Raw genomic sequence first — 132390 nt, 5'->3', positions numbered from 1 at the left:
TTACGCTTTCAATTATTCTCAAAAACTTCCAACAGTCGCCATTTTCGCTAGGGTGGTCCTTTTGAGATGAAACTTGTGGCTCCTTACTCAGAAAAAAATTACCTTTAAAATGATGTATCATTTACCATAGGCTTCCAATAAAACCTTTTACTGCATCCTCCACAGGACGTTCCCTATGAGTGGGTTTTTAAATTTCAAACAGTCGCCATTTTTGCTAGGGTGGTCCTTTTGAGATGAAACTTGCGGCTCCTTACTCAGAAAAAAATGGCCTTTAAAATGATGTACCATTTACCATAGGCTTCCATTAAACCTTTTTACTGCATCCTCCACAGGACGTTCCCTATAAGTGGTAAAAAATTTCATACGGCACCAAAAGATAGGTAATACCATAGTATATCCGTACACAAAATATCAGTTGTTTTTCTTTAACCACTCACCAGATATAATGTTGGTTCCAGACATTTTCAACACCCTGTATATAGAATATTACTCACGATACAGAGAGCTTGTGACTTGTTTTAGTCCAGCATCTATAAGGGGTTGAGTATGCACTGAAAGTGTAACTCTTTTTGACTTTTGATTGTTGTTGGGGGCATCTTGGAGATGACAAAAACCGATGATGTCGCCCTCCCAGCAGGTGCACAACTTGGGGGGGAGGGGGGGAAGGTGCTCTGAGACGCGTTCTAGAAAATCGCTTATATCTCGTGAACTAGACACGATAGAAACAAGCTCTAAACGGCATTGTATTACCAACTTCATCTACTTTAAAAAAGTATCCAGGAAAAGGCCATTATCTATGATATTAGTTGAGTTATTTAACAATTTATTTAAAATTTTGAATAAAAACCCCTGAAAAACGTTAATTTATCCATTAAAACCTCTTTAAAACAACAAAAAGTACAGTTTTTCATCGTGCATTATATGTTTTACACTCTAAAGTGACTTTATATGGAAGTTATATCGAAATATTATAAAGTTATGCGAGGTTTCCGATGAAGCGGCACGGTGACGCGGGTGACGTCGCTGCGCGTCAGAAATCAACGTGTAGTACAGACTTGTAAAAATTATGTATGTACCGAAAGTGTAACACATTTTGACTTTTGATTGTTGTTGGGGGCAGCTTGGAGATGACAAAAACCTATGTTGTCGCCATTCCAGTAGGTGCACAACTTGGTGGGAGGGGGGGGAAGTAGCGTTGAGGCGCATTCTAGAACATCGCTCATATCTCGTGAACTAGACACGATAGAAACCTGTTTAAAACGACATTGTATTACAAACCGCATCTGCTTTAAATATTTTACAATGAAAAATCCCATATCAACGATAATAATTGAGTTATTTAACATTTTATTTGAAATTACAAATTTAAATTCAAAATACCGTTTATCTACCTATATAACTCTCATAAAACAATGAATAGTACTGTGTATGGAGTGCATTCTATGTTCAACACGACATAGTAATGGTGTATGCAACACCTAACACTACGGCGCGCGTAGTCAATTCAGCTACACAGAAGTATTGCGGTTATTGCATACTCCAAGAAATGCAGGCGCGCCTCGTGTAGTCCGAATGAATGTTGAAAATGTATTTACATTTCATCGAAATAAACATAAAATTTCGCGTTTCAACCCAAGATACTACATTGATTGGATTGTCTATGGTTAAGAGTAAAACACAGTAAAAAGAACTATCGCACAAATAGTTATTCTTCCTAGAGCAAATCATGACATCTTTGTTACGGCAATTATGGTGGCTACAAATATACCAGTGAAATCGTTAATATTGTATGCCTACATTACGCTTATTTATTATCTGACCTTCGGAAATAGTTTCTTCCCAGCGGAAACCAGCGATAAATTTATTTATTAATTTATTAACGAGTTGAAGATGGTATTGACGTGTGGGAAACACCCACACTCAATATGCATTCCATTATCGTATGTGCCAGAATTCAGAACATTACAATAGTGGTTCATAAAGTGCATTAAGCTGTTACATAAAACGTAAATCAGCTATTTTCCATTTTAAATCATTTAAATAATTTCAATTAACTGAAAAATAAGAAGAGCGCTATACAAAGCTAGGACTAGGCGAGCGAGGCGCGGCGCTGCTCACCTTAGGAATCGTTCTCGTAATGTTCCAGTCTAGTGAGCTGAAGCTGAACTGAACCTACTGGACTGAGGCTGTTTTAGGACTTTGTCCTCTTCACCCATGGAAAGGATTGCAAAGTGCGTCACTCCGAACATGGAGATACCGGCTCAAAACTTGGCCAAATGTAATATTTTGTGTTATGTCGCGGCCCGGGGGATCGTAGGCCGTATACACCTGTTGTGTGTACTAAGCACGATTACTAACTAACTAGTACAACATGTGGCCAACCTAACCGGAATTGTTATATGTCTTGAATTTGTATTTTCAAGACCTGTATTTTTATGTCATATGCAAATGTGACTGAAAATATAACGGAGGACCTCACTGTATGAATCACAGCAGTTAGGTCTCAATGAAGCAGTAGTGGAACGTCAGCTATTTGCTACGACTACTGTACTTTGACCAGCCGAACCTCAACACCACACCACCTACTTTCCCTTTCCCGCCCAAAATCGATGCCAGCTGTAACACAGAACGGCGGGAACGGAAGATGGTTGCCATGGTGACCGATCTGCGCGGTGGTCTGCCGCCTGGCGCTGATAACGCTGGCGCTCCACGCGGCACCTAGCAGAACTAACGGCTAGTAAACAAACCACAGGCTAGCTACAGGTAGGCGAGCAGTGGTCAGCGGTCGCGGTCGTAGCTAGTGAGTTAGAGTTGTAGTGTAGAATGAGTTGAGTGATGTGAGGGTGTAGTGAGACGACCTTCATCTAGACCTTGTGATTGTGATTGTGTTGATAACAAACTGATAAGCTGTGGTCCTCTTGGGTCCCGTCATCGTCGGCAGGTAAGCTTATCATCAGTATCACTAGACTGGTAGAAGCGTACTGTAAGCGATGGGTGTTATCACTTGATAATATTGGCGTTATATAGAGTCCTTGTGGTGAAATATCCGAAATTGAGATGTAGCATATTGTTTTTCCTACTGTGAACAAGCACAAAATGACGTTTGTGATGCTGTGTAGGACGACCGTGTTATCACGTTAAAGTCAAGGAAATATTTGATTGTGCACCTGCTGCTCCAAGCGCCAATTTTGGTTATCATGTGTAAATTGTTAAGTTAATGAGCAATATATATTTTTTTTTGTATAAGTATAAGTGATAATTGGTCCCCCCAACAGTTCTTGAACCACTGTCTTTCATCGTTGTAAGTACTTAAAATCTTTCGCAGTTACTTAGTCTTTGTTTTATAAGATTTTCATGGCCAGGATGTAAAATTATCTACAAAACCTAGAGCGTTTTCAAAAAATTACACCTCCTCCTGCATTGTTAAAACTAAATTCTAATCTACTAATTAAAACTAACAGCTAGGGGGCCTTGAGCTAAAGGGGAGTTGTTATCATTATACAGAAGCTTGTGGCCATAGGGATTGTGGTGGATTCCATTAGCTTACACAAGCTTGCTATAGGCCTACTATAATGACATAAAAAACGTTAGATAATGGATAATAAACAAGAAATTCTGCTTTGTGCTATAATGGATCAAAATGGAAAGTCGATTGAATCATCCCCTATTGTTACCGAAATTCATACATAAAACAAACATAAAAAATGTGTTTTCACGTCAATCATAATTTTATGTATAAGATTATATGGAAATTTCATGCATCATAAGGCAGCTTGTGATGAAAGAATTCAATAAATAATGTGCTTTCTCGGCAGTAGCTTACTTTTTCCAGTATATCACGTCATAAAAAGATAAACATGTATCTAAATTAAACGGTATCAGTAATCTGACAAATACTTTCGCCCATTAGCTTGTCAAAAATCTTTATCATGGGTAAAGCGGTGGAAGTAACTATGATTATAGGAAAAATCACAACAGTGATAATAACTTATGCAATGGAATTTTTTCTACAATGAGGGGTTACACTATTTTGTTTAGAATTATAAGGACTATAACATACTAATTTTAATCAAAACCAACTTTTTTTTCCAAAAAAAACGATTTTTTTATTTAATGTTTTTTTATGGGAAAATAACATAAGTTACAATAACTTTTGAGCCGTAATTTTGAACGAGAATTGGGATTTGTACAATTTTGTTCAGCTTATAAAGGACTAAAACATACGAAATTGTTCGGGCCATTTTCGAGAAAATCAAATTTTCCCGCTAGTTTATGGGGTTTTATGGAAAAATTACCATTAAAAATCAAAATTTCAAAAAAATGAAAACACGTCTGGATATACCGTGGATTGGTACCTACATACCAAATTTCAGCTAAATCGGACCACAGGTATAGTCTTCATTCCATATACAGACACACACACACATACACACAGACATCACTTCGAAACCCATTTTTTGGGCTCAGTGGGACCCAAAACGGATATATACACTCAAAACTGAAACTCGAAAACTTTGACGAAAACAATACTTTCTCCATGTATAGGGGGATAAAGTAATAATGTAGCCTATATGAAATTAATTCCGGGTATATTTATGACATGATAGTTTGTTTTGTAGACCATGTTGAAAACAGTCACTAGTTTATTTTATGTTAAATTTACGATTAAAACCCTAACATAGAATCTCTGAACTGGACGAGAAAACAAGTGCAAAATTTAAAATTGTGTTGTTCCTAATCAACGTTTATGTGAGAGGCATTAAGGCTTATTTTAACATGTCCATGGATAAACATGAAGTGTATATGGGCAGGATGATTTTTGTACCTCTTGGAGCGGATTCTTTAGCGATGGCCATTAATTAAAACCTCAGCGACCAATGACAGCTAAATCGTCTATCATTGGCAGCTGGGTTTTGTTCCAGCCATAAAGCAGCTTGACTTATCACCCAGTTGTTAAATCTTTCATCCTTCAGTCTACGAAAATTTTCTTTACAATCTGTAAAAAACCTGTGACTTTGCCTGTCCAAATTTGTGTCCCAAACAATGCTTTTCTTGCTTCAAAATAGTATATTTCACCAATTACTAGGGCGTAAAGTACCTCTTTTCGACCCAAGCTTTTGTTTCACGGCCGATTCGAAGCCTAGGTCGGAAAATGAGCTAGGGTTTAAATAACACTTTTTCGCCGAGTGATGAACACAATTTTTCGTCATATTGCAATATTAGAACACAAGCTAAGTTAGAAACCGAAAGTAATTTTCATGTACAGATAACCTCTTAACATGACTTCCGACTTGTTTTTTTCACTGTGGCTAATTGAATGACGTTTTGACGAAAACAAAAAGAGCAATTTTTTTGGAAGAGTGCTTTAGTTTTTTCGTCTCAAGGGCATAAATTATTGATTTATAGATTTTGGAGCACTAGACCCCTTAGTTTGGATAAAGATTAAGAAACTAAATAACATTTTTTATGAGTAGATATATTTTACTTTGTTTTTATTTTAAATTATAAAAAATAAAGGAAATATCCAGTCATTGGCTATTTACGGCGACTTGAAACATGTAAACTGTACTACCTTTGATAGCAAAGAGTAAAAACCCTGCGTGTATTAAAAATCATTGATAAATATCATCGATACGAACGCCTCGCCAAGCCTTTTTTCATTTAAAGCTCAATCTATCGAAATCTTACTTTCTTTGTTTATTATGATAAATGGTTCGGAAAATAAATTGAATAACGCCAAAATAGTACCTATGATCGAATTTTTCGATTATCGAACATTATTTCTTCAGGGGAAACTTTATTCTGATGCTTACCGACCAAGAACTAAAGACTAAAGATAAAATAGAAGAGTGTGGACACAATTGTTTGACGAACCTGTCTTATTGCACTAATGATGACATTGCGTCATCACAAGGTAAACTTCAGGCAACGCTGCAAAATGATATCGTACAATTTTAACCGGAGGCGAAACTGTAAACAGTGATATAGTCTACTTACCTTAATTTAATCAAGTGTAGTAGTGAGGTATAGTTTTTTTTTAGAGGAAGGGATTTAAATATTATAGTGTTCAACAGAAGTAGTATTTCGAAGGTTTCCGATTTGGTTCTGAAAAAAGTCAGAAGCTTTTTGATGGTTCGAAACTAAATCCCGTCGTCTTTGATCATTTTGCCAGGCGAATGATCCAGCTGATCTTATTCAGTGACAAAGCTGTCATCTGATTCATTCAAACACTCATCCTTCACTCATCTTCGCCTTAAATACGCACCTTGGTGTTTCGGCGCCGTATCATAGATTAAACACTCATTAGCCCATGGTTGTATAGGAAATTGAATATAGTCTAATCTTCAATTTAATGATCTAACCAGACACCACAAGTGATTTCTTGATATCAAGAGGCGTTATCTAAACTCTGTTTGACACCCTGTATAAGTATGTTTAATCTATGATAATACTGTACCAGTATCTATACCCTTTAGATCAATAAAAAAAACTAGTGGTGTGCCTCATGCTGTCACGTTTGACATAACCGTTCAAGAAAATTAGCAAAAGGAAAAAATAAGGTAATTTTCACATGTGGTAGGTAGTTTGAATTAAAAACAAAACTATTAAGTAGATTGCAAATATGTTGATGATACTGCAGCAATAAGTGATAGCTGGTATTTATAACGGTATTTTAATGTCGTTACTTAAAAGCAAAGAAGCTTTTTATGCCACGTAAAGATAGCCGTAAACCCATTTTTGCTCTGAGATAAGACAAAAGTGAGTCAAGGCTTTAACCTCCCCACCCCATCCTTCTACTCTTTGTTGCTCTGTAGCTCTTGTTTGGGTAAAAACCTCTTCAATATCCAAAGTTTACTTCCATAATGTCTTATAGAAAGTAGTAAAATTTACCGGATATATTTACATCAATAGACCCTGCTTGACAGGTTAAAGTCATACTGTGAATGATTTACAAAATTATTTACTGTGCACATGCAGAGTAGAAACTGATCCGACTATGTTAGAGTATTTATATTTAAGTAACAAAATAATTTTAACGAATTTTTTAAAGATAGTTGTGAACAGACAAACTTTTAGATAAAGACTAACAGGACAAGATATGACGGTATATTTTCACTCAGAGTTTTAAAACTTTTAAACACGAACAAATATCTTACATGTAGCTTGTGCGATTGTAAAGCGTGATTTTGAAACCTTGCACAGACACATGGACCAATAGAGATGAACTGAAAAACAATAAATAAATATAAATAAAGAGTGTAGTTTCTTAATTATTGTTTCAGAAGTATTTTTTAAATTTTACCAAATCTGTTTTGAGCTTAAACAGATTGTAAACGTTTGTGAGACCTTTAACGAGATATGATTAATATTTGACATTTAGTGCAAACTTTGTACTCTATGCAGTGCCAACAGTGAAGGTTAATCGCCGTCTTGCTCTGTGCATTGTCTCCCGCCACTTTGTCTCACAATAGTCGTGTTTTGGCGGGTACTCAAATAAAATCATATTTATGGATTTTACCAGTCGCTATTCTAGATTAATTGGTGCAAAGGATTTCTTTGTAAATTTTTTATGTATTGTCTGTGTTGATAAATTCATATTAGTTGCTTTATTTTAAATTAACGAAGCTTGATGGTTTTTTTTCATCAAACGGACATTTTAACGGGACTCCGTTTCTTACTGTGAGAGCCAAAATGAAAATACGTGATTGAAAAAAATTACAATGAATGTGTGACGCAACTGGTATGATTTTAACGTATGCAATGTGTCAAGATTATAAAAGTTTGATAACCCACCCCCCCCCCCCAGTATAACCCCCATGTCCTTCAGTGGTGAAGTAGGATTAATTAATTTTAGAGGAGTTATAGTTACTGAGAGGACATTATTTACTCGTAAATTTAAAGGCTAGTCTAATTCTTCCGCAATGTTATAAACAATTAAATACTTGCCTCTCATTCCAACCTGTAAATGCATGGATAATGTAGAATTTAAAAAAGGTACATTTTGTTGTGTGAAAATTTGTAAACACGTAAACAGTTCACAAGCGGGTAATTGGCCTGTCTGTGTGGATGAGGCTCGTGCGCCTCGTGCAAGTGTTAATCGGTTACTTGTAAAGTGATCTTGCACATCACGCATTGTAACAAGTTGTGCAACTTTACTTTTTGCGCTTGATGGAACTGTTGGCTTCTACAAATAAATTTAATTTGAACAAACTGCACAATTATAAATAGGTTTTTGACAACTGCAGTCAATGTGGGGATAAGATATATTAATTGATAAAATTTAATATAATACCTACACAACTACATAATAACAAATAACACTACACTGTACACACACAGCAGCTTTACAAAAATTTCATTATATTACGTGTGTCGTCATCGTCAAGTGGAGTTACAAATAGAACCAAATCTACCGGAGGGGGGGGGACTATGAATATGACAATGTCTGCCATCTGATTAACTCATAGGTTAATCCATTATCATGCTTTCAGGGGTTATATGCAAAGTTAAATATTTAAATGAGTGTTCCTAGTTACTGTATTTACGTAAAATGTTCAAATGCATCAGCAAGCAGATTATTTACATAGGATAGTTGAAATGTTATTGCGTAGGCGTTTTGATATTTTCATATCGTTGTTGTGAAGCACTTTTGTTTTTTTAGCCCAGGATAACTGTTAAGCAAAATATTACTTTACCTGGTATATCGAATTAAAACCTGAATTAAAAAAATGCATGTTCCTTTATTTTTATAATTTTTTTATTACTGAAACTTGTTCAACTACCGATATTATACAATTAAAATAATACCCCCGCCGCAGCAAACCTGCCGTCTAAGCGAATTTCCATTTGGCCGAATTGATTTTCAATTGATCTATTTAAATAACATTAGGTTTAACGAGTACCTAGGTTTGCTGCTACAAGAAAACTAATAAAGTAGTGTATTTTTAGTAAAATATTGATAGCTTACTATAAAATAAATAAATTTGCCAAGTTTGATCAAAATATATCCATAAACAAGCAAACTACAACATTTTACAATATTCTCCATAAGAATAACATGGGAATTTTAAATTTAATTTTTTTTTTAGTTTTCTCCGTAACCAATAACCGTACAAAAACACTTTGATATACTGAATTGTTTGTTTTTTTAAGCTCTTTAAGAAGGTTTAGAGAAAAATTGGGAAATTTTGTGTTTTGAGGGTAAAAAGTGAGAAAAACCAATTTTTACCCCATAAAACCCCCCATAAAACCCTGTTCCCATGGTCCGATCATGCTGGATCGCGAACTCATTCAAGTTTATCCCGCCTTACACCTTCAAACCAAATTTCATCAAAATCGGATAAAAATTACTCAAGTTATCGTGTTCACGGACACATATATATATATATATAAATCTATATATATATATCTATATATATATATATATATATATATATATATATATATATATACATATATAAAAATTTTAACGAATGGTGTTTTTGGCCTCTGGGGACATTAAAATGAAAAAGTAAATCGGTCCCGGGCCTAAGTCTTACCATGAGACCTACGGTAATAGCTACTTCCCTATAGGGAAATTCGCTAAAAGGTTCAAATACCTGCGGTTAGGCAATCCAATGTTGTTGTAAACACAACTAGTTCGAGGGCGGCTTTCTTTCTTCATACGAAGGGCGTCATATTGATTAACACGAAAATAATAACTAGCCATTTTTACCACACTACGATGTTTTTAGCCGTTTTACAAACGTTTATTGGAGGTCAAAAGTGACGTGTATTGCTGTATATGTCAGCTGTCATCATTATTTGGGGACCGAGCAGGTTTTTATATCCCTAGGACCGAAAAACAGCTGTATTACATATCAGTATCCATAGCTTTGCAATAGACTTGTTTTATTCTCAACGCTGCCTAGCAACTATTTTTGTTGATTCCTTAAATTAATTCTTCACATAACCTTAAAAAGTTGTAGTTGTGTTGACTGTTAGTGTGAATTTTTATTGTGGTGAATAGTGGTAATAGGGTACAGTGTGGTGAAAAATAGCGTTCGACGGACCGAAATGGTTTTGCAGCTCTCGATCGTTTTAAGATCTCGACTTCATCTCGACCAAATACGATCTCGGGCTGGCAAAACTTGGCCCTAGGTACGAGATATACTGTTAAACACGACACAACCACGGATACTAGACATTTATGGTAACTGATCAATTAAGAAAACAGACGACGCTAACCCGGTGGAGATTTGAGTCGTCTGGAACTCAGACTCAGCCGGGCTAGCGTCGTCTGTTCTCTTAACTGATCAGTTACCATAAATGTTTCACAGTATTTGTGTTTGTGTTGTGTTTAAATGTCTATTTTTCTCAATATGACGCCCTTCGTATGAAGAAAGAAAACCGTCCTTGTACAGTCTGATGATGGTGCCACACAGGTGCCGAAACTAGTTGTGTTTACAACAAAATTGGATTGCCTAATAGCAGGTTTTTGAACCTTTTTTATATTATTTAGGCTAATATCTACAATGATATATTACAAGAAAAATGTTTGTACCAATGCACAAGTAAATATTAGATAAAGATAAATATTACAAGAAACAAAAACATACAAGTAATTAAACTCACACCACTCATACTTTATACAGGTTTTGAGATAGGTACATCAACTGTTGTATCACTTTTGAACCCATAATAAAATACTAAGATGTCAAGGGATGTAGTTTCGTTAAGTATAGAAATGTCCACAAACCACTTAATCCTTCTGTACCTAGAACACTGGCCGACATCGTCCTTTAATTACTCTATACAGATAACAGAGGGATGTACGTGCGGGACAGTATACAGTTGTAGTTGGTCAGTAAAAATTGCACTTTAACATAAATTTGTACTTGACTTGAGCAAAAAAACTTATGAGTTCAGAAATAGGCCAAAAAATAACTCAATAAAAATTTCAAACCGTCCATTTGCTTTTATTGACTTTCCAATAAGATGTAATTTTGTAAATAAAACTAGTCCTCCAATTGTTATTTCGTTAACGTATTCATACCCTTGCCCCACCTCTGTATGTGCAACAGTTTTCTACTGACTTAGCTCAGGATACAATATCTAGATATAGCGTTACCAGCACTAACCCAACAATACAAATACATTAGCGAAACCGGGGAAAAGTGTATGTAGGTCAGCAGTGTGACCGGAAGTGAGCTGGGAGCTCGTAACGTCACTTCCGGTGTGAGATTGGGACTTCCCCTAAAGGGAAATTGCTTCTTCGCAATTTTTGTGCACGAACACACTAATACAACTCGCATGCTATCAGCCATTAGGAAAACTTTTAATGTCAATGTCTCACTAATAGTTGTAAGCCCATGCATGCTTAATAGGAATCGTAAACCGCGTTAATTTTAAGGATTCGGAATCAGACCATTGTTTTTTTACATTTTTTTTATCTATCCTATGAAGCTGGATAAAAAGGTGCTAACCAGCCTCAACTCCTGCAGCTCATATTTTCTTGGTGGCCGTACACCCTCCTGTATAGCCTAACAACACAAACAGACTATATTGCTCTTGCTTGTCACAAACCTGGGTTTACGTTCTAAATATATTCTTAGGAGAGCATAACATATACACTGAATTGTAAATGCTACGATTTAACGCATTGTCCTTTAAGTTCGGTGCATAGAGGACATTTTTCTTTTATGTGGTCACGGTCAGTCACTATATAAACACAACAGAACATTTACTGGCAAATCGTGTGAGAAGGCCATTATATCGTCATGCCCGACATGCAAACGATTTCACTAGTTTAAACCATGTCATTGGTATACATAGAGGTTACAGTCCGCTATTAATATTGCAGCTTTCTGTCTTTCTTACGACTTAAATAGATTTATGAACTTACATAATGACATCACGTTCTATTTTTGTGTCTTTCTGCGTCATTGGTATTTTACTATCGTTTTCATCAAGAGATTTTGTAGTGAGGTGAATATTAGACGTTTAGACGCTGTCCTTAATTACCTAAATTACAGTTAGTCAAACTGTTTGCCAGGTTATAAATAACGAAATATTGAAATCATCTTGAATGTTTAATTCGTGATAGTAACAATTCTTATACAACACCCTATTTTGTGATATAAAAGTGAATTCTCCAAGATTATATGAAAAACTAGATGTTTCTATTTAATTATTTATATGCAAACGTGAAAATTGTATTGGATTGTGTGGGAAACAGAATTCTTTATGTATTTTGTTTGGTTTGTCAGACTTGCCCATGATAAAATTACTTCAAAATAACGTTAAAACGCCTCTCTGAAGTTACTAACACAGCCTAAACTCTAAAGCATTCTCTAAATAAATGGCACAGTGAATCAATAACCAGCGGAGAGGGCTTCTGCATGGGATCTGAGGGATCGGATAACTAAGTCATTGTGTGGACCAACCAACACACACGCACACAAGCTCGCATCAATCACGATACCCAGCTTTTGGGGTCTAAAATCGTATTATCATTTTGTGGAAACAAGTAAAAATGTATTCAAAGCTCTGAAAATTCATTTAAAGCCTTGTGCAAATACAAAACGGGTTTAGGTTTTATTTCAAGGTTCGTAAACCCAGGGTCACCAGGTGTCCCCAGATTTATCTTTATTAATTGGTAAAATAAGGACTGTGTTTAAGCTACTTTCCTGTAAGAAGTCCAGTTTTCGTTCCGTCAACCTTTCTGTTGAAAGATTGGTTCAGATTGTATTAATTAAATCCAACCATAAAACATGCATGCATTTTTCATAGTTTGGTTAAGAATAAATTGTTTGGAAAAAAATACCTGAGACAATTTGAAAAAAAAAATGGCTTTTAAAGTGATCTAGCAAACGTTGGTGTGTTGTATAAAGCTAAAAGAGGCTTTTGTCAATAAACTCAATGTAGGCCAGCGTCATAAATTTGCCAATATTGTAACGTAAAATGTTGGTTCATAATATATGTTGTTAAAAACTCATTCAATGGCGTGTGAAAATGATCCATTAGCTCTATACATTATATACTGTACCTACCTTGACTGAATCAGTCCAACCGTGCAATATACTTGGTATAGAGAGATTTCCTTTATAAATTATTCATATTAGTAACCTAAGTAGTTACTAAACACGTTTTTTATAGTAAAAATTCTATTTTGAATGAGAAGTGAAAATTTGATCAATTTTGTATACAAAATTAATTATGCCTGACATTGTAGTGCAATTGAATGACGTATTTTACCAGCTGATGGTGGAATTGTAAACAATATACCATACAATTTCAGTAAAGAATTTTTACTTTAGCTTCAAAGTATTTCTGCCGCACGATTACAAAGTTAAATAGCGTCATGCCAGTTATACTACACTATGAATAAAACAGAGGAGTACAAAATAAAAGTTTTTCGTGAGTCATACAAATCTTTAAATAAGAAATTATTTTCATTTTTTTACCATTATAAATTATTTAAGTTGAATAAAGTTAAACACTTCGTTACATTTTTTTAATTTATAAACTCATCCTACGCTAGGTTTTTTTTTGACTGAACTATGTTTTGGGACGTAAGGAAACTACCCCCGTTTTCAAAATACCTACTATCATGTCTACTCTTAAATCAATGCTATCTATCTATCTCTATATATAAAACGCTTAGCCGATTTTTGTAAACAGAACTCCTCCCTCATTTTTGGACCGATTTTGATGATTAAAGTGTCAAAAGAATGGCCCTAATCTGTAGTTTTGCAAAGTGTTTTTATATTTTTTGAAATCTTTATTAGTTCGGGCTGGACCTTCCATCAATTGGGTTTTCTCCCATACGATTAACATGGGGGAATCTAAATATTTAATTGGAAACTTTGTCTCCACTAATTTGAGAGAACGGCTGGGCGTAGAAACTTGGAAGAGGTGTCCAAAGAAAGGTATTGGTCTGTAGATGAGTTATCAAAAGAAAAACGAAGCAAATTCCCTTAGGGCTCCGCCCCAGAAGCCTTTAAATGATACCTCCACAGATTTGTTTACATTTTGGCCATGTGGATAATACTTTTTAACGAAACAGCTGTTAATTTTTAAATTGTATTCTAAACAACACACATTTATTGAGAGTTACTAAATTATCCAAAGGAAGTATTTTTGCAATGTTATTTTCTTGAACTCTTAGAGAGCCATTGAATGTTATTAGGCTAACAAAAAAGGGTTGTGCATGTTTACTAGCGCTACTCAGCAACAAAAACAATAATTTAATTTATCTCTAAAAAATATATTCTTAAAGTGCACTGAGCAGCAGCCTAAAAAATACTATGTAACTTCCTCATATAGTTACAAAATGCTCAAACTCGCATTGTGAAATTTATGATTCGGCTTATATTTCTCCAACAGTGTGCTCTTATCGTGTCTAATAACATCCAAACACAAAAACCATGCCTAAGATAATGCCTATCTTGACAACCTATTTGCAGTGGCCTATTTGCCTATACTGGGTTGGTAACATTTTTGAAAGTAAACACGATATTTTGGCTGTAAGAGTAAATACTATTTATATAAGCAGCTATTGTCATGACAGAAAGGTCATATTCCTTTTAAACTAGATCAAATTCTCCTTTATAAAATACGTTGATTAACGATGCATGTAAACGTTAATATTTACGTAACAGCCAATTTACAGTATGTTTTTCTCTTTGAAAATGGAACATTGCTATTTCATTTTGCATTATTTGTTGCCAATGAAGCCACAAGACCATATAAACGAGGAGGCCCCTAACCGTCGATTTCGACGGGTTTCACCTAGTAATCTATATTTGTTTAATTTACTCTACCTAAACTATCCTACCTAACCCACACATTGATTCACATAACGTAAAATAATATACAAAAAACAATCAATGTAAAACAAAACTTTACTATAGACACAATGAAACTAAAACCAAACACAACTTATACATCGGTCCGAAGCCTACGATTGGATCTGAAACAGCACAATACACTCACGATCAGTCGTTAGGATGGTTAGATTAATGTAGATTAATAGATAGTCTCTTGAAACTGGTGGAGTTTCTTTACACCCAGTTATACTACACTATGAATAAAACAGAGGAGTACAAAATAAAAGTTTTTCGTGAGTCATACAAATCTTTAAATAAGAAATTATTTTCATTTTTTTACCATTATAAATTATTTAAGTTGAATAAAGTTAAACACTTCGTTACATTTTTTTAATTTATAAACTCATCCTACGCTAGGTTTTTTTTTGACTGAACTATGTTTTGGGACGTAAGGAAACTACCCCCGTTTTCAAAATACCTACTATCATGTCTACTCTTAAATCAATGCTATCTATCTATCTCTATATATAAAACGCTTAGCCGATTTTTGTAAACAGAACTCCTCCCTCATTTTTGGACCGATTTTGATGATTAAAGTGTCAAAAGAATGGCCCTAATCTGTAGTTTTGCAAAGTGTTTTTATATTTTTTGAAATCTTTATTAGTTCGGGCTGGACCTTCCATCAATTGGGTTTTCTCCCATACGATTAACATGGGGGAATCTAAATATTTAATTGGAAACTTTGTCTCCACTAATTTGAGAGAACGGCTGGGCGTAGAAACTTGGAAGAGGTGTCCAAAGAAAGGTATTGGTCTGTAGATGAGTTATCAAAAGAAAAACGAAGCAAATTCCCTTAGGGCTCCGCCCCAGAAGCCTTTAAATGATACCTCCACAGATTTGTTTACATTTTGGCCATGTGGATAATACTTTTTAACGAAACAGCTGTTAATTTTTAAATTGTATTCTAAACAACACACATTTATTGAGAGTTACTAAATTATCCAAAGGAAGTATTTTTGCAATGTTATTTTCTTGAACTCTTAGAGAGCCATTGAATGTTATTAGGCTAACAAAAAAGGGTTGTGCATGTTTACTAGCGCTACTCAGCAACAAAAACAATAATTTAATTTATCTCTAAAAAATATATTCTTAAAGTGCACTGAGCAGCAGCCTAAAAAATACTATGTAACTTCCTCATATAGTTACAAAATGCTCAAACTCGCATTGTGAAATTTATGATTCGGCTTATATTTCTCCAACAGTGTGCTCTTATCGTGTCTAATAACATCCAAACACAAAAACCATGCCTAAGATAATGCCTATCTTGACAACCTATTTGCAGTGGCCTATTTGCCTATACTGGGTTGGTAACATTTTTGAAAGTAAACACGATATTTTGGCTGTAAGAGTAAATACTATTTATATAAGCAGCTATTGTCATGACAGAAAGGTCATATTCCTTTTAAACTAGATCAAATTCTCCTTTATAAAATACGTTGATTAACGATGCATGTAAACGTTAATATTTACGTAACAGCCAATTTACAGTATGTTTTTCTCTTTGAAAATGGAACATTGCTATTTCATTTTGCATTATTTGTTGCCAATGAAGCCACAAGACCATATAAACGAGGAGGCCCCTAACCGTCGATTTCGACGGGTTTCACCTAGTAATCTATATTTGTTTAATTTACTCTACCTAAACTATCCTACCTAACCCACACATTGATTCACATAACGTAAAATAATATACAAAAAACAATCAATGTAAAACAAAACTTTACTATAGACACAATGAAACTAAAACCAAACACAACTTATACATCGGTCCGAAGCCTACGATTGGATCTGAAACAGCACAATACACTCACGATCAGTCGTTAGGATGGTTAGATTAATGTAGATTAATAGATAGTCTCTTGAAACTGGTGGAGTTTCTTTACCTCCCGAAACGTAGTGTAGTCAAAACACTTGCGCGGGAAACTCCATAAACAAAAACAGTTATCCTTCACATTATGAACTTGAAAAAGTACATATTTCCTTTGTGATTTTAAGAATCAATTTGTCGTTCGTCTTCCCGTGATGGCGTGAGGCTTGGCTGGTCAGAGTCACGCCAAAGTTAGATTTAACATATTGTGGAGTTAATATTAGCCACTTCACCGAAATCACATAACCTATGATCAAAGTTCAGTTGCTAATGAAAAAAAAACTAAGATGGTGAAAGTAAAACGCAACCTTCACTGATTCTTTATATACCTTTAATTATGCCGAAGTGAGTCATTTTAGAAAATTGTTGTATGTCTACCACAGTAGATTAACGTGAGCAATATTTTATTTCAAACTATTACAAGCCCATGAACTAATTTGTACAATTTTTCTAATTCCAATGAAATCCATAGGGCTTTGCGGTTTCGGTGAATTGTCATACAGTACTTATTACAGCTTATTGTATTGTACGTGTTCCCTTAAAGTTATAATCCAAAAATCTGTTTAAAGGGTGTCCAATAGTTGTTTTACAAAAAATAGAGTAATCCTATGGATCCTTTGTGAACTGAAAAGAACATGGAAATAGACCATAAATAATATTTACTAGGTGAACTTTCATAAAAATTACATTGTGATTTCTTCCATAATATATAACCATTATCTATATATCCACTTTTATTCATTCACGATCAATCAATAGAAGGTAAATAATAAAAACATAATCAGGTTTCAGTCTTATATGTCTGGTTTTATAATGTTTGCAACTTTTATTGCATTTTGATTGTACAAATAAGTTTAAAATGAGGTTTAATGAGCGTAAAGTTATGAAATGTAATAAAAGGTTGTCATCAAATATTCGTTGTGCACAAAAGTGACCAGGACTAAATTCAATTAATCGTGGTAATGTACATTCACATGATTGCAATCAATAACCAAAATATAAACGAAGGAATTTGTTTAGTGTTTACATACATTTTCTACTGTGTAGTTTCGAGCATAAGTTGGGTGTGTTTTCAAACGAAAAACGTCGGGTGCCCAAAATTAGAGCCGGGGAAACCCTATCTTGAACCCCTAAAAAATTTATAACTAAAAATGGTGACGTGTTAACGATCGAGTTTGAGACGTTTCATGCATATTTAGTGCTCTTCCACTTAACTTGCCTTCAAATGCAGAGCTCGGTAATTATAGCGTGGTGGTTGACTTTAAAATACACAATTACTTTTACTCATCAAGACTTCAGCTGAAACGTTTTCTATCATGATCAGTTAAAAGATATATTTTCAATACTTTTGTATGCACAGAACATGTCTGGAACAACCCTTTAAACACCAAGTATCACTAAAAATGAACTTGGAGAAACTACTCAACCTAAGAGAATATTGAGAGCAGAATAACTTTGAAATATTTTAAAATTCAATAAATCATGTAAGTACATTAAGTGAAATTGTTTTCGAACAGTGATTTGCTTTGCACTCGACTTTTGATAACTTTAAGTTCAAAACGTAGTTTTTTATGTTCGATCTCCGCACAAATATGGTTCCACAAATATTTCCTTACCAATAATCAGGTGGTAAAAATTCGCTTCGAAAACCTGCATTTTCAGTTGTAAATATAATCGTAACAAGCACACAGCCTTGACTCTTCCTTGATAAATTGTACCCCTACTCGAGCCAAAACGCATTGCGCTCTGTATTTTACGTCAGGCCCATCTCAATCGTGGAAATTAACAAATCTCTTGGGATGGTTCTTCTTATCAATGGTTGAACGCCATTTGCAACGCAAAGATGCAATTAATCAGTGGTTTACTCTGGACTGTGTTTTAAGTGTGGTGGGTTCGATTCCTGAAATATTCACAATAATTTTATGGTGTTAAACCACTCACACTTCGAGGGTGTTCAATCTCTTTCTAGAAACTTATTCATATAAATTGTGAACTTTGTTTCATGGGAGGCATTAGGTTAGTAAGTATTATCATTGACTATTAAGTCAAAGGTATTATTAATACAATGTGTTTAACTATTTGTATCCCCACTAAGCGAGTTGTGCTGAACCAACGTGGCTAATCCTTTAGATTACAGTACCGTAGGACCAAATCTGGTTTAGTAGGGGTTTAGTAGCTAAAAAATATAATTTACGAAAGGTTTTTCTATTTACAAATTATAATTATTCATTGATAAAATAGTAAAAACCCTGCAATGTGAACATTTACACTGACACAAAATTTAGATAAAATAAAATAATAATTAATATAATAATATAATATATAATTAAAATAATAATTAATATAATAATATAATATATAATTAATATAATAATTGATATAATAATAATATAATAATTTAATATAATAATTATATGTAATAAAAATATTATATATAAAACCAAATATATTATATTTGGTCTTACTTTTGTCGAAGTGCTACTAGTCAGCGTTTTTATCTAGTCATTGAAAGCCGTTGTTAATCTTTTATGCCAAAGATTGATTGAAAAATATAAAAACAAACAATAGCTTCTGTTTCCTCATTGAGTTTTGGCTCATTTTATGCAAATTAAATATCCCTGATACAATTAATTTTCTTTCAATATTTGTATAATGTAGAGTTCACATTTATTTCTGTTGCTGTATTGTTTATGATCTAAAACTCCATAAGTCCAATGCTAGGAGTTTTAGTCTCCTAATAGCCTAAGTTTTCTTTCAGCAATGTCCAACTTTCCCTGTGGCACAAATCAATTTTTCAGTTTCTAAATTCCATATTCCTAAAATTTCTACCAAATTCTTCCGCCAGATTTTTATATATATTTTGTTAGGAACAGACAATAATCCGACATTTCTCAAATCAAAGCATAGGATGGGATTTAAAATACCCGGATTAAGCCGTTCTCGAGGGTAAATAATCGGGGGTAACATTAGTGTAATCCAAAAATTAGTATTTGCTAACACCATACGTATAGTTTGATAAAATTCAGCAATAAGTTTAAACTTTTTATGTCAAATTCCAATGCTATTCCTTCGGAAATAATCATGGAAAAATACAATATCTTTGAGTAACTAATGAGTGTAATTTGTTTGCTTTGAACTAAACAATTTTTTTCATGTAAAATAAAGACTTCAGCTTACACTCTCTAAACTACTACAGTATAAATCTATCATCCATACGGATCAGCTGAAGACAAGTTCTGTCTGTTTGAAAAAAATTTTTATTTTTTTACTACATTAGATTATTTTTAGTTAATAAACTTTAAAACTAATTCAACTAAATATATGTATCTATATGTGAACAATACTACCCGTCTACTCATCTCTACTAATCTTACTTATTTTCCTTTTTTCAATGACAAAATCATACTAAATAAAATAACATCATAGTTCTATCGAATATTTTGATATCCATCCAGCTGTTAGTTCAAACAAACTACAAACCCAACATTTTAAATTTGGCTCTAAAAATACATCTATTATACTGCATATTTGAATAATCCGTCGTCCTCTTACCGAATAAATGAACAATGATTATAGCGTTACACATAGTATAAATAAGTCAACCCTACGTCATCTAATTTTTATCCAAATTCTGGATGTTTACAGCTGTTACGTTAAGCAAAATGGTTCCATACCAAAAGCTAGTCTAGAATGTTAGCTTCGGCTGTTAGACTTTTTAAAAATTAAATCTTAATTATTTATAGAAAACTGAATTATAGAAAACTGAAACCCTAAACTAAAATTATGGCTTCGACATTCCCTGACCCTAGTTCTCAAAATTATCTTTATTTCAACACAAAAATCATGAAAATCTGCCAAGTGGTTGATTCAGAATCGTGAAATAAAAAAGCCCTGTCGCTTTTTAACATAATGATTGCTTAAAATAGGGGGGAAACACATTTAGCACATCCTTTCATCTTAGTTTAAGGTAAGAAAATCTAAATTACAACTTAAAGAAGTTCAACATGGTAAAAAAAAACAGAGGTTCAATATCCATAACGCTTTGAAGTAAACCCCTTTACGTGGATAAACAATTCGGGTGTATCAGACCCAAAATACATATAATAAATCTAATGCAATGCGTGCGATATTTGATTTAAAATTTGCAATATTATCCTTATGTTATGTACCGTATTCATTCTTTCAACTGCCCTTTTCTGCGAGCTTTATAGTTCAAAGGTTTAGATTCTAAAATAAGAATGAAAAATTATTTGTTAAACTAGTAAGACGTCAGGAGAAATTGTTAACTAATCCCGTATATTTTCAACAGGTGAACAAATTTGTTTTGAAACAAATAAAATTAAAGTATCCATCATCGCAAAGAATAACAATCGAAAGATAAAACAATGCAATAAAGAAAACTGCCAAAGTTTTCCCACCTGGGCAATCTTGATCTTGGCGAGGAATGTTTTTTAACTCAACCGAGAGGTTTGTAAATTGTCAACGTATTCATTCTGAATCCGTTTGAAAGGTAAATTCTACTTTATGAAATAGTCTATCTTATTCAGCTGCGAAAGATAAAATCGGTTAGTACATTTACAAAATCTTAGCACCGAGTACGTTATCGTTTAAAATAAGGTTCTTTACATCTTTGTAGGAACAATTTATTTAAAAATTACTAATAAGTTAATCATCTCACAATCATGAGTACCTCAATCTAAATATGTCTCGATCCCTTTACCACAAAATGTGTTGCATTGTTGTTTTCATCGTTGTTGCAGTATATTACGTCGTCACGCGGTGCCGATTTTCTTTTCGGTGTTAAAAATCCCAAATGTCACTGTACATAAATGTAATGTTTCTGCTTACTTAAACCTTCTTATGGCGATCATCCAAACGCGTTGGAACCTCCACATGATACCAGGCTATATTTCATTACGTAAGGTCCCAGAGCTCCGAAGCAATTTTATTTCAAAAGTATCCCTTTTTGGGTTGGCAAAGACAACCCAGACAGGAAAGTCAGTAAAGAATTGGTGTCCAGTATTATAGTCATTAGTTCTCAATGAAATTAGAATGTTTTATTAAAAACGATATATCAGTGATAGAGGGATACAAATATAATTTTTTGAAATAAAAGTACTCCCGTTGAATCACAAACAACCCACGAAGCAGCTTCACTCACTACACTACTAACAGGATAAAGGGATGACAGCTTTCCACTACGAGAAGAAGTAAACAGTTTGAATTTCATGCGTAAGAATTACATGTATTGCTCTTACATACTGGAAAATGCCCTACTAAGTGGACTTAAACAAATTATGTGTAAAGTATGCAGTCAGCAGTATTTATCAACACATTACAGATTTGGCTAGAGTGAAATTTACGATGAAGAGACTAAGAGCAATGACTAAATCAAAGCTACGAGTTTTATATTGTTGGAACTAACTGACTTCTATCCGCCGAATCTATGTTTATCTTGCTGTTATAATTAGTTCATACTTACAGCCTAGAAAACCGTCAAATACAGTACCACGATTAACGGTAGGTTACTACAATGTTATTGTTAAGCTAAGTTAAGCATCGGTAATTTTTACGCACAGGTGGCCGGAAACCCAAGGCTACACGTAAGTATAGTTTATACGTATAGTGTTCGAGGCTTGGTGTTACACCATGCAATACCTGCAATTTGCCATTCGCATGCAAATGCTGAAACGCCATTTTGTGGTTTGGCTTAAAATCGTGCTGATTATTTTGCGTACTTGTTAGTCAGTGGCGTTCCTTAACACGTACTCCTGGTTTTGAATTCATATTATTTACATACATAAGACCAAGACGTGGTTTGTAATATGTATTGTATCTTGTTAATTTGCTGATACGAAAAAAAACTATTGTATTATTTTATTAGGAACTACGTAGGGAATTGAAGTTAATTATTTTAACTTTGGACTTAAACATGGAGAAATACTTGAATAACAATTAAGGGGTTGATTTCAGTACACAGCAAATTATTCCTCTTAATGGCGCTATTAAAAGCTCATTTTCACGATTAATGTCTCTTTTGGGTTCTGCTAACTTGATATCTCTGCAGACTGGGTTAGTTGATAACTGCTTCCGGCAAATGTTGCAACTTGAACAATCCGTAAGGTTAATAAATATTCCTTTAGTTATACAAGACAACATGATTAAACCATAGTACGATTTCGAGTGATGAACGTTTTAAGAGAAATAATTAAGGGTTCGTCAACTGTTCAAGGTTATCTACATCTATAAGCGTATTCGATAACATTATATAATACTATTTACCTCATGGAAAAATAGCTAAGGTTGTCTATTATCATGATTGACCAATTATAAATCCTAAAACCTATAGGCCTACTGCTCACAACTTTACTCGTGTGGTTTTGCTTGTAACAGGTAATCTATAACTACCACCAAAAACTGCTGATTAAGTGAATTTCTAATTGCCTCAATGGGGTTTCACTAAAATATTCCCTTAAATAACATTAGGTTTTTTAAGTACTCAGGTTTGCTACTACAGGGAAGGCAAAGAAGTGCGTTCTATTAGTTAAATGATAATAGCTTAGTATGAAATAAATAAATTTAGCGAATTTGATCAAATTATATCCATAAAGAAGCAAACTACAAAAGTTTACTTATTTTCCATAATAGTTACATGGTAGTTTTAAACTAATTTTTCAAACTGTTTAAGTGTAAAACAACGTTTCAAAATAGTATATGATTTTATGAACTATACAAAATGGTCCAAAAAGAAATTCCTGGGTCGAAAAATGGGAAACCCCAATGTTTACTTCCAAAACCCCCATAATGCCCATTTTCATAGTTCGATCACGCTGGTTCGCGAAATCGTTCGAATAAACGTAGGCTTACACGTTCGCACTAAACAAGCACCTTCTAAAGGGAAGAATGTTACTAAAACAGTAGGACATGGTATAAAAATGCAAAATAGTATCCGTTGATTCCAGAATACTTCTTTTATAATCAACCGAGCCTTTAGCTAAATTTCATTGACATGTAATCATCAGATGTACTTTTGTCGAACCGTAGTTTTAACAAAAATGCGGGTGGTGAAATTTTGTGAGTGTTTTTCTTTTTCTATTTAAATTTATATCAATCTAGTAAATCAACCTTATTAATTAAAATTAAAATAAACTTCTTGAGAATTATTACTTTCATCCAAAGTATAATTCCATTTTGGCCATCGGTTTGGTCTTTAACACTGTACCACATCCATAAACACACTCTGATTCCAACACAAACAAAGAATAAAGAAAGACTAGTTTTACCAATAACCAATAACACTAGACCTTTGATGAAAATAAATTTTCTCTACTAACCTTATAAGGAAAAAGTATATCTTAAATACACTGGTATCATTTCCCTATTTAATTTTCATGTCAAAGTAAATTTATGCCAATAAAATGTATATACATGAAAATAAATGTTTTGCATTATATAATCCTTTTCTATGACTTCATATTTTTTTGTTTGCTTCCAACAGGAGTTATTTCTCAATCCAATTAAAGATGATTGTATATAATAACCAACCATAACCAACACAAAATAATATCTTAGAAATATCGTTCAAATGTGAAAAGAAAAATGAAACACATCTGAGATAGGTCAATTGCTGGCTTGCCCTCTTTGTCCAGTCGTCTTTTGTGACATCATTCTGTGTGTCAAGTAACAAGGACAAAACGGGGACAAGCGCTAAGATGGTGTGTTGACGTTTTTGCGTCGATAAAAACGTAAAAATCTTTTCGCTTCACTACAGGAGCTGGTTTATGGTCTCTTTGTAGACAAGCAAGTCGTTGATTACAAAATTGGGTTGGTAAAATCAGCTGGAGTGAGGTTCATTGAGTGGAGTGAAGCGAAGCGAACGAAGCTACTACACTCACGCATTTGTTTTACAAATACTCCTCCTGAACGGCTGAAGCGATCTGCACAAAATTTAGCACAGTCATAGTAACTAACCATAGAAAGGTATAAATCTGAAATGGTACAATCGGACATCATGGCTTTTCCCCACGTGACTTAAACTTTTAGAAATTTAACATGGGTCTTATGGGTTAATTGGTCACCATGACATTATTTGCGAGATGACACTGAAAAGGTCATCTGGCATCGGGATCTACGTATCTTGCTTGGAATCAGACAATCGAATTTTAAATTTAACTGTGAGCACTAGTATTGGGGGACTAATGAGAACATACCTTCTTTTTATTTGGAATCCTGTGCGTGTTGGGATAAAAAATATACCATGGACTCAAAGTTTTCAAGTAGTTTACGGATTGATCTAACAATTAGTGAATGTAGTATTTCTTTATTTAATTTTTTCTTTCAACTCCATGTAATGTTAAAAAATCTCTTCAGCTTGCTATTTTTTTACCCCCTCAACATCCTTACTTATTTATTTTTAGTTTTATTTTCTGATTCTGCACAACAGTCTACTATCCACAGCAATAACGTACCGCTCTTTTCATGGAATGCATATTGGAAATAGCCATATAGCCTAGTCATGTAAGAGAAAAATGGAAATGCACCGTAGTTCATAGGCAAAATGATGCTTTTAGGACTACAAACTACATATAAATTAAAAATATAGAGTAAATTACACTACTATAGACCTGAAAGATATCCAATAACACACACAAATGATCATTATGATATTCGCTCATGGGAGCTGGATATAAAATACTTCCCGTGCTGACCCAATATTTACTCAGACATTTATCCTCACATAGTTGCCAAACCGCAATGCGCATAGGGCTCCTTTCCTTTGTAAAAAAGTTCCAAAACTCTTGTAATAAGTAATACAAAAAGTGACGGTTGACTTTTTAAAGAGAATGAATAACATAGTGTGTATTTATTTGCAATGTAAAACCAAACTATTAGGCAATAATTGTGGTTATCAATCTTGAAGGCATTACTACTACTGCAGTATGTAATCGCACATGTTTTGAATTAGTTAGAATGTATCATATTGCCTATAGAAAGTCAGGGAATACTAAGTTGAGTTTTTCTACATCATCATGAGTTCATTTCAACGTTGCTTTGTTATATTTGAAACAATATACTGGTACCTACCGGTTGTGTCAAATTAAATTAAATTCATAAAAAAGGTAGTTCTTCAGTCAAAATGTTGACAACAATAATGAACAACCCTTTCGGTGGTAACAAATGAGACGCCTGGTAAACAAAAACATCTCGTTCCAGCTATATTCCACGCATCTTTTGGGGATTCTAATCACCCTTTCCCTGATTAATATTTCCTTCCAGTCATTCGCGGTAACATAACTTTTCCCTAAGCCAATAGTTCCAATGTTTTGAAAGATACCAATCCAAACACTGACTCCAAGGTCTGATGTTATGTAATTATGAACATGTCGGCCTTCACTATTGACTATTGTCTGACTAACAATACTACAAGATCGCGCCACTCATCCTACACTCATCTCCATTCATAATTGGCTTAAAATACCTACACAACCAAATACTAACTGTTCCATTGATACTACTGTTCTTTGATATTCTACATTCGTATGGTCTCCATTTCAGAATAAAGTACTGTATTAAAGTATCCTTGGAGCTGGGTTCATAATGAAACATTGGATATTTGTTTGACGTCATGTTCTTTCTCCACACAATATTTCTTATGGGCTAGGCCTATTCTATGTTTAATAACAGAACGATAAACAATTAACAAAATGTATTTTATTGAAACAAAATTAACAGGTAACAAAATTTAAAAAGCTACAATGAAAAGGACTGACACTGAAATGTGGGCCTACATAAAGTAGAACATTAATTTGAAATTTATATCTATTTGGTTAAAATTTAGAAAGTCTAATTTAAATGGGCTCTAACTCATGGTAGGGTGTCGTGCTGGCTTGAAAGCAAAGATTGGATGAATTAAATAATGTCTAAATAATTAAAGTGTTTAACTTATAATATTTCAACAATGAAAATTTAATTTTGATGTTGTCCAAAGGTAAATCCAAATGTGCACAGAATTTACTAATAAGTGAGTTTAAAATAAAAGGTTTGTACTTAAATTTTGATAGTAGAGTTGAAATTATGTCCTATTGAGGTTAACTTTAATCAATTAAATATCAATTAGATTTTCTCATTGATGTATATGGATTTTCTTGATGAGATTAAGTTAATTTAAATTTGATTAAATATGGGTTTCTTCTTAGGAAATTTTTCTTCTCTCTTCAGAGTCACTATGTGAATGTTCATAGGAGTCTATTGTTGAACATATGGTACGATGATGATGGTTGAACACTGCTCACTTGAATTTAGATTCCTTAATTTTAAATTATATTGTATGAAACTTTGATTCATTGCAACTCTCTTACAAATTATGTAGGCATATGTAGTGTATATATTAGTTGTGGGGTTTGTAAAAAAAATAGGCTATGGATATTATTCATGATTTATTACTGAACATGTATATAGGGAATTGTATAAATAAGTTAAATGAATATTAGGCCAGCCCTATCATTATAGATTAAGGATGACTTTCTGAGGAGTGATTGATGATAAAGAAATTATAAAGCGGTGTAGGAACAAAATTAACATATTTTAAGAAACTTAATACTAAATAATGATGTATGAAATGAAATATTACAGTCAGATATGCATTGCGCTCATTGATTTCCTAGTGGATGTGTAAGATAAATATTTACAGTTAATGTAGGCCAATCAAGTAATTACATAAGTTTAAGGACTGCTTGACAACCAATTCATTGACATTTAATAGATTAATAGAAGATAACTATGTAGAGTGATGGTGTTGTTTACTGTTACTGTTTTGATTCTTGACAGAAAAATATTTTAACTAACATTTTTTTAGGTATTACTGGCACCTTTGGCATTTCTTTAGGTTTTTGTTTCGAAAGGGAACTGTCTAAATCCAGGTCTTGTGTTAACTAACGCCGACATTTTGTTAGATAGCATCATCGATAGCCCAATGACAAATAATATCTGGGTCCATTAACGATCGGTTATGATGTATTAAAAATCGTGTACTAAACAACTCCTTGTCTATGGTGTTATTTTAAGTGTAAAAACATTTTCTTTTCACTCATCTGTTAATAAAAGATCTGTACTGTTGTGGAGTACGTACTAACTGTATAGTTAATAACATGGTAGATTATTTTTGTTTATTCAGCATTACTAAATTTTATTTTGGTTATTTTACTCTACACTTGTGAATTACCCATAGTGATATTTCAAATTATCATTCCATTTTATCGATCTTAAAAAAAAAGATAATTTATTAAAGACTGATACAATCAGAGCATAGCCCCTATCGGATATGTTCCACCGGTTCCGAAGAATGTGACCCGAAAGGTATTGGTATATTGTTCTTGGTATATAAACAATGATCCGGTTGTAGACAAGACATATTAATTTCCCATTACTTTTCTCAAACACAGCTTTTCTTCCCCTTCTCATATTATATTGTAGCACTGTAGGCCTGTTACATATATTTTAATCTTGTTCTCTACGTCTAGTATAGTGTTCACCCATAGTGGCTATAACTCATTCCAAATCTCCTTGCCTTTTGTCGAGGGTTGAGAAAATTCGCGTCTGATCTGAAAGGATTTTCGTATTGGCGTCGTGAACAGTTACAGATTTATGCTAATATCAACTGTGCTTCTTGCATAGCAAGCGGAATTACTTCAGTCTATACTTAAGCTTGTCTCTATCAGTGGGATGGATAAGACACTTCTTGCGTCACATGCTGTACCAAATTTATGAAACAATTGGTAAAATTGTTTTTCAAAATGATATAAAAAATTACAATACCTTGACATGCACATTCATCCTTTTACTTGTCACATACGTTCCACTGGTAATAAGTGTTTAAAACGTTTAGCTTCCAATGTTCGTCTAAGTCTGCGTTAAAAGATTGACGAGCTTCATACATTGAATAGATGTTGAGATTTAAAATTGTTCTTAAGCAATTAAAAACAGCATTAAAATAAATTATATAATGCCTTATATGTCGCCCAATGTTATATCAGCAATGCCGTGTGACCAAATCTATGGAAAAATAATTTATGACGTAATAATAACATATCATGAATACCAATCCCAGTGACGATCGTGCAATTTTGTTTGAGAAGATACAAATGTAGTCTATAATAAAATTAATAAAGTGAATACAATATAAGATCGGAATGTTTGGGTCGAAAGTTGATCTGGTTATGGTACATTACATATTACCACAGTATAAAGAGTAAGTTTAAGAAGTCTACACTTTAATATGTGATAATACAGTGTTCACCGCCCTCTAATTTCAAGGCATCCAATATGTGTTCAGGTATTTTTATGCAATCTCACTCTACATAATTTTATAAAACCCCGAAATAAGTATACAGCCTGCTCTTAGATGGACGGCCGAAGTTATACTTTGTCACAATACATTTTTCTATATCAGATGTAGCAGTGATAAACTAATTGCATTGTGGGTAGTCTGTGGGGTAATTTGTTCTGTCAGCATCAGCAGAGATGGCTAAATATTCATATCAATTGCTATAGAGATTTTTAATTGGAATTTCGACTTATAGCAGATGATTGATCCATCGCGAGGCACAGCCCATTGTTTACATTATGTTCTATTCAATATTCACTAAATAATTAGGGCCGTATCTAAGTGTAAATAATTTTTAAAGCGGGAGGATTTGATTGAAATCAGGAGTTATGTACAGGTGGGGCCTTTCTCTAGCTTCAGTAACGTTATTGACTACACAGACATGAATCTCCAAGTTTATAATTCCAGACTTGGCTCGGTTTTCACGCACGTAGTGTGTCAGGCCGTATTTCATGAAAGGATCGCGTGTTCAGTTATGTATATTCCCGTCTCTCACAAGCTTCGTTGGATAAAGTCTCTAAAACATCTGTATGAGAAAATTCTAGTCATTACTCCAGATCTTCTTAAATGACAGATCGATTAACCAAACTGTTTAGACTTGATTCGATCAAATCAGATTTAATTAATGTTTTACAGTTGTACAATTTTTCTTTATGATTTAATAATGTTGAATATGGGATTGTAGTGAATTTATCAACCAAACATAAACTTAGAGAACTATGGTAAATTTAGGTTAAATTTTTGAACTCTGCTCTTAAATCTGTTAAAAACTAATTTTAAGATCAAACGTTCAAGTAACTATCAATTCCATGTACCTGAATTACATCTAGTTATTATCTAGCCATTTTTGTTTGAAACAAACAAACACACCTAAAAGTGTATGTATATCGAAAGAAAATCTCATTTTTACTGTACAAAAAACGTTAAATAGAAATATCAATGGTGCCAGATCTATAATAAATAAAATGGGTGGATTCAGTTAAGGATTGAAACAAAAATGTAGATTCTGCGCGTTTGCTAAAGACAATGTATTTCTCGTGTCCGAACACTGTTCTGATGTAACAATATTCAGGTTTTTGTCCGGGGAGGAATATGTAACCAGCTGTTTTCACCAGCTTCATGCTAAAAACAGAACGATTACCTGTATGTGGTTATACATTACGTATGATTACTGTACATGTAAATTTACAACCAAGAATATTTTTTCTTCATTTTAAGCTATGCGCACATTATGAGTTGACATTATTGTTGAATATTTCAGTGGAGGGAAACATCAGTGTGCCAATCCAAGAAAAGTCTCCAATCATTTCGGAAAGTTTAACATTTCTAAGATCTCATTGGTAGATTGTTGATTGGTAGATTAAGCCTGTACAATATACAATACACATAGGAAGGCTACATAAGTAAAAGTGATGTAGCCGGTACAGTCAGCTGATTAGAGTCCAACTCAAGTCAGCAGATATATCAACTAAGCAACACCAGACCAAACCCATTAATTGTGAAAACGAGCTTTTGATAGTGACTTAAAGAGAAATAATTTGCAGTAGCCTGAAATCAAAAAGCATTTACTGGTTAAATTTTGCAAATAGCACTGAGCTATATCCAATACAAGTTCTAAATACACTGTTTAATCTAAAATAACTGTTCCCGTAATAGGGGGTATATATCCAAAAAATTGACTTTAAAGAAAAGAAATATTTTAAATTGAATTTTGAATTTCTATAATTGAAATTGAAATGTTCAGTTTCTTCGAATAACGTTAAAGAGGGCATTTGATAAATTCAGTTGGGACGTAAATGGGTTTTACTAATAATAAAAAAATTAATAAAAACTCATAGATATATCTGTCAACGTTTCCCTTATTGAGTATATTCAGTTATAACCTACAAGACGGAATCAACAAGACTGTCTATCATACTCTGTGCTCACCATTACTCTATGCTAATGACTTTCCACATTTTCCCGCCACTTTTGTTATGGTGATAGCCTGTTGGGCAGCAAACTACCCATTGTCTCTTTGGTTTGGTCAATGGCCTCTCATTCGAGATATTGTGATAAAATGCGCATTTTGCTTTTATTTTTGACTTGTTGTACCAATCATAATGCCACTACCAACCTTAAAATTTTACACATACTTGATCAAAATAAGTACATGAACACATGATCATGAAAAAGATCATATACATTAGATCTTTCACTGTGTAAAATTATTGTATCGATAAACAAAAGCACATTAGGTCGATCATTATATTATCGTTTCAGATATTCAGGTAGGTACCTATCGAATCTGCCAGTCGATAGAAACTATCGGGTCACTTAGTTCGTTTCCATTTATTTAGAAAGTACTATTATACTTTAAATAATCATAGTTTGACCAAACCGAATTTTAAGGTTTTTAAATTTTACCAACACGTTATTTTTAATATTTATCTTCTTTGTCCTAAATATTAAGTCATGAAAGTCATCCACAACTCTTTCCATGAGATGTTGAAGTTACAAGAAATATGTGCGATCGTAAACAAATGTTTTACAGATATGCGACTTATACTATACATAGGGGCATTAGTGAAAACTGAAACTTTTTAATAGAGCAGTTTTGATAAATGCATATAATACGTAAGTTGTCGTTGTGGCTCTGGATATAATGGATCTAAATGAAATGCTAGCTGATCATTATCAGCACATAATATAACTATTATTTCTTTGTTACAACCACTTCATAGCACGTTAAAACAGTTTGAACCTTTGAGTGTCGAACACTGAAATCCTAAAACATCAGTTAAACATCAGTTAACATTTATTTAATTTTTAAATTGTTATTTTTGTCAGATTACTTGTGTTAGATTAATTTCAAACTAGATGAAAAATGTAAAAAATAATAGTTTATCGTTTAAAATTCTCTTCAACAAAACCCAATTTGTTATAAAACAAAACATAGTTTTTTGACACTTTTGCGTAAAGTTTTATAAAACAATATGTAAATTAGAATATACTCATTCAGACAGCTTAACCATCATTTGGTGTGAATGATTGCCAGCGTAACTATATAGTCATTAACAAATACAATGATTTGCTCCATATATACTGTATAATCATAACTGAGCAGGTACAGTGAGTCTACAGTGTGGATGGACAATGTTTATCGTTATCGTTTACACCGAGACTCCCAGACGCCCAGTTTAGAACACTGGTTTGATCTCACTCGTCCATTTGTTTTGATAAACATCATTTGTTTAGACCTCTGGTCGTTGGAAGCATCGAGTTTGTGTTTACCTCGTTTAGCTCAGTTACTGCAATAGTTATCTTTTTGGACTAGATTGCATTAGATGATTAGATTTATAGTACATATCGTATATAGAACATAAGTGAAGGAAGAGTGTTTTGTTTATGATACGGTATCATTTTTTTATTTAGAAAATCTTTTTTTTTTCAAAGGAGAAGGTCTAACCTTTCTTGCGATTACACCAGCAATCTTTAGATTTGAAGGTGAACACTACAACTATAACATTTTTACTAGTAAGCTTAGCAATGACGTAATATACCACTTATCGTTCTTAGTCAGATAGAAAAACGTTTAGAAAATATTATTATTTTCAAAAAAGTAACTTTTACCGGTGTGTATGATTATACTATACACCAATGTAGCCCAATTTTCAAACATTGTGATATGTATCAATATTGGTAGGTTGTATATATTAATACATCACATTTTTTAAGTTTAATTATGACCAAATATGTGTGTTTTGTAATTAAATCGTCCAATAATTGAAACTAGATTATCTGTTGCTGGAAATAAATCAATTGCCTTATTAAGGGAGTTAATTTTAAAAAAAATTACTCTCAAAATAATTTTAGATCAGGTTTAATTCAGAAGGTTAGTTTAACTTATAAAAAATTAAGTAGGGGTAAACAATATTTAATATATAGTTAAACTATTATAATTTGTCACAATTTTAATAAAAGATCATTACAAACAATGTAAAAATTTGTTATTTTCAGAGACTGACTTTGTTTCTTAGGTTATTCCATTAATACAGTTCATCTATTTTTCTCTGGTTGCACTGTACAGTATTACACTATTCAAGGGTGAGCTTTGGAATTTAGTAAATTGCAGGTAAATGTTTGACTATTTAATCATACCAGTGCAGTTGCAAAAAAATTTCAACAATTGTAATTTTCTCGTCCTTTTCAAATGTACTTTCTAATCTATAAAAAATTGTCAAGTTACTCAATGATTTAATGTAATATACCCTATAATTAGTTGGAAACTATTATTTTTATAATACTATACTGTTTGTTGTTCCTAACACGTATATTACGGTACGACAGGAAAAAGGTACATACTGTAGAGTGGGAAAGAGTAATTGTCAATTGTATAATTTAAACCAAATTTATTTTTTGCTCATTACTGAATACATAAAGCAACGCAAACTAGGGCTGTATTAGTAAATTTAATTCAATTTATACAAGAAACCATAAAAGGTTTAAACAATGAGCTTTAAAAATTAAGTATGGTGTTAAACGTATTACATTGTTTCTATGGTTCAACATACGCAATACATACGCATTACATAGGTTTGGTACTACGTATGTTATGCCATTTACCATCATAGGCATCCAGTCTGTATCTAGTTTGGTTGTTTAGAACGGCTGACTATATAATGTGTATGGTAATAAGGCAGTCTTAATGCCGTCCCATTTACTCCCCCAACCCCCTCGCAGCACCCACACCCACCCTTGCCGAGTTATTTAGATTAAAATTGGTACGTCAATTAACACATTACTGGGTGTATTCGGGACGTCGAGCTCGTTGTCATTTTGACGTTTATGGACTTGTAACCTGATAACGTTATAATCCTTACACGTTGTATAGTGTGACTTGATTATATTTAAGACACATTCTTCATCTTTCACATAATGACATACAATAGATACGGCCAATTACGTGGTGTGAGCAAGTTATATAGCCTTCATTTTGTATACCTGATTCAATAAGGCTTTCCTTGTGTTCCTTGTGTAATTGCTTCCGTAGCTGGTGGTTAACAATAAAACCCAAATAGTATACAATTTGTAGCTATACAATTGGGCACAACAAAATGTAAGTTATGGCTCATCGTCCACAGTAACACTACGTGTCTGTTGTCATTATTTTAATTTGGACGAATAAGTTGCGTTTAATGTCCGTGTTTTTTTTTTTTTTTTTGGCCCTTTTACAACACCAGTAATAGACAGGGTCTTTTTTTTTGCATTTAGCTTGTTAATGAACCAAAATATTCTGAACCAGGGGTTGCTTTACGGAGAAGTAGAACCATTCGCAATCACAACCGGTATATTTGTTTGTATCTTTTTATTTGTTTTATCAACGTAATCGAGGGGCAAACAAATTATGGAAAATAATTTACCAACCATCCTAAAGCAATTCTTACTTATATTTTATTCGGACACCATTATATAGACCAGTAAACCTACTTAAACCTTGCGTTGTTTATCTAAGTTTTATCTGAACTGTTTGGAAGGGGCGGGATTGGGATCATATGTGTCTCATAACATTGACTTTATGGCGCTGTGTGAATAAAGGAACTCTGTCTAGTCAACGAACTCTTTAATAAAGGATTTCACATTAGAATAGATAACGTTATTTCAGTCTCAAGAAAAATAGCAAATGGTTGTTCATTTGTTCAATGATCAATGCTTATTATCTACTTAGTGTGTACTCATAAAAATAGTAACCCTGTCGAAGTAAACCTGCAGATAAAGAAACGTACAGGTGAGTTTTTATTCATACAAAATCATTAAATAAATACAGTTTGACAAGTAGGTCTACGTCTAGACATAACTATTAAATCACTAAAAGAAAAGGTTTACTAAAAAAAAAACCTTGAATTATTGTGGTTTGGTTGTAATTAAAAAACCTCAAAACAAAGTAAATAAATATGGTGAATTTTGTAAAGTCAATTAGCAAGCAATCGATTTAATTCGTAAATCTATCTATACTTATTTAATACGCAAGCAAGATTTTTGTGACAATTACTCCTCCGAAACTAATGAACCGATTGACATGTTTTTGGTGTCTTTGGAAAGAGCGTAACGTGAAGTTGTGCAGGAAACTTTCTTTTTAGGGAAACAATTAGAGAGTGAGGCCCTGGGGCCCTTTAAAGTTTTGTATTTCTCCATAAGATTAACATGGGAAACAAACATTGTTTTGAAACTTCAGCTGTAGTCAGGAATTAAATATTAAAAATCGGTCTCCATGGAAGCATGAGAAAATTCACAATGTTTATTTTGCTTTGACATTTAAATGTAAACAACCAGAACCGTCAAATGTCTATACAATTTCAGACAGCTGATCCAAAAAAATAAAACAACTATGTGGTAGGTTTATTTAATCTTAAACTTTATGATGGATTATTTATTATAAATCTATTTCAATGATTATGAAACTTTTTTTCCCGTTGCGAACCAAAAATTAAAAGTGAGAAGAAGAACATTTTGTTAATTGTAAACAGTCAATGTGCAAATTATCTAGGTTGTATTAAAAATGGGTATAGTTTTGGATGTTGATTTGTGTTTAATGATATAAGTTATTAATTATTGAATTTTTATTTTAATGATTTGGCATATGAGTATGCTTATGATAAATAACACCATTTCAGAGTTCTGCCAGATTTTGCCTAACTCTGTTCTGTAGAGTTTAAAGTAGCCTACACCTGATTGTCTACAACTTGGCTAAATAACTTAGGTACGGTAGGTACATTATAAAAGCTGACAGCCTTTTTACGTTGACTTAAATTGTAAGCTTACCATTTCCCGTCCATGGGCAGTTTGATAGTTAAAAATTAACCCTTTAAACTGGAATAGGACTGTTATGTAAATTGTGAGTATTTCCATTAGTTAATAATCTTTTAGTCGACTCTTTAAAAAAATCGGAAATTAAGACTGTTATTAGTTTTAAAACAAGTCATTTGTTTATAGATAGCTCCTGTGCTTTGCAATTGCTCGATTTCGAGCAACATGTACACTAGTACTTATTTAATACGCAAGCAGGATTTTTGTGACAATTACTCCTCTGAAACTACTGAACCGATCGACATGTTTTTGGTGTCATTGGAAAGAGCGTAACGTGAAGTTGTGTAGGAAACTTTCTTTTTAGGGAAATAATTAGAGAGTGAGGCCCCGGGGCCCTTTAAAGTTTCGTATTTCTCCATAAGATTAACATGGGAAACAAAATTTGTTATGGAACTCCAGCTGTTGTCAGAAATTAAAAGTGAAATATTTATTGATGGTATCCATGGTAACAAAGAACAAACCCACAAAATTTAAAAATGTAAACAAACAGAACTAAACTGTCAAATTAATTTTGATTTCACAATTCCACACAGCTGGTCCAGACATATTAAATACTGCATGATTATTAGTACAGGAACGGTATGGATCATAAACATAAATAAAATGTGTCACTCGCCCATTTAAAATTGATTAAATGGAACTATGTTAATGTCATTAGTATGGGATTCTTTCATATGGTAACTATACCATTCGGTAATTTGTTGACCGAGTCTGTTCCAATATTTTTGAGCTGCTGTAATAATATTTTACAGGAAATAACTGTTAGATAAATTCATGGATATAAGTAATAATTCAGATTCTTCAATCATTGCTGTTATTAAAATTGTGTATCCGCAGCAAACCTTCAGACTAAGCGAATTCCCATTTACATTGGCTTAATTTCTACAAAGATATTCCCTGAAAATGGTCATGTTTTTCCTATTTAAAGCTTAAGAGTTAATTTTAATATGATTACTTAGGTTTGCTGCTACAGGGAAGGTAGGTGTGATTTTGTTGAAAATGTTGATAGCTTAATATGATTGTTATTGGTTTACAAATCCTGCAATACTTTACAATTGCTCGAATTCGAGCAACATGTACACTAGTATGATATGAAATGACATTGTACTATGTACTTTTTAGATCTCGCGAATCAATAGGTGTTTAAATATTCCAAACAATCAAAATGTGATTATTTTAAAGATTTAAATGGTAAAATTTAATTTGATAATTCATTTGTTACTTTGAAAATCATCATAACCTATCCTAACCACCCTAAAGTTAGGTTAGGTTAGAATTATTAGGTGTGGTCAGCATAATACATAAGTACCAAAAAACTATAAGTATTGATTTTTTCTAGACGCAACTTATGACAGGCCCTTAATATTTCATGGTCTAATCAAACTTTTAACAGCGGATACCCTGATAAGTAAAAGTTCAGTAAAGATACGGCAATAGCTACTTATCTGTGAGGAAATTTGCTAAAAAGGAACTGAACCACTTTCCTATTTTAAACTGGAATATATTATTTGACTAAAAAGACACTTTAAACCTAGTACTAGGTCTCAGGATAAAACCCCTCGTAAAATCACATACTGTACCTAGTAGCTAAACCTTATCTGTGTGATAACATTTTATTTGAAAGACCTAAACACGTAGTTTATGGTAAACTTTGTATAAGTAATTACGCTAATAGTAATTGTAACACTGACCATTGCATGGCCGATTAGTACAGTTAAATACACACATACATTAAAACAGACAGTTATACGAAGTCCTGTTCTACTTACGCTCCCCACATTACCCCTTTTATAGAGTGCAGTAATAGGTGACGAACTTAAATACTTTAACTTAAATACAGAGGGCAGTGATTGTAGATTTTACATATCCCTCTATCATTGATACGATAATATATTGTTTCAGTAATAACTTACGAACAGAACAAGCTTGATAATAAAAAACAATACAAAAACATTTCTCCGCATTGGTCGCCTGGCGCCAGTAAACCAGACAATGTCAAAATATCTCATAAACCCTCAACAGAGAAATTGGACATTTGATTGTCTTAGTGGCAGAGCCAACTTATCTTTTGTTTTCGTGTGTTCTGATTTTAACATGTTTCGTAATCAAGATATTAATCAAAACTAAAAGGTTTATTACATTTGATGACGTTCACATTTGGCAAATTGGTTTATTCCACCCTAAGCTGTTAGTCCATAATTTCATTAAAAACACACCTCATTGGCCTCCATGTTACAGCAATCCCCAACCTTTCGTTGAACCATTGACTATTGGATACAGAAGACGACATCCCATCTATATGGATCAGCTGTCGCCAATTTTTTACTAAAAAAGAACGTAGTTGTGTGAACCAGTCACAGATTGCACAAGTGTTTAAAACTCTATTTTGTACCTTATTTTTTGTTTCTGACATAGTTGCTGGGTCACAACAGTTGCTAACTTATAGCTCATAAGAAGTCATTCCATCAGTTTAACTTGGTAAACACTATCGTGTAATCGGCAGAAATCAGTCATTTAGATCAGCGCAATCTGTAGGTGGCTCACATCAACTAAGAAAAATGTGATTAAAAACCTGGGTTGAACCTTACATTATTTAAATAATAGTGAATGACAGGTTTAAGTAAATATTTAAGCAAACATTCTAACAGACAAATGGAAATTAGCTTAGTTAGCAGATATGCTGTGGTGGAGGTAATTTGAATAATTGTAATTGCTTACATTTTTTTCAAAATACGATCAGTGTTTTCCCGAAAGATAAGGATTGTTGTTGTTGCAGGTGCGTGTATGCTGGAGCGTCGTCCAGGGCTTGTGTTACAGTTGTTGTGTCTCTGTTGTTTAACGAGGGTTGTTGTTGTTGCAGGTGCGTGTATGCTGGAGCGTCGTCCAGGGCTTGTGTTGCAGTTGCTTTTATCAGGCGCCTCATACGTTGCAGTTGTGTTGCTGTTGTCGTATCTCTTTTGTTTAACGAGGGTTGTTGTTGTTTCAGGTGCGTGTATGCTGGAGCGTCGTCCAGGGCTTGTGTTGCAGTTGCTTTTATCAGGCGCCTCATACGTTGCAGTTGTGTTGCTGTTGTCGTATCTCTTTTGTTTAACGAGGGTTGTTGTTGTTTCAGGTGCGTGTATGCTGGAGCGTCGTCCAGGGCTTGTGTTGCAGTTGCTTTTATCAGGCGCCTCATACGTTGCAGTTGTGTTGCTGTTGTCGTATCTCTTTTGTTTAACGAGGGTTGTTGTTGTTTCAGGTGCGTGTATGCTGGAGCGTCGTCCAGGGCTTGTGTTGCAGTTGCTTTTATCAGGCGCCTCATACGTTGCAGTTGTGTTGCTGTTGTCGTATCTCTTTTGTTTAACGATGGTTGTTGTTGTTTCAGGTGCGTGTATGCTGGAGCGTCGTCCAGGGCTTGTGTTGCAGTTGCTTTTATCAGGCGCCTCATACGTTGCAGTTGTGTTGCTGTTGTCGTATCTCTTTTGTTTAACGATGGTTGTTGTTGTTTCAGGTGCGTGTATGCTGGAGCGTCGTCCAGGGCTTGTGTTGCAGTTGCTTTTATCAGGCGCCTCATACAGGGACACCGTCTTCCTCAGTAAGCCCCACGCCTTAGCACCCGCTATAGCACCTTGGCGACTGTAGTACCCACTACAGCACCTAGCACCTAGCACCTTAGCGCCGTGGCTGAGCTGTTGTGATTGTATACATCCTGGTGTCGCATCTCTCTGACAATCTGTGTGCATTCTGAGTTATTTGTGTAGTTTCTACGCAGTTCAAATGCAAATTCTCCTCTTCTTTCGATGTTGTCATTGTAGCATCCTTCTATATCTTTTGCGTACTGTTCAAATACAACTTTTATTCTTTCCTCGATGTCATTATTAGAGTATCATAAATCCTACAGAGATTTAAAACGTACAAAATACACGTTTAGCTCTATATTACACACTGTAGCGTTTACTTCAGAAGCTAGTTTTCTATTACAGTTTCTCTATACTATATCAATAATATTGACTTCTTAACTTGGCAGTCTCGAGCATGATCTATGCAGCTTACCCTTCCAAAGGTTTCCCGGACTATCTGACTCAATACTTCTGCGATGTCAAATCTTCAAAATAACTTGTGTTTGTACAATTATTTTTCTTTTAGCATCCAAAACTACACCATTTGACCATCATTAAATATCATTTCAATATTTATTGCACATCTCCAGTTTCCACTTCTGTATCATTCTTCTACCTACCTTAGCACCTACTCGCAACCCAATGTTGGGTAAATGTAACTACTGTCTTTTCTCCCCGCTCTGGCAAATGTCATTCGCTGTATTTTTCATTTGCCTTATAACATAGCATGTACAACGAGCTGTTAAGGTAATTTACGTGTCGGACTTATTTAACTTGTTATACACTTTACATTATTTATGTCATGCAGTATCTGACTATTCTTAATTAGTTTACTCCTAAAAAAAAAAAAAAAACAGCTCTTCTCATACAAAGGTAAAACCTCTTTATTTCTTTTTGCTATATTTAGCATCTGATTCGTATAATAATGCATGCTTAGTACTCGGAGGAAGATGGAAAACCACATGTTTGACGAAGTACTTAAATAGTTTACGAGTTTTAGTAAAATGCTCAATCTTTTACTTAACCAATTATTCTGAAACACCAACAGTTACAAGGAATATATCAGAATTGTCATTGGCACAATTAAAAACACATCATCTTCAAAGGAATCTAGATTATTCATAATTTCTTTAGATAAGCTTGTTTATTAAAATTCCTTAATTCTATTTCGATGGAAATATTAATTATACTTAAAGAAGATTAGTTAGATGTCAATAAATGCAATTTTTATCACCGAGTCCGAGTAAATGCAACAAGTTGTTTTTCTTTCGTATATCCACTTGGTCCATGTTTAGAAGTGGCAACAAATTCGTCATACATTATTCATTCGACACCTTCCCTTAAAAGTGTTATGAATATCTTACACAATGATTCACTGCTATATTACTTCAGGTTCACTCTAAAAATAATGCCTTTTTAAAATGCAAATAACAGGAATACAATTTCTAAAATACAAGTTATGATTGAAGAATTTAGTTGATCGAAATAAAATAAAGTAGGTCAAACTATGTAAACCTATTACTGGCAATCAAATCAAAGTCCGACTGAGACAACTATGCCATTAGTTTCATCCGCTAAAAATGCAGAAATCTTTTCAATTTTTTTTTTTATCATTTCTTTGGTATTATAGATTTTATAATTTAATATAGTTTTTAGTATTTTAATTTAATAGACAATCCCTTCCTTTTGTTAGTTAACCTAATTTTTGTCAAAAGCGCTTCAAAACATACTCTCTCGTACTAACAATTGACTACTATTGTGAACATCCATCTAACTGATACACCTCCGATTAAAATCTTCGGTTTTACCATAAAATTCGAACGGATACCTATTATAATGTTGTTAATGTAGCGATGGTTAACTATTCAGTGGGAGATGAAACGTTTCTGTCTTGGTAGTTCAATACTAACTAAAATTATGAGCAAAAATTTCAAAATTGCTAGCAGCAACATCTCCACATATTCTTTTAACAGTTATATGAACATAACAAACATGTGTTTTCCTACAGTTACCTAACAATGTACATGTTCTCTCACTGATTTGAGAAAGCAAAGTGGCCAATTCGCTCATCAGTGAGACAATGTTAATATTGTCTCACTCTAATTACTTTGTCTCACTCCAGATTTGCAACGTGAAGGCACGAAATAGTGAGCCCGTAACACGAAGGCAACGTCGTATGCGCGCGAAATACGTTGGCAGCACTGGCTGTAAATCAGCTGGTCAGCTGTTGTACTGTTGTATTTGTCACTTCACATTAAATGTTATATTAAAAGTTCACTTCTGTGTTAAAATAGGTTATGTTTCTTCCCCAATTTATTTGTTTTATGGTAACCGTAGGAAAAGTATAATGTGCAACTCGAGTTCAAAGTACAATTGCCTCACTCGAGAAACCATTCCTCACTCGCCTACGGCTCGTGAGTAAGGATTTCTCTCGAGTGAGTCAATTGCTCACTTTTCTCACTAGTTGCACAAATAACTATTGTTATAACTTAAAGGTCTTTTCCTCACCCTTCATCTTTGATCATAGTGATAATTAGGATGTTAAACCTGTTAACTAAATGTTGCTTTATATTGTCATAAGAAATTAAATCAACAATAGTTTCTACATAAAAGTAATCGTGCCTAAAATAGGAAACGCTCAACAACAAAAATAATTAAGAGTTCATGAAAAAAAGATTTATAAAACTAACTCATTACTAATAGAAGCTTGCGAAGCTAGATGAGTTACAGAAAAAAGAGTTAACAAAATGTTCCCTATCAAAAAATTTCAAAAATTCAATTCGATAACATACTGTTAAATGGTGCATGTTCTTCGGCATCGCAGTAGTGTATGAATGGAATCAGCTGAGATGTATAAACAGTGGTCAAACTACCTTATACTGTAGGTTCCTGTAATTTAGCTTACTCCAACTATTTAAACCACAAAAAACTTACGACACTCAATTTTTTGCCTTGTAAATCGCACTTTATGCTTTGAAATGTAAAGTAAAGAATATAGTGTTTATGCTTTATACGTTTAATTTTTTTTTCAATTTTGCTATTTTAGATTGAATCTAAAACAAAACTCAATGAAAGGGTGGACCTTTACATGAAGGAAACTATTATTATATTTTATCCTGTATTGAAGGTCATTTATGAAGAAATTGAATTTTCATTTAAAATCACAGTAAAAAAAAATGGTATAAGCATGATTTTATCACTAATTGTTACCCGTGGTAATTTGGCTGTTTCTGACCAATCCCTTATAAGTGTCTGAATAATAATTCAATTATCAGAATGAAATGCAATTTAGCATGAGCTTGTTTGTTAAGTGTTGGTAGGCTTGTGCTATACCTCGTGTGTTATGCTATTATCCTGCAATATGTCAAAGATTCAATATACATAGTAATCAAATGACTTAAAGTAAAGGGATATATTCATAGTTTTTAATATATTTACATAGGTTATCGGCATGTTCAAAACATTTTCCCTTTTTACTGTATACTGTATTTTGTTTTTGTAAATACTTATACGTATTATACCACCTGCTCTTAGCTACGAAGTAACAAATTCATTACAAAACATTATGTTTTTGAAAATTTGAAGACCAAAACTAGGAAACTTAGGAATTAGGGAAAATGAAGTTTACCGTTGTTTTATCATTTCAACCAGCATCAAGGAGAATCGCATGAAGATCGACGCTTTTCAGGTAAGCGCAATGTATTTTCTATTAACCATATATATCTTTATGAAAAACAATAATTAATTTATTTTATTGCAGGTTATCACGTATTGTATGCTCATGAGAAAATTAATCAAAACCATACAATTTTTGTTAACGCCATAATAAAATGATTTCATAAATTTAAGCTGAAACAGGTAAAGTTTTACGGAGTGCAGTTTTATCAAGAAATTATTTGTCTCTTGTATTGAAATTCACGTTTTGTTACAATCATACAATTTTAAATTGATTTCATGTGTGATAACGAACAATATAAATTTAAAGTTATGTGGTCACATAAAGTTTAAAAATATTTCCTGAAAGCGCCGCGCCGTAGGCAACATAAGTGCTGCACCTACATTGCAGTTTCCGTTATGTAGGCGCATCTCACAGTTATGCTAGGTTTCATTGGTCGTTTGTTGATTGATAATCCTTGTTCAAGATATGTACTTTTTACTTTTCCACACTATAGTTCGGATGGTGCTCACTCAATATAATCAAAAATTTTAAGAATATAAAATTACCTTAAAATGTGAAAAGTTTCCTTACCTCCTGAAACGTAGGTTAAAACATACAGTAGGAAAATCCCATCTAAAAAATGTCATTATGTCACAGTTCAGGTTAAGTTTCCGGTGAAATGTCTGAAGCCTTTTAATTGTTCAAAACTAGAACCCAGCTGTACTTGATGATTGTGCTTTCAATAAATGGCTCTAGCTAAACAAACAGCTGGTCTTAGTCAGTAACAAAGCGATCTCTCCATCCTCGGTTTCTCACTCCATTTAGACTCATCCTTCATTTATTAAATACGCTAAATCGCGTCACTATCTGGATTGGTTGTAAAAAAATAGTAATCGTAATATTGTCTAGGGAAACCTGTGTGCAAGTTGTGCATTTTAATAGGGTTCAAAACTTGTTTCCGAGACAAACCAATAGAGCAATACCCTTTTACTTTTGAAAGATAATATTTGTTTAAGATAAAAATTAGGTTAAAACAACAAATTTTCAATGAAATACATTGGTTTATCGTGGATCTTTATATTAAGTTCATAGAGGTATAGAAGAATATCATTCATTGTTACTGTTTTGCACATTGTACATTATTTCTCGAGGTTATAGGTTTTCAAGGTTTTTAAGCAAGGAATTATGGCGATTATGTGTATATTTTTCGTTTATAAATATTATACTTTGTACAAAATATTTACCAATATCTTTTCAAACCGTTGACTCAAATGAACAAATCAAATTTCATATACAATGAAGACACTAATAAAGTTGTCTCACGCGTTCCTTAAAATAAGACCACTTTCACTTTCACTTCATTCTTGGGAACTAAATCATTACATGGGGTACTTTTATGTCATCAAACAATGTGCTGGCACACCTGATCAGCCAGGGGCCAGTTGGTGTGTTGCCAACTGCATAACATAATCATTCCCTCCGCGATATTAATGCCGTACAGTCGCCGCTGGTTTCCGACCACATAACCAAGCGATTATCCTCTCCATTATAAATGTCATGACCGCATGCATACCAACTGTAACGTTGATATTTCCCGCATGCGATATTGGCGCCCTACTTACTTACGATTCACACTGCAATACATAAAATTATCTTGTATTTACATTCTACCAACTTTATTTCGTCGTGTTTCTGGGTGTTACAACGAATACTTGAACAGAGCCGGTATGGATTATAAACATAAAAAATGACGATGCCGGCCCAAAAATAAACATTATTTAACATTGCTTAAATGGAATTGATGAAATAATATGTTAATGTTATTAGTATATGATTCGGGCCAGCAACGTCATTTGTTTATTTTTGTGATCCATACCGGTTCTGTTCAAGTATTCGTGGGTGTTACCTACTTATGCTGCCTTAGCGTGTAAATGAACTATTTTATCATTGCTTACAAGTGTTGCCTCTTACGTTCGACCAACTTATTTACTAAACTTTTTTGTGCTCTACAACCTAGGCAAATCATTGATTTATAGTTTGTATTTAACTGTTTTTTAATGCACAAGACCTACGACTACATTAAATTCATTGCTACTCAAGTAGAAACCACCTGTTATCGACATTTCAGTTACAGCATACAGCCATTGGCTACTACTTCTTACTAGTGATAGTTTTACGTATTTGTCTACATTAAACTATTGAAGTGATTTAATATGATCAGGTACATACCTTTACGTCAACAGTTCAATTTTGTAGTGAATAAACTCACAACATGTTTCGCCTATTCAGGCATCATCAGGTGGTATCCTAGCAAGAATGCTTTGTCTTCATCCATGATGGAGTCGTCAAGAAACATTTAAATAAATACACACACATTACGCACGAAAACATTTAACAAATAGAGTAGGCCTACTATTACCGGTCGCGGTACGGAGGCAGAAACATGTTGTGAGTTTATTCACTACAAAATTGAACTGTTGACGTAAAGGTATGTACCTACCTGATCATATTAGTCTAATAAACAGTTCAGGGGCTAAATCATGAATTTTGAAGTGATTTGCATTTTCCCTTTACCTTTTGCATGTTTAAAGTTAAATTTGCTATCAAACCGTTCAGTTGTTTGATTAAAAGTGGGTTTTTAACAAGACTAGATCGCGCCACTCATCTTCATTCATACTTGGCTTAAAATACCTACCTTCGTATGGTCGCAATTTCACTTAAAGTATTTAAGTATTAATGTTAGTTAATTAGTAGTTGTCTTGTGTAATAAAGTTTGTCTATACATAGTTCATATCAAACGGAAAACCCCGATTATATAATGACCGTTTATATAGTTGTCTTACCATCTTACTATTTAATAAAATATTGAAAATCCATTGTTAATAATTGCAGAACATATTAATTGTTAAAAATATAATTTCGTTGGTAAAATTCGTTTCCAATAAACGTTTAATTAATGCAGTAGCTAATCGATCTATCGATCTGATCTGTATGCCAACAAAATATATGACTAAAACGAACTTTTATTCGGTGATATCTGACCCTGGCAAGACAAAAATAAGGGCTTGAGAGACATTTTTTCCTTTCTGGGAAATTTAATTTGCGATCTACAAGACCGGAGCCCCAAGGCTCAGTATGTCCGTGAATAATTTACGGATTCCCCTCAGGGGCCTGAACCAGAACTACCTAGGCTAAACATGTCTTAGTCGGGGTGCTGTAAATCCTACTATTGCCCTTCTTATCTTAAGTTATTTGATATAAACTGTTATCATTATTTCCTCCAAAAGACCCGTCGCAAAATAAATGTTTAATGGTGGTAATCAAAAGTTGTTTTGAAAGTGTGTTTGTACTGGATTGTTGAAGAAACATTGCTTCAAAACCCTGTTCTTAATCATTCATGTTAAAACTGGAAGATTGAAACACGTTTTTGTCATGAAATTGCTACTGTATTACAGTTATCTACCGTTTAAATTTTTAGTTAAACCGATCTTTAAGAATATTAAAAATGCTGAAACGCAGGTTTAAACACTACCCCTCCAAACATTATTGAGATTTGAATAAAAAGTGGAGATTTTGTATTAAAAAAACCACAACATCTTTTATACTAGAGTCCGTATCATAGTCATCGATCTCTATGGTCCTAGTCGGCTTGTTTGGATACACCATTATGTATAATGGTAATCCATTATACATAATGTATAATAAATCCATTATACATAATATAATAATGTATAATACCATTATGTATAATACACTCAATATGTATAATGAATGTAAAGATAAATTAAATTTTATATTGTTTGCTAAATATGTTTGTTAAAGGGTGAAATAGCGACGGTGTATTTTTAACAGCAGATTAAGTCTAAGAAATGGCAATGAGACCCTAGCTATATTTAATTATACCCTTAGCAATTTGGGAGTGCTCCTAAATGCCACTATGCATCTGTTCGTTTTAAATGCATTAGTCGTTTAAATAAATTTGTTAGATGCACTGAACATCCAACTTTCCATACCAGGTGTGCCAACCTATGTCGACTATTTGTTGGCACCCTTTAAGAGTACCAGCACTTTTCCAATATAATGTCTTTAAATTCATCCCAAAAACCTCTTGTACGCATGCCACCCTATCTCAAGTATCGATGGTACGTTTACCAACTTATTTTAGTAATCTTCACTTGGTGTAACTTTTTGAAACTTAACAAACATCACCTTCAGTCGTACCAATATAGGTACCTCAAATATTGACAGCAGGCGTACAATGTGATTGTAGCCACGTGTAACAACATAGCACAAACATCACCTTTTAGGCTTGTCACCTTATTTCAAGTATCGAGAGCAGAATTATTTATTCATCTTAATCATGTACTTTACAAGTAACAACTTATCACAAACATCGCCAGCTGGTGTAACAATTCAACCTATCCATTTCCACCTGGTGTCGGCAGGTGTACCAACATTGTCAACACGTTTACTAACATTTCCTCCTACATTTGCAGTATCCAGTAACATTTATTAGCCTTATTTATAGCCGGACTTCGCTGGTCTCTACACATCTTGACAGAACGATCTTTCATTTTGACAAATCACCCGCCTTATCCGACCTTACGCCTTGCTTCTTCGTATCGCTTATTTTGCCATGTTATAACTATTTTATGCTCTTCCTTATGGAACTATTAAATACAATGAGTTATCCTTATGGTTTTTGGATTTTGATAAATGTTTGCTGCCGTTTGGTCTTTTCGCACTTAAGTACTCCCAAGATATGCAAGCTTACTAAATTGTGTAGAAGCTACCAGGCAAAGCAAATCAACAATGTTTGTTTCATATACCTTTTTAATTTTTGCTGTAGTTTTGTTAATCGAGTTTGAAATTATTATAAACAAATTTTCACCTCCATACGTTTCAGCCTAATAGCAGTCGTAATTCGGATATCATATGGACTTAACAGGTCAAGATGTTTTGGTATGTCATGTTTTAAAAACTATAGTTTTAGTAGGACATTGAATGACGTACTATACACGTCCATGTGTATTTCGTGAAGAGCTGTTATAGTAGAACGAACTTTAAATTCCTCCTCGGACTACCAAAGAGTAGTCTAGGGACTGGTTACACGTTTGTTCTTAGGTACGATAGTAGTCCGCCTTCATTTAATTGGTAGGGGGACTATTTGTTGTGTGGTATAAGTGGATACATTTCAATATAAACAGTTACCTATATTAAAATGGATAAACATGTTTTTAAAAATGTATATAAAAATATTTAGATGAGGCTAATCTTATATACTAAAAAGCTTTTGCAAAACTTGTAACATACTAACTTGTGACTACTTTGCCTGGCCATACTAATGGACCGAATTACACGAGGTTGGTACCAAATGAAAGATATTTTCCTGTAGATGTGCAGAATCCCTTTATAAATTAAAATAGTCTCAAAAATAAGCACAAAAAATTTATTTTAAATTTTTAAAAATTAACATGGGCCCTATGAGTTGCCATGTTGGTGACGAAATAACAACAAAATATAAACAGAAAATCAAAACAAATCAAATAAATTCCAATCACATGTTTTATTTACAGCGAGTGTTGAAAATAGGGAAGTTTGCACAATACACATACTTTTGGTCGAGTTTTTGACCACGGGGCGACCTCTAGGAACCAATATAAAAATATACTTTTCTTATAGAGATTTAACATGGGGCTAATTTTAAAGCTTACGACAGCCACCCTGACCATACGACTGGACCGATTTACAAGTGGTCAGTACCAAATTAAAGGCAATTGTCTGTATATTTACCTATTTTGCTTCGATTTCAAATATTACGTGACCAAATGTTATAAAAACGGAAATTAAAATCTCTATTGACAATTTAACATGGGGTAAAATTTTAACTCTATTAAGAGTGAGATGAGTTCTATTGGACCGATTTACATGAAAGGTATGTATATATTTCCCCTTACTATTCCTTTATTTAATCTTTTAAAGATCCTTTTGGTCGAGTTTTCGGCCACGGGGTGAGCTCTCGTATAGGACTAATCTACCTTTAACGTAGTACATGTCATCGTAAAATTGCCAATATTTTTTTATGATTTTTACTTGGATCGTTTGTGTCTTATATGATTGTCCAGGCCAGTATTAATATAGATATTATGCTTTAATATTCGATTAGCAGTTTAACGTTCAAGTTTTCAGCTAACAAACCATTCTTAGTTTCAGAACAGTGACTATTAAAAGCTGAAAGCATTTACGGCCTACAGTGTTTAGCCACCCAGACCAAGGACAATATTTTCAAAAAGTCATTATTGCTTTTCAAAAAATACATCCGTTGAGTAACACAATGAGATAAATGAATATTCATACCGAGGTAGCGTGTATGTGGTAACATATGGGGCAGTGTCTAACGCGAATATGTGGCCAAATATGAATACAGTCCAAGCACAGCTGATATTTAAAGTCTTCGGTTTAATTGTGGTTGTTATATTGAAAAATAATTATATCCGGTTTAAACTTTGAGATTTAATATTTTGTAAACCACACTTTACGTTAGTTTAAGACAACAACTGATTTTTTCCGTGCTTGAGGTTCATTTACTGTAATTGAAACTTAGGATATTTTTGCTAATATTGATACAAAATGTCCGCAATAATCCTCTAAAACACAGTTTAATTATGTCATTTGAATAAAAGGGTTGTGGGTGTAAAATAGGCCAAGGAAATCGTTTGGAAATGCTTAACAGTTTTGTTGTAAATTAAACTACTGTATTTTATGCCTAAGTGTCACAATGGGTGGATAAAAATCTTAGGCAATAAATAATAAATCATTTATATGTACTTTAACCAGCTTACCTTATCAGTAACAATAACAACAATATGCGGGCAAATTTTGCAAGATAAATGAAACCACCAACCTCTCAAAAAATGAAAAGAAATCCCACGTTCCAAATATATATTCTGGACGATAAATATAGAACTTAAGAATACATTTTTGCATCTACTGATTCAACAATGTTGGATGAATGTATGTAAACATATATGTTGATAATGGATCACCCACACCAGCAAATAGGATTTCAATGTTAATGCAATGTTTATTTAATGGTGGTTGTGAGTAAACAAGATGTCTGCGCCAATTTAACAACTCTCTACCAAACGCAAACGGCTCATTTTAGTGTTAAAATAGGCATTGAAATTGCTTAAATATACATAAAGGCAAACTATACTCTCTATCATTTTGATCTTATTGTAACTTCTATAAAAAATTATTGAAGAGTTCGAAGAGAAATGAGTTATAATCTTAAAACTTAGATTATTAAAATATTCAGATAGAACATTATAGCTTTGAAAATTACATTTTTTATTACATTTTTAAAATAAACACTGTGTAGTCTATTCTATATACCTAAACTTAAATCATGTTAAGTCTTTACACTTTTTTGTAAATAGTAATCCATTTATTTTATTTACTTCCGGTACTCAAAAACAATGTACACATGCTCGTGCATTCATACCATTCACGGTTTGTCACCACCAAATTGACAATGAAAAGGGATTTTAAATAATCAACTAGTAGAGTAAAAATAACTCTCAACCAAGTTTGTTGAAATTCAAAGCTTTTTCATCTACAACTATAACAATGCATGGATAAAATTATAAACGGACAGTTGCTACAGCATTGTATGCATCAGAAACCATAAATAACAATAAAAGCTGAAAAATATACAATATTATGTATAAGTATATTACACTTATTTTAACTGGTCTACATATATACATGAAGTTTCTTGGCCTTTGAGACTGGGTTTGACAGTCTTGAATTTGCATTCCCAAATTGGTCCTTCCTATGAAATAAGGAGTTGGTGAAAGACAAATATCTGAATGTCTAATTCTCGCTCTGCATAGTGTGTTTAATGAAATGAAATGAAATGATAATCGTTTATTTTTCAGGCAATGTTAGGGCCATAAGCCTTTTTACACTTAACCTGACATTCATAAATATAAAGAAATAATAGTACAATGGGATTACTTAAACTAATTAAACACAATATATTTAACAATTTAAGTGCATTTCTCGAAAAAAAGGAGAAAAAACATGCAAATAAAAAAAACATTCATACAGTCTCGCATACACGCATCAGCAAACGCGCAAAGAAACAGTAGTCCTAGGACACGCCATCCGAGACCATCTTCTCAAAATTAGTGTTTATATTCCTCCGACAAACATACTCGGTTGTTACAGCAATAAAATCCACTACTTATTCTCCAGACACAAAATACGTAAGGAATAACTTATTTATATGGGTGTGGGTAGCAAAATTTAAAACGAAAATGAAAATGAATTAAAAAACAAAACACGCATCGTGCATTTAACCAATCACACATTCCACATCAGCTGATGATAAAGCTTGTTTTGTTGGCGGGAAATCTTGCCAGCTGGCGCGCTGCCAACGTTACATCATGAAATTTAGCTCCTCGTTCATACAACATACAGTGCGTACTTTTTATTACAACTACACCGAATGGGGACTCCCCAATCTCTTATGTTAACATGTTTATAATGTCTTGTAACTGCAACATAGCCTGAATACAGCTCATAGCTGAATGTGTACTTCTGTGAATTGTTGGAAGAGTTTCTCTCACTATAGTATTTAGCTTCAAGTATTATGATTAATGTTATCCCATTATTAAAACGAATAAATCGTTGCACCTTCCAGGTTCAGAAACATTTGTCTTGTTGCCTCAAAGCCAGAGTTTATGTATAGCTGTTGTAGAGGCTAATGTAATTAAAAACACACACATTAAGTACCACATACCTTAACCTTGGTAACAATCGAAAAGGGCAATATTTCAGTAACTTGTATTTCTCCTTGTCTAAGATTCAGACATAATGAAAAATTCAGACTTTTTTTACTTCGATGCAATAGTGTCTTGCTCGTACGTCTAACAGGTCTATATATACTAATAAAAGTCAAATACCATTCACTGACTCACTGATCACTATATCTCAAAAACTTCAAGCCATAAAAACTCAGGAATCGGCATGGAGGTTCCAATCAACCTCTAGGTGTGCAATAAGAAACGTTTTCAAGAAATTCTATCAGGGCTCTGCCCAATGGGTTTTTAAGTTCCCATTTTATCTTTATGGAGAACCATTGTACAACTACAAATTATATTATCTATGCACCATCCAAGTTATCGATGTAGAAAAATATTCACATCATTCGCCGTTTTTATCAACTATCATTTTAACCTTCCAAAATTCACTATTCTGCAAAATAATAAAACGAAGTTAGAAAAGTTTTGACCTGTCTGAAGCAACTGCAAGGCGGGGTTGATGGGCACCTTTCAAAAGGTTGCGGGTCAAAGGTTACCCAGCCTCCAGCGCTCCGGTGCCGCGCGATCATTCAGATCATTCATGTAACTGAATCATTAATTGTGTTTGGTTCATTCTGTGATTTTTACCTGGGAATTGGTAAAACAAGTTTTTTGTTAAATTGATGGTTTGTTTTTATGTAGTATTGTGTGGCTAAGAAACATTGCCTGTGTATTATTTGCTTAATTGCGAGCAATTATGTTTCATCGTTACGTACATTTCAACCGGAAATGATCTTAGCAACAATCTTAGCAATAAGCTATGATATTAAAATAATATAAGTAAAGTTTTTTTTACAAGTATTTATTTACAATCTATTCAAACTAGAACAATAATTAAATTTCATGGCAATTTTAACATGGGTTAGTTACACTCCATCAAGTGCACTAACATACAAAAACTTTAAAACAAAAAGTTTAACTAAAACTATTTGGAAGGTCTATTGGATTCACTCTTTTAAGCCTATATGTAGCTTCACCATTATCGAGGAGGTTAACTGCCAGGAAATTTGGATGGCTTCCTTTGATATTTTTCGCTTCGTTTTTTTATTTCATCTCTAATATAGGGCAATTTCGTATCTTGATGAATAACTTTATTTGTGAAAAACCAAGGTGCTTGTAAAATTTTTCTTAGTGTTTTGGATTGAAATCTTTGAACTATTTCTATGTTTGAGTTTGAAGTGGTTCCCCAGAGTTGGATACCGTAGATCCAAATAGGTTTCAATATAATTTTGTATAAAAGTAATTTATTTTCAACAGATAATTTTGAATTTCGACCAATAAGCCAATTTAGTTTGTTTGTTTTCAAATTTAAATGAAATCGTTTGTTCCAAATGCAATACAATGTTAAATTGTTTCAAACTAATTACGTCAGTTACATTAATCATGCATGGGGAAAACATTAATCAATGCTGAATGCATACAACTGTTAGCTGCCAAAGATATGAATAAATAAAACACAGTAAAACCTTCATTGTTAGAGTCAGTAACAAAATGCCAAACCGCCTAGTGAACAAAATTTAACTTAAGCTCTGCTGACTAATATTACCATTATAATAATGTTAACCCCCTTTATATGGGGAGGAGATTTTAAATGGAAATACGCAGAACTATTGTAAGGAGTACGAGAAATGCCGAGTCCATTTATTAGTAAAGAGGTGGAATTTTATAAAGGAGTTTTTGTAAAAGAATGAGTAACTTGTAAGGGAGTGGTTTTCTTCAAAAAAGCATGATAGCACCAACGCTGTTTAAATTACGATTTAAATAATGATTTGACTTTAATAGGCAGACAAGTTTAATTATCCTTTCGTAAATACAGTTATTTTCATTAGATTCGTTAATGTAGATATTTTGAAATCAAATTATGTAAATCAGATATCGTTTGTAAAACAAACTGTCTAGGGAACTAAAAAGAAGTTGATTTCTTGTGGAATGCTAAAGAGTCACTAGAGATGTTCTTGTCACGTAGAATCTCGTATTACTGCTGAGTGTTGACTCTTCTACAAAACTTACAAACTCGACTTACAAATTGAGATAACATTCGACATGTTTATGAAATACAAATCCAGAAATCATCCTTGAATTTTATGAGTCCAAAAACAGCTTTTAAATTATAGTGATTGAAAAAACATTGTAATATAAGCCTATAATATTTAAAAATAAATAAATAAAGGTGCCTAATGCGTTTTAAACACCGTATTTTATGATTTAAAAATGTTCACTGTTTATTTTTCAAACAGAATGTGATTTGTAAGGTTTCCTGGGATTGAAAAACCATTTAGGCGTAATGAGAAAATCGATGTCATTTGCTAGGCCCAATTACAATTTTATACTTCACTTAATTTTACTACGTACTAAATCATAGCAATTAAATTTAGCAAATACCAGCACAATTTATTTTTATTTGAAAGCTATTTATAATTATAAAATCTAAACTGGGAAGGAATAGTATAATTTATTGTGATAAATCCTATCAAAACGGAACTAAATATCTAACCATCTTCCAGCTTTTATCATACCATCACACAGACAAAGTCTAAATATTACACCAAGAGAAAGGAACAGACATAAAATAGAATACCGATACTGACAAACCACATGCGGTCAAAAGAACAATCAAAGTTGTTTGGCAGACAGTCAACGATTTGAGAATATAAACAGAACTGCGGGTCTGAAGAATCAGCTGTTAGGTCTAAATATACCAGCTGAGAGTCCGCAGTCAGCTGTGGGTATATGTTGTCTACTAGTAGTTGTTGGTGTAAATACATATGATGCTATGTCAGTTGGGCTGTGCACTTCACCTAAAATGTGACGGTAATCAGTGAAGTTATTGGCTTACAACTTTTGCTAGATTCCTAACATGATTTAAAAAAGAGTTGAATCATTTTATCTACAGAGTGTTTTACAGCGAAAACACGTCAAACAGTTCCATGTAAATGTATTAAATTAGGTAACAAAAGGAGGAATTTACAAAGTGGGCTAATTGGCCACCAAAACTGGACGATCACGTCACCTCAAATTTTAACTTTTGAACCAAAAGATTTTCAATAACCCTTTGGGAGTATAAAATTCATTACGATGTAATTGATTACATATCTTTGCCGTTCAATCCACTGTTTAACATTACTGTTCTTATCCGTTGCAATTTTAAAATCTGATCGTTTAAAATAACATCAAATACATATGTTGCCATAAAAAAATCACACTTATCAACGATTACTCATCAATTCATTGAACTTTAATTCATTAATCAGATCTAAACATAAACAACAAAACAAAACTATAGTCCAGATGTCAAAATCACGCGGGTTTAATAAACACTCGTTAAAATGACCTTAGTTCCTTGTTTTTTTTACTCCTATTTATATTTTTTTTTTTCATAAGAAAAATAAAATACTTTAAAGTGAATATTGTGTTTTTTTATATCCAGCGTTTTAATATTTATATTTTCAACCCATGTCAATTTTGTTTCACCATTGGAATAAAGGAAAGCGCGTATTATATTGAAATTGATTGGTTTTACTGCAGTTGTTACTGACCAACATTTGAGCATTAGTTTTTCCTATTAGCTTTAAACATAGCCCCTTATAAAATTATACAATACAGCTCAATTCAACAAAGGATTTGGAATATAAGCTATCTTACAATTGCAATAATAACCTGAGATCAATATGACCTATGCTGTTATTACGAAACATATATACAGCATTTCTACCACCAAACTTTCTGCGAAAAACTACTACTAGAATCATTTCTGTTTAAACTTTGTTTGCGATTGAAAATCGTTATTCGCTACAAAGATTAGCAATAATTATTCTTCACCCAGCTTAGGGTTGAAAACTCAAAACATTAGCTTCAGACGAAGGAAACAGTTAAAACCCGGAAATAGGTTTGCCGCGTTCCGGGGGTAAAAGTAAACAGAAGGAATGGTTAGGTTATTCGTTCACTTTGTTGAGAAATGTATTTTATAAATATGTATTTCGCGTGATTGTCATAGGTAGATTATGTATAGACGATAGTGGCGCCTCGTAACTCGTTCTTGCGTTACTCAAAACTCAAAAACTGAGACCCACTGACCAGGAACTGTGCGTATCAAGCTTAGAATATATGATTAATTAGGATTAATGGAATCACTCTTATTAGTAGTTAGATAGTTTAATACAAAACACAAGAGTTAGTCAACCACAAAATCACGTTTTTTGGACATTCAAGAATGGTTATATTACATTTGAAGTATTCTATATCATAGACTAAGCAACATATGGACTATTGGAGTATGTTTTATATATGCCTATATTAAAAATATATATTTTTACTAAGATATTTAGCTTATCATGTGAAAATGTCATTTTATGTAATTAAATGTTGGTACCAAGTTAAATAAAATTCTCTAAACAAAAATTCAAATTCTTGAACAGGATAGTTGCCGGTGTGTATGTTATTGAAACTCTTAGAATTGAAAAAAAAACTAAAAAGTATAGCAAATACATCTATTTTGAAAATGTTTCAATTTAACCATCTGTAAAACAATGAAAATCAGCTGGACCTCGTAACATTCCTCGGAAGGTTGCGAGTTTTCATTAGCAGCAGCTCACACACATTGCAGTTGAGAAGAAGGTATCACGACTAAATTTAAAGATTAAGGTCTTACAAATCGTAGACTATGATGTTTCATAAAGTAAAAGTTTCTCTACATTATGCCAATTATCAATTTATTATCAACCATTGAGATGGGAACGCCACCTAGGTACGTAGTTCAACCCAAATATGTGTGAAGGGTGAGTGTAGAATGGTGTGAGAAGATCTGTGTAGCTTTGTTACTGACTAAGATCAGCGGTTTCATTAGCCAGGATCTTTTATTTAAAACCCAATGACCGGGAACAGCTGGGTCTACTTTCGAACCATCCTTTTGACTTTTCTCACGATCGAAGATCATCGATTAAAAGAAGTGATGTTTAGTAAGTAAAACAATCCGTGCATTTCTTATAAATTTCTTTGTGCCAGTGTGTTGCTCTTTTTATTTCTGAAGATATCCAAATGTTCACCTTTCAAAATACATCCGTGGTCATCAAGTATGATTAACATTCACAAAATCTTTAAATGAGCCACAATTACATAATTCACATAACATCCTCAAAAATACAGGACGCAATTTCATAAGATGGTACATTTCAAGCGCTGTGGCGTTTAGACTAAACGTGGCTGCACTCTTTGCGAGAGGTGCCGCTACAACAGCCACTTTAATTCCCCCACAGTACTCGAGGCGGTAGACTCACAACCCCCCCCCCCCCCTCCCCTCCATCACCAATCAGCTGTTGATCCAGCAACCACTTGACAGAGAACACTTCAACCTAATCAAAAGGCTTTTACTCATTGTTTCGCGATTTGTTCAATATTGTTGTTGATGAACGGAAAACCTTTGTGTGACCTAAGAGAGTTATTTTTATATTGATGTGACCTACTTCAAACATTTTAGTTTTTTGGATTGTTTTTTTATTTATAGGCATATATTATAGAGCCTAAATAATGTGCCACTTCAAAATTCCTTTAGCAAAAGACCTAATGTGATTTATTACTATTTTCGTTAATTGAAATGGATATGCAACTGGGCGTATTTTAAGCTACTGTGAGTGATATGATTTCTGTATCTTTCTATAACTGTGACTAGCTGTTTCCTTAGCAAGACCATTGAAAACATTAAAAACATAATCAAGGACTGCTGAAAGAGACTAACGTCTGCTACCGACAAAGCTGAAGATTGGTAATATAGTTGAAAATTGGGTGAACCGTATTTAGTTCACCTTCGCATCATCACTTTCAGGCATGAATGTAATGATGCGAGTAGCCCATCACTTTCAGGCATGAAAGTAATGATGCGAGTAGCCCATCACTTTCAGGCATGAAAGTAATGATGCGAGTAGCCCATCACTTTCAGGCATGAAAGTAATGATGCGAGTAGCCCATCACTTTTAGGCATGAAAGTAATGATGCGAGTAGCCCATCACTTTCAGGCATGAAAGTAATAATGCGAGTAGCCCATCACTTTCAGGCATGAAAGTAATGATGCGAGTAGCCCATCACTTTCAGGCATGAAAGTAATGATGCGAGTAGCCCATAACTTTTAGACGTGAAAGTAATTATGCGAGTAGCCCATCACTTTCAGGCATGAAAGTAATGATGCGAGTAGCCCATCACTTTTAGGCATGGAAGTAATGATGCGAGTAGCCCATCACTTTCAGGCATGAAAGTAATGATGCGAGTAGCCCATCACTTTCTGGTATGAATGTAATGATGCGAGTAGCCCATCACTTTCAGGCATGAAAGTAATGATGCGAGTAGCCCATCACTTTCTGGCATGAAAGTTACCGTAATGATGCGAGTAGCCCATCACTTTCTGGCATGAAAGTAATGATGCGAGTAGCCCATCACTTTCAGGCATGAAAGTAATGATGCGAGTAGCCCATCACTTTTAGGCATGAAAGTAATGATGCGAGTACTTTCAGGCATGAAAGTAATGATGCAAACAGCCCATCACTTTCTGGCATGAAAGTAATGGTGCGAGTAGCCCATCACTTTCAGGCATGAAAGTAATGATGCGAGTAGCCCTTCACTTTCAGGCATGAAAGTAATGATGCGAGTAGCCCATCACTTTTAGGCGTGAAAGTAATTATGCGAGTAGCCCTTCACTTTCAGGCATGAAAGTAATGATGCGAGTAGCCCATCACTTTTAGGCGTGAAAGTAATTATGCGAGTAGCCCATCACTTTCAGGCTTGAAAGTAATGATACGAGTAGCCCACCACTTTCAGGCATGAAAGTAATGATGCGAGTAGCCCATCACTTTCAGGCATGAAAGTAATGATGCGAGTAGCCCATCACTTTCAGGCATGAAAGTAATGATGCGAGTAGCCCATCACTTTCAGGCATGAAAGTAATGATGCGAGTAGCCCATCACTTTTAGGCATGAAAGTAATGATGCGAGTAGCCCATCACTTTTATGCATGAAAGTAATGATGCGAGTAGCCCATCACTTTCTGACATAAAAGATGCTACCTTATAGATCGCGTTTTGCTACTTACATTTTTAAATACAGACTTTAAATATTAAGTTAATAAAATAGTTCAGAAACAATTATTTTAAAGTGGAGCTCTTTTAGTTCTTTCAGACGTCGTCAAAGTGCGATATCTATAGTCTATATAAACTAGTATTACTGTATATTATAACAACTATGAAACGTACTGGGATAATAATTGAAGTTTTAAAGTTATACATTACCATTAGCCGCATTTGTCGGATCATGAATTTTAACATAATATTGACTGTTATTAATACACAAAGCTATTAATCCGAATGCCGTAATCAGTATAAAGTTACATCAAAATAGTTAGCCTAATGGTACAGTAGAATTTACATGGTCTAAATTGATTAAATCTTACATTGATTGTAGAGCTGCTCTAGCTGGTAGAAAACTCAAGTATTTTTAAAAGACTTAAAGATCACGGTTCTTGTGTGTGCATATGACAAATAAGGACCTATGAAACAATGCATATCGTCCCATTACAATCAATCAGTAGGCTAAACACCGAACGCTGTATAATCAAACATCGTGGTTTTAACACAGCTTGTTAGCGAATTTCCCTATAGGGAAGTAGCTATTACCGTAGGTCTCATAGTAAGACTTAGGCCCGGGACCGATTTACTTTTTCATTTTGATGTCCCCAGAGGCCAAAAACTCCATTTGTTCAAATTTTTATCAGCATGATCGGACCGTGGGAACAGGGTTTTATGGGGTAAAAATTGGTTTTTCCCATTTTTGACCCTCAAAAATCAAAATTTCCCAATTTCTATCCAAACCTTCTTAAAGAGCTTAAAAAAAAACAATTCAGTATATCAAAGTGTTTTTGTACGGTTATTGGTTACGAAGAAAACTAAAAAAATGGTAAATTAAAATTCCCATGTTATTCTTATAGAGAATATTGTAAAATTTTGTAGTTTGCTTGTTTATGGATATCTTTTGATCAAAATTGGCAAATATATTTATTTTATACTAAGCAATAATAATTTTACTTAAAACACACACTTTATTAGTTTCCTTGTAGCAGCAAACCTAGGTACTCGTTAAACCTGAATGTTATTTAAATAGATCAATTGAAAATCAATTCAGCCAAATGGAAATTCGCTTAGACGGCAGGTTTGCTGCGGCGGGGGTATTTTATACGCATACTAGCTGGCCCGACAGACGTCGTCCTGTGCTAATGTGGTTTTATGTCAAATGCTCGTTCATTTTCAAGTTGAGCTCGTTAGCATCGCTCAATCACGTCCTGGTGGACGTTCGTTTGCTACGCTTACTCACCTTTAGGTTGGAGCTCGTTCGCTGCGCTCACTTGCCTTCAGGTTTAGCTCGTTCGCTGCGCTCACTTGCCTTCAGGTTTAGCTCGTTCGCTACGCTAACTCACCTCCAGGTTGAAGTTCGTTCGCTACGCTCACTCACCTTTTGGTCGCAAATTAGCTGTTGTCGTAAATTTAAAAAAAATAATAGTGCTGCACGCTGTTGGTAAACCTATTGACTTTTAATGCTATTGAACATCACAGAATCAAATTGTTTAGTTGAACCAGCTGTTAAGATTCTTTAATTCCGTTTAAATATGAGTACTCATAAGGTTAACATGAGAAACTCCAGAGCCACTGGGGCGGAGCCCTTTTGACGGATCTGCACCAAACTTCACACAAACCATCCTTGAATAATGCCTAATAATGCCTGAAAGTTTCATTACAATCTGTCGAGCGGTTTTGGAGTCCATAAAGAACAAACAAACAAACATACTTACAAACAAACATACATTGGATTATATAGATAGATTATCAAGCGTAAACATTAAAATAAAATAATGCCTCTTATTATCACAATGTAAGAATACATGAACTACGAAAAAATTTAAATATGTAGCCGTCGAGATTCAGAATAAACGAGTTAATCAGTTGGGGAAAATGTCAACCAGGCTTAATTAAGAAATACCCAATAGTATCACACTTGAACATATCCCTCAGGGTAAAATCAACAATCAAACTCCAACTCATTTATGTTTTTTATCTTGAACGTTATTACTTCAAAGAACACGAACACCTCATCAAAATGAGTAAATTGAAATCCATTTAGGAATGATTAACCCCGATTTGAAAGGTACCAAGTTGAAAACCTCGCCCCAAATTAAAACTACAATCATCTCACCCTCATCCCAGAGGCTAGCTGTAAAAGGGAGGGCAAATTACTCAGACGTCCTGTAAAGAGAGGGTTGGGGAGGGGGTTGAAAGAGAGAGAGAGAGAGAGAGAGAGAGAGAGAGAGAGAGAGAGAGAGAGAGAGAGAGAGAGATAGAGGGAGAGAGAGAGAGAGAGAGAGAGAATTGTTGCGAGGAACTGCCACCAGGGAGCAGCACTGACTGGATTACTCGTCAAGTTAGCGCCAGCGCGAACATGTTATCTCAACCTACATCTACACGGTCAGTGCAGTGTGTTCGTATAAACAAACACTGGGTCGTTTGGTGTGTTTAGGACCGGAGATCCTGCACAATGTCAAATAAACCTACTTTTTCAACGATGTCTTTATTTGAGGGTTTACATTATATCGTAAAGCGATCTTGTCTGCCTATCAAAAATATAGGATACTTTAAATAAGCGCTCCCATAGCGAAAACTTATCTATTTGTATTTTTAACGATGACTTAAATTAAATAGGTTAATAAACATTATTTATTCTTCTAATCGGCTTTCATTCCTTAAACTTGCGCTACGTATCGCATTTATTATACACACGCACTTATAAAATGAATATAATACAACCATAGATTAAACATACTCCCTAAGGGAGTATGTTTAATCTATGATACAACTAACTGCATACGTAATTACACATCGATTGGTATTTTGTACCACTATTGATTAAGGGGTTTTATCTTACTTAACCCACTTAAGACAGAAGTTTCGCGTTTTAACTTCTGTAACATATAAAAACTGGTACCACTATTGATATAGCCAACCCGGGGCCATTATATATATGTTTATATTAGCTGTAGGAGTTTAAATCTAAAATTTATTCTTTAATTATTAACTCTCTAATTTATAGAGTATACATTTAGGTGCATAGAGTTAACTGTCATTATTGAATTATTAGAATAATTCATGCCATGCAAATCTTAAAATAACTACAGTACTCAATAAAATTAAGATTGATTTCTTGCTAGTCATCAACATGATAAACTAACGCAATACAGTCATCCGACAATTTATGCTTCCTTGCACTGATTAAAGGACAGCAAGCTGCTAATTGCTGCATTTACTTACTTTGCCGCACCATTTATACGTTGTCGCACGGTTAATACTTTGGCGCACACGAGTATTCCAACCAAACAACACAAAACAGCGTGGTTTTATTATGCACGTAATCAGAGTACACTTGGAAATAGGTTGGCAACACTTAAATATACTGCTGCTATGATCAGCTGATTGACTATTGATACTACGATTGTCATTTCGTGTTTATATTCTATTTTCGTTCATCGCTTGGTTTTAGCATAACCTAAAGTGTAATATTTGAAAGAGATAATTATAATGTTTGAGAATAATGAGCTCAGTGGTTGTGAATATATATGTGAACACCAGAAGAAATATGTAGCAGAAACTGCAAAACATGTTTCATTAAACCTGTTCCCTGAAAAGTCAAGAAAGAAGTATGAACGAGCATACGAGCTGTTTTCTTCTTGGTGCGTAAGTAAGAAATTTATAAAATTACTTGTTTATTCTATTTATACTGTTTATTACTGTTTGTACCTACGTGCACTCTTGAAAATAAGTAACACCTAAAGATACTATGACTACAATCAACTGGTGAAGTGTTTCCCATTCCGTTCAACGCTTGGGTTTGTTTAACCTAACCTAAAAACGTGTTGTATAGTGTTTGAAAGACTAATTAATTAGGCCCTATATACTTTATAGTGACTGTAGGAAAATATAATGTGTAACACGAGCGCATATTTCCTTTGCTCACTAGATACACAAATAACTATTTCCTTACACCCATCTTCTTTTAAATTCTTTTTTTATGTTCTTTATAATTCCTTTCTTATGTTGACTTTGTTTGAGATTTTATTATTTTAATTCTTCACCGCGTTAGTGCAGGCTATTTATTAAGGTTTTAGCATACCAATACATAAACTTCAAAGGCCTATAATTTATTATTACAAAACTAACTATGGTTGCTCTTGTACTCCACACATTTGCCAATCAATGTTAATATACAGGTGGCTGAAAAGTAACTTACACCCCCCTTAACTTTTCAACCATTTGAGATATTTGAAATCTGTTTGTGGCAACCTTCTTAGGTATGAGGGGCTACAATAATTATGGTCAATTTTGAAAATTTTGCCCTTAGGGGTAGGGGGTAGGGGGTAGCTCAACATTTTCAAATGACAAGTAAGTTATAGTTGAGTTTGGTATCATTTTACAGGTCTTGACGAAAAATAAAATTTGACATAAAGATAACCAAAATCGGCCCACTAATAACAAAATGGTGCCCTAAATCGTTTCAAATTCAAATAACCAAGAACGTGGCAAAAAAATTAACCTGCACCCCCTTTAACTTTTTAACTTTTTGAGATATTTGAAATCGGTTTGTAGCAACCTGTTTGGATATGAAAAGCTACAATAATTATGGTCAGTTTTGAAAATTTTGCCCTTAGGGGTAGTGGGGGTAGGGGGTAGCTCAACATTTTCAAATAGCAAGTATAGTCGAGTTTGGTATCATGTTACAGGTCTTGACGAAACATAACAATCAACATAAAGAAAATAGAAATCAGACCATTCTTACCAAAACGGCGGCCAAAAATGATTAAGACAATGGTTATTAAAAGTAGTATTGAACTGCCATTTTGTTATTAATGGTCCGATTTTTATTTTCTTTATGTTAATTGTTATGTTTTGTCAAGACCTGCAAAATGATACCAAACTCGATAATACCCGCTATTTGAAAATTACCCCCTATCCCTGCTACCCCTAAGGGCAAAATTTTCAATATTGACCATAATAATTATTGTAGCCCCACATATCTAGGAAGGTTGCCGCAAACAGTTCAAATATATCAAATGGTTGAAAAGTTAAGGGTAAGTAACTTTTCAGCCACCCTGTATAGCAGAAGAACCAATGTTCGGCTAGACACCAAATCGAGCGAGAAACAAACTATGACCATAGATAAAACATACTCCCTTATGTTTTATCTATGCTATGACATAACCCAAATACGATTAATGCTTGATGTTAAACCAAAATTTATCAAAAAACTGTTCTGATCATTGAGAAATCCGTATTAAACTCTAACGTTTTAATTTGTAAGTCGGCAATGAATCTGTGTCCACTATGGAGTACTAATTTATTATATTTATTTAAGAAAAGATTACACAAATATAAATGAAACTAGTAAGAAACAAGCATAATCAATGAATTGTACGTTATTTGCTGTTGTTGTACCCCTCTCAAGCCGGTACAGACATGGCATATTGTAGTGATATCTTTGATCACTCTGGTTTGATTAAGCTCAGACCAGTTAGATATCAACAATGCAGTGTTCTTGGCAAGGTTTAGGGCAGAGTTCCAGACACTCTTGTACACTACAGACTATAACACGGAGTAAATTCATAGCATTTCAGACATTGTACAACATTATGCGTTTACACGTCTGTTATTAGTAATTGTATCTAAGTATGTTTATCAGTTGAGTTCAAGTAATCAAGAGTAACATTTCTTTGCGTATCGTGACACCGAAAAAGTTTTTCTGTGAAATAAATCAGATTTCTTATTTTGATTTTGGGTGTACACAATTCCGGATCGTTATAGTCCAAAACATAACAATATAAATATCAGGAGTACTCTATGAAACAAAAACTGTTTGTATTTGATCATCGTAAATAGAACCTCTGCATAATTCATCGAACAACCGCTGAACGTCCGGATAGTGCAAAGCCAGTTAGTACTAATGGGTTTCTAGTTCAGTTGGCCAACTTATGTTGAAAGCAAGTTATGATTGTAGGATTATAGCTCAGTTACGATTAAACTCGAATAATGAAATTTTAGAGCTATGTCAATCTTGCATATTGTATAACTTGGAGAAAACATATTTATTGTTAAAATGTGCATACATTGTCCAATTAGTAAGTATAACAAATGTAGGAGTAGGTGTAATGACTGTTATAGAGTTATTCACCATTTTTGTGTGTTTTAAATTCATATATTTAACGATATCATTATGAAATTTGGTATACGATTTTAAAGAGCATAAATAATAATCTTCTTACAAATATGACAATTTTGAGAGGAAATAATTATAAATAAATAATAAGTCCTTAAAAAATATCGGTAATCTCTTTTTTAACACTTAAATTATTAAAGCAATACTAATTTTATTTTAAAGTTTCAAGTACCGTACATTAAGTTTTATTTAGCATTTGTAATTTTGTGTCAAACAACACCAATTCGATGACTCAAAAAGTTAGTTTATCTAAGGATGGGATTAGTCCAGGATCTAGTCCAGTGGCAGAGTGTGATAGTTCTGTCCCCAAGGTCCCAACTTCAAATCCTACCAATAACTAAAGGCTATAATAATACCTAAAGTAAAGTATAAATACCCACACCAAAGCAATCCTGCAGATTAAGCGAGTTTATATTTGCCTGATTGGAATTACTCTAAAATATGTCCTTAAAAATATCACATTTATTCCAAATTGCATTTTTAACGAGTACTTAGGTTTGCTAAAACAGGGAGGGTAAAAATTGTTTGTTTTGTGTGGAATTTTAGCGTAATAGTTTAGTATGAAATTAATTCCCTTTTCCAAAATGAAATGTATCAAATTATGTTTATAAACAAGCATAATACAACCGTTTACTTATTCTCCATAAAACAACCTAAGAAATTGAAATTAAAATATATTTTTTAAATTTTCTTCGTAACCATTAGGCGCATGATAACGCTTTTGTATATTACATTATTTGTTTTTTTAAGCTCTACAAAATGATTTGGAAATAAATGTCCAAATGGGGAAACCCCAATTTTTACCCCATAAAACCCTCCATAAACCCCCGTTCCCATAGCGCGATCATGCTGGTTCCGGAACTCGTCCAAATAAATGTAGGCTTACACGTTTATACAAAACTTCATCAAAATCGGATCATTTTTGCTCGAGTTATCGTGCTAATGGACAAACACACATATATAATAATGGAATCTCGGATTCCACCTTATAAACTACTGCTAGGTTGATTATAAATAAATTTAGTGCCTGTTAATCTAGTTTTCTTGTTAACTAACTGAGATTCATTTGGTTCTATAGATTTGTATGAGTAGATTTTAACTATATTTTTTGTTAATTCGTTTAAATGCTAACATTTTTAAAATTTAGAGGCCGTTAACATTTATGTCGCCTAAGATATAAAATTTGTTATTGATTGTATTTTTAAACGTAAAATATGATTAAAAGTTATATTCCAGTTTTAAAAATTGAAAGCATAGGCGGATTTTAGAGTGTCAATATTACACATCCTAGATAACTGTCATGAAGCGTACAGACGAATAGGAATTTCAATCACAATCAACATGCTTACCTATTCTAGCAACATTCTAATATTAAGTAATGGAATTGTGAACATTTTATTTTAATAAATTTTGAGTTGTCTATATAAATATGTGGTTGTAATTTTGTGTTAGTGATTTAAATTCGAATACCGGTACCTAATATAAATTTAGGTATCCACAATCGTATTGGTTTTCTAATAGAGAAGTTTATATAACTTCATTATTTAAAAGTTTATAATTAAAATCTACTGTCTTTGATGTCAAATCCCTTTGTTTGCATTTCTGTAGATCAGTCCATAAAGATGTTCTACAGATTATACAGAAGTCTTTGAGCCCCCTCCATGTCTTCCCTCCAATCCCCTTCCTGAATAAGAATGTCAAAGGTTGCCGAGTGCAGATATAGTCGTCATCAACCATATAGTTACATATAATATAATATTTTGTTATGCGTCTATTGCAACACATTTCATAACATTTTATTTTTGTAATTTAAAAATACTGTATATTTGTTCTTCATAAACCTAAGTTTAATCGATAAACCGGTCTTAAAAAAGCGAATCACAATGTTTTTGAGCTTCAAAACCATTAACACGTCTTGCATATAGTACAAATATATAAGATATGGTTAAGATTAATCTATGAATAATTCATCGTAAGATGTACTAATACAGAAGGTTTACACCAACAGGAAATATTTACAAAAAGATTTACTTTATATATTCACTAGCTGTACCCGTGGGCTTTGCCCCGTTTAACTTCACAAATGAGCTCGTTTGCATGGCTCAATCACGTCCTGGTTGGAGTTCGTTCGCTACGCTCACTCACCTTTTGGTTGCAAATTGGCTGTAGTCATAAGTTTAAAAAAATAATAGTGCTGCACCCTGTTGGTAATCCTTGTAACTTTAATGCTATTGAACATCATAGAACAGAACCAACTTGTTTAATTGAAACAGCTGTTAAGAAATTCCTTTTAAATATGAAAAATCATAAAGTTAATATGGGAAACTCCAGAGCCACTGGGGCGGAGCCCGAAAGCCCGATCAGAATAAAAACTACTTAGTTTTTCTATTTAATGCCCAAAGAATCTGTGTACCGAATTTCAGCCTCCTAGGTAAATAGGAAGTGGGAGAGTTAGTGATGAGTGAGTGAGTGAGTGAGTCAGTCAGTGAGGGCTTTGCCTTTTATATATTTAGATAATCACTTTAATTTAACAGTTGTCGCTTGTTGTAAAGCTAAAACATTTTTGCACAAAAACATCATTCAGTCAAAGCTTTTGATATACTATACTAACTTATATCCTGCTTGATGGCAGTAATATCGTATGGATCACATTTAGATGTAGATTTAAGCATAAGGTTCTGGTTACCTGTCCCATCAGTGATCATAAACCATCACGTGGCCGTAGTTTCAGATTACTAATGTTAACAGTGTCACAGGAACAATTAATATGTAAGGTACCAAATTTAAAGGGGGGTAAAAACGTACTGCGAATAAATGAACACCAGAACTTACCCAATTTTTAACCACAATAGCCTACCCCTAGGCCTATGTGTTGGCCATAGCTTGGGCTATGGGCCAAAGAACGTAGGCCTATTTTTATTCACAGTGAAGTACACAAACACATCCACAACTACATATTTATTCATAATAGCACTTCGTTTCACATAATAAAGTTAAACCGGCCGATTTTACAGATATTTAACGCCGACGACGACATAACCCCAAACTGGTGTTTATTTGTTGACAGACGACAGACGAAACTAGACCAGCTCAACAAGTGAATTCGATCAGCTGTTATCTAGTAGTACTAAAGTTCGCCGCTTGAGCGCGTAAGCCTCAAGCGGGCAGGAACGAAGGATTTTAAAGACAGGATTATTCGTTCGTACGCCGTCTTCGAAGTAACTTCGTCGTTACAAGACTACTTACGCATTCCCGCCGGTCGCCGATATTACGAAAGTTAGCTATTCTAATAGTTAGACCATTTTTACGTTTGTTTAATGCACGCATTCTCACTCTCGTTTTACGACTATTTTCGTTCCAAAATTCGATATTAAATAACTAAATTTTAATAACTTAGTTTCCGCTAACTCGAGTCTCGACCCGCCAGTTCCTGCTTGCCAGTGACTAGCGGTGATTATCGTTTGGTTTGATTTAAACCAATTAGTTTCAAAATTACGATTTCTACGAATGATTAACGTACGTTTATTCTAATTAGTTCGCCGTTTTAATGCCCCGAGACTTGTCGTCTGCGTTCTAAACCCCGTCTTTGGCGGGCGAGAGAACCTAGTCTTGGGAGTAGGCTGATTTGAACAATCAAACAGTCACGAATATTAATATTAAATCTATTTTTAATCATCCCACGATAAATTCTCCATTCGATTATATTAATTAGGCCCGACGACTTTGTAGGAATTGCTTTTTACCTTTTATTCGATATTATATTATTTACCAACGTCCTTAGCCAGATAGTTTACAGTTTAATACGAGTATTTATATCACATTGGCTTAAGATTGAATACTCGTCGGCCCTACAGAGTCATTCCAAAGGTTAGGCAAAATTTAACAAAACACTTTAACGAAGGTAAGGATGATATATAGCTCCAACTGAGCGTCTGCAGGATTTCCTGAACGTTTCCTGAGCTCTGAGCCTTCGATTAAATTTAAATAAATTGATCAGTCAAAGCCGTGACAACTTCGTATCGACCCCTGGATTTTTCTCGGCTCCTTCTGAGCACTCCGGGGAAGAAATTTGAGTGTGGCCGGTTCTAGGGGTAGGCCTAGCCTGACTTGGTGAATACTAGTTTATTCCCCCCCTAGAATTTTGCGTCACAAATAGGTTATCATGAAGAGCTGAATCTTCGTTAAACCCATTAAAACAGCAATGCACAAAAAGAGCTCAATCAATAACTCGCCTATCGCTACATTTAAACCTGAATACGAGTTGAAAATTAGTGAAATTACCTGTGTAGCCACCAAGACCAGCAGTTTTTCTTCTTTTATACCAGTACCATTAAAAAAAACTATTTGTCAAGGGAAGCTGAGTCAGGAGGTGGGATCTTGACTAGTGACTATGCCTAGGATTCAATCGGAAACTTAAGTACCTGGTGAGCCCAATATCCACTTGGCCACACAGCTTGAAGATCGGAAATGTGCGAAAAAAGATTGACAAAATGGCTAGGGAGAATTCAGCCTAACGCAAGCGGTGACGCCGTAATAAATCATTGAACCATAGAAAACCCAAGAAAAAAGTAATTTTGCTGGAAGTCATCATGTCAGTTGATATTGTAATAGTAGATTAAATCTTAAGTATTCAAAATATCTTTTTGGTTCTGACAAGGCTTTTGAACTTCACAAATTTGCAGGGTGTCAAACAATATTGTGTATTAAATAGAATAAAACAAAACTATATCAACAAGGAGGAAGAATATCACCAACATCACACTAAAGACGTCATAAACAAAACAGATCATTTGCTCTTTTGTTGGGGAACTCTCACAATCTCGTGCTCTGCAGATGTTTTATCCATACATTGTCTGCGTAAAAATTCTTTGTAAAATCGTTGAACGTTTCATTTATAAAAACCCTAGTTAATAAAATGCACTTATTATATACAGTATTGTAGTTAAAAAAACTCAGATGGCGATGGCATTAGTAGTTATCCGTAGAGTTAGTGATTCATACAGAGCGTTATTAGGAATATTAGTGTTAAGTTGAATTTTTATTCACCGATTGGGTCTGATGATGGTTGGAGTGTCCAATCGAAATCGATCACCACTTATCACCTTTTCTTTTATATGTATTTACCGTCTTGTGAGTAAACAGTATCAGTGTAAATATATTATTTTAAGTGTTATTTGGCGTACTTTATGTGCTTTCAGGTATACAAATTACAACTAAATTATTATAAACCTATGTTAACCCACTCAATCGCTTGATAGTTAATGGCAAAAGTAATAAATAAATAACATTTTTTAGATTTGTCTAAAGATAAAAATGTTTTGATGAGAACAGTAATAGTAATAATATAAGGAAATAATACGAATTATCATAGAGTGCATTACAGTATGAATATAATATTGTAAAGTAATTAAAGTAAAGTAATTAAAATGGTGGTAAAGAAATGAAGAGCTATTATTGATATAACGTATACAAAGGATTAATACTTCATATAGTTGACGCACTTACATTATAATCTTAAGCTCTTATCACGGAGTTTTTGAAACGTAAAAAAGTTGTAAATAAGTTATGCATAAAACTATTTAAAATATAAATAAAACTGAGTAACAGCTCTGAAAAATATGAAACAATTTTGTAAATACAACAGAAAAATATGCCTATCATTAATAACACAACACATAAAAGTATTATTGAAAGTCACAACTCCATAAAAATAGGCTATAAAACCATGCTAATTTTACAAATATGAATTTAACAATAAAATAATTATTACACAAGAAACAAAATGAATGAATGAAAACTGAACAAACATGGTTTCTAATTTGTATAAATTTTAATTTGTTTCTAGAGGTTGCCGGCTTTTTTTATTTTGCATTTTGTCAGTCCACATAGACTAATGATGTGCGTGGAACTTATACAGCAAAGTAAGGGGTAAGCCAGTGCAGTACGAAGGTGAACTGTACTGATAAAATGTTTGCGGCAGTGGCCAGGATCCGAACCCACGACATCGCTGCCTTGGGCCCGAAGTCCGTGACGCTACCAACAACTCACCTAAATTCCAACACCAGTTATACGAAAAAAAATAAACGCAAAATATTTCTTTCGAAGGATTTTAAATATACAACAGCTGTTTTTTTTATACTATGTAGTGCAATATAACCAACACAAAAACAATCTAACAAAGGAATATAAAATCCATTCAATCTTACAATTATTTAATTTTAAATTAACTATTACAGTACTTGGTATAAAGACAGAAACGACGGTGGTGGATCAATAGGTGCCTACTCCCTTCGGGGGGAGGTGGTAAAGGGGGGCCTCCCCCCTAAATTACCCCCTCCTTACCTTGCTCGCAATGCAGGCCCCAGTGTTGACAAACATGTGAATAAGGCAACACCCTTGGTGTAGTAGTGAACCATGTTGTGTGAAAAGTGGGTTAAAAACTCAAAAGTGTGTTGAAAATCTAATTCTGTGAGATTCTCAGAGCTGTTGGTGGTAAACAGATTGGTCAATATTGCTTAAAGTCCTTTCACCGGAAAGAGGAACCGGCCGGGTTACCTGGTAGTTGATAATAGTGCATTACAGTTTGTAAGTATTGATGAAAACCTAGTAAATCTTCTACTAGTAGCTGCAATAATGTGATACAATAGACACTGCGTATTTGGCAAGCCTTGATCAATACGACGTTAGCGTAAGTTCTTTGTTTTCATGAGCTAGGTTTATGTACGAGTAAATAACAAGATTAGTATGTATGAATTATATATAATGAATTATATAATTATATGAATTATGTATAATTATATGTAACTATTGTAAAATCCTTAAACGTTACCGTCCAAATATAAAAAATATTAATGATTTTTACAAAACTTCAAATTTATATTGTATTACTATAAAGGTAAACACTGAAAATATATAACTAATTGTATTTATTTTAATTAGTATACATATCTCAAGAGTTAGGTTAAATTATTCGGGTTAATTTCAATAGAATACTCCCTAGAATTACAATCATTAGTATAAAGAACACTGAAGCAATTGTCAATACCAAGTATGTTTGTGGGATAATATCGCAATAAAACTCATATAATAGATGTATATGTAGTATTATAAGATTTACTATTAATATGTGATACAACAACTCTTAAAACCCAATGAAATGCTGCAATTAATTGTTTTATTACTTAAATGTGTTGGCAATATGTATCTATGAAATACTGTACCGGTATATGTGGTACCAGATTCTAAATTGGGGCAGTGACAAATGCAAACTCTTACGATCGTACAAGATTGACGCAACGACTGACGATTGGAGATCATTAGCGCTCAACATGTAATTAGTCAATTTGTAGTTAATCATCCTTCAAAGTAGTATAATAATACACTCATCAATACCTGAACTCATATCGATTCAAAAACTGTTCTCTAGGACAAACAAGAAAATAACATATGATTTACTAAAAAAACCACGGTACATGCGCAAACCATGCAACTAGATTGCATACTGTTGAACTGTTGCATGTGTGTGTGTGTGTGTGTGTGTGTGTGTGACCATTGCATAGTGTAAATGAACACAAGTTGAGCTGCGTAAATATTGCGATTGACTAACAATCAAGTATATTGAATGCAATCCCTTCTTAAAATACAACGGAGGCAATTAAGAAACAAACAATGTCTGTAGCATTTAGAAGAATCTGTATGCTAATCAGTTTGTAATGCTCATTTCATTTCAATTGGTAGGAAAATTTGAACATAAAACATAGGTTAATGTGTTTACCACACATAATTACAATTTTTACACCGACAACAATGTACAGTTCCCGTGAAGAAAATGTGCAAAATAAAATAAAATCTATTATCACATGGCTTTTAATGGAGGTAGATCTCCATTAGAGAAATTTCACCTTACTTAGTGCATTTTTTATGACGTTAGATTAATAATTGGCATAAGGTGTGAGCAGAACCGCCGCATCTCAGCATTATCACAAAGCTAAAACCTATTAGCGTTTGGCAAGAATTAAACCCGCGCCTCCCGGGCAGTCATAATAATTGGTCACCCGTATGCAATAAAGAATACACAGAATTAATAGCAAACGTTTGCCGATAAGACAAAGCGGCTTAAAGGATCTAAGGTTGATTTGTTTGTTTGGTTTCAATGTTTTCGCAACCATATAAATTCACTCAGAAGCTCTTAGATAGGGAAGCCTGTTTGACGCCTTAAATATTGGCCACAACAACAAAAGAAACATAATTTAATATGTTTCAACCCTGTAACATTACCTCATTTTATTAATAACGTTATTATATTTTGATACAATAAAGAAATTGCAATGTCTATACAAAGAAAATACAACGTGATTGCAACAAGATTGTCTGAATTTCTTTTGTAGGTCACCTTCATAAAAACTTGATTTCGTAGAAATTGTCTGTTGTTGGGAAGATTTCAACTTTTATAGAAAACAAGAAACAAATAAAATGTCTTTATTTTTTTTAAGTTTATAAACGATTTATTTTTTTACTACCATCCTGTACCAAATGCATTTATTTTATTTTATTTTTATTTTACATTCCAACGGACAGCTCCATTTTGATATTGGTAAACTTATGATAAATACTTTTTTAAGACTAGTACAATGCAATAGTTGATAGTGAATTGAATAAATTAGTTAAGAACAAAACGACAAAAAATAAGTGTCAGACAACAATATGGCAAGTAGCAAAACAAGTGAAAAACATGATAGTTACAACAAAACTAATCCAATAGTGCTTTAACAATGAATAGCAATAATAAAATTTGAATCGAGTAACAATATAAAGAATAACAGTGTTTATAAATTAACAATGAAAAAACAATAAATTACAAAGAATAACAGGTTGAAGAATTAACAAAGAAATAAAGTTCCCATCAATAATAACAGTATAAAATTGTATCAAAAATAAACTGCATTCTTATTCCGTTTTAATATCCTTTTAGAGTAAAATTGGAAGGTGAACTGACACATCGTCTTTAAATATCAATAGAAACTAAAGTTAAGTTCAACGAGTTCCAATGCAATTATTGTTTCCAATTTGTAGTTAACATGATGCAATGAAACTAGTTGCTCTGCCCGTGTTCCGCTACGGGGTGAGAATGTAGAAAGGAAAAATTCGGTTCTTTAAATCTACTATGAGAAACAGTTATCACACACTTACCAGGAAAAATATGCTCAATTCTACTTATTGATTATTTATATGCAGATGTCTTAATGCATTACCATTTCTTTATATAGTGTACTAGCTGTACCCGCGGGCTTTGCCCCGTTTAACTTCTTAATATTCAAGATGATCTCGTTCGCATGGCTCAATCACGTCCTGGCTGAAGTTCGTTCGCTACACTCACTCACCTTTAGGTTGGAGCTCGTTCGCTGCGCTCACTTGCCTTCAGGTTAGCTCGTTCGCTACGCTAACTCGTCTCCAGGTTGAAGTTGGTGAATTTTATTGTTTTGATTATCTGTTGCCGATATTTTATAATAATGCAAAATGTAACGCTTGTTTAACCCTTTTACACCTAGGAGCACAAAATAGGTAGATACAGTATAAAGCTATAATAATAAAATACTAAAATAAGACTTAAATTTTGTTAAAATCTTTTAGTAATCATTAGAAACGTTAGTATGAATAAATATTTACTATTAGGATTTAAAAAAATCAATAACTTGCAAAGAAACTAAGTACAAATTTAAATATCGTTTGATAATTTTTAGTAGAGTAAAGTAAAGCAGAATATCGACATGTTTAGTTAGGTTGTATAATTGTACACTATCTGCATACAACTTTAACTTTACTTTGGTGTCAATACCAGGCTCGGCCTGTCACTAACAGTTTGGTATAACTAGAGATTCATTTAAGGGATGTCTGTGGGGGAGGTATAAGATTGCCACTTATGTAATAGTCCTCTTAACCCTTACTGTCGGGAGTAATATTAATTACGGAAGCCAAGAACAGCGTTTCAACTAACGAATTTCCTCTGAAAAGTTTTTTGTGGTCATAATTTTCAAAATATTATCATCAAGATTAGCTCTTACTGCTACACTAGTACCACTATATTTCAACGATTGCTTAGCAAGTTTTTAATATGAACTAATTTGAAAGCAGTATTGTTTTAATAGTGCTTTAATGTAAAACGGTCAAAATTTAACAACGTTTAATTTTGAATTGGTTAAATTTATTGAAATTGTTTTGGGTAAACGTTTGCCAAGAGGAATTAAAAAGAGAAACATGAAATTAAATACCATAGATTTGTAAGATAACAACTCTGGCTGTAAGATAAATGCTAACAGGAACTTTGTAGCCGAAAGTAATTTTGAACTTTGAAATGAGTGTTGCTGAACATTTGACTACGCCAGTTCTAAGTTTGAATTACAGTACTGTAGTTTCTTTCATATCTCTGAGAGCATCACATGGGGAAACGGCGGAAACTAAAAGAAATTCTTAGTTCATGAATACACTTCTTGTAAAATAGTATGTACTAAAATTAAACTATTATTTTATCAAAATATTTTTTATCAAGGTAAGGATGTATCGATATCTAAGTTAGTTATCATGTATTTAATAACGAATAAATTAGCTAGAAAATGTTCAGCGACAAGGATTTGGAGTTGCTAAAAGAAAAGCTACACTCCTACTTTACAATATTCACCAAGTGATTTCCACAAAAACTTAAAAAGTTAATTTCAAAGCAACCTTTATAAAACCACTGTATCTAGGTTATTATAAAACAAAAATCCCTCTCGAGTTATCATTTTTGAAGTTTGAACCTTGAATTCTTTTGTACAGTACATTTCCAATTACTTAAGAAGATATTTTTGGGCAGGACCAGATTAACAGGAATTTCTTTTTGAATGTGTTTTTGGAACAAAAAATAGTGATTAGAAATGCTTGACCGTTATTATTCCAACTCTGACATTACTAAGTTTTGGGCTTTCAAATTATTATAATACTTCTTGAAGTTTCGTTAGTAATATAGACCAAGGAAAAATATGATTTACGCGGACTCGTCCCTTGCATTTGGTGCAACATCATCAATAATCAACAGACTAATGACAGTGGCAGAGTGGCTTTGCATGTACTAACCTAGGCTTGGAAAGGTCACTTACATCCTAGGGGCACGTGGCACATTTAAGACATCCTTACAAGTAAGGGAAATTACTAAGGCATTAAAGATAAAATTATTTTGGGCTACCACTTTACCACCTAAAATATTTAAATCCAAACGGACTAGACTGCAGTTTATACCATTTTAAAGTAGTAGATCTAAGGTAAATATTTCTTATACGAAATGTGTATACAAATTACAACCTGTTGGCATTTAAAATTGTACACCAACTTCAACTCGCACTTTTGCCATGACAAGTTATTGTTTTTGTCATAAATGTTTTTATTTTTGCGTTTGCTCTAGCACTCCCTGCCATCAAATGCCAATTAAGAAATACATGAATTCGATTAGTTTAATTTTCATTTAATTATTTAAAAAAGCAAGAATGATGAAATCGGTCCATAATGGGGAAAATAGTTTGTCTTGTATCATTAGAATTAAATACAGTGTCCGTTTTCTTATTATTCCAGTAGGCCTACATTTATGTTGTATTTAGTTTGTTATTCTTTTAAGATGTACACACATACGTTAACCAACTTAAGAGCAGTATTATTGCTCCAGCATATAACAAACTGAGTTTTAATTCGTGGTAGAGAAAGTTCTGCAAAAGTACAATACCACAGTGGCCGAAGCACGGGTTAAGTGCTACCCTGGCCAGAAGATAACACTATAGACCACTCAACCAAATTAGAAGACTTTCATTGAGGTAAAACTAAGAATATTGCGATTTAAGTCTTTAAAAACACGGTTTTTACGAAATCTTTGTTAAAAAAAATATCTTTGTAATTGGTGGAAAATGTTTTCACCTTTTAAATTGGTTTGTTTGTTATATAACTTGAAGTTGAAGCAACACCTTTGAATTTACCAACTCATAATGTATATGGCACTTCCATGCTTTCATATCGGTAGACGAGATAGGATAATTACCATACTTAGATCGTCGTAGTCTAATTACGCTAAAATTAGTTTTTGATCCATGACTTTAAATATTATCTTAATGAAATTTAGATTTTTTTTCAAACAGGAAATTCATCAAATATCAGCGTTAACTACAGCTACTCTTAGATTAGAAATAAATAAGCTTCCCCATAGAGTATGCCATAAAATATTCTTACCATGGAAATACGCATATTTTTATCGTTGACTGTAAATCCTTAAAAAAAGGTTCACCATATTTGCAGTGAACCTAATTAGGATGCCTGTTTAGAATGGTTACATAGAATACCAATACAGTTAAAGGCTCGATTGTTCCGAAAACCGCTGCAGTGATAAGTTAAAAAAACAAGTTAACAAATCAATAGAATATTTATTAGACTGTACTACGTTGGGTGAAAAATATGAACTAGGTACTACAGTAGGTAAACCTTTTAACTAAAACTCATCTTACAACAAAAGAAGTGCTGTGACTAAGACATATAACTACTCGTGTTTTTAAGATTTGTAGCTCCAGACAGGCTCCAAATCACTTGGCTATTTGCCACCAACCTTAACCAATCAAGTCATTATCTTCTAGTTATTTAACCTCCAACGGCTCAATATTATGGATGAAGTGTTCAAATTAGCGCTGTAGAAAAAGTAAATAAATAATTTATAAAAATAAGACTCAGCCAAGTAGCTAATTATCGCAATTCATCCCAAAACCATCTAGTTAAACTTTTCCTCGTTCGCTTCTAAATTACTTATTCCGCTCGCAGATATGCTAGTAGCCAATTAAAACTCGAGTTCAGTCAAATGCCCCGAAACGAGTCATCTCAAAGTTAGGACTTTGGCTTTTGGCTGCAAACTTTCCGTGTTGTTATTCGTCTTTCGCCCGAAGTTCTCTAAATTGTCTAAACACTGCTCTCTTTGTGAATCAGATAACAGTTATGTTTGCCGTTATCACTTGTTTGATCGCTGGCACTTGCCCAACGAAGCCTTGAATTCGTTGTTTGCTGCAGTCGTAATATAATGTTTTTTATTATTTTACTTCTCCAATACAGTAGTATTATTCGTTGTGGCGTTTTTACGCCCCCAACTCCTAGAAATGTCTAATTGAGACAAGTTCATTCTTGTGACTTGCCAGGTTGAAACTCACACAAGGAATCCAATGGTGGACGATTGTCCTTTGAGAATCACCAGTTTGGTTAAACTCAAGATCTATGTCCAGACAAGACAGCGTTGACTTTTATTAGTGACATTTCAAAGAAAAATACGAGCTCATTTTACCAATAATTTAGAATAATAGATTGATAACTGGTTCTCTGAATACATTTATGAATTTTTTTTCATTCGTCCGTCCGGGGAAATATTATTCTCAAGTCTCTTGTTTGTATTTATTTTAATAGATTTTTGTCTTAAATCAAACTTATTTGGATTTGGTACAATATGCTCAGTACCTACCAGTTAGTTGATTCCTTAAGTAAAATTGGTTTTCTTACAAAAATGCAAAGCAGTTATATAACATTTTATATTTAACATATAAAAATCCAAATACAGAGTTTAAAAAAATGTTAAATGTACCACAGAAATTTACTAAGATTCATCATTGCAAATAAATATACAAACTAGCAGCTTTCCTCCTAATGTAACACAGATGATCACCGTTTAGTAAGAACACAGCTTGTAGTTTATAACGTATCTTGTATAAACGGTGGTTTTATATTAGTCGTTCGGCGCGCCAGTCTGTAAACATTATTGCTCTGTGGCAAATATTTGGCGACAGACGCAATAATATCCTACTCTATGGCGACCAACACAATACCGCCTTGCTCTGTTGTTCGTGACTGTACTAACCTTGTTAACTAACGGATTTACACTGTCATTCGGTAGACTAAATTCAAAATATTTCAGTGAATTACCTTATGTGTGCAACTTAATTTTGTCGTATCGGGGTTCGTGACCACTGCTGTGCGTTTAAAGTAAACTTAGAAACTAATTTTATACTACAAAACTTAAATACTGATCTTCATATTTTTATAATTGTTGTATAAGGTGCGTGTCTGCTAGAACAATCAATGTTAAAATTTCCCCATATTAAGGCTGTGATTTAGTAAATGTTAACACGTCTGTTGAAGTCAAAGTGGTTAATTATTGTATTGTGTCTTCAAACTATAACAGTTGTCACCAAGATGCAAACATCCTGTTTCTAAATTGTAACTACGGTACATCCAGATTTACAAATGTAATGCTGCTGTATTGTTATTCAAATTGAAAATCTATCACTTACTATGTAATGTACTATGGAGTTTTGGTTAATTAATAAATTGTATTAAGCAACTAGCTGGCCCGACAGACGTCGTCCTGTCCTAATGAGGTTTTGTGTCAAATGCTCGTTCATTTTCAAGATGAGCTCGTTCGCATGGCTCAATCACGTCCTGGTACACTTTTACTGCTTACTTTTACTACTTACTGTAGACTTTTGGTTGCAAATTAGCTGTTCTCATAAATTTAAAAAAATAATAGTGCTGCACCCTATTGGTAAACCTATTACCTTTTTAATGCTATTGAACATCACAGAATCAAATTGTTTAATTGAACCAGCTGTTAAGATTCTTTAATTCCATTTAAATATGAGTAATCATAAGGTTCACATGGGAAACTCCAGAGCTACTGGGCGGAGCCCTTTTGACGGATCTGCACCAAACTTCACACAAACCATCCTTGAGTAATCCTTTATAATGCCTAAAATTTTCATAACAATCTGTCAAACTAAAAAGAATTTACTTTACGAAGAAAATATTATTCATACCCAATATCCTCCCTTAGGACCAACACAAAATTCCATACAAAAATAACTTGGCCTTAACTTAAGATTTTACAAGAAACTTAAGTAAAATATTGGAAGTACAGTAGTCTATTACACTAGTAAAATAGTTGAAGCATGTTAACTTTCACTATTACATGCTGTACAAAGAGAAAACAAACATGTTCACTTAGCGGAGCACAAAAACAAATTCATGTTTACAAAAGAACAGCGTTGAAACATTCAAAAACACCCGTTTGACGTTATAGACACACAGGTTTTGTTTATTTTGGCCATGATTGTATTTTTGAAGTTTTAACACCCGGGCTGTTCATTTTTTACAGTGAGTTTATACCATTTTAGAAAAAAAATATTCTATTTTATCTTTCTTATTTCAAGGCTTAAAGGAAGGAAAGTATTGTTTTATTACTTGAATTAATGTTTATATAAATTGGATACAATCATTGACTAGCTAGAATATGTGCATAATCTTTATTATATCGCATTGAGTTGACAAATAGCCGTAGAATGTTTCGGTAATGTAGAGGTATACAAGAACAATTAAACTCTTGTTCTGCGATCGTGATACAAATTAACTGACGGCGTCCGTAAATGAGCTTGAAAAGCTACGATTAATTTAATCACCTTATATAATTGTGTTAAGTGCTAAGCGCCTGAGAACTTGGAAAGTAGGGCTTGGTTCGCTCAGACAAATTGAAGGTATTTAATCAGCTGACCACTGGCCATTTCCCGCCGTATTTTCCATCCTCCACATCCTTTCCTTTTAATACTTCCTACGTGTTTTCTGCGGTCTTTACAATTATACAAATTAATCTTTCTGTACTTAACATCAAGGAAGTTCAAATAGCATTTGAACTAAATAAATTTAACTTAACAAATCCGAAATACGAGTAACAATAACTCTTATTTAAAGCATGTACTAATTAGTTGATTGGAAACATATATTCAATAGACATGAAGACTTCACCATGAATCCAAAAAATCCACTCCAATGTTACTATTTTTTTTTTATAACATTTGGTAGTATCTCACATGTGGTTCAACTGGTTTATTGGTTGGATTGCAGTGCTTCGGTCTTGAAAGCCTAGGTTTAATCCTGTTACAAGCATTGGGGTTTAGCTAAGAATTATTACTGGGACTCGATAGGTCTGAAATCACCCTAAACTGTAGATTTATCTAACAAAATTTAAAAAATGATAACTCGCTGGCAAAGGTAAACTTATATACCTTTATGGAACTCCTTCCAAATAAAACAGTATATCATATAGGAAGGTTTACAATCTAATGGTTATAAATCACTGAACAATGGAGAATGGTAAACTATGTTCTCATACCGTTTGAAATATAAAAATTTAATAGTAACTGTGATAGGACAGAAATAGCTTAAATAAATTACTTAAATATCTATTGATGATAAACCGAAACGTGCTACAAAGCTACACAAGGATCGGCCCTTTGCGTGTGAACGTTTTATTGTTACGAGCCAGACGTAGGCACCGGCCTCGCCTTTGTACACTGTACAGCTCAAATGCACGAATCACATGTCTTCTGCTCTGCTCTGTATAAACTCTAACGTTATTGAAACCACTCTTTTTTACTAAACTTGCTTTATATTCAACCCTTTGTCATAGTTATAACACCCGTTTCAATTATTGCTATAACTTTTGACTATTGATAAGTTGAGTCAATTACTGATTTTTGTCAAACACGTCAAATTCTACAAAACTGAAAGGACAACTTTTTGTAGATTATGGCACTTGTTATGTTACAAAAGCTACCGTATCGTAGTACCTGACCACCGATTGATAAAATTGGTCCCATGAATAAGAGGGCAACAATTCTAATACTTTACTCTGTACACATTACGGCGATGCAAATGATAAAACACAAAACCTAACCTAAATTACCTAACCTAACCTAGCATATAGATGCTATAGCTAAACTAACCGGTGCAGCGGTGGCGTCCACCTTTAACTGCACGCGAGTACGCGATAAGATAACGTTTTATGAGATAATGCTCTATATAGTCTATTGTCGTTTCTGACCATGCACTCCCATCAGTACTGTACTCACATCTAATTTATATCACCTTCACTTGCAATGGGCAGATTTTAATGGTGCAATGGGCCAAGGAAATATAATGTTAACTGCAGCTCCTTTATGACTGGAGAATAAGCCAGGCATAAATGAGGTACAGTGGTACAGTAACATTCTATAATACAATATCAATTATATGACAATATATTATCTATAACATTCTATCATATTCTTTCATAAAATATTCGTTTACGTTCTACCACGGAAAATAGTAACCATTATTTTTGTGGTTCTTTTTCAACACATTGGTTAAAGCTGGTCAATATAAGATGGATGGGAATAAGATGGATATGGGATACTAATGCAAGTCTACATCAGTATTCAAAGGTCAATTGTTGCCAGCTTCAAGCTCAAACTTAAAATTAATTAAACTTAAAGTTAATTTGCTCAAGCTTTACTCAAGCTTTGCATTTGCAATGAGGGAGGACACATTTGAAGAAAATTGTTTACTATAATAAAATTTACGGTATACTTTAGTATTACACATCTACCATGGCCATAATGGTCTACCACTTCACCTAAACAACAGAGACGGATAAATTATTAACAATTCGCAAAATATCACAAATTAATCATGAAATTAAAAACATAAACGTAACTGTAAACATTCCTACTTTGACAGTTCTCATTGCATATCACAGTTTTTTGTTTCTGCTTAGTTCAAATAGTCAATGGTTCAAATTAGCTGTTCATAAAAGCAAAACGAATTATAGTGCTGCACCCTGTTGGTAAATCTTATAACTTTAAATGCTTTTGCATATCATAGAACCAACTTTTGAGTTAAAACAGCTGAGTAAATCCTTTAATCCCCTTTATGAATACTCATAATGTTAACATGGGGAACTACAGAGCCACTGGGGCGGAGCCCCGAAAGGATTTTTGGGATAAGAATATGCCTATATGTTAATCGGGAATGTGAGCTATCATCATGCCAAATTTCAGCCCAATCCGTCCAGTAGTTTATGCGTGATTGAACTTCAAACAAACAAATAAACTAACAAACAAACACACAAACTTTCACATTTATAATATTAGTAAGATAAAAATGCCACTCATTCCACTATTAAGTGTACGTTGACTAACTCTACTAGGACTAGTGTAGTGTTAACCTATGATGGAAACGTTAGTTGATAAATACATCATAATTTGTTTTTAGCTTCATTTTTTGTGATATTCTTATATTTTGTCTACCTTCTTAAGCGGTTAGTCACCCTCGAATCATTCATTTAAGGGAAAGCAACATGACAATATTTTCTACTTTAAGTTTGTTCCAGACAGAAAATCCTTAAGGCATCTAGTTATAATTTTATTCTTCGTATTTTGCAATTCAAATAAGACTAACATTGCTAACTTTGAAACAGTGTGCATTCGTCTAAGACTATTCCATTCCTTTGCTACAACTTTAAGTCTTGTTTTAAATACATGATAATCTACATCACTAGTGAAAAAAATATGTGACTTCGCACAAAATAAAGTTACTTTAATTTCAAAATATCAGGCAATTTTTACCCAAGAAAAAAGCGTCCGTTATTTGAAAGAAAGAAAAGTGATTATTCTACCCAATAGTCCATCCGTTATTACACTAAACACTTATATTATAGTTATTTCTCATTTAATATTTCTTGTACATTTTGCATTGTTTAGGAACAAAGTTTCTTAGTATTTTACAAAAGTTTTACACGATTAATGATTTCATTGCCTTACGATTTACTGAAATTAATCTCAAACATGTTGTATTTGCTTTTCATTACTGTGTACTTTACACTCTATTCGCAATATATATCACTTGACCAAGGGAAGTAAAGAACGTCACGTATACTGAAAGACATTCACTATCTCCAGGGCACATTTTAAAGATATATAATGTAGGAGTTATGAGCCTGTGTATCATTTATGTAAGCCTGTGTCCATATCGATGGCTTCTACGTGCTTTATGACCCGACCTAGGACGGGACTTACAAACTACTTTACAAAGGTCAACCAGTTAACTAGCCGAGAATTTGACCAAACTTTGATATAGGCTAGTTAATACTTACTTAATTGATAAATCATAGTGTTGGGAAAGCATAACTAGTATTCACGACCAACCTTAAGCATTTCATGGCATTGAGTAGGTACCAGGTAAAGGTGAAAATCTATACAGGGTGAATAAAAAGTCAAGACCCTCCTCTAATATTTTTATAAGTAAATATAAAGAGATATCCTCTTGGTGGTCGTGCAATCTTAGCAGGAAATTTCATATTTTGAAAATTTTAATTTTAGGGGCAACTCAAAAATTTTAAATGCAAACCCTCTTCAAGTGACACCGTTTAAAAAAACTTAAAGAATTGTGAAAACCAGAGTTCGCTATCTCTTCTCTATCCAAAATGGTAATTACCATTACGAACCAATTTTACCATTGATTTCCATATCATTTGATGGGCTACTATTTTGGATACAGATGAAATAGCGAACTCTAGTTTTCACCATTCTTTAGGTTTTTGTAAACACTTTAAAATGAGGCGTCACTTGAAGGGGGTTTGCATTTAAAAATTTTGAGTTGCCCCCAAAATCCCCCATTTTTGGGGGACATTTAAAAATTTCAAAATCATAAAATTAAACTTCCTACTATGATTGCACGACCACCAGGATATCTCTGTATGTTTACTTAGAAAAATATTAGAGAGGGAGTATTGACTTTTTATCCATCCTGTATATTAATAGACAAGCATGTTTCTTTAAAACCTTTTTTCTCAGTTTGTGTGCATCACAGGGAAAATCTACGAAAAAAAGATACGATTTTTGACATGCTGTTAAAAATTTGCCTGTAGATGTGCAAAATTCATTAATAAATTAAACAAAACACAAAATTAATTGTTTTAATTTTATGGGTTCCTATTCTGGTGACGAAATAACAACGAAATGTAAAGAAAATTTCAAAACAAATGGAATAAATTCCAGTCACATGTTTTGTTTACAGCATGGGGTGAAAATAGATAAGTCTGTACATTTGACATATTTTTGCCCGAGTTTTAGCATAGCCAAAGTAAAATTAAAAAGTTAAAATATAAAATTACATTTAAGAAGTTAATAAAGTCTTCTCTTCATAAATTAAGTGTTCAATTATTAGCAATTATTGGACCTAAGAAACAAAACAATTCAACTGGGTTGCCTCTATAAGGGTTTACCATACATTACGTTGAATGGTGTTTGGACTTTGTATGGAAACCTACTTTAATGCAAGTGTTTTTTAATGAGAATAGTGGTAGAGTTAGTGTTAGTAGATGGTGGACGCAGTACACAATACCCTAGGGCCTGGACGACCTTATTGTAGTTCCCCACAACCAACAATACTCTGCGATTACACTGTCACAGACTCCATTGTTGAACTCGTTAATCATTTATTCTGATACCTGCACTATTCTACTTCCTCTTTCTTAGTGGCAGTTTCAGTGGGGCCGAAATCTTTATTGTGTATCTATTGCAAATCAATGCAGACCGAAGAAACTACTTTTAAGAACTTATTCGGCTTTAAACACGAAATTTGCGAACAAAATAGAACTTTTTTACTAATCACTACATTCAAGTAGATTGTATTTTCGAGTTTTCCAGTTTTTTTTTATTAGACGATTAATATAGGTTTGGAAATGAATTTTTCCATGTAAATCGTGGCCTATTCAACCAGATGTACTTCTGGCTAGTTCGTTGAAAAATTTAGGTCAGTTGATACTATGACACATTACAGGATAGGGTTACTAAACTATTTCGGCTCAAATATATCTGAATTATGGCTTCATAAACATTTCATCAAAAACTATATTAAACCATGCATACCTTCGTAACCAAACTTGCATTGACAATATGTTTTGATCTTGGTGGACAACAAATTTATACAAGGGTAGCATATTTTTGTAGAAAAAGTAATGCTATTTACAATTACTAAAATACATTTTATTCAGTTAAATGTATACAGGGTGTTCAAAAAAGATGGGGACATAACGTAGTGATTTCTTGGGTCAAAATAAAGAGAAAATCGAGAATAACATTTTTTTCCTAAATTGCTTCCTTAACCAGATATCCACCATTTTGTATGTTTTACATAAACATTTGTATCGTTGACTTGACTAGCTTAGCCTTATTCTACCCCATTTTACAACTGCACCAACCTAAAGGTGAGTGAGCGTAGCGAACGAACTTCAACCAGGACGTGATTGAGCCATGCGAACGAGATCATCTTGAAAATTAAGAAGTTAAACGGGGCAAAGCCCGCGGGTTACAGCTAGTGTCAAATAAAAGTGTTCTTGACTTTTTATAAATCAGCAATTTTTTCCATAAGTTTAAAAAGTTAAAATAGCATTTTTTAATTTTAAGTTGAATCATGATGAATGTTTTTCATAACAGAGTTCTCTTCTATAACATACATACCAGTTTCGCAAAGATAGGTTGAATAAATTAGAAGATAAAAATGTGTATGTTGAAAATACAAAATGGCGGATATCTGGTTAACAAAGCGATTTAGGAAAAATGTTATTATTGATTTTCCCTTTATTTTGATCCAAGGAATCACTACGTAAATTATGTCCCCACCTTTTTGGAACGCCCTGTATAATTAAGGAGGAATATATCCTAAATAAATTAATTATTTAGCAGAAAATACATTTTTAAAACGAAATGAAAGCTTTTATCTTAGAGTTAGAAACAATATTGCATAAATGAAGAAAATTATATTCTTCCTATTAAAATTACTTTAAACGTGGGTTTGGTTGGGGGTCAAAAACGTGGACGGGTTGCACCAGTTCAATGACCTGACCCGTACCGCTTACTCACCCTGTTGCGGCCTACATTTGATTTGTGCTTACTTTGGCCTTGGCGTACATTCGCATATTTACAAACAATATTTATATTGCCACTAAATGTCTGACTAGTTTCATCACATCAACATGGTCGTAGAATAAACTGTAGGCTAAACAAAGTAACGTATTCAATTTGTTAAGCTAACCTGTAACCGTAACCGTTCTAATGATGATGTAAATAACCGCTTTAAACAATGTTGTAACATTAAATAATTCTTTAAACCATGATGTCTTCATTATATTCGGAACTCATTTGGCGATGACCCAAAAACGCTGTCAGAGAGAAGAAACAAAACAAGACATAACAAACAAAGGCATTAACCATAACGTGGACAGATATCGTGCTCGTGCTACCCCTAGCGATCCTAGTGGCAGTAGCACAGTCGTACCAACTGTTGTCAATCAATGAGTCAATGTCTTCTGAATCGCTTTATCTATGTTGTGTGTCTTCTGTAGGAATAGTAGGTTATTTTTAATAAACTCAGTTTTAAGCCCACTTATTTATTAAAATGGTTTTAAAACAATAACATGTATTTTTTTCTATGAGTTTTCAGCATTAGAGATAATAGTGATACTAATGTAAGGTAATTACTCTATTCTTAAGGATTGAATAAAACCTTGGTTAATGGGTACAAAATGAACTGTTAATATATTAATGTTAAAGCTTAGAAACTTTTAAAATAAAATATTTTATCTATTTTTGTTATCTATTTTATCTATTTGAATTACAGTTCGTAGTTCCAACATGTTAAAACCTGGGATGTACACAGTCTTCTGAATCCCAAAAAATTAGGCACTGGAACAGTTGGACGTGACCAGACGTGACACTATTTCTTCATCCCTATGGTGTACAGTATTTTATTTATACAGGGTGATTGATATAAGTGTGCCAGCCGTTTTATTCGAAAACCATAAGAGATATCAAAATACCCCCGCCGCAGCAAACCTGCACACTAAGCGAATTTCCATTTGACTGATTGGATTTACACTGAAATGTCTACTTAAAAATATTACATTTATTCCCGATTTAAATAGAATTAGTTTAACAAGTACTTAGGTTTGCTGCATCAGGGAGGGTAAAACTGTTTTTTTTTGTAAAATGTTAATAGTTAGTAAGAAATAAAAACATTTTCCAAATTTGATCAAAATATGTTCATAAACAAGCAAACTACAACAGTTTACTTATTCTCCATAAAAATAACATGGGAATTTTAAATTAACATTTTTTTGGAATTTTCTCTGTAACCATTAGGCGTATAATAACGCTTCAATATACTAAATTATTTGTTTTTTTAAGCTCTACAAAATGGTTTGGAAATAAATTGCTAAATTTTATGTTTTTTGGGTAAAAAATTGGAAAAACCTATTTTTACCCCATAAAACCCCCCGTAAACACCCGTTCCCATGGTCCGATCATGCTGGATCGCGAACTCGTTCGAATAAACGTAGGTTTACACGTTTGTACCAAATTTCATCAAAATCGGATCATTTTTGCTCGAGTTATCGTGCTGACGGACACACACATATATATATATGTATGTATATATATATGTGTGTCCGTCAGCACGATAACTCGAGCAAAAATGATCCGATTTTGATGAAATTTGGTACAAACGTGTAAACCTACGTTTATTCGAACGAGTTCGCGATCCAGCATGATCGGACCATGGGAACGGGTGTTTACGGGGGGTTTTATGGGGTAAAAATAGGTTTTTTAAAAATAGGAATTTGAACGGATGGTGTTTTTGGCCTCTAGGGACCTTAAAACGAAAAAAAAATCTGTCCCGCGTCCAGGTCTTACCATGAGTACATTGTGTCTTACATTGTGAAATTTTGAATGGTTTTCGAATAAAACAGCTGGCATGCTTGCTTAGGCCTGTATCGAAACTCTTTCTCATGCAAAAATTTCAAAACTTTAACCATTATTATCTTTGAAACGGTTAGGTTTATGAAAAAAATCACAAGAATAAAATCGTCTTAAAATCACATTTTCTACCAGAATACATAATTAAATACATAGGGTGTTCCATAAGAAAAATCAAAGTTGGCGGCCATATTGGAAAAATGGCGGCTAAAATAATTTTTTTGACTTGACTACAGTTTTTTAAATAAAAAATTCCAAGGCACTTACCATTTAACCTTTTTTGATATCTCTTATAGTTTGCGAATAAAACGGCTGGCACACTTATATCAATCACCCTGTATACAGTTTTCCACGACAAAACACAGCATCACAGTTGTTTTGCATGGATACTTTTGTAGACTTTTTTCTTCAAAATTCTTTCTTTAATATCCTTCTTTAGAAAAGAGATACTAACGAGCCCAAATCGAGAACCGCCTGGATGTTACTTATAAGATAAATTCGTATTTTTATAAAGTCGAAGTCATAGTGTCACTTTTTGTTACAGTGAATTTAGGTTAGGTACTTAAAAGATTACTGCGGAAATTTTCCATCACGATTGGTGTATACTTTTCTGCAATACTTTTCTTGTTTAATACAAATACCTGACACAATCTACAAGCTTTATGGTTTAAGTAGTACTCGATAGTTGGATGGACGTTAATTTTGAGATCTGATTTTGAGAATCCCTCGAAATAAAAATTTACAAACAGTAATCCATCACCATACTATTTTCCTCTATTATAACCCACTTGGTATATAACTTATTATTGTTTTACTATCTATACGCTCGATCACCGCTCTATTTCCGTCTTGAAAATATTTAGAACAGCTTCAAGTTGCCTTAAACAATACATTAATCTTATAAATGTAACGAATCACGTTATAGGAATTCATTACAGATCAATGCAATCTAATATTGACCACTATTTTACAACGTAGACTTTGCCAGTATGATTATAATTGAGTAAGGAAGATTTAGTCTATAGCATTCATGCCACAGAATTAAATTGACCCAAGTTATTTCTGACAGTTAACGGACGGAAATATTATCGTGAGTTGTCAAACCTTTATCTGCCAAATCTCAGGTAATCTCTGACAGTAAAGTTTGACAATCAATATCAGCCAGCTGTTGTAATCCGAACTGTTAACTTGACTGAGCTGTCGTTTGAACATCGATTATTTATATCTGAGCCAAAATGTGACTAATGGTGAGTGACGATTTCGCCCCCGTTAAAGTACTTACGATTTGCATTGAGTGGATGAAACTGAATAATTGAAGCACACAGTGAATAATGTACGAGTGAATCAATGCATTCACACAGTACTGTATTCGTTTGCTTGGTTCAATTTCTACGATCATTGGATAGAATCAATTTTCGTGAGAAAGGATATATAATATTAGTTATAGTACAATTCCCTCATATACCTCCCAATGACAAATAGTTCGTCATAAGTGTCCATTTTAACACAACAATTGATTATAAAACTTGTACTTTACGTCGTAATATACAACGACGTTCGTTGTTACGAATGTCCAGGTTGTCAAACTAAAATGAAAGAAATTATTAATATGTATTAATACGGTATTAAAATCATGCCAAAGAGTGAAAAAAATGTTTTCCATCCGTTAGAAACATGGACTTATTTGACATAAAATAAAGTCTTTCTAAATAAATAAATATTGGTCATATTATGAACGTAGCTTATGGTCATCCAGCAAAACTTCTGATGAAAACCATTAGAAAGTAAAAATCATAATTTAAACTGATAAGTTAAATTGATGACATATTTGATACATCTATAAACGTTGTTTTAATTTATTGCTTTATTAAAAACCATGAAACGTCTTTCACCGCCATGAAACCAATCCTAGTAGTATAGTATTTGTCTCGCGATTGGAAAACTCTGCAGTATGTTACAACGTCTAGTTGTGCATTCTACGTCCTGTATGAACATGTCCTGCATGTTTGGTATAGTGGATGGTGTCCAGTTACTTGTTTGCGAATTTAGCTTAGTTTATCCAATACGAATCATTTTCATTTTGAACTACGAAAATGTGTTTGTATCAGCGGCATGGAATGGATGTACGTTTCCGTTAAAGAATATGGAGAAGGGAACTTTTCAGTATCAGAATAAAAATATGTATGGGAAGTGCACATGTTTTATGACACTGTATAAAACAAAGTGAAATATACTGGAGAATCTAAGTGCGATAGAGAGGGGTATAGAGAGAGAGAGAAATGTGATTACTTAGATTAAATCCCTCGCACAGTAACAGGTCGACAGAGAGGGTTTCCATGTCGCCTCTAATACTCCAGCTAGTCTGTTTGTTAGTTTTTTTCGACTAGGCTCAACCAACAGTCTTTGTGTACTCATACAACAGATCCTAGTTTTGTAGCTAAGGGTATATCAACTTCACGTCCTCACGGAGTCATTAGTACCACTGTGCAGTTATGGCTGAGTTACAACCCCAACGTTTGGCAACAACTTGTTTAAAAGACATACAGCTGATAAATTTACTTTATTTTGACCGTTTATTATTCTGAACTAGTGTACATGTTGCTCGAATTCGAGCAATTGCAAAGTATTACAGAAGTTATTTCAAAACGAATAACAGTCATATTTACAATGAGTTTAAAAGAGTCAACTCAAAGATTACCGGTGTATAACTCAGACCATGTTTATCTTAGTTATTGCTAACCTAAAGCAATCCGTCCGGTTTTCTCCTTCTCAAAATGCCTCGCTGTACAGGCAACACAGGTCATTGATAGAGGGCCAATTGACAACGAAAAGTCGTTTTGGGGTAGTGTTAGGGCGCATTTGTAGCCTAATAGTTGAGATTGTCCAGGGTCAGGTGCTGACTGTGATGAGTTAAGTCTATTACGCGCCCCTGTTCTGTAGCTGCGGTCGTTATCACTATTACGCCTCCTGTCTATGTTTCGTTGTAGTCGCGTCGGAGGCATTTAAAAGAAAAAAAAAACAAATTATTGCTACACAAAACAACGATAAATGCACAAATTTTAGTTACCATCATGCTAACACGATTCGTCGTAGCGACACAAAACAACGATAAATACACAAATTTAAGATACAACCATACTAACACGATCCGTCTTGGAGGATATGTTTACACAAACTCAAATAGTAAAAAAATGTACTCAATGCGTTTCATTGAATTGAATAATAAATAACAGCAATTAAATTATACAGCTGATCAAAATGTAAACAATTATGTTCTTCATAAGGATAACATGGGAACTTTCAAAGCCACTGGGGCAGAGCCCAGGGGACTTTAAAAAAAAATGTAAGGCCAGTTTGCAAATCTACGCGACACGATCTTTCCAATGAGACGTCAATGGATAAATACCCCCGCCGCAGCAAACCTGCCGTCTAAGCGAATTTCCATTTGGCCGAATTGATTTTCAATTGATCTATTTAAATAACATTAGGTTTAACGAGTACCTAGGTTTGCTGCTACAAGGAAACTAATAAAGTAGTGTGTTTTTAGTAAAATATTGATAGCTTACTATAAAATAAATAAATTTGCCAAGTTTGATCAAAATATATCCATAAACAAGCAAACTACAACATTTTACAATATTCTCCATAAGAATAACATGGGAATTTTAAATTTATCATTTTTTTAGTTTTCTCCGTAACCAATAACCGTACAAAAACACTTTGATATACTGAATTGTTTGTTTTTTTAAGCTCTTTAAGAAGGTTTAGAGAAAAATTGGGAAATTTTGTGTTTTGAGGGTAAGAAGTGAGAAAAACCAATTTTTACCCCATAAAACCCCCCATTAAACCCTGTTCCCATGGTCCGATCATGCTGGATCGCGAACTCATTCAAGTTTATCCCGCCTTACACCTTCAAACCAAATTTCATCAAAATCGGATAAAAATTACTCAAGTTATCGTGTTCACGGACACATATATATATATATATATAAATCTATATATATATATACCTATATATATACATATATAAAAATTTGAACGAATGGTGTTTTTGGCCTCTGGGGACATTAAAATGAAAAAGTAAATCGGTCCCGGGCCTAAGTCTTACCATGAGACCTACGGTAATAGCTACTTCCCTATAGGGAAATTCGCTAAAACGGTTAAGAAATGGCGGAGGAGTTCAACCGACAAAGTTTCATGTAGCGTATTAATTATATAGATTTGTTTGTTTGTTTATAAAGTGGAATAGTAGCTTTACAACTAAAATGTAGCTTGAGAATTCCCTCTTTTTATTTCAAACAACAAATAATATTGGTTTCTTACTAGAGGAAATTCAAACATATTAAAAAAATTTTCAACCTCAATTTAAGTTCTTACACATATAAGAGAAATTGGAGGGAGCAGAACTTGATATCCTTGTATGAAATACTCGGGTATCCCAGTTTTTCATGATTTTGTTTTTTTTTATGTTTGATTTTCAGTTTGCTTTACACTTTTATTTTAATGTTCTAAACATCGATTGCTCCGTATCCTGGTGAGGAATTCCTGTTGGTAAGAGCCCGAGGAACTTTGCTATGAAGTTTCTGCTTTAAATCCCGTAAATCTCTAACGGCTTCTAGTTATATGATAAATCCTCGAGCAGGTGGTTGTGAGTCCTTGAAACTTTAATCCAACCCATAAAATATAAGACGAGGAAAACTATTTTTTAACACTACCTCCACCACTATACCACTAAAAAACGATATTCAAATTCCCCGTACCATTTTCTTAGTAGTTTTGGTTTCGTTGTGTCCAAAGCTGATTTTCACCAACAAGCTTGTCCATTTTCAAGCACTTTATGAGTACAATATTGTTGAGATTGACGAATAGAGTAAGTATTTAACTTGAAATTCTGAAAACAAAAGGCCCGGGAGGAGTAGTAGGGATGATAAAACACGAACTCGTAAAACGTGAGTTTCATCTTAAGTTGGCAACGTTTCATCACGTCGAGTTTTATCGAATTTGGCTTGTTTTAGTATTCGTGATGAATTTATGCTGCGAACCTTCTACAAAAGATTTAGTTAAGGAAGCCAATTTAAAAATTTTTAGTTAGGATCTAAATAAAAAAAAAATATTTTTTCAAAGTAAGTATTTTTTATTGAAAGTATAAAAATGATCAAGGAGTGATTATTTAGTTAGCATTTCACTCAATTAGCCTAGGTTTTTATAGACCATTGGCACATATATTTGATTCAATATAAGTAATCATACCTTCAAAACTTAGACATTATTTTTAGTGCAGGTATTTTAGTCAAAAGTGTAGCTTATTTAAACATATTATTCTCTGTATACTGCTCTTCTCGATAGATGGATTTAGATTTTATATTCTGATTTAATTTAGATTTGTAAAACATAAAATGTATCTTACATTTTCTCTAAATTACTCAATTAAATGAAAAAATTCAACCTTAGCCAACAACTGTTTGGTGGACGCTTATTTAAATCTGAACACGGTACAGCACATAACCATCTCAAAACTATTCAATACTGATTTATAAACGAGGAACAAAGAATAAGTATATGAGCGTGTGTTCTTTTGTGGAAATTCAACCTGACAATATGAACAGACAGACACGCAGTACGGTAACGGTCAATGGCTTTATCTCTGGCTGATATTTAACGATGTCCTCGTTTACGAGTTAACGATCTCTCGTTATGTGTGTCACATTGCTCTATAACCTCCATATCAACGTTTGTGTTGTAATATTATACACAAAAACCCTTTTCATCAGTTGAAGATTTTCCATGGTTAAAGAATAGCTAGCTAATCAAACTGGATATATTATATTTAGTAAATTATATAAATAAATAATAAATTATATATAAGAAGAAATTTCAATTCAGATGTTTTAAATGTAACATAATTTTATTTGGTCAAACGGGGGAAGTTATATTTAATTCAAGGTCCTTAAATCATATTTAGATAGACTATTAAAGATAATGATTTGTGATAGTGTGACATTATTCGATTGTTTATTCCATCGATGCATATAGTCTAAATACATCGATGGCTTATTCCCAGCTCGTAAACTCGACATGTTACCATATAAAACACAATATTTTAGGAGACAATTTAAAATACCTTATCTTCCAAAGAAATGTATTAACTTCGCTGTAAGGAGTTCACTTAAAGATTGTGATCAAATATTCATATATTTTTGTCCATTGGCTATAGTAACATATACTGTAGGCCTATATTGTTTCTAATGTATATTCATAAATAGTTTGGAGTGAAATACTCTATTTACAACAGATTTGTCCATTATATCCAATTAATTAAGTGATTTGACGTTACTTCAACACACAAAACACACACTCTTAACAAAATCTATATGGTTAAACTGTTAACGGCCAATACGCCCATCGATGCACGCCAGATATAAAGGATGCCCATAAGATTGATGAGTACTAAACAGAAGGCATAAAAGTTGGTCATAAACTATACCATAAACTGCGGCCGCTAACTTATCATTGAAAGTAAAGTAGGTCGACCTGACCTGGTGGGAGTTTAGCTAACTTCAGCTTTGCACGCAAAACTACAGACCGCTTATAGGGACTTTGCACTTTAAGGGTGTTTGGTGGAAAATTTGATTTCGGATTTTTTGTTATTGTTCAATTATACAAAAAATTATAGATACAAATATACATGAAATATTTGTCTTATGTTGAATATTAAGGGAGATATGGAGCTTGAAAGTAGTAAATTTGTCATATTTTTTTACAATTCACAGGGAGAATGGGTAATGCGATTCTCGTCAAAATTTGCGTTCAGGTGTGAAAAAATAAGATAATTATCATTAGCTACCTATTTAAAATTAAAGTTTTTTTCTTTAAAAGTTTTTTTTTAACTTTAAAAGTGTTTTTATTTTTATAAAATTTTAAAAATAGCTGTTTGTCTTTGGGTAAAATTCATCTATATGTTGGATTTGTTTTAATGTGATATATTAACTCGTTTTGGCTGTGAATACATTAACACTATGTAGTTATTAACATAATGTAACATTAACAGAATACATTGTACGTTGTATTCAATAGCCCTGGCGTGAGTGTACACACTCCCAACGAGTGCGCTGCCTGCGCAAGGCATCAAAGGTACGAATTGACAGCCCAAACGAGTTAACATTTCGCATTTAAAAAAATCCAACATATGGATGAATTTTACTCAAAGACAAATAGCTACGTTTAAAATATAAAATAAAATTAATACTGCATTTTTTTAAATTTTGTGAAAAAATCTAAGTTAAAAAACTTTAATTTGAAATAGCTAATGATTATTATTTTATTTTTTCACACCTGAACGCAAATTTTGGTGAGAATCGCATAACCCATTCCCCCCTGTGAATTGGTACCAAATACGACAAATTTACTACTTTCAAGCTCCATATCTCCCTTTATATTCAACATAAAAAAAACTTCTTAAATATTTGTATCTATGCAGTAATTTTTTTAGTATACGCTAATTGAAAATAACAAAAAAATCCGAGATCAAATTTTCGACCAAACACTCTTAATAGAAAAGGACCAGATATTGAAAGCCCAACAGCCCAACAATAAAGACAGTTGGGTTGCTAGCCTAGGATAGCCACATCTATATAAATAATACCAAAAATGTTAGTATAAAATTTAATAATGTTTGCCTTATAGTATGAATTAATCAACTATGAAGAAATTCCTCCCACTTAATTATGTCACCCTTTCAGGTATTGTTACCAATTGCACAATAACCTATAAAGTAATATATAGGTCAGTACACATGACAGGCACACATCTAGTATTACATTAGCTGACATGCAATACTGTTTTGTAAATTAAATGAAACATGTTTATGTAATATCATTGTTCTACAAAGTGCATATAATCTCATTATCTTGGTATGGAAGCTGTATTAAATAGAAACGAATAAAAAAGTCTGCATTAAAAGCTACATGAATAAATATCGTATTGTTTTAAACTTTAATTTAGGTTTTATTGTTTATTGTATGTAGTTAAAACAATATTCAACGTATATGTGTTTGGAATTTGAAAATTTATTAAACAAATAACTATAAATAAGTAGTTGTTAATGGTAATATTCTTGTTTAACTGTATTTCCTACAACCCTGCACCAGGAAACTAAAATAAAATTTATATTATACTGTAACTGTACACAAACCATTGCTACTTGTTAAAACACTTTTTGAGTTGATTTTGATAAGCTTATTCCCAGGAATAATTAATTAATTTGTTTCAACTTCTTCCTGAAATCACAACCATGGATCAAACTAAATGAAACCAAATAATGGCAAACGTAAAATTAACCTATACACATGTATTTTCCGCAATTGTCAAGAAACATCCGTTTTTATCAAATTGTCCTAATTTGTTTACACAAACCACTATGAAGAGGGTATGAACGAGATGTTGCATTTCTTAATACACTACAAAGAATAAAAGTTGCAAGTTCTCAAACAGTTACTAAGATGTAATCTCAATTCAACCATAGAATTATTACGTAGTCTTTGGTTCAACGTTCGCTCATATTCGCCTTAAATCACACTCGCTTCAGTGTCAGCGATTTCAAAAGCTAATTTAATCTTATATTTTTTTTTTAACAATGAAAGAAAAAGTATGTTATTCAACCATCAGTACACAAGAATTATACTATAATCATCAATAAGAAAAATACCAGACTCTTAAACTATTCTAGATTTATGATAGGGACGATAAACAATTGGTAACTGAGATAATTATAATTCTCTATGCTTTATTGAACCACTTTTAAATTTAATTTCAACTCAAACTTAATTTATGGCTATCAATGCTCAAAATGTAACATGTATCTTACAATATATTTGCAGTGTTTACAAGTAAAATATTTAAAGCAGCTCGCAACTGAATTGAAACTTTTCTGTACAATGGTGTGTTCTGTTTTGCTTGTATTTTTGAAAATGGTAAATTTAGTATTTACGTATAATGATCAATTTTGTTTACCACCAATAGGCTGAGACAGAACATAGAATCAACAGTGTAAAGTGCAATAAAGACACAAAAGTGACACTAAAGGTGCAAACAAGGAAACTTTCCATCGACTAATTCAGGACAGAGGGAGACATCGCCAACTTTCATGTAAGTGTATTTTTATTTATATAGATTATAGATATATATAGATCTTGATTTTGCAAGGCCCAAAACTTACAATATTTGTTTTTTATTGTTTAATTTATTAATGTGTTTTCCTTTTGTAGTTGGCATTTAAAAATATAAAAATTCAAATTTAATTTTTAGTGTTTAAAATAATTCCTACAATGATAGTTCATATTATTATTTTATTTCCACTATTGCTAATTCTTAAGTAACTATAAAAAAAGAACAAATCCATATCGAATGATCTAATATTACACAAAAGTATATCCTTCATTACTGTTTATGTTAACATTGATTATAGAACGGTAAATATAGAAAATTAATGGATAGAGCTTGGACTTCATATTTGTAGGTTATACGTTTTTAGAATACTACGGTTAAGTAGCATGAGGATTAAATGTTTTTTAATTCAAATATTAATTAGGTATTTTTGTCTGATTATCCAAGGTCAGTGGTATACTACTTATATTTCCAACCCTGTGGGGGATACACTCCATGTCAAGTGTTGTTTGAACTATTTTGACGGATCTGACCACTTGGGAACATAAACAACTTTTTTAAGACTTAAAAACGGCCCCAGAAGGTCTAAAACAAGTTAAGGCCCTTCAGTTCAATGACCTTGGATAAGTAGTCAAATCAAAACAAAATATATTATATGTTCTTAATACAAGAAAAACATGAATATACATACTCTACGAAACAGTTTTGATCTTACTAGTTGCGAAAAATCAGCAAGTACGTACTGTAATATAAACTACTATAGTTAAATGATCCAGAGACTATACCATCGTGCAGTCGTTTAAATAAGTAGTTATGCACCATTATGTATCTTGTGGTTATTATATTTGGATTTTTTTATTAAGTTCTAAACTGATCTATAAATATTTCTTCCCACTAATTTTCTGTAAGGACAAAGTCATTTAACACATTTTTCTAAACTAAAAAATTAATTAAACCAAGTGTCATTTTTATTTACATGGATTATTCGTAGGGAAGTGAAGGAAGGTAATTGACCCTTCCCCACGATGGGTGCTAATGAAATTCCAGATCTGCAGACATTCAGGAATGCTACTGTCATTTTGTAAACCAGTAGAATCTTGTTTCTGGCGCTATCAGTTTAGCTGGTTAAGATTTCACATTCTAGAATATTTTTGGAGACATCCATAACATTCATTTTAGAAAGTTTTAAAACTGTAACTGACAATGTGAATTTCTTTTCACATGTTACAAACATAATGAACTAGCTTTCTTCCTGTTGAAAAAATATAAAACTAAGGTAGGTCAATTATGATTGTATTTTTAAATTTTACTTGTCTTTTTGTGACACGTAAGATGTTTGACTTGTCCAAAATATTTTAAACTTTTTCACCTCTTGCTAATCAAATAAAGAACCCGTTATTTTTTTCAGTGCTTTTAGAGTATTTGACAAATTACAACTGTACTTGGTTTTTAGCGAATTTCCCTATAGGGAAGTAGCTATTACCGTAGGTCTCATGGCAAGACTTAGGCCCGGGACCGATTTACTTTTTCATTTTAATGTCCTCAGTGGCCAAAAACACCATTCGTTCAAATTTTTATATATGTATATATATATAGGTATATATATATATATAGATTTATATATATATATATGTGTCCGTGAACACGATAACTTGAGTAATTTTTATCCGATTTTGATGAAATTTGGTTTGAAGGTGTAAGGCGGGATAAACTTGAATGAGTTCGCGATCCAGCATGATCGGACCATGGGAACAGGGTTTTATTGGGGGTTTTATGGGGTAAAAATTGGTTTTTCTCACTTCTTACCCTCAAAACACAAAATTTCCCAATTTTTCTCTAAACCTTCTTAAAGAGCTTAAAAAAACAAACAATTCAGTATATCAAAGTGTTTTTGTACGGTTATTGGTTACGGAGAAAACTAAAAAAAATGGTAAATTTAAAATTCCCATGTTATTCTTATGGAGAATATTGTAAAATGTTGTAGTTTGCTTGTTTATGGATATATTTTGATCAAACTTGGCAAATTTATTTATTTTATAGTAAGCTGTCAATATTTTACTAAAAACACACTACTTTATTAGTTTCCTTGTAGCAGCAAACCTAGGTACTCGTTAAACCTAATGTTATTTAAATAGATCAATTGAAAATCAATTCGGCCAAATGGAAATTCGCTTAGACGGCAGGTTTGCTGCGGCGGGGGTATTTTCATTCTCTAACCTCATTTGTGTTTAGTACTAGTATATGACCTTACAATAATAGTTTACAGTTAATTTGTCTCTCTTGTATCCCTTTATATGTTTTCTCTGAAAAAATAATGTGCTTGCACACTGTAGCGTGAAAATCGATAATTATTTACCCAACATAATAATATTATGGTAACTAAATTATCATTCCTGCACGTATGTTTATGTACATTGTGAACATGATTTGCATGCCATAACCTGAAAGTGTTCAATAAATTTAGCAAAAATTGTGTACTTATTTAACTTATAATTTTTATAATTTTACTATAATCCGCTAAAGCAAGCAAAAAAGAATAAATAAAAATGAATAAATGGTATATTTAGTCCTACATTTAATTTACCATTTATCCGTTGTATAATTTATACAATTTTGCTTTGATATTACCCTTTATTTAATGTTTTAAAATCTCGTAAATATTTGGCTTCTTTGGCAATTTTGTAACATATACAAGTAAAATAACAATAAATCGTGTCCCTTATTGTCTGTTCATTCTTATCTGGAATCGGTCCTGAAAGGAAGTATGTCACTGAGATAAGAGACAAGGAGGTTGAAGCAAGTTGAAAAACAATTTATCTCTTTTTGAACTGTGAAAGAAGCGACGTGTAATCCGTCAACCTGAAAGGGCGAACGTATTTCTCAACCTTATAAAACATAAACGAGAGAGATGGTTTTCCTTTTCAACGTAATATTTACCAAATTGAAAACATTAACTACAGTTGAAGCTATTAAAAATATGCAATGTGTGCATAGTTTTAAATAATTTTTTTTGTAAATAATTTGTAATTTCACAAACTTAAAAACATGTTTGAAATATTGATACATTCAAAAGAATTAACTTAAAAAAATTAAATTAAAACAACGTTAGGTATTTTCAAATAGTATTGAACTAAAACCCCATGAATGGAAATTATGCTAAATGCCCTTTTTAAACTCTATTAACTATCCCTAAGATGGAAATTCCATTCGGCCAATGAATTCTCTTTAGGCAACTTATGACAATTTTGAAGCAATCAAAAATAGAAATAAAAATAATAAACTAAGTTTATTAAGACCAGACACACACATGATCTAAAAGTTAAAATAGCCTTTTTTATTATAAAATGCAATAATATCTTGTCGAGCTGATTTTGATACGCTTGTTAATTTAAACTCAAATCAATATTTATACGAATATTTGTACAGCCTGATAGTTTTCTAAGCCGTAATAGGTTTAGTAAAAGGGCAAGAAGCAATACAAGTGGTGTTTTGTATACTTGAGATGAAGCGATATGGGGTAGGGCGAGAGGGGGCTGAATTTGAAGGGTGAAGTCCATCGATTGATTGCAACATAAGACCAAGCTGTTAACACTCTGTAGCGTGGCATATAAATATTTATTTTGGGTCGTAATTTCAACAATTTTACAGGACGGATAGTTCAGCTCATTTAGTTAATGATACTTATAAATTTTAAAGTTGTTAATAGAAAATGCAAAATCCCTCACAATATATCAGTTCTCCTTGCCAAACCGGCTAAAGTATGTAAAATTGAAGCTACTGTAATTATTTTTCAACATACTGTATAACTGTTTTAACTGTATTCTTTGTTTCCAAATGCATGCTTTTTAAATCTATCTGGGTCATCTACCTATATATTACTAGGCAAGTATGTTTCTTTAAAACCTTTTTTCTCAGCTCGTGTACATCGCAGGGAAAATCTACGCATATTGTTTGAAAGATATTAGGCCCATGTTATTTTTTTTAGTTTTAAATATTTTTTTGTTTATTTTTGAGCTTATTTTAATTTGTAAAGGGAAGCACATATACAGGAAAATATCTTTCTAACAGTATCCGTAGATTTTCCCTGCGATGAACAAGAGCTGAGAAAGTGTTAAAGAAACATACTTGCCTATTAATATGCTTGCCTACCAATTTATAGATAACGTTTATTAGACTCGTTTTACTGTCGTATGTATAAGATTATCGCATTTGTTACACAACAGTTAACATCCTTTCAGTATAAAATCAGCTATTACCTATATTTCTGTATAGTTAAAATAATAGAGAAACTATCAAATTTAGGCTGGATATGAATGTTTATCCCAATTATTTTCCCCCCTAGAATCACTTTTTATTACAACTTTTGGATACCAAAAATGTCCATGATTTAAGCAATTAAAAGGTTTTGGTTTTTTTACCAAAATTTTGAAATATGTACAGTTTCATTGCATTTTCATGTACTTCATTGTTTATCTAAATAAAGATTGCAGTAAAAATAATGTTTCGGCAACCAACTTATCTTGAATGTCCACTTAACAATCTTATCTATATGCTCTTGGAAGTTCCTGCACATTACAGATAGGCAATGTCAGCTCAGTATCAACATTGCATTCCATAAAATGTAGGGGCGACTACTATGAAATAGTAGACATGATACAGTTCTTGTTTCTTCTGCGGTGGAACTCGTAGTAATCTCAACGATAGCACCTACTTATATTCAATGATAGTGACCTACTTCCTTGCAAATTTGTCATCCTTATAGATCAGGATAATTTTGAGTTATTTTCCCCTTAGTAAAAGTTTTTTTTATTTTTCAAGTATAGGCTATTTTTCAAGTACTCATACGTATACCAACTTAAAAATCTTTTAACCAAATAAAATTATGCATTTATAAGCTATCACTTGTCTTCTGTTATTTAGTTAAATTAACTGTATTTATGCAGTAATTCTCTTATTTGTCTATAGAACAGTTGAAATAATTGTTTTGTATTAATTTCCAAGTATTACAAACTAAAAAAAATAAAAGAAAAAATTAATTATTGCTGTTTTATTTACTCATTTAAAATAAAAAATTAATTATTGCGGTTTTATTTACTCATTAAATTGTTAAAACAAATAAAAGGATCTAAGGAACACAAAAGCATATTTTTAAAATTTCATATTATAAAATTTCATAAAATACCGTACTATTGAATTTGACTCATAAATTGGTTCATTTTTGACATCTCTCTTGAAACACATCGTAACCTTGATTACCCATTGATATGAAAGCTTCCTCACCATTATTGATAACTCATAGTTTATCAAACTAGTAATAATAAATCAGGTTATTGATTGACCTATTTCATACCCCGAACTACATCATTGCAAAAGCTTTTATGTATCGAAGCATTAAATATGCTGTGGAATTTTGTTTATGGTAGATAAGTCAGTTTATTTTTAAATCCATGTCACAATTGGACCTAAGCAATTTTTATAATTTCTATGTAAGAATAAAGTAGCTAAATCAGTAAACAAAATCCATACAAACATACTCACAGCTAAGCCAACATTATAAAGTCATTTGATTATCATGCAAATTGCCACGTTACCAGCTGGATTGTGAAAGTGTTTAGGGAATTGAGAATAATTACAACAATGTTTATAAACAACTGTTGCCAGCTCCTGAAGGATCAGGAAATTCCTGTTATCTTTAGTCAATTATTCTAAAACAGTTTTGCAGTGTTGTTACTAAAATTCGTTCATGAACCTTATTTATTTATTTCTCCTTTAAACCAGGGTTTTCACGTTTATCTGAAAAATAGGCCTATTTGCAAAAACTAGATTGCCTTCAAACATTAATTTGAAAATTTGTATTTAAAATAATAGTTTAATTAAATCTTTGACAACTTGTTAAGTAAAATTAATTCAGGATTTTCTCGTGCTGTTCAAGTATCAATTAAATCTTGGCTAATTGGATGTGATTAAACATGTTGCTGTAGTAAGAACTGATTTGTAATTTATAATTGTTTTAGCTATGAACTAGATTAAAATGTACCCTAACTAATGATAATTAGAAAATACAAATTTAAATAAATGAAATTCCTGTCCTTGATTAAATTTGTTTTATTAATGAACTCTATAATTGTCTCAATCAGTTATAAGCTAGTTGAAAACCCCTAATTAAAATTAATCGGTAATGTTTTCCGTAGCATATTTTCAGGGCTTAACATATTGTTAAAACTGTTTTCATTGTTATTTTCTATATTATAACAATCATACAAGTTTGACTGTTCATTTAAATATTTTAATTTATTAACTTTTTAATTTGCAACAATCTTTACATTTGTTTAAGAATTACTAATTTTCAAAAATTACGAATATAAATATGCTTTTTCCAACTGTTATTATTTTGATTACAAACCCTAATGAGTTTAAGGTGAACTAAAGCTGATTTCTTTTTCAGGATGCACTCCATGGGCTTACATTCGGCACTAGCCATCAAGCGTCAGCGCAAACGAAGAGAAGAGCAGAAGAAAGCGAGAGAGAGACGATACAGCACACAGTCCACGGAGAGTGGGCTCGGAGAGAGCCGCTCATCTTGTGCGAGTCCTCGCAACAGTATGGGTAGTCTGGACTACCGCAAGGGGAAAAAAGGGCAGAAGAAACCTAGGACAACTCCTCCAGCTCACGACAAAGTAGTCTCGACCGTAGGGATGCTGCACATTGGCGTCGTCTTCTTAGTCCTTGGAGCTTTTCTCATCGGCTCCGGTCTCGTTCCCGACGACATAGAACACTGGAAGAACCCTCCTGGTGGGTCGTACTTCAACGAAATCGTACTCGCTGGAATCTTCGCACTGGGTTTGGGCATTTTCTTGATCATTTTGAACGCAGTCCTAGCAAAAAAAGAGGAGGACGATCTCACTGCCTACGTAGAACGGCAATTGAACCGTACACGATCTGGACATAGACTGGTCAGAGATGTGGAAACTGGAAATTTAACCACCAAACACGAACAGAGAGCAAAAGAAGCCGAAGAGAAGATGTCAACATTGAACACAACACTGGAGGACATCACTCCGATCCATTTCAGTCCGACGCTGCGATCGCCACCTCCACTGTCAGCCTCGACCCCGAGATCAGACCTGGAGAGGATACTAGAGGAAGAGATCTCTGAGAAGGGAGAAGATGACAACCGGATCATGGAGAGATTCAACAAAGAAACACTTTCCAACAATAGTTCATCGGGAGCAGACTACGATACCAGAGAACTTCTACAAACAAGATACAACAATTATTCCAATCATAGATAAATGTTCATCTTCATCTCTAAGGAATTGTACTCATTTCCAGATCTCATGAAGAGACTATAACTTTCTACATCTCGTGAAGTTGAAAGCTCTAGATCTCAGGATGTGAAATCCAACACATCTATAAATATACAAATTATCTCTGAGATCTGATCTAGTGTAACGCACAGACTATCACTTCGGTGGATCTTTTTGAATTTCTTGTTTGCGAAATCTTTATAGCTTGTAGACCCACATAGAATATACTGTAGTAGTACTTTTGTTTCATTACATGCCTAGCTTAATTTAACCGCGCATAGTGTGCTTGTCAACTTGTCAGAGGTAGAGGCCGGCATGTATAGGGTTAAAGAAAGCATTTGATAAGTTCATGTCTTTAAATAGTTTTTATGATAATTATTTATATATCTGTACAAATTATATATATTATGTATTTTACTTCTGGAGAAATATTTTTACTCAATTTCTTACAAGTATTGTTTTGTTATTACCAGTACTTAATATACGATGACAATGTTTTTTAAATTTACCAACAATTCCATCACAGAGCAGTATGATATCTTACTTTTCTGTGGTTCTCTGGCAGGAGAAAAAAACAATACGCTTCTAAGGTACAAATAAATGAACAGATCATATGTTATGAAGTTGTTGATTCTTATGAAAATATGTTATTCAAGTAACAAATTGTTCTATCGTAAATTAAGATTTATCGTTTCTTGTAACTTGAAGTCATGTCATACAATGGCAAAAATTCAAGCTAAGTAAACTTACTCAGTGTTCTTTAAAGTTTTTTTTTAATTATCTTACACCACACTGATTTTATACACACACGTTTGGAGTTTTATAGTTTCTTTATCAGAAAACTCATCCTTAAAGAAAGGGCCATAACTTGAGTTAACAAGGGCAATGGTATTTTGATTTTATTTTAATATTTTATTAGAGGTGGCGATTGAATACTTCCATTGTTTTAAAATCTTGTCTTGATACAAAGTCCTTTTTATAATTTGATATGAACTAGCCTATGTTAGTAAATCATTTAGAAATAATATCTGTGATACGAAGTGTAAGAATTTTATATCTTCAAGATGGATTGCATACACATTGTTGACTTGCTGTTTTATTTGTGTGTCTATATATATGTAATTATCTCAGTGGCATTTTTCATATTATTTTCCCACAAAAAGATCAAAACCAGGTTCTGTTACTATCTTGTTTTACTTTGTACAATAGTTTATTTACCATGTTCTGGGATGATATTCAGGACATTTTAAATACACTCTAAGTGAATCCTAGACCGTCACACCAGCACAACACGCTGAACATTGTAAATAGTCCAGACTTCAAGTTACAATTACGTAGTATAGTAGGCAATGTAGTATGCAGAAACACTAGCCAATATTGATGATAAATTGATTTACAAAGTGGTCAAGTAGCTCCATAGACCTATACTCGAGTACGATTGCCTGGAATTATTAATATTGGTGATTGTAGTTGTATGTGATTGTGATTTTTCTTTTCGATTTTTACTGATAGATGAATGAAAACCATTAATCGGTCTATTGTATTATCTGTTTAATAAATATAAAAAAGTGTTTATTTGTTAAAAATGTAAAAATATTTAAAGCCCTAATAAAATCTTTATAGATGAGACTTATGATCCCTATTTATTTCCAGATCAAAAATACATTTTTTATAGTTACTATACAAATTTAGGTACTTTTGAATAATCATTTGTTTTATGCAGTATAAGCAATCAAAAATAATTCTTTTTGGTGATTAAATAAGGTGGGAGGAATTAATATTGTCGTATTCAGACAATGCACTATTTGTATATTCTGTTACAATACCACATTCAAACTAAGGCTAGTGGATTCTTTTATAAAATGTGACCATTCATTAAAAAAGTTACAGACATACTTTTTTTATAAAATTTTATGTATGTATGTATGTTTTTTTTTTACATTTTGACACACATTGCCTATTATACTATCTTAAATTATATAGCTGAATTTAACAAAAAGTCTATCAATGAATATATATATATATTTTTACATTGCCCCAGAGGCCGAAAGACAGGTGCTATGTTCCTATAACTATTGGAAAACATTCATTCCTTATAACATTTATAGTATTTCCTTATTTTATAATATTTATTTAGGAAAGTCCATTATTTGCGAGTGAGTTTGTAAGACATTGAAAGCAGCGTGAACTTAAAGAAAGTTAATATACAAGCTCTAGCTCTATATTGTTATTTATTATTGATTTTGTATTACAACTGTCATCATAATTTCCAATTGACAAGTTTGAATTCATAAATATATATTTTATAATCTCTTATTATATTTGTCTACAGTAATGATTGTACCAAAATAAATGCCTGTTGTAAGAGATTTATTTCATCATTATATACTAAGAAAAATTACTAATCCTTATATTATATTTGCAAAAGTACAAGATTTCGTGTTATTAACATTTAATTATGTTTGACTCCTAAAATATAATTTGATAATACAGGTACTGGTAAATATGGTACTGGTCTTGATGCGTATTAAATAAATCATTTTATGCTAGTAGTATTATGACGTGTTTTTATCTCCATCTTGTATAATTGTTAACTCATAGTAAATTACAACACTTACACCACTTATTGTAAGATTATATTTAGATTTTGTACATAATACTTCATTATTATGTAAATACATTGTTAACCTATAATATCCAAATATTGTTCAAATATGTTGTTACAAAGTTTTAAAGGTAGGCCTATTATGTTAAAACGGTTATCATAAAGTGTCAGTGACAATTTCTTAAATGCTCTAACAAATTACAAATAGGTTGCTGCGAAATACTGTCGTTCGTGTTGGATGATCAAATGAATCAAGAAAATATTGTTATGTAATCTTCAACTTAACGTTTTCTTATTATTTTACCGTGTATTTAAATTTCTTAATTATTGGGTTCTGCAACTTTTGACATATTCTTTGTTTTAAAATATTTATCGCTTTTTACCATTTATTTGAATTACCAATTAGGTTTAAGAGAAGATTTATTCATTTTTATTTGATTGTTGATATTGCAAAAACTATGCAACACAACTTAAAAGCACTTGAATTGCAACCTAAGTTAGTTTTGAATGGCTACGAAAGTTTCATTATATGTCCTTAGGTTTAATTTTGATTATTAACTATGTTGTTGAGTGAATTTAAGTTACAGTGGAACCTCCATACAAGACGTCGATAACAAGTCCCCTTGATAACAAGTGTCATTTTCAAATCCCCTTGAATTTATTTTACCCCAAATCACATTTTATTACAATCCTCAATAAGGAGTCAACCTTGATAACAAGTATCATTAACTACACTACTGTATAAAACCTATCAACTGACACATTTAATGCTTTAATTAAATCTTTAAGTTGTTGATATTTAACTAAAAAAACGTTGTAAATTTCACCTAGTTCGAATGATCATTTGGGTTATTTAAGACTCGAAATCAATCAATTAAGGACATTGTTGTAACATCGAACTTATCCATGCCGCTTGTACAACTACAACGCCAATGCACTATACTGTACACTTTACATATTTTCGTATGCACTTTCCTGTACATATATTTACGCACATTTACTCATTCACAGTGTATTATCAATACTCGACCAAAGCATTAGTGTTTAAAGTTGAATGTTTTAATGAGAATTTGGTTGTGGATATGTATGAAAGATTTATTAAAACATGCTTTTATTGTAAAACTACTGCTTCTTTAAATTGGACAAATTTCTCTAAAAATACTTTAAATTTCTGATTGTTTTTGACCAACGAAAACTGGTACATCTTAATCCCACCGTCCATTTAATACCAAATATATTTAAATTAGTAACAAATATTTAAATTTAAATGTTTGGTAATCTGAGTAAGGTGGTTGCCAAAGACTGAATCACATAACCATAATATGTTGTACGTTTTAATTTTAACTAATATAATGGTTTTAAATACCTTCAGTCACCAGTTCAAATTAGTCGGCTATTGCGACCTAGGTTTCGGCACGAAGTTGTACCATCATCAGGCGGGCCAGTTTTGAGTCTTCAGTCCAATGGACGTCGTTGGGTTAAAACAAATAAACAGTTCACGACATACAGCACAAACACACACACGAACACATATAACGAATAATACCGGTATTTACAGAAGGACGACATTATTGTAAGTTCACCGGCCGCGACGGGTGACATTGTTTTAACCCAACGACGTCCATTGGACTGAAGACTCAAAACTGGCCCGCCTGATGATGGTACAACTTCGTGCCGAAACCTAGGTCGCAATAGCCGACTAATTTGAACTGGTGACTGAAGGTATTTAAAACCATTATATTAGTTATTATAACCAGTTCAGGGGCAATCCCACATCTTATGATGTCAAAAAAAAGTTTTAATTTTAATACATCTTTTACTTTGTTGTGTTTACAATTTGGGTAAAATGAAAACAGTTAGTAACCATTGATGTAATTGAACACTAAATTACATGTTATTGTTCATGGTAATTTAATATTTATCCATGAAGAAACAGCCTCTTAATATTTATCGATAAATTGTAATAATGTTTTATTTTACAAACACTATTCAATAGATGTTCTTATGTGAAGATACTTAATTTTTACCTATACTGTATTTTAAAAATAAGTTCAATTCTTTACCTACAACCATTTTTTATAATTTGTTAAACCACAGACAAGTTAAACACTTGTGATTCATGTACCGGTATTTGCTTAGGTAACACATCAGTTTATGGTTGGAAATTAGGTTAAGTATTAATTTTATAGTAAATGTGGGGATATATCACAATAATTGCTTATATTTCACAGTTAAGCAGCTCACATGTCACATCACTGTACTTATGTGCAATGGAGGTGTACAGCTTATTGAGAGTTGAGATGAATTTTTAATTTGTGATGAAATTTCTTTTATTCTCACAAATTTCTTCTGAAAAATCCTATGTAGAAGTATGTTTCTTATTCCCTGCTTTAGCTTAAGACTGAACCATGTATGTAACTGCATTACACTAAGGCTTTAACTTCGCCCTTCTATTTTCATGTGGTTTAAAAATGTTAGGTGTTTTTTCAATGTTTTACATCCATGTTTTAACGCCTTATATTCTGTGGGTAATGGTTGTGGATTTTTGCACTTTTACATCGTAAATGTGAAAGTTGTTTTGCACTTTTATGTAACGATCTAATCATAACACTGTGATATGTAATGTACATGTTTATTTTCTTTATTAATTAGTCTCAACGAGTTTAGTTTATGCAACTCTTTTGTATTGATTTACTTTACATGTAGTTGTTTAATCATAGCTCAGTGTAGTAACCATATTTTATCATGGATTTTAAATTCAGCTAAATATGTATATAAAGTATTAATCAATATTATAAGATTAAAATTTTGCATTTGTATTCCTTTGTTTTTTAGTTTGTCGCTCTGTAGTAGGGTATTCTAGTTTATTTACTCAGTTTATGTGTTTGACTGTTCTCTGTAGTTAATATTAGGTTCAAGTTAAGAATTAATACAAGTCAGAGTTCAATTTTTCTAAAGTTTTATAAATATTGTGTATGCTGTATTTCATTAAACTAAATTAAGAAAGTCACCGTTCTATTATTTGTACCCAAGCTTCTATGTTCAGTCGTCTGATACTCCAGTGCATTACTGGCTTCAATGAGTTACTTTTAATCTGTTTCTTTTAGAGATAAATCACTGGTTAAAATGTTTACTAAAAACATTTAGTCTGTTTGTCTTCCCATCATGCAAAAACTGATTAAGCTAAAAATTACACTAGGTGTACAATGTAGTTGTCTGATTGCAATATTGAGCGGTGCTAGCATATTAATCCAATAATTTTCAAAAGCCAATGCTACATATTTTTCTCGAAAATGATATCCTTACTTGCACTATCTAAAGTCAATGGAACATGTAATTCACATTAATGAGAAATCTACTTACAGTATCCAAAGTCAATGGTATCACACAAGGGGTTCACATAAATGGAATGTCTATCTGCAGCATCCAAAGACAGTTATAAGTCTGGTTCACGTGAATGGTCTACTTGCAGTAACCAAATTCAATGTTCAATGTACATTTGGTATAAGCACTTAACTTTGGGGAAATGCTAATAGCCTACTTCAGTAACCAGCATGCTTTATGAAAAATCAATCAATCAATCAAACATTGAGATGGGGACGCCACCAGTTTCTTTTTTTTTTATAAATGTATATGATATCAAATTCTAACTGTTGCTAAAGAGGAAGTATTGCCCTAGGGTGCCTCAGGAAATTGTATAGGAGAAGGCTACTCCCCAGGGGGTTTGTAAAGTACAGGAGAGAGGAGGTCTGGAGAAAAAGAGGGCTTCAAAAATAGGTTTTATTGAAGTTTTTACAAGATGTTGCACCAGAATTAGTGGAGTTACTCATACTCTTTGTTAGCTTAAAATAAATAAAATGCAAGTGGACTTCTTAAAATCAGTCACATACTGATGATGAGGAAAAAAGGTTAACCATCATCTAGGTGGATCCACACCTAAAAATGCAATTGTTGTAAAGAACACAACAAATTTTGACAATTTCCAGCTTTGATTCTGCATGCCTTTACAAATTAATCATTTGGCTTGAATATTTTTATCTAAGATTCAGAATGCAACATCCAGAAACAAAACGAACTGGTTAATGGTAGAGACAGGGTTGCGTTCATGAATACAGTGTGAATCAAAGCTTGGTGTGACTAACCACATAGGTAAGCCAATACTTGTAGCTTTTTTGTGGTCAAAGAGATTTTTTTTTTTTAAATACTCTGCTGGTGTTGAAAGGCCAAAAATTTCCATTTCCCTTGATTAAAATAATGCAAATCCAGAATAATAATATTAGCATTTAATTTCACCTTTGATCTAAAAATGTAGTTGAAGCCAAAATCGCTAGGTTCTAAATAATAGCAGCAATATATCATATGTTTGGCAGTCTGTACAGATCATTTCACAACATTCTACACTCATCCGTCACTCATATTTAGGTTAAAATGCGCTCCTACGTGGCGTCCCCATCTCAAATAATAGATAATTGACATACACTTATTAAATAATCAGCACTATTTAGCTGTGATGTGCAATTCCCTGAGTTCCGTAGTGGTTTTTGGCTTTACCATGTCCAGTGATCAGAGGTATAACTTACTTGACATTATTTCTACTGAATTTCTGCAACCTGGCAACAAAAGATCACTAGGTCAGTACAAAGAGTGTTGTTTTGTGGGTAGCCGAGTGGTTATAGTGCATATACCTTCAAATTTGAAAGTCACTGATTCTGAAAGTCAGGGTTTGATTCCAAGCAATCAATCCTGAACTCAACAATACCATTTATCATTGGGCTATCGATTGAGGATGCTTCCTAACCAAAGGGAGAGTAGCAGAGCAGTAGATAGTGACAAGACCAGGGTTTGAATTTGAACCTATCCCTAATAAAAAACCCTAATGCAAATTAAAAAGCAAAGGTAAGCCAGTACTGTAAACATAAATACAAATAAAATCGGTCAGTTCCAATTCGACATAAGTATAAGAACTAAACCTCTGGTAGAGAATTTTTATCCAACAACAATCTTAAATACTCTATGGATTATGATTATAGCTGCAAAGAGCTGGTTGATTCTAAGCAAGATTGTTTCCAGACCCAGATGCCATTTGTCATTGGGCACTCCAGAGCGGTACAAAGTGGACCATAACTAGGGTGCCAAGCCATGAAAAATTTATTTAATAGGTTAAAATTCTAAGAAAATAAATACATAATTTTTTTGTTAGTTTTTGTTAGTCATTGGGTACAATTAACGGCCTTACAAGATCAAGGTGTTGATGGTTCCTTTACAAAAACCTGTTAAATGCCACAGGTGTAGATATTCAAAAAATACAAAAAAAATAAATAAAAGCCAATGTATATACACATACCGTTTGTTCAGCCTCAACACAATGGAATATTTTTAACTTCCATATGTTGGTTTTGATGCATTTGGGTTAAAGATAGCTGTTTAGAAATTTATCAGGTACAGGTAGCAAATAGGGATTTTCCCACAAGACTCTAAATTTTACAATGGGTTAGAGTAGGTGCTCGAGGCGGCGAGGACTGAACATAGTTAAAAAAACAGTAGATCATATAGGTCACAGTGTATTCTTCCTCCAGTTTCATCCGTATCAATGTCATAAATGTTTTAAGATCATAACTGATAAGATTAATTTTTTTTTAAATCATCATATTGATCATGTAATCTCTGTTCCAGGCCAAGGTAGCAACATGATCGGTGCAATGCCCGCGGTCGCCGTGCGCCACGAGAGACGGCGCCAGGAGAAGAGAACCAAGCGACCGAGTCTGTTGTACCTACAGTCTCCGCCAAGCCGCTCCCCCACACCCAGCCCCCTGCAAAGCCCCCCGTCCGTACCCTGCAGTGAGCCCCCGCCAGAGATATATGTCTGTGGCAAGGTGAGAAAGTAATAATGTGTGGTGGAGATGCAATTTTCTAGAAATAGATTTAATTAATTAAGCAGAGCGAATCAAAGCTCTTTGGGATCGACTTCAATGCAAACATTCTAACACATTAACTCAAAAAACGGCTGAATATATTTTAGCCAAACTTACCAAGGTTGTTTTGTCAAATGTTTGGAAGGTTTAGACAAAACCATTTTCAATTTTTGATAATGTCTATACTCTATATAATTTAAAAGTAACTCAAAGTTTTTAAATTTTAACATTGGCCTTATGGGTTGTCATGATGGTTACAAAATAACGACGTAAATGTAAACAAAACAAAGAATCATACGATATGTTAAGCCACGACCTAAACACAGTACAAAAAATTGGATGATGACCACTGATAAAATAATACAGAGAAAGTCTTAAGTTTAAATTTGAGTCGCAATTTGGAAACAACCACTGATGGAATGTGTACAGTATTTTACATATTTGATTTACTCAGCTGAATAAGGTTATAAAAAATGTAATCTATATAATTAATACGCTACATGAAACTTTGTCGGTTGAACTCCTCCGCCATTTCTTAACCGATTTTATCCATTGACGTCTCATTGGAAAGAGCGTGTCGCGTAGATTTGCAAACTGACCTTACATTTTTTATAAAGTCCCTTGGGCTCTGCCGCAGTGGCTGTTAAAGTTCCCATGTTATCCTTATGAAGAACATAATTGTATACATTTTGATCAGCTGTATAATTTAATTGCTGTTATTTATTTTTCAATTCAATGAAACACATGTGGGTACATTTATTTACTATTTGAGTTTGTGTAAACATAACCCCCAAGACGGATCGTGTTAGTATGGTTGTATCTTAAATTTGTGTATTTATCGCTGTTTTGTGTCGCTATGAAGGATCGTGTTAGCATGATTGTAACTTAAATTTGTGCATTTATCGTTGTTTTGTGTAGCTATAATTTGTTTATTTGTTGTTTTTTCTTTTAAATGCCTCCGACGCTACTACAACGAAATATGTACAGGAGGCGTAATCGTGATAACGACCGCAGCTACAGAACAGTGACACGTAATAGGCTCAGCTATTAGGTTAAAAATGCGCCCTAACACTACCCCAAAACAAAACAACTTTTCGTTCTCAATTGGCCCTCTATCAATGACCTGTGTTGCCTGTACAGAGAGGCATTTTGAGAAGGAGACGAAAACCGGCCGGAATGCTTTAGGTTTATCAATAACGAAGATAAACATGGTCTGAGTTACACACCGGTATCTTTGAGTTGACTCTTTTAAATTCATTGTAAATATGGCTGTTATTCGTTTTGAAATAACTCCTGTAATACTTTGCAATTGCTCGAATTCGAGCAACATGTACACTAGTAATATTTATCTTATGTTATTGGGAATTAAAAAAAACTACACGAGTCTGCAGTTTTAAATAATTAGGTATTTTCAAATCAATAATTTATCTAAATAGGCTATTATGAACATGCCCCTACACACATGTGTTCTTATTATTAACTTTGAAATATCATCGTGTTGGCAACAGACCTGTGTTGTATTGATTGTTGTGTTGGCGACTTGGGGTATATTATTATTGCCCAAGAAGGATAAAGTTTTATTTATCATTTTACAAGAAAATACCTACCCAATCCCCTTAAGAGTGTCATATTAAGGAAAATTTCAGAATACATTCTCTAAAACTGCCTGATATTTGTTTAAAATGAAGACGAGTAATAAACGCCCGAAACGCACGACTTCTGGCAATGTTTTGAGATAGTTGAATGTAGAACATTTGCTTAACTTGCTTGAAAACAATGTTTTTCATAACTATGTTAAATGTCCAAAATTTAAGAAAACAAATCTCATAAGGTATGGTGTTGACTATTTGCGCAATTCTCTCAAAGCAGGCAAGTCTTTAAAAAGTTACATCTGCTAATCGTATGGATTTATGCTGGATTATTTCTGCCTAAATTGATCTGGCTAAGATTGAGAAAATGTTGATTAGTTTAGGTTCAAGGTCGGGTTCAACCAGAACTGTCAGTTCACCAGATGACATTAGCAAGCAAACACAGGAAAAATACTGATACAAATAAAGGATATGTATGCAATGTCCACATTTTTACTAATGAAGCTTTGTTAGTAACGTTTACTACTATAAACTAAAAGTGCACTTTACCTTCTCCAGTGAACATTATATGAACCACTGTAACTGATAAACACTGAAAATCAATTTACTAATAAAATATATGCAGATAAATCAACATAAACTGCAAGGTCATTGTGCCTAGGCCAACAATGATGCAGGAATAAAAGGTCTTATCTCTTATCAGTGGGCATTGTTAGTTGGCAAGCAATATTCCTGAGCTTATTTAAACATATCTGCAATATAATATTTAACAGTTAATCTTAAGGAAAGGAACAATTTAATTGCATGGGTGAAATAAAAATTTAACCTATTTTTAAGTGCATGCTGTAAATTAATTATGTCTCTTTGATGTTAAGACATTTTATTTTCTGGAGAACACTGAATTCTGGCGAAAATGAATACTTCATCAACCAAAACAAATGATATTAGTGATTTGAGTGATACAAATGCTTGGAAAATAAATTATTTAGTGTATGCTAAGGTTAAAGGTTTTCCTCATTGGCCAGCTAAAATTATTGGAATTGATAAAGAGACATATAAAAATGTAGTAAAATATGAGGTTAGTTTCTTTGCTACGAACGAAAAAAACATATTAGGCAAAGCTAATATCTGTGACTATAATACTAATAAATCCAAGTATACACTGGATTCAGTTGCCAATAAACATAAACAAACTTATAAATTGGCCCTCTCTGAGGCTGAGAAACTGATAGGAAAAGTTACTGTCAAAGATAAGTATGAAAATAAAACTCCTGATAGTAAAAAAATAACTCAACTGAGAAACAAATTAAGCTTAAGTGCACCCAGCCGACCAAAGACTATGACCAATAAGCCATTAAAGACAATGGCCCAATCTGGTAAAGTGAATTCCCCTCATGAAAACTGTAAAGCATGTAATACAAATGAAACAAAACAAGTTAATAAGCAAACTAGCACTGATAAAATACCTTCAATTAGTCTATCAATTTTGGAAAATAAGTGGATCACTGATGAAACAATACAGTTGTACTATGATACACTCTCGGCTGTACTTGAACCCAATGAAAACATTTTATTAATGAGTCATGTGATGGCTCATGCAATTAAATGTCTACAAGATTTTCATTATATCCTTGAGCCCCTGAAAATAAATACTAAGACGCACATATTCTTTCCTATACATGATGCAATGCACACTTCTAATAGTAATGATCCAGAAGATACAAAAAATGCATATAGGACTGAAGGGTCACACTGGAGCTTGCTAGTGTTCGTTGTACCGATGGTAGTTAGTTTAAATTGAAATTAGAATAAAACAAAATTAAAATTATTTAACCATTGGCTAGATTAAGATTAAGAAAGAGTGTCCAGCAGTTTAAAAGATTTAGTTTGTAGGGTTGGTAGTGGTGATTGATAACCCATTTCAAGTTTTGTGGTTTTGTCAGTTAAGTTCACTGGAAAAATGGTCATCTAAAATGTGGTTGCTGTAGAAATTGTAAGTAGTTTTAATATTGTTTAGTAATAAGATTTTAGGAGATTTATTGTATATAGCATTTGTAGAAATCATTTTTGGGAAAAGATGTAAAGTAAATAATAGTTTTCAAATCAATTTTTAATGCTTTTTACAAGAAAAGAAAACAAGTAAAGTTTATACAGACCTGTCGAGTTTTGTTCTAGGAGAAGCACATTTTCACAAGGAGTTGTAAGGATCTTAAATCCACTTTTAATTATTGGAATTTGTAGAGAATAGTTTTTATTGGGTTTGTGTGATGTTTTCAGACAGAAATCAACCACATTGATATTGAGATTGACTTCTTGTTCACCTTCTTATGATTGGTCCAGTAGCTTTTGCACCACTTCTAGTTGCTTTGCATGGTATCTGCTAGTGCCAGTTCTGACCATTAAACCAGTGTCTCTGATTAAAGTAAGATCTTTCCACTATTTTATTATTTAGTACAAGATTTGGGAGTAATAAGACCCTAATGGATTTTATTTGGAAAGTGTATTTGGTGTAATTTGAGAACCGTAAAATATATATGTATTTGGGCTACCTTGTCTTTTAATTTATCTCACTTCTACTACCAGCTTGAATTAGATTCATCCTAAATTGAAGTATACTACCTAATTGGCTATATGGTAGGGGTATATCGTCAAAGGCTTAGAAAAGTTCTTTTATTTTGACTCAAAAGGTACATATAATCTATCTCATGCCCAACAAATTGCTTCAAAGGTCAGTAAGTTTATAGGATCATCTGAAATCCCAGTTGAAATCGTAGAAGTTCCTCAACAACCGAACAATGTGGATTGCGGTGTGTATCTGGTAATATTCACCGACATTTTGCTGCAAGAAATGAAAAGCAAAGTAGGCCTACTTAACTTATTTAGTTCTGAAAACAAAAAATTGACGTGTAAAATTGACTATTCTTCTGTCTTGACCAAAAGAGCTCAACTTGCACTTCTTTGGCATAACTGCCCTACCTTACGACTTAATGCGGAGGTTGTTTTTGGTTTGATGCATAAGGGGCCCCATCAACCAGAGTTAATTAACACTCAAACCAATTATAAAACAAATGACAAAGGAATTGCAAAACCGGACTCTGGAAAAAGTAAAATTGATAATTGGCAAAATGTAAAGAAGACACATGGTGTCAATCCGGGACATAGAGTTAAAAGCACTGAAGAATTTACCATCAGTACATCAAACAAATATGGACTGCTGTATAAGGAAAATGAAGTATCCAAGGATTTTGGTATAGAAACTCCGGGCATTACACCACCAACAAAAACAAAGCCTAACAAAAATAGTCCTAAAGCTCACTTAACTGAAGAAATATAATCCTCAAGAATGGAAGTAAAGGCAGAACTATATGCTGACAGTCAAGGAAGAGGACTCCTGGAAATTGTTGGCGCATGTAGCAAAGGGCGGAATAGCATGATTAGCGGAATAGTTAAGCCTGGTGGGACCATGCAACAAATCTGCGATCTAGCATCCAAATCTCCAAATTCACCTCTCATACTCTTGGCTGGGACTAACAATTTAGCAAAAAAGAAACCTCAGGAAATATACCAAAATATTGAAAGTGAACTTAAAGCACTAAGCAAAGCAAGGCCAGTCTGTATCACTACTGTCCCTCCTCGTTTTGATGTGAGTCCAAATGATCCGGTACACTGTGAGATTGCCTTGGTTAACAACTATATTAGGGAATTGGTTGTTGGAATTAACCAAGTACATTTGATTGATTTTGATCATTTTGAACGGAAACATTTTTCTAGACATGGTATGCATCTGAATAATAAAGGGAAAATAAAGCTGGCCTTTTCAATAATTCAATTTTTAAACACACTGCCACCAAATTCCAATGAACATAAAATAAAAGTAATTGAATCCCACATGAATAAGGTAATAAGACAAGCTGGAGGTGACAAGCAAACCGCTTTTGCTCACTGTATTTCACGTGACCTCTCGAGTGAGAGGTGTATGAGTGCTGGTGTCGCAAGAAGCTTCAAACATAACTTTGGGAAACCTCTGCTTTCTGACCGCATCAACTCACATTTAACATGCCAAAGGTCAAATAAAGGTGTTTTTGTTTATGGACTAGCTACTAAAAACAAGTTTTACGAGAAGCCATCAATATTTGACTACCAGCTTGCTTTTCAACAGTTGACAAAGGATTTTAGAAAAAAAGGATTAAATACATTATATTGTTCACCAATGGGATGTGTCAGGGACTTGATTCCACCCACCCTCCATTTTTATTGACAACATAAAAGAATTTCAAATGTCTACCGGTGCTAGCATAAACGTCATAGTTCATGAAGAAATGTCAACAAGAAAACTAAGAAATGGCCTTTCATATGTTGAATTTGTTAAGACGCTACAACAATCCTTGGGTGTCCCAAGACAGTCGCATAATTCCAACAATCAAGAAACCTGCCCAAATGACTCCGAAGCTGTTCGTCTTGATGATTCTGACAACAAGGGAGACCATTCCTCAAAAGATCTTTCCCAACATAACATCATGTCTTCTGAATCTCTTGCAAATTCTGCTGATCTAGCCAACATAGACACTGCAAACATTACATCCCCAACTACTGAGCTGCACCCTGCTGTCTCCGACCCTACACTGCTAGAGTCTGCACTCGGTGATAAAGGGAGAGTGTCTCCGGGTGTTCTCACTTACAGTGAGACACTAAAGCAGAGTAATGGTGTTTGTGCGGGGGTTGCTGTGATCAGCCCAAGTGTAAATATTAAGGAAGCCTGTAAATCGAAATGTCAAATTAATATAGAAAATACCACTGTAAATAGTATTATGTTAGGTGAACAAATCGAGGAAGTTTTTTTAGAAATAGCGAAATAAATAATACATTAGCTGTAAGTATGAATGATTTTGATTGTACTGTAAATAATAATGCTAAAACAAATAACAATGCAAATCAAGAATACTTAAAAATTTACAGGTCAATATCCAGTCTATTAGGAACAAAATATTAGAATTAGAACATTTTTGTGCCATAGAGCAAGTGCATGTAATATGTGTGTCTGAACATTGGCTAGAGGAGCTGGAAGTTGAATTCTTTGTCCCTAAAGATTTTATTGTTGCAGATATCATGTGTAGGAAGAGTATAAAAAATGGTGGGGTAGGAATATTTATAAGAGAGGGGTTAACGTTTACCAAAATAGATGTTAGCTTATTTTGCATTGAGCTTCATTGTGAATTTAGCTGTATCAAAATAATTGATTATGATCTTATAGTTTTAAGTGTTTACAGATCTCCTAACGGTGATATTGGTTTGTTTCTGGAAAATTTTGAGCTTGCTGTAAAAAAGCTGTTAAAGTCATTTAAATTTGTTGCTATTGTAGGGGATTTTAACATAGAAATGATAAAAATGGAAAAAAAGTCATCTATTGAATTTGCCAATCTGTTGCGAAGTCTAAATTTAGTTTGTACAAATAAAAAACCAACTAGGGGAAAATCATGCATAGATAATATAATTGTAAACATTTCATCAGATTTATATAACATAAATACAGTAGGAGGTTGTTTTGCAGACCATGAACCTTTAATATTAGATTTTTTACAGAAAACTATAAAACAATGTGACAACTCAACAGGAGGAACAAAACAAATAATACGAAGGCAAAATGAAAGTAATATTAAATACTTTGTTGATCAATTGGTACAAGAGAAATGGGAAATGATAATGGACTATAAAATGGGTAGAATAAATGAGAAACAACTATTTGATAATTATTTTAAGAGAATAGTATCTTTGTGGCATTGCAGTTCCCCATTAGTTAAGTGTAAACAAAACAATAGACATAAGAAAGGAAAACTTAAATGGTATAATGAAAAGTTAAGGAAACTTAGGGAAAAAATGCTTGTTTGTCATTCTATTTATAAGAGCTTACTCAAACATAATTCAAATAATTTGGAAAATGCCTATAGAACCTACATTGATTGAAAAAAGGCCTACAATCGTGAAATAAAATTAGCCAAAAAGCAAGCTTTTGAAAGGTATATTGATAAGGCCCCCAACAGGTGCAAGGCTGCTTGGGAAGTTATATCACATGAATTTTCTCCTTCATCAACTAAATCTGAGGTTTTGGATGCTGATAATCTAAATAACTATTTTATTGAATGTGTTAATGAGCTAGAAAACAAAATTCCTCTCACCAACACACCTGCGCATGAGTGGTTGGGGACTCCCCCTATAGGACAGTTACATTTCCAATGGAGGGAGGTATCATGGCAAGAGGTTAACAATGTTGTAGCTAACTTTTCCAATTCAAAAACTATGGGTCATTACTGGTTTTCAAATTACAGCATCAAACAAATAATTCATTTCATAAGTGAACCTCTGGCTTTTTGTATTAATCAATGTCTGAAAATTGGTTATTTCTCTGACCTTCTCAAAATTTCTAAAATTACTCCAGTATATAAAAAAGGCGATAAAAATCTTCCTAGTAATTATCGTCCTATTTCAATAGTGCCAATCTTTTCCAAAATTTTTGAATGTCTCATGCATAAACAAATTAATGAATATTTTGAAAACAACAATTTATTGACAAATTCACAGTTTGGATTCCGTGAGGGTAAATCAACAACTGCAGCTGTCTTAGAAGTAGTTAATAAATCTTTAAATGCATTTGAAAATAAAGAAACTGTTTCATTAACTTTATTTGATCTTACAAAAGCATTTGACTCTGTACCTTTTAATATTTTATTCAAAAAACTTGAATTTTACGGTATTACAGGTGAAACTTTAAACATTTTAAGATCCTATTTAACCAATAGAAAACAGTATGTATCTGTTGGAGGCAGTCATTCTGACTTAAGATTGGTTGAAGTAGGTGTTCCACAGGGCTCAGTTTTGGGACCCTTCTTGTTTTTAATCTCGATAAACGACCTGCCGAAGGATGTTGATGTAGACACTGTTGTGTATGCTGATGACACAACTTTGATTGCAACACATAGAGATATCCATGAGCTTGATTTAATTACTAATGAATCAATAACGTCAGCACTAAATTGGTTTTCCTCAAATAAATTGATGTGTAATCAAGAAAAAACACAGAGAATTCTTTTGAGTCTATCCCACTTGATAATGAATTAAAATCAGTAAAATTGTTAGGATTCCAAATTGATTCAAAATTAAATTGGCAAGAACACATAGAAATCACATGTAAAAAAATGTCCAGAGTATAAATTATCTAATTTGGAAACTCAGAGATTTTGTTAGTAATGAATACCTTCGGACTACTTATTTTGGTTTTTTTCAATCGCATATTTCTTACGGGATTATACTTTGGGGACACTCCCCCCACACCCATGAAATTCTTTTATTGCAAAAAAAAGTTATACGAACAATCTGTGGGGTTTTGGCCCTGTGGATAGCTGTAGACTTCTTTTTATAAACCTTAAAATTTTGACTGTAGTAAATTTGTATATTTTTCACATACTCCTCTACTAAAGCTAATCTACATCAATTCACTTGTAGATATAGTATACACTCTTACAATACAAGAGGCAAATCCAATCTAGAAATCCCTGCCCATAGATTGGCCAAAACACATAACTGCCATAAAATAAATTGTAGGCTATTCGGGTTTTTAATAAATTAGGTCTGGCAGCCAAACTGGTTCCTTTTAATAGGTTTAAGTCAAAAATGTTTGAGTGGCTCATCAAAAATCCATTTTATTGTATAACAGAATATTTACTTTCTAATGTTGACATTGATTTTTAATATAGAACCCACTACTGTATTTTTTATAGTTTTTATAGTTTTAGTTTTGACTATGTGTACTGTCTTTAAATACCACATTTAAATGTAATATTTATCAGCTGACTTTTTGTTTGTTTTGTTTATGTGATGAGTTTTTGGAAATTGGTATTAAAACAGGGTTGATCTTATCTTGGTTTTATTTTATCTTTAAACAACTTACAATGGCGACGAGGATGAGGAAGAACGGTAGAAAACATCAGGAACTAGAGGAGGAACGCATAGTGATACCGAACAAACCAATGTTTTGTTCTAATTTTGATAAATTCGATGAAGACAATGAGACATGGACATCCTACATGGTGAGAATAGATAATTTTTTTGACTTAAATGAAATCACATCAGAAGTAAAGAAAAAGCAGTATCTGATAAATTTGTTAACACCTAAAGTATTCCATGATCTAAGGATTAGCCTAAGCCCATCTAACACAGAAGATAAAAGTTACAATGAATTGTGTGAAACTTTACAAATATTACTTGAGCCTAAAGGTAGTATTATCGCGGAGCAACACAAATTCACTAAACGAGTCCAGAAACCTTGTGAATCGGTGGGTAGTTTTGCCAAAGACCTAAAAAACTTAGCCAGTAAATGTGATTTCAAATGTCCACAATGTTTCTCTTCGACAACTGACGTCCACTTGCGGCAGCAGTTTATTTCGGGGCTTCATGATGAAAAGTTGTTGTCAAGATTAATGGAAATTCATGAAAATAAAAACTTTAACCAGTGTATTGAAATAGCTAGTAACTTTGAACAGATCAAAAGTGAAACTGCAAAAATCCAAGAATCAAATTTGTATTCAAAAGTGGAAGAACAATTTCAGATTCAAGGAAGGAGGAACACTGGATATTCGCAAGGAAGAAAGGGTACTACAGCTTGTTTCAGGTGTGGAGGAAACCATCACGTTAGTATCTGTGAAATTCCTAAAGACATAAATTGTTGGAATTGCGACAGAAAGGGACATCTCAGCAAAGTTTGTTGGAGAAAGAATCAAAACATGCTACAAACCGACGACGCTTCACCAGATAATGAATATGACGATGAGGGTGAGTGTCAAAATGTACCATTCATGTCTATGTTATCCATTGTAGATAGGCAGAAAAAAAGTAGTAGGCTAAACTATCTAAACTGTGTGATAGTATTTATCAACCAGAAGCTGTCAACAGGCCGAGGAAAATTATGTTAGAATGCACCATTGATGACAAGCGTAACTGTTTTGAGTTGGATACTGGTGCTGCGGTCAGTACAATACCTTTTCATCTGTTTCGAAAATTATTTCCAGAAAAGATTTTAAATAGAACAAGAATACGGTTAGGGACATATACAGGAGAAATGATTCGCCCCGTAGGTTTTGCAACAGTCAAAATTTGTTATAAAGATCAGATGTCTGTGGGCAACCTATACGTTATTCGGGGAAATGTAGACAGTGTATTTGGAAGGGAATGGTTGAAACTATTCAACATTGAGCTTCAGAAAGAGAATGACCACAGAACTAAGAAGGATGGAAACATAGTGGAATACAATAAGTCATTGACAGGAGGCCGGTACCACGATAGGAAGGGATTTAATCACCCGGCACTCGACCAGATATCCAAAGAGCCTGAGACTCGATTGGCCACCAAGAGACAGGCGAGAGATGAAGCTAGAGAAATCAGGACGAAGGAACTAGAAAGTCACCAGCTTTACAGCAAATATAACTTTAAAAACCACGATGTATACTCCACTCCAAATAGAGCTAGCTCTGCCACCAATAGTAGATCTCAGCTGTGCTCAAAGAACAGCTATAAATCGTCAAATTGTACTTCTGAGGACTCTATGAAGGAGGTCAACAGCATGCAAGCTGTGGTGACCAAAGCACATCTGGACAGTGTGAAGAAGGCTAGAGTAGAGTACCAGAGTGATATGTCCAAGGAAAAATACAAGGATTTTGAGAAACATCTTCAAGTGTTGAAAGAACACAAGGATACCAAACCTCTGAAGAAAGTTAAAGAACAACTAGGTGAAGAGCAGAAAACTCTAGAAGAACTAGGTGTCCTACAACATAAATATGGGTCTGTAGATATTCGATTGAAGCGAGTCCTAGAAGAATCTAATGGGTTGTTGGATGAGCTACGAGGACTCAAGTTAGAGTTAATGAAAGGGAGAGCTGCATGAGTTCTACACCGATGACAGGGACGATATACAACAAAATAATTAATAGAGCTCAGGTTAATTTTAAGGGGGAAGTGTGATATACAACAAAATAATTAATAGAGCTCAGGTTAATTTTAAGGGGGAAGTGTTGTACTGTCTTTAAATACCACATTTAAATGTAATATTTATCAGCTGACTTTTTGTTTGTTTTTGTTTATGTGATGAGTTTTTGGAAATTGGTATTAAAACAGGGTTGATCTTATCTTGGTTTTATTTTATCTTTAAACAACTTACACTATGTCTATTCCTTGTAAAAGGTCAATGACAATAAAGTTCTTGATTCATGAAATAGTTGTTGTATTTTGTATAATATCTATAATTTCTTTTTATTCATTGCTTTATTAAAAACTATGAAACGTGATCGCTCTGCTCAACTGGCTTTCACTGATATGAAAGCAATCCTAGTTTAAGTTTTTGTATCAGATATTTCCCTTTGATCTCTTTTATGATTTTTTTTTTTTTTTTTTTGTAAGAATTAATATATGAAATACCGTACTTAAAACAATTTTTTTTTCTCTCTAATACCATAGATAAAACATGCTCCCTTAGGTACAGTAGTAGATTTGTCATCCTTATGGAACAGCTGAAGCCAATTTTATTGTTAGTTCTGTATGTCACACTGTAGAGTTCATGTTTTGTTTAAAATTTTTTCTTGTTATTTCAGTCATTCAAAACTTTGTTAAACCAAATAAAACGATCTAATCATAAACAATAACTGGTCTCCTAATTATATAACCAAACAGAAACAGTAGAGCACAAATCATGAAAATAACCCTAAAATAATATAAATAAAATTTCGTCTACACTAGTGATCACTGTCGATGTACATGAACTAGACACGAAAAACAAGCTTAAAATTTTACAATGGGATGAGAAGTCTACTTGTGTTGCTTAGACTATGATACTACTTAAACATCAAATCAAATCAATAAAGCAGGGATTAAGAAACTTCCCAGGGGTTGTTGAAAATACACAGACAGGATGGGTCACCATGACCATACTGGACTGAAGTAATACAGCTGGTGGTCCTAGTTACTGTATACTGTAGTTGTAAGAGTGTAAGGTTTAATGGGTGCAAACTCAACTATGTGTCTGAAAGACAAGAGCAAGAGAAACACGATCAACTGATTTTCTCTTGCTCTAAAATTTACTTTTAATTGTTCTAAATCAGTTCTCCAATTTGACCACTATGTACACTAGTGTTTCTTTACCATCTATTTTTATAATTTAAATAAGCTGTTTTTACTGATTAACAATCTAAATAAACAGAAAGAGATAATTGCGTCGTGAAAGACAGTATCGTTTATAGCTTGAGTCAAAAGTGATTTTCCGGCACTTGATACGATTATTACAATTCAAAGTTTGGTGTTCCTGGGTTCTGCGTTGCCTTCACATGTGAAACTTTAGCCCGCACCGTAAAATGCCACTTTCGGTACTTTTAATAAAATATACAAACATACTATTCCTATTATTTTGATTCACACAGTTTTGGGACTAACAAGAACACTGTTGGGTATAGCGGGATATAGATGCTTGTCATGATCAGGTTCAATCAGGATTGTAAATAATCGAACATTATTGGCTGTAGGTCTCTGTGCTTCACATCGTCGTAGTCTCGTTGCTCCTGGCTGCTGTGCTGCTGATAGTTGGCCTGGTGCAGCTCAAGCCCGGTGCAGATGCCTCGCAGCACCGCTTCCTGCTACTAGGTTCCGGCGCATTCCTACTGCTGTTCGGCATCGTGCTGGCCATGGTGCGGTGCTGCGTGCTACCTTGGGCCATCAAACGCCGCCACAGACGTCGGATCAGAAAAGGTCAGTTGACTCCACTAATGTTGGTTACTCACTGATGGTAATGGTATATAATTATTTTGACTTAGTATAGAACAAAACATTATCATGTAACAGTTGTAGCCAGTTTTTATTGTGGAATAACGTGATTGAGTCTGTCACTAATTGTGTGCAATGATGTAACTTTCTGATTTATGTTGAATACAACAACTTTTCAAACAACATAAACTAAAAAGGGCAACTCACTTTTACTATAGGAACTTTTATGTCACGCAACTACAACAGTGATAAAAATTGGAGGGAAATGTATTTAAACTTGAGCGCACTTTGTGAGGAGTTCATTCAACTATGTTCAGTATTAATTTAAAAGATTGCTACAGCTGGTCCATAGATTAATGTCTTTGGTTGCCATTTTGATTGAAATAACATATTATACCTTGATTCTGTGGGTCTGAGGTCCTCATTGTGGACATAAATCAGGGTCAAGAGGAACACAGGTTGGTTCATTGTGTTAGGAGATTTCACAAAATTAATCATGGCATCAATTACGATGATATTTGGGAGGGATGAGGGAAAGGCACTGAGAACACTAGACGCTATATTGGTATTAAATTACTTTTTTCTGCAGCAATTGATTGTTGAGAATAGTGTACAAAAAATAAAATTGACGGTGGTAGTGGAAGAGGTATTTGAACATGCACATTCTGATTGCCATTCAAATTGAAACGATCCTACCATATTATCAAAAATGCTAAAACTATACTTTTATACTTTTCAACGAAATGGCGACAATACAAAGTAGGTATTTTAAGCCAAGTATAAATGGAGATGAGTGTAGGATGAGTGGCGCAATCTTGTAGTCTCTTAAGTGACTAAGGCCTTAGAAACAGCTGTTAATTAATGGCCCATACAGCTAATGGCAACTAAGGGACCTACCGTTTATAGTGGAATCCGAACCACATTTTTGCCTTGGTATATACAAATTGGTCTAGTTATCAGAATAGTACTGCGGATAGTCGTAGTACTCACTTGTGCGGACGTAATCCACACCAGAGAGTATCGCATCCACAGTGCATGTTTATAAATATCCACAATTCGTAACCTCCTAGTAGCTGGATTACAGGACGACGCCACCCATCCCAGTTAAACTAGGCTGGTGCATTTATCAAAATTGTAGCAATACTTATTAATTAGTAGTATAACTACACAAATTTAACAAACACCCATGTTTTAACCTCATTAAAAGATACAGTACATTGAATATTTGATTTTCAGGAGTGTCGGGGCTGGAGGCAGGTAAGCAGCCCAGAGCCAGTCTGGATGTTGTACCTCACGACACACCCCAGACCCCCGGACCTCAAACACCCGGACCTCAGACACCCGGACCTCAGACACCCGGACCACAGACACCCGGACCACGCAGCAACAGAGGGAGTGTTCCCAACGACCATCACCAACAGACTGTCTAGAGGTGTCTGTACAAGCTGCTCTGCTCTCTGCTTGCCAATGTCCACTGCAGACAAGTTCCTTTTAGTGTTTTGTACTGACATTCGTTGTTCGTCCGGACCCGCTCAAATTGATCAGCTGATTCACCGACACAACTGGATACAAATTGTGAAATACTACTGTTTGAATATGGGGTTTGGCTATGAATTTACCACATCGACAAAGTTCTGTAGCAAGAGTATCAGTTAAAGTCTGAAACTGATAGTAATTTTAAAACTTGGGGTCCAAAGCAAACGTACACAGGTTTTTCTACTGTTCAAATGGTGATTTTGACCTAATACTTCCGATAAACATGGAGGACAAAGAAACAAGCTTAAACAGGCACCTTTAAAATATTCAGTTTTAATATAATCATAATTTTCGAAACTGGGTGAACCCTAATTGTTGTACTTTTTAAAATATTGAACATTTCTGAAATGATAAAAATATAACAAATGAAAATGTCTAGATACATCCCACAAATGAACACTTGCTTATAATGCCACAGTTTACATGTACTTCACAATTTGTATTACATTTGCATCAAACTTATTGAATATAGCTTGTAATGAATGATAATTTACAAGAGTTTATGTTTCTTGTCAGGTTATATATATATTTTAGACGACATTTATAATGGATGGGAATTCAATTGTAAGACTATTGATGGGTTTTACAATAGGCCTATGGTTTAAATCGTATAAAATTCACATGTTAACTGGGTAACAATGCCTAAACTGGGTATTAATTGTAAACTAACTTCGATCAGGTCACATGTGTAAATTCCATTTTGTCAAACAACTGATTAGGCACACAACAAATTTACCTTAATGTTCTACTTATGTGACACAGTATTATCTTTGACTATTAATTATTTAATATTGATTCAAGAAGACATCAAATGCTGGGTCACAATATCAGTTTATGGCCAACTAGTTACTTCTGAAAAACGTATATACACAGTTTATTATTTGTAAAATAAAATTCTTAAATAGGTACTTAAAATACAAAGAAAAGTAATGTTTAAAGAAAAATATTTGGTTTGGTGCAAAACATGAATAGCTTATCGCCAAGCTTGCTTATACTGCAGCACAAATAAGGAGTATTTATCTTTGGAGAAGATACATTTTAGATTCCAAGTTTTGATTTTCTCTCAACAATAGTTGTATACAAGGCATAGTTTATATGAGTCTGCATTGTCAAACCATGTGAATTATCTAATCACAATTTGTTTGTTATGGTTTCCAGTAGAATTAAGAATGGAAATACTTGATATGTGATTTTTTACATATTATAAATTATTTTCCACTACACAGTTTTCATGGCTCACAATACAGAATTGCTTTACAATGTGTATTGTAAAACCCTTTTCCCACTTGTTATTGTGACTCTATGAATGTGATATTCCTAAAGACAAGTTATCATAATCACATTTCAGATTCCTTACTGATTAATTTTAAGTACTAACCACTCTATCTTTTAGTAGCATTATCACAGAAAGTATCAAATGTAACTAATCTTTCAGTGTTTGATTTAATCAAACTATTTGAAAATTATTTAGCTTAAAACTTGAATGTTTAAGAGTAATGTAATTTTGAAATGTAAATGTTGGGGGCGAAAAATTATCCAATCCTAATATTAAATTGTAATTAATTTGGTTGTGTTTCAAAATATTCAAGTACAATTAATTTAATTTAAAAAAAAACATAGCCATAACCATAACCATAAATCTATTGATAAACAAATTTAGCTTTACAGCCATTAATTAATAATTAATTAGTAAACATAACTATTGGTATTTTATAATAAATGTTTATATTTTCTGTATCTGGGTCAGTTATAATATCTAAAATTACAAATAGAATTTTCAGATGTTGCTATAACCCTAAGTATTTCGACGTCATTACCATAACAATTTAACTAACTTCAATTTTAGCTAATTATATAAATTAAGTCATCATTTACTGACAAAAATAATAATTAATATCTGTAACAAACAATTATAAATTATTAATAATAACTTTTGATAATTTTATCAAAGTGTTAAACAAGTTGAGAAAGATGAGAATCAAAATTATAAAGAGTTCATCCTTTAACTGTACAAAAGTTTAAATTAAAATTTCTAGGTTGATTGAGATAAACAAAATTATTAATACTAATAGTATCTTAAGACTGCACTTTCTTTCATCTCTATAAAAACACTAGGACCTTTTGGTTACAACTACCATGGTTCCACTTCAGTTTTTAAAATCAATGAAGCAGTTGTAAACAATAAAGTTAATGTAGATGATTTTAGATGTAGATCCTTCTAATATATAACCTATAAAATGTACCTTATACAATTTTACATTATCTGAATTACAAATCCTTCCAACTTAAGTTATAATTTAGATATAATCTCTTTAAACATAGATTATTATTTAGGTATAAGGCCCCTCCATTATATTTATCCCAAAAACTTCCATTTTTTACCTTCCATGTCCAGCACAAATTTACAAGTAATAGTCTAGCATGTAAAGTTTAGTTTCTTTACAACATTGGTAGACTATATTTCCTCATATTGTAGGTCTTCAACATATTAGGTTGCATAAAAAACAATTAAGTTGCTAGGTTTTTAAGGGTGGTAATTCCATGCAGAAGATTGTGGATTATAAATCCATCTAATTAATGATTTTATTAAAATTCCAAACAATGTGTATACATTCCCTCAATTCAGTGGAAATGCCTCTTGTAGACTTGACCAAAAGAACGGTCTGATAAGATTACATTTTACGCAATGCTGACAAATTTCAGTGGAATTAGATAAATATTATTTTTACGCAGTCTTCTCAAATGACACTCTTAACTTAATGCAAGCACCTCATTATGAGCACAATAAAGCTAAAAATTACCCTTTGTATCGATTGATGAAATTATAAAAGAAAAAACTGGGAATGATTACTTGTAGTAATTGATGCTGAAATCTGCTCAAATTTAGAGCTGTAACTAGCTGCTACTCCAACAAAAGGATTAATTTACCTTCAGCGCGTCGCGTATAGGGACATTGCGATACTATCAATAATAGTGGTATCGGTCTCTGTATCAAATTAAGGCTTTATCAGTATCAGAAGAAAATATGCAGTATCGGTATCGAATAAAAATATGCTGTATCGGTATCGAAAGAAAGTATGCTGTAACATATAAAAAAGTAGTTTTTTACTAAAATGTATATATTTATTGTGAAACTACAGACTCGTTAATTTATAAAATGAGGCTAGTGAATTCGAACCTACTTTAATTAATTCCACATCTTTGACATACATCATGTTAATTACTTCTAATCTACTTTTGAAGCAGTGCTTACTAAGCATTAAAAAGCACTCTAAATTGGAGAACAAAGTCTTGCGTTAGGAGCTGTGTTATTATTTTCACACCATTTATTTATTTTTAAGTTTTTAAGTCCAGCCTAAAAAACATAACTGCCTCAAAGTTATTGGAAGACATAGTGTAGACATAAGTTTTAATCGATAACAACAAACCAATTTAATAA

At 33.1% G+C, this 132390-nt stretch overlaps 2 protein-coding genes across 4 annotated transcripts; both read left to right on the top strand.

Annotated features, from left to right (window-relative positions):
• Positions 1–39495: 39495 nt before the first annotated feature.
• Positions 39496–130363, top strand: LOC128999208 (uncharacterized). Its single transcript, XM_054425599.1, has 4 exons — positions 39496–39539; positions 113792–113991; positions 127178–127400; positions 128652–130363. Exons 2-4 carry the CDS (start codon positions 113806–113808, stop codon positions 128843–128845), a joined length of 603 nt encoding a protein of 200 aa, XP_054281574.1. The 5' UTR covers positions 39496–39539; positions 113792–113805; the 3' UTR covers positions 128846–130363.
• LOC128999206 (uncharacterized) lies at positions 71756–107041 on the top strand. Of its 3 annotated transcripts, none has more exons than XM_054425597.1 (3): positions 71756–71963; positions 98073–98188; positions 104652–107041. In XM_054425597.1, coding segments are annotated over exons 2-3 (849 nt in total). In that variant the 5' UTR covers positions 71756–71963; positions 98073–98186; the 3' UTR covers positions 105499–107041. The 3 variants fall into 3 exon arrangements, with proteins under 3 accessions (XP_054281572.1, XP_054281571.1, XP_054281570.1); XM_054425596.1 differs by having other exon boundaries at positions 98063–98188; XM_054425595.1 differs by having other exon boundaries at positions 71756–72066; positions 98063–98188.
• Positions 130364–132390: the final 2027 nt, after the last annotated feature.

The sequence above is a fragment of the Macrosteles quadrilineatus genome, unplaced genomic scaffold, assembly GCF_028750875.1.
Source record: "Macrosteles quadrilineatus isolate MER2022 unplaced genomic scaffold, UCM_ALF_1.0 Scaffold_8__2_contigs__length_117827958, whole genome shotgun sequence".
NCBI lineage: Eukaryota > Metazoa > Arthropoda > Insecta > Hemiptera > Cicadellidae > Macrosteles > Macrosteles quadrilineatus.
The sequence above is the reverse complement of the archived record's forward strand: the minus strand, read 5'-3'. Positions and strand labels throughout refer to the sequence as shown.

Bases quoted from the DNA above. Each gene is read 5' to 3' on its own strand.
- LOC128999208 (XM_054425599.1), top strand. From the start codon at position 113,806: ATGATCGGTGCAATGCCCGCGGTCGCCGTGCGCCACGAGAGACGGCGC. The intron at 113,992-127,177 runs GTGAGAAAGTAA...TATTGGCTGTAG, and splicing joins AGATATATGTCTGTGGCAAG to GTCTCTGTGCTTCACATCGT. The intron at 127,401-128,651 runs GTCAGTTGACTC...TTTGATTTTCAG, and splicing joins CAGACGTCGGATCAGAAAAG to GAGTGTCGGGGCTGGAGGCA.